Below are 109,302 nucleotides of genomic sequence, written 5' to 3'. Positions count from 1 at the left end.
AACCAAGGTTCTAGAAACAGTGAAAAGAAAGGAAAATTTCCACCATGCTCTCACTGTAAAAAGACTACTCACTTAGAAAAATATTATTGGTACGGACCTAACATACAATGTAGGTACTGCAAGCAGCTTGGTCACATGGAGAAGGTATGTAAAAACAAAAAACAGCAGCAGCCAGATCAACAAGCCAGAGTTGCTGACAATCAACAACAGCTAGAAGAGCAAGTTTTTGTTGCAACTTGCTATGGAACCAGAACCTCCTCTAGTGCATGGCTCATTGACAGTGGTTGCACACACCATATGGCATCTGATATCAACATATTCAAAGAACTAGACAAGGCATGCACCTCTAAAGTCAAAATAGGTAATGGTGATTTCATAGAAGTCAAAGGAAAATGAGTAGTGGCAGTTGAGACACCAACAGGTACCAAACTCATTTCAGATGTGTTATTTGTGCCCAAAATAGATCAAAACCTGTTGAGTGTAGGACAGTTGCTAGAAAATAACTACTCTTTAGTCTTCAAAGACAAGGCATGCATAATTCATGATCCCACTGACCATGAACTCTTTACTGTTAATATGAAAGGAAAATATTTTTCCTTGAATTGGCATGAAGCAAACTCCTCTGCATATGTTACTTCACATGATGAATCTTCTTTATGGCATAAAAGGATGGGACATTTCAACTACAATGCATTGAATTTCATGCATAAAAATGATCTTGTATTAAACATGCCTACTGTTGAAGTCAGTGCTTGAGTGTGTGAAGTCTGTCAACTAGGAAAACAAAGTAAGTTGCCATTTGCAATTAACAAAGCATGGAGGGCAACTGAAAAATTACAACTTGTTCATACTGATGTTCGTGGTCCTATGAGAACCTTGTCCTTAAATGGCAGTAGATATTTCATTGCTTTTATAGATGATTTTACTAGAATGTGTTGGATTTACTTCATGAAACAAAAGTCTGAAGTTGCAAATGTATTTTGGAAGTTCAAGGCTTGGATTGAGAATCAAAGTGGCTGCAAAATCAAGATCATAAGGTCAGACAATGGTACTGAATACACATATGACAGATTTAATGAGTTTTGTGAAGTTGCAGGAATTGAACACCAACTGACAGCAACTTACACTCCACAACAAAATGGAGTCAGTGAAAGGAAGAATAGAATAATCATGGAGATGGCAAGATGCATACTGTTTGAGAAGAATCTTTCAAAGAAATTTTGGGCAGAGGCAGTCAATACCTCTGTCTACTTGCTCAACAGGTTGCCCACAAAAGCTTTGAAGGGAAACACTCCTTTTGAAGCCTGGAATAGAAGCAAACCATCAGTGCACCACCTCAGAATTTTTGGCAGCATCTGTTATGTGTTCGTTCCTGATATCAAAAGGGACAAGCTTGATCAAAAAGTAGAAATATGTATTTTTTTTGGGCTATAGCAACATCACCAAAGGCTATAGGACTTACAATCCACTTACATGCAAGATGATTGTAAGTAGAAATGTGAGATTTAATGAGCAAGCTGCCTGAAATTGGAAAAAATCAAAGGGAGAATCAGTCAAGCAAATTGCTGCAGACATGATAAGCTTCCAAGATCAAGAAGATTATATGTTTGAAAATGAAATCATTGATCATGAACCAGTGAGATGAATCAGACCACTCACAGATATTTATCAAAGATCAAATGTTGCCATTCTTGAACCTGCAAGCTTTGAAGAAGCTGTCAAATTTTCAGAGTGGAGAAATGCCATGAAGGAGGAGATTCAAATGATTGAGAAAAATCAAACATGGATGCTGGTTGATAGACCAAGTAACAAAAACATCATTGGTGTCAAATGGATTTTCAGAACAAAGTTGAATGCTGATGGTTCCATCAACAAACTTAAAGCTAGATTGGTAGCTAAAGGCTACTCCCAACAGCTTGGTGTTGATTTTTCAGAGACATTTGCTCCAGTTGCAAGGTTGGACACTATAAGGCTGCTATTAGCCTTAGCAACTCAGCAAAGTTGGAAAATATACCAACTTGATGTCAAATCTGCCTTCTTGAATGGTTATCTTGAGGAGGAGATCTACATTGAACAACCTGATGGTTTTGTTGCCAAGGGACATGAAGGCAAAGTCTATCTACTCAAGAAGACTTTGTATGGATTAAAACAAGCTCCCAGAGTGTGGAATTCCAGAATTGATGATCATTTACTGAAGTTAGGATTCAAGAAAAGCCTCAGTGAAGCAACATTATACATTAAAGTTTTTAACAGTAATGATCTGTTGATTGTTTCTTTGTATGTTGATGATCTTCTGGTGACAGGTAGCAAATCAGCTCTTGTGGAAGATTTTAAGCTCCAAATGCAGGAAATTTTTGAGATGACAGACATGGGAGAAATGTCTTATTTTCTTGGAATGGAGATTCATCAAGACTAGCAAGGAATCTTTATTTGTCAAAGAAAATATACAAATGAAATCCTGAATAAGTTTGGGATGGAAAATTGCAAACCAGTCAACACTCCTTTGGCTCAAAATGAGAAACTTGTTAAGGAAGATGGAGCTAACAAAGTTGATGGCTCTATTTATAGAAGCTTGGTTGGTTGCTTATTATATTTGACAGCAACAAGGCCAGACATCATGTATGCTACAAATTTACTCTCTAGGTTCATGCAAAATCCTAGTGAGTTGCATTTTAAGGCTGCAAAAAGAGTGTTGAGATATGTTAAAGGAACCAATGAACTTGGAATTTGGTTCAAGAAGAATGACAGTTCAAGATTGGTAGGATTCACAGACAGTGACTGGGCTGGCTCTCATGAAGACATGAAAAGCACTTCAGGCTATGTGTTTTTCATTGGATTAAATGTGTTTAGCTGGAATTCAAAGAAACAAGGAACAATGGCTCAATCAACAGCAGAAGCAGAGTATATAGCTGCTGCAGTTGCTGTTAATCAAGCAATTTGGCTAAGGAAAATTCTGTTGGATTTGAGTCAAAAGCAAGATGATCCAACAGAAATTTTTTGTGATAATCAGTCAGCAGTTGCAATGGTCAAGAACCCTGTGTTTCATGGAAGAACTAAGCATATTAAGATCAAGTATCACTTTATTAGAGAAGTTGAAGCTGAGAATGAAGTGAAACTGGTGCATTGCAAGTCAGAAGATCAAATTGCAGATATTCTGACCAAAGCCTTACCAAAGGCAAGGTTTGAAACATTAAGGAAAAGTCTTGGTGTTTCCAGCAGAAATACCAAGGAGGAGTGTTAGTGTGTTAGTGTGTTAGTGGTTGAAGTAACTAAGTATGGCATTTCTGCTGGAACTTTTTGACAGCAGATTAGTCTAGGTAAAATGATGGGTCTGTGCATGGTGACCCATGCTGTTAGGCCAACTACTTTTGTATTTTTGAAGCCTATAAATTAATGAAATGAAGCTCATGATCAAATGAGCCAATTTACTTCAAGTAACAGATTAGTTTCTCTTGTTTTCTGCTCTAAATCCTTCAGAAACCATGCCTGCCTTTGGATGGTTGGTCCTTTACTTTCAGGTCAAAACTGTCTAATATAGAATCCAGATGTTTCTAATTGTATTTTGTGAGTGATTGAAGTGTTTTCCCTCTTATAACATTGGGATTGAATAACAAAGACCTTATTATTATTTATTATTATTAATAATATTGATATCAATTTAAATTCAGATTTGATGTGCTAAAGGGGTTGAACCAGAAATTAAGAAGTTGTCATTGGTGACCAGGATAGTTGAAAAATGCATATACATGGGATGGCTTACTGGACTATCAACAAGGAAAGTAGAGTACACGCTAAATATGCTATTGCTATTAGGTGAAGAACCATTTCCTTGTTGATTCCAGCGTTCCTCAATGGCGGCTCATACATCGAATTCTTTTGGTAGAATAAAACAGTGCAAGCTTAAATACCTACTTTGAAAACGACAACCTCGGTATTTTTTTTTTTGTTCAAACACCAACTGTTCCAAGGACCATCTAAATCGTTTTATACTTCTTTCCCTTTATTTTAACAACGACCGTATCTCTCAGTTCACTTCAGTTGATCTGAAATAACGACAAGGCAAAAGCCAAGACATGAGTGAGCTAAAATCCAAGTTTTTGGAGGTCTACCCTGTACTGAAATCAGAGCTTCTTAATGACCCTGCTTTTGAATTTACTGATGATTCTCGCCAATGGGTAGAGCGCGTAATTCCCCATCACATCTCTTTGTTATCTCTTTTTTGGCACTGTGGCTTTTGTTTGTTGTGAATGCTTTCCTATTGGGTTCTTGTTCTTAGTTTTAACAGTGGACACTTTCTGCATTACTGTTGGTTTCAATCTCTGTTAAAATCTTGTTCTCTTGTTAGCTTAGGTGCTTTCAGCGTAAATTGAATTTAGAGTTGGATATGTGTCAGCAGCTGAATCAATTCTTAGATTTTGGAAGTTCGTTAGGAGGTTTAATTGGAGCTTTTGATGAATTATTTGTTAGTCCTGCAAGCTTAGGATGTTTACGTGGGGAAAAAAAGGAAAAGATTTGGGAGTAGAATTTTTGGTTTTGACATGAAAATATATGATTATTCAAACTTCGATTTCATCAGCTGTTTCTCGAAATTTTACTCGAGCCTGCTAGATTTTATTTCCTTTTTCTGTAACTAATAAACTCTGCATTTTTGTATTAAATGAAACTGATAATGGACCAGCAATTGAGAGTGCATCTATCCCATTGGATAGTGTGATCATATGAGCTTTAACCGGCTTCAGTTTCAGGACTTGTTGTCATCCATCCCTCTCCTTTCTTTAGTTGTATCTTATGAGTAATTGTAAATCATGATAGTCTGGTTTCTCCTTTTGTTGCAGATGCTGGATTATAATGTACCTGGAGGTGTGGATTGATCACGATTCTCAATAAAGACCTGAAATGTACGGTAAATTGGCTTTGTTTCTTTATCAAGGGGGCTTACTTATTCTATTGTTGGCAGGAAAGCTGAACAGAGGGTTGTCTGTCATTGACAGCTACAAGTTATTGAAACATGGAAAAGAGCTGAGTGATGATGAAAATTTTCTTGCATGTGCCCTTGGTTGGTGCATTGAATGGGTGTGGCTGAAGGATGCATAATCTTCTTTTGCTTATCCTCATTTTAATCAATAATTGGGACAGTTGTTTCATTTTTGTTGTACTGGAATTGACTTTTTTTTACATTGATTTGCACAGCTTCAAGCATATTTTCTTGTTCTTGATGATATCATGGATAGCTCTTATACACGCAGAGGTCAACCATGCTGGTTCAGGCTTCCAAAGGTAAGACATAACAAGAATGATCCTCCCTTCCTAGTATTACCGTAAAAGCTTGATAGTCCCTTTGTACTTTCTGGGGATAAATCTGTTAGCAAATCAGTTGAGCCTGTCAAAGGAGTTGGAAACTTGAGATAAGCCAGTGGGTTAGCTCTCTCAATTCTATGGAAATTCTAACTTCTGAAAGTTTCATCATAGGTTGGAATGATTGCTGTCAATGATGGGTTAATTCTGCGAAACCAAATCTTCAGAATTCTCAAGAAGCACTTTAGAGGAAAGCCTTATTACGTGGATTTGCTAGATTTATTCAATGAGGTTGGTTTGTTGTTATACTGTCTGCATAAAGCAGACGCTCACTTGCTTTTGATATAATCAGGTACCATTGGTCATGTATCTGAACTACTTTTATTTAGGTGGAATTTCAAACAGCCTCGGGGATAATGATAGACTTAATTTCCACACTTCAAGGAGAGAAAGATCTATCAAAGTACTCATTGTCAATGTAAGGGACTACGAGAAAATTGTTGTAGCTAATGTACCCTTCAGTGCAAATGATATTCTTTTTTGCATAGTTAAACTATCAAATGATTTGTTTCAATGCAGTCACCGCAGGATTGTTCAGTACAAAACAGCTTATTACTCATTTTACCTTCCAGTGAGTAACTTTCTATGTTATAGGCCACATTTATCAAGATTTGCAACCTCACACTCCGACGAATCAAGCAATTTATAGTGTTATCATTGATCATTGGAGCTAGCTTCTAGCATACATCTTGGTCATTCGTTTTATAGGCAGTTAGCTTCACACCTATTGTCACTTCTTGCATCAAATGCTGTTTTATATGGGAACACATTTAATCTGTTTTGACATATTATTGCTTCTTATTTCTCCACACAAACCAGGTTGCATGTGCATTGCTTATGGCAGGAGAGAATCTTGACAATCATACTGATGTGAGGAATGTCCTTGTTGAGATGGGGACCTATTTTCAAGTACAGGTGACCACAATACTAGATTTCCATTTGTTAATTTGAGAGCTAAGATACAGGAACTACAGAAAGTAAAAAAAGTAAAACTTGGAACATCTAGTGTTGGCCAAAAAAAATTCTAAAAACAATTTTTTTTTTTTGTTCATGAAGCATCTCCTGTCAACTATTAAATAAGCAAATATCTTCTTTTTTTTCTGCCATTCACCTGACGAATTTTTAATTTGTAGGATGATTTTCTAGATTGTTTTGGTGATCCTGAGGTAATTGGCAAGGTGAGTTTCATGGCTGTCTGGCAATGCAATTGGCTTGACTATATGTTTTCTCTCTTATTTTACTAGATCAGTTGAAGGTCTTATTAGTTAATTGTTTTCTTCTCTATTAGGTTGGAACTGATATTGAAGACTTTAAGTGCTCTTGGTTGGTTGTAAAAGCTCTGGAATGTGCAAACGAAGACCAAAAGAAATTGTTATATGTAAGCAGAAGTTTCACCTCCTGGTATGCCATTTTGTTATTTTCTATAATACTTCGGACTTGCTCTACCTGTATCTGTTTCATTTCCAGGATAATTACGGAAAAACTGATCAAGCATGTGTTGCCAAAGTGAAAGAGCTCTATAAAACCCTACATATTCAGGTTCGTCATAGTGCCATCTGCCTTTGCTTTGGATTCATGAACTGCAACCATTTCTTTGACAGATTTCTGGTGCTACTTGCAGGGTGCATTTGCGGAGTATGAGAACATGAGTTATGAGAAAATAACAAAACAAATCGAGGCTCATCCAAGCAAAGCAGTACAAGCCGTGTTAAAATCATTTTTGGCGAAGATATACAAGAGGCAGAAGTAGAAATTTCAACAGAACAAATAAGAACAAACATATATACTAGACTAAGTGGTTTTAATCCATTTAGTCATCGTATTATCCATTTGCAGAGGAATAAATGTCTAATGACCTAGTGACCTGATGACTCTCGCATGGATTAGCTAACAAATCTCTATGGATTGCTAGTCAATTTGAGGGGTTTAGGGAAGTTAAACAACGAATAAAATTCAGTCTATTTGGGATTACAACCATTCGCTTGTTGTAGTTACTGAGTAAAACTTGTGCTAGAATTATGTTAAAGCATTTTGTTTTATGACCACCATGGTAAAAGATTATTAAACGCAAACATATGATATGTCTCATACCTAATTTCCTTTTTGGTTTTGAGGAGGTCACAGTTTGAGGATAAGAAGATAGATAATAAATATTGATATTCAAATTTTAAATTTATTTAATGTCACTTTTTAAGAATAATTGCATTAACTAACTAAACTAAACTTTGGATTTGTGTCTTAATTAACTTTGATATTTCGTTATAACATGTTTCTTGTACCCCTCGTATTGGAAACCTGAATCGATAAAATCAGACACAGTCCAATGCTGAGGTTACTCTCTTGAATAAATGGCCTCCGATTCCCAAAATCCTAAGGGTTTCACTCTCATATATACTTGTTTTTCTCCAACTTTGATATACTAAAACACAGGTTTCTACTAAAACACCTAGCTTGTGATATTAGTGAGGCGTTGATTCGTCGGCAGCACTTGTTAACAGTAGATTTTGTTGAGAAAGGCAAAATATAGAAATAAGTGGTTAGAATTATAGATTGAGAGTTAACCATGTGTTCTCAACCGACAGAAAACCAATGCAAATTTTTAGCGTTTTTAACTACTTTTTTTTTGTCATATTCGTATTTCTCCGTTGGAATCAGTACTCTCTCTTCCAAATTGAAGAAACTCATACTCTAATTATATTCCAGCCAAGGTCTTAATTTCCTTGACAAAACATTCTTCAAGAACGGGATCAAGAAACTTGGGGGATCTTCCTTGCTCTTTCGCTTTCCAAATATCAGGTTATTAGCTTTGTTTTCCATTTTTTTTTTCTTTTTTTGAATAAATGGCGAAAGCTTTGTTTTCACCTGTTACTTAACTCGTTTGTTTTTCTTCTCCTTCTTTCAAAGATTAAAATTAAAATTGGATCCCTTTATAATCAATGTCTTGCATGCTCATTTGCCATGAGATTACGATTTTAGAGATGTTCTTGCTTATATTTCGCATTTAGAATCCAATTCTAACGGATAAAAAATAATTTTGGTGTAACTTTGTTAAGACATTTGACTCATATTGACAAATTGACAAATTGTTGCATGTTCTGAAGTTACATCAAATTAAGAAAGCCATGGAGGAAAGAAAGGAACCAAAGCCTCCAAAGATCAACTTAAGGGGCAAGAAGTTATCTGTAACAGAAATCAACTTGGAGGAAATAAAGAGGCATCCAACAGTGCATGTCTCGCCTCGAGGACCAGGGAACTCGACCAAGCCATCAGGCGCAAGGTGGAACTGCCTCTGCTCTCCCACCACGCATGCAGGCTCCTTCAGGTGCCGTCAGCACAGACTTGGTGGCATGACAAGGGGAGGCTCTGTCGGATCAAAACTTTCGTTGCTTGCCAACTCGAAATCCCATCCCATCATCAGTGATTCTCTCCAAGCTCAGTAGCAGCCTTAAGGATTTAATTTCCTACATATACCAAAGTTTGAGTACTTGAATGGTGCATGGTGACTGTGATTCATTTTTAATCTCTCCTGAAATGTATCAAATTGAATGGAAGTTTCGGTCTTACAGGAGAGTTATATTTAAGGTTTTTTTTTTTTTTTTTTTAGTATGGCCAATGGCAAATGGCATTGCATGCACCTAAAAGTGTGTTTGTTTTACATGAAAGTTTATTGACTTATTCAGTTATATAAATGAATATATAGCGATGTATAAACTTTTATCGACATGAAAAATTGTTATTGTATCATTTCGATATGGATTGGTGCTTGCTTCAATATTTGTCAGTTTTATAGTACTCCATTGACTCTGATTCATACCAAAATTCTCATCCCCTTAATTCCCATTCTGATTTGTATAAAAAACTAATAGAAAAAGAAGTATATTTAAATATAAATACATCTTTTAGGAAGAAAAATATTCAAGTATATTTAGTGTACTTGTGGAAGTTGCATCTTGAACTTCCATGTTCACATCATATCGCCAGCATGGACTCCATCTTAGAATTGGCTTCTCCGGAAAGAGTATCTCCATCGACCAGTTCACCAATTTGGGCTTCACTTTCCAAATGTTCAGTAGGTAATCCAAAAGAAGGAACAGTTACCACATATTGATTGTTTACATCACTGTTAATGTGTCAACATCAGTAGTAGAAACATGAGAAATTTCACGAGTAGAAGAAACTGCGTGCATTGATAATCCTTTCCATCTGCTTCAACTTCATATCTTGAGCTTTTCTTCAAAACAGAAAGGGGCTTCTTCAGCTGATTTTGCAAGCTGGTAAATTTTATCATTAATTAAAAATACCTTCAAGCCGTTTTAGCTGCCTTTCACAGTGCTCCCAAAATGGAGACAAACATTGATCCATGTACATTGAATGGATGTATCGTCCGTCCTGCTTATTATCATACACCTTGTTTTGAAGAATCAAATTGCCACCAATTGATTGGGCACTCAAGAGTTGATTTCAATTCCTGCACACCTACTTTAGCAGTCTCTCTATATTCAACAGTGGGAGCGTTATGGTCAGAAGTTGATTGGTTTATCTGATGCAAAACATTAGGCACCTTCCATGAAGTTTCACCAGTTTCAATATTTCTGAAAAACTGATTACCCCCTACATGCATTACAATCCTCCTGATTTCGGTAAACATAAATTTTGATTATACTTGCATTGAATTGGTTAGAAAACAAACAATAAGGTGACAGTGAATGGGGTTGCAGACAAAGAAATTTTGATTATTGTAGTTGTATAATGGCTGGAGTTGCAGACTATTATAACACAAAAGCATGGAGGACCCAGCGGAGAACAATCCTACTTAGTTCAACTACTTCAGGCATTTTTGTTTTTTGGGTACAAAATGGGGGATTTGGGCTGAAAACACAATGACCAGTAAATTATGTGAAAATATTATTAACCTTACTTCGCAACGTGGAAATTTATAATATATAGGTACCTGTGAGAGAAGGTAAAATTCTCTCCCTACAACAAGTACGACATGATTGACCAATGACTTACCGATACAACTTTGTTTAGCGTAACAGCAAACACAATGGGTGAGGCACTAAAAAAACTATTACGTAATATTCTTAAACAAACAGCATTTAGGAGTTCGCCAAGATAACCAAAGAAGTCCCAAGGGAGCACCGAACAAAATGTGAAACCATTGAACTATTAGAGCAAAAAGGTTACCTTCAAAATAAAATGAAACTACTAAATAAAGTTCACATCAAAACACGTTAGGCTTAGTCAACTTCTTCCATCTTGCTGCCTTCAGCATCAGCATCCTCCAACGGGGGCATTTCAGCATCGGCATCAGCATCACCTGCATCCTCATCAATACTCAAGCCAAGTTTCAACATCCGGTGGATTCTGTTACCAAAGGTGTTAGGGTCATCAAGACTGAAGCCAGAGGTAAGAAGAGCAGTCTCAAAGAGCAGGAGAACAAGGTCCTTCACAGACTTGTCGTTCTTATCAGCATCAGCTCTCTTTCTCAGCTCTTCCATTATGGGGTTTTCGGGGTTGATCTCCATGGTCTTCTTGCTTGACATGTATCCAGCCATGTTGTTATCCCTCAAAGCCTGGGCCTTCATGATCCTCTCCATGTTGGCAGTCCAACCATACTCACCAGTGACTAAACAGCAGGGAGAATCAACCACGCGGTCAGAGACCACAACCTTCTCAACCTTGTCACCCAACACATCCTTGATAACCTTGCAAAGACCCTCAAACTTTTCCTTCAAAGCTTCCTTCTTTTTCTTCTCATCTTCACTCTCGTCAAGTTTCAAACCTTCCTTGGTAGCAGACACAAGCTTTTTGCCCTCAAATTCTTTGAGCTGACCAACAGCATACTCATCAATAGCATCAACCATATAAAGGACCTCATAACCCTTCTTCTTCAGCTTCTCAAGGAATGGGGAGTTCTCAACAGCCTTTTTACTCTCACCGGTGATGTAATAGATGTCATTCTGACCCTCCTTCATTCTGGTCACGTAATCCTTCAAGCTAGTCATCTCATCACCACTCTTGGTGGAGTGGTATCGGAGCAATTCAGCAATCTTATTTCTGTTCTGAGAGTCCTCATGGATACTGAGCTTGAGGTTCTTGGAGAAGGCCTCGTAGAACTTGTTGTAATCTTCCTTGTTCTCAGCTATTTCAAAGAAGAGCTCAATACACTTCTTCACCAAGTTCTTGCGGATAACCTTCAAAATCTTGTTCTGCTGCAACATTTCTCTTGAAATGTTGAGAGGAAGGTCCTCTGAGTCAACAATACCCTTCACAAAGCCAAGGAATTCAGGAATCAGCTCCTCACAGTTGTCCATGATAAAGACACGTCTGACATACAGCTTAATGTTGTTGGGCTTCTTCCTTGTGTCAAAGAGATCAAAAGGTGCCCGCTTAGGCACAAAGAGTATAGCCTTGAACTCAAGCTGCCCCTCAACTGAAAAGTGCTTGACAGCCAAATGCTCTTCCCAATCATTTGTAAGGCTCTTGTAGAAAGCAGCATATTCTTCCTTGCTAATCTCCTCTGGCTTCCTCATCCAAATGGGCTTCTGCTTGTTAACCAAAGACCACTCATGCGAGACCTCCTTAATCTTCTTTTTTTTCTTCTCTTCCTTCTCCTTCTCCTCATCGACATCCTCAACTTTCCCTTCTTCATCCTTCTTATCCTCCTCATCCTCATCATCAGAAATCTCCTTCTCAGTAGTCTTCTCAATCCAGAGGGATATAGGGTAGCTAATGAATTCAGAGTGCTTCTTAATCAAGTCCTTTAAACGGCGCTCCTCAAGGTACTCAAGCTGGTCCTCTTTCAAGAAAAGGGTAATCTTAGTACCCCTACCAAGGTTCTCCCCAGAGGCATCCCTGGTGACGGTGAACGACCCACCAGCTTGGGACTCCCATACATACTGCTCATCATCATTGTGCTTTGTGGTAACAACAACCTTCTCAGCAACCAAGTATGCTGAGTAGAAACCAACACCAAATTGACCAATCATGCTAACATCAGCACCAGCAGCTAATGCCTCCATGAATTCCTTGGTCCCAGACCTTGCGATGGTTCCAAGATTGTTCACCAAGTCTAATAACAGAGATATAATCACATTTAGGCCTCGTTTTAGTTGAAACACAACAACTAAATGAACATGAATTAATGAAGCAATAAAAAACACTCACCAGCCTTGGTCATGCCAATACCACTGTCAATGATTGAAAGGGTGTTGTTAGTCTTGTCTGGAACAATGTGGATGAAGAGTTCTGGCTGAGCATCAAGCTTGCTCTTGTCTGTCAAGCTCTCAAATCTAATCTTGTCCAAAGCCTACAAGACACAGTTTTAAAATAAAAATAATAACTAACTAACAAAAAAAATTACTTATCATACCGTGAGCCCATTCATTTGCAATATGTTATACACATCAGACTCAAAAGGCCATTCTTTTTCACTGTTTTACATTCATGCAAACCAGAACAAGCAGAAATTTATACTAAAAACATGCAGCTTTCATTAAACTTCAAGAAACAGAGGCTCACTGCCTTCTTAAAGGATAAGTTTTTCTCACCTTAACTTTAATACAACAAAATCCATTACCTTCAAACGAAACCATAACAATAAATCAAATGCTAAAACGAAACACCTTCACTAACAAAAGCAATCAGCAAATCGAAATGAACAACCCAAGAACAAAGCATTACATATTAAAAATCAGAAAAAATTGTATTAAAACCAAGAAAAAACCTAAATTTTCTATCATACAAATAAACAAAAAAAGAAAAAAAAAAACCCATGAACATCAAAGCATAGACGATCAGATCTGTTAAGTCACGCTTCGAAAATAAGTAAAACAATACCAATACTCTAAAAGTCTTTAAAAATGAAAAACAGAGAGAGAGAGGTTAGGAGTAGGGGCTTACGTCAGAGGCGTTACTGATGAGCTCACGAAGAAAGATCTCCTTGTTGCTGTAGAAAGTGTTGATAATCAAGCTGAGAAGCTGGTTGATCTCAGCCTGGAAAGCAAACGTCTCTGTCTTCGCCATCGATGGATAACCTCTAAACTACCGGTCCCCAACAAACACAGAAAAGTGCGAAATGAGAGCGAAGGGCAATGATAGGGCTTGGGCTTTGAAGAGAGAGGGAGAGAAGAACAGCAACCGAGCGAGGCTGTCGTAGGAGCGTAACCAGACGTTATAAAGGAGACTTCATTAGGGTTTCTAGATCCTTCTATTGACCACTTTTCTTTTCCTTTTTTTTTTTTTTTTTTTTTTTACTACTAATTATAGAGGGAACGTTTATTTTTCTATATCCCTCCTTTTTCTTTTTGGATTTTATTTTACGATGATCAAAGAATTAGGAAAGGCTCGGGTTTTCATTGGGCTGCCCCCAGGTATCAGAAATTCCAATAAATACCCAATAACCATTGACAAATACGACGCCGTTACCTTGTCAAGTTACGAACAAGAATCGTCAACTTCCTTCATTGCTAAGCTCCCTCTCAGGACATTTATTCACATACAGCAACCTCACCACTCCCATGCCTTAACTAATCCAAAAATAAATAAATCCAACAAAAAAGGCTGAACCTTTAGAGCTGCTTGTTTCCAAGAAACCATTAATAAGCGAAAAAAAAATGCAAGCTTGGTTCTCAGGGGGCAGTAGCGGAGGTGAGGGGCAGGGAAAAGAAGGGCCATCTCTTTTAGCAGATTGGAACTCATATGCAGCTTCAAGAGAAGCAGAAGAGGGCACAGCAACTGGGTTTGGGTTTGATCTTGAGTCTGCTGTGAGGTCTGCCAATGATACTGTCACTGGTACCTTCAATGTGTAAGTCATTGTCACACTCTTCTTTTTGATTTGGGAAATATGAAAGACCATCCATTTTTATTGTGCTTTTAGTTTATTATGGTTAATTTGACAATGGGATTTGCTTTTTTTTAATGAAATTGCAAACTTAGCATTGTGTTTCTGTGTTTTATACTAGGTGAATTGGATTTGGATAATTGCTATTTGATTTAATAGGATTTACTACTTTAGGATTTTCGGGCCTTGAAGCGTGTTGATTTAGTAATAAAACTCACATTGCTATATTTGAAGTTTTGTGAAATTTATTGTTTGGTTATGGTTATTTTGTTGATTTGTTGTCAATTTGGTTTTAGGATTTAGGATCCAGGTGTCATTTGAAATCTGGGTGAGTTTGAATATGCATCTAGCAATTAATTCAGTTTGAAGAGCTTAAATATATGTATGATTTTGAAATAGTCATCTCTTTGCATAGTAGATACGCGGAAATGAAACTCGTATAGTGTGTATGCGCAAGCCCTCGGCCCAAGGCTTTTTTCTGTTCCATTGAGTGTTATCTGGTGAAAACATAGGCTTTATGGCATTAGTTGGTTTTAGAATAAAAGCAGATGGCTTAGATGGGTGGTTATGCATTAAGGTGCTCTTTTGAACAAGATTGATTTGATTCAAGTAGAAGGATTGAAGATAGGTAGAGGTGAGCTTATGATCGCACTGGCTAGGATGAAATAATTTGGTATTTATCTTTTAGATGATAAAAGTTCTGGTTTTATTCGCCATTATGTTATACAACCAAGTGGGTTATCAAAGCATATAGATTCTTAATGTGAATTTGCTTTTGGTTTGGGCATGACCAGATGGTAAGCTTTCTTTAGAATTCGTATATGGTGTTGTTTATGGGTCGGAAATTACATGACTAACAATGTAAGAGGATTTTTTGCAAGCTAGCTGGGTTCAATCATGACTTCAAGTGTAGTATCTTGGTTATTCAGATTATGCTGTTTAGAGTTTTCCTTGGCCATGTCATAATCTGCCTTTTAAATGGTGGTCTTAATGTGTCTTTACCAAATTGCAGACCTGTTGACTATTGATCATTGATATCTTTGCTGCATGGAGTAAATATTCAAACTTTTTGGTGCTCTGTTCAAGTTGTAGTTGAGAATAATTCAATTGCTGATACTAGTAGATTCCTCAGTTCTTCTGGTTATTTTTCTCCTCTTGAAAATTTTATTTCTCCCTTTTATCCTTTTGCAATGCGATCACTGATACAAGTAGAAACCAAATGTAATGCTAGCAACCTGCTTGTTGGTAGAGAACCAGATATGCCTAGGTGGTTTACTTGATTATAATTTCTAATCAACAAAGAAGAAGATATCTGCCTCATTTTCTGGCTGGGATTTATTTAGTTTTAAGTCAGCATAGGTGACATACATGTTTTAGCTCAGGAGAAAACTCCAGTTATTTGATCCCTAAATTTAATGAACCATAGTGTTTAATGTTCCAATTCAGCACATATGAGTGGAGTGATCATGTCAATCATATTATCTCACTATGATTATTTATGTGAGCATTGGAGAACTAGGTTCAAGATTCCTAACTAATCATGGTTTTGGTAGAATTTTTTTGTCTTGTGCACTTTCAGTGAACTAGCTGTACTAGGTGCTCTCTCTCTCTCTCTTCTCTAGTCCATTATTTTAGTAATACGTATCAGACTACCTTGTAGGTAGCAATTGAAAGGAAAAAGGAATATTATTGGTGAATGAAAGAATATAAATTGGCATATTTCAAAATTTGGGTGATCTTCCTATAGTGTTGGAAGAGCTATTGCTATGGGATCTTTAATTAAAAGCCAATGCAAACTTGTTTCTCTCCTGTTAAAAGTTAAATAAAAAAGGATAGGTACATGTCATAACTCATAAGATCATATTCTTCTGTTAATGCATTTTTGGTTTGGTTCTTGGGGGTCCAGTGTTTCAAAAGGGGTGAGAGATCTTCCTGGGAATCTCCAATCTGCCACAAGTAGTGTCCCTTCAGGAAAAGCACTTATCTATTTTGGTTTACTTTTGGCGACTGGGGCCTTTTTTATTTTCATCGCTTTTACCATGTTTCTTCCGATCATGGTCCTCATGCCCCAGAAATTTGCAATCTGCTTTACCCTTGGATGTGGCTTTATCATTGGCTCATTTTTTGCTCTAAGAGGCCCAAAGAATCAGTTTGCTCACATGTCATCAAGAGAGGTATTTATGCTATATTTATATTCTTTTTTTTTTCTCTGAACTTGTTTACAAATTGATTGCTAGAAAAGGTGACAATAAACTAATTTGATTGGATGTATCTAGTGCTTTCTTCTTTTATTATTTTATTTTTCACACCATTTCTGCAGAGGCTTCCTTTTACATTGGGATTTATTGGAAGTATGGTGGGTACCATATATGTTTCCATGGTGCTTCACAGTTACATTCTTTCTGTGCTCTTTTCTGTGTTACAGGTAAACTGCATCCTGCTTTTTTTGCTTCTTGCTCTTTTTCTGTCTGCAAATCCTATAATAGTCCTTTACTTAATCATGTTTGTTTGATTATTTTACCTTAAATGTGTTAGGTTTGTCAAATTATCAGCTGAGATATAATTTATTAGCTTACTACCTGCTGGATCATCCAGTTTGATATCATTTTTTTTCTTTTTGGTGTTTCCATGAAACTTGTAGGTTCTTGCGCTTGTATACTATGCTATTTCTTACTTCCCTGGTGGATCTGCTGGGCTGAAATTTCTCACATCTGCTCTTACCTCTTCAGTAACAAGATGTTTCGGGAGGTGACCTCTGTCACTTTGCCTTGTATAGTTAAGACATTAAATGGTCTTTTAGCTACATTGCTGTAGTTTCCTGAAAAAACTGTGAAGAGTGTACCTTTTATATGCATCAAATTGTTTGGAATGGCTGAACATCAAAATTTGGATGAATTAACAGCATTAGTTCTCACCGTTTGGGTTCTTTTCCATTTTGTTATAAGAGGTCAGCAATATGTTAAGATCTATACATATATTCATACCATTGGCATTATCTCTGAGTCACAGTTTTAGGGAGAAATCATGAATTTCACATAGATTGTGTATTAGAATTGATCATAAGATATAAGGTTTTATATCACTTTTAACTTGTTAGTGTCTTTTGTGAGATAAAATCGTGAAATCAAAAGGGTCGAAGCGGATAATATTTCATAAATTAAATATGGATCACAAGGATGATTTGGACACACAAGAAATCATTCTCGTGTTTTGAAATCGTGCAAGTCACACCTGAGTCAAGCCCAAGTGACCACAGTTGTTTCCATACTGTGCCAGTGACCAAAACATCAATCTATAATAAACTCGTTAAAAAAAAAAAAAAGGGAGAAACAATGGCCGGCGTGAGAACATAAAGTTCATGGGCCATCTTTCATGGCTTGGCCCATTAAAGAAGACATGATGCTGTTGGTTTAAAGCTAAAACATTCCAAGTGACCACAGTTCTGTTTCTACACTGTGCCAGTAACCAAAACATCAATCTATAACAAACTCATTAAAAAAAAAAAAAGAAGAGAAAAGATGGCTGGCGTGAGAACATAAAGTTCATGGGCCATCTTTCATGGTTTCCATTAAAGAAGACATGATGCTGTCGGTTTGAAGCTAAAACATTCCATGGTTATTCCCCCCCCCCCCCCCCCAACCTATATATATTTTTGCTGGGCCAAAGAGGCAATTAAAGGAAGAATAAATCAAAGCAATTGGTAGATGATGTTGAACATCAAAACAAAACGCCGACATATGAATCCTTAATTTCTGATTCAGAAGAAATGCAAAAGCTGGTGTGGATTAGTTGTAGTCATCTTCCTTTCCCTTCACTTTAATTAATTTGAGGCATAAGGTCGTACGATAAGATTTGGAATACCACTTCGCCAAAATGAGAACTTGTCCATTAATTAACAAGACTACAAGTTATACAATGCTGTTTGGGATATATATTTATGTTTCTTTCAAAAACTACGCAAGTATTTTCTTTTGTTGGTTGAGAAAGTAAAATAACCACAGCCCAGCAGAGTAGTTGTAGCTGGAGTTGGTATTTTTGTACCCCTTGAAAAATCTATGGATATTTTGTTGTCCTGAGTAACCCAATGAGTGCTAACCTAGAACTATAATCCCCTCAGGGACATCGTGTAGATTTACTTATTATCTTGCTCTGTGATCATGTCACTTGATTCTCCAGTTACCTTAGGGTGTACATGTGGTGTGCAAAAGCTTCCCAGGAGTAAAGATTATGACGTCTGAGATTGATATTGGTTTAAACGAGGATTTCCGTGTTGTCCCTGGTACGGGTGAGTTTGGGGACACATATTTTGGAGCAGATGATGATGATCAGCGTGTGGTGGCCCCTATGCAATAGTTCAATCAGAGATGCTGATTTCTCTCCTAGATGATTTACAGCTTTTAGTCATGTTGAGTTTCACATAATCAGTTTTGAAACATTTTTTTCTTAATAGACCTAGAGTTACCATTGTGGAATTAAAAAAAAAACTCTCAAAATCTTTTTGAACCACACTGGGGGTGCCATTTACATATCTGCATCATCTGATGATAATACTTGAAAGAGTCTAACATGTCAGGAAGGTGGAATAACCTGGCCTTGTAACCCCCCCCCCAAACATAGAAAACAACTTTCCTTTTCTTCATAAATGATTAGCAATCTCCCTGCAATCTCTATTTTTAAACCCCAATATTTCACTGAAATATAATGGAATTTCATTCTACATCATTCTTGTTATCCTGCATGGAAATTTTCTTACTTATTATGCATCATTTCGGTCTTCCTTCTTGGACAGAAAATTCCGAAATCAACTAATAAGGGTAAAAACTGCTATGTTCTCTGTCTCCTTGTATCATATGTTAAGTTCCCACAAGAGTTGCATCAACAGTTAAGGTTGTGGCTGAAATAGAGGGAGAACTGGCAGGCAGAGGAATTGAGTTGCCTCCCTCCGATTTCCCAACTAAACAACAGTTTTAGGGATAAACAATTTGCAATTCCACCCGATACATTTTAAGGAAGGAGGCAGATTTAACTGCCACTTGGCCATGAAGGAGATCACTCATTGCTTTATCCGAGGATGATAATTTTTTATGGGTTATTCTTTTGACACGTGTTGATAAATGGCATGTGATGCATTCTTTTAGTTTATTCCATTGCATCTATATCCATATAGGAGTGGAGCTCGTGTGGATTTGCTTTTGTATTTTCCTCTTGTAATTTTCCTCATATCCATTAGCATCCTCGAGCCTAATTAAACCATGTCGGCTTTTGTTGGCAAGTATGCAGGTACTCGCTCTTCCCCTCTTTCTCAATTGTTTTAGAATATAAATGTGGAATACTTTCGAATTGTCTCTAGCTTTCCTTGAACAAGTCCAATCCTAGCTAGCACCTGAAGAAAAACTGGTTTCGACCGTGCCCTGTCACCTTGTGATGAAAAAAAAAAATCAGGTTTCAAAGCAAAGCAGTTTAATCTGTGTTGATATGGCATGCACCAGAAAAATATAGGAAATTTGGTTGAAGTCGGCTATAAAATTTTCTTTTTCTACTAATAACAAGTTGAGGATAGAATTTCCAACACTTAATCCGTAGATATTCATTATTTCATAGCAGATACGGACTTTAACCAGGAAGCATAGAATTTTCTGCATGAATGTTAATTCTAGCTTTACTAATGGTTCTTTTCTCCAGAGGAGCTGATCAAGAACGCCAAGTACATTGCCACGCCAGGCAAAGGTATTTTGGCAGCAGACGAGAGTACAGGCACCATTTGAAAGCGTCTAGCTGGCATTAACGTTGAAAACATTGAGTCCAACCGCCAAGCCCTCCGCGAGCTCCTTTTCACCTCTCCGAATGCTCTGCCCTTCCTCTCTGGTGTCATCCCTTTTGAGGAAACACTTTATCAGAAAACATCTGATGGAAAACCCTTTGTTGAAGTCCTTCAAGAAAACAATGTTGTTCCAGGTATCAAGGTGGATAAGGGTACCGTTGACATAGCTGCCACCAATGGTGAGACCACGACTCAAGGGTTTGACTCCTTGGGAGAACGATGCCAGCAGTACTATAAAGCTGGTACACGTTTCGCAAAATGGCGTGCCGTGCTCAAGATTGGTCCCAATGAACCATCTGAATTGGCAATCCAGCAGAATGCCCAGGGCTTGGCTCGTTATGCAATCATTTGTCAGGAAAATCAGCTTGTTCCCATTGTTGAACCCGAGGTGCTAACAGATGGGCCCCATGATATTGAAAAATGTGCTGCTGTCACTGAAACTGTGATTGCAGCTGTTTACAAGGCGCTGAATGATCACCATGTTCTACTTGAGGGCACCCTTTTGAAGCCTAACATGGTCACTCCAGGTTCTGACAGCCCAAAGGTAATTATAGTAGACTACTTTAAATTCTTTTCTCCTGAATATCACTCAGTCTATTGGTTCAACTGTTTATGTTATATTTTCCTTAATGCATTTTTAAATGATCTGATGGCTCCAAAATTGTATTGTTTCACAGGTTTCACCCCAGGTGATCGCAGAATATACAGTTGCTGCACTTCGCCGAACTGTTCCCCCGGCAGTGCCACGAATTGTGTTCTTGTCAGGTGGTCAAAGTAAGGAAGAGGCAACGCTGAATCTTGATGCTATGAACAAACTAGATTTGTTGAAGCCATGGACACTGTCGTTCTCATTCGGGCGGGCTCCGCAACAAAGCACACTCAAGACGTGGGCAGGAAAGAAGGAGAATGTTGCAAAAGCACAAGAGGCATTTTTGTTGAGATGCAAAGCTAATTCTGATGCCACCCTTGGGAACTACAGTGGAGGAAGTGCTGGTGGCTTGGCTTGTGAGAATTTGTTTGTTAAGGGTTACAAGTACTAAGCATTTATGTCTATTGAGAGTTTGTTTCCCATCTATTGGGTAGTCCGAGATTATATATAGATTATAATTACAAAGACTTGTACTATCCTTCTTACAATTACTCAGTGACTAATTCTGCTACCATACTAATCTTTAACCAATTGCTAAACTTATAATCTCATGAACTACAAGGGATAAAGATTATAGTGAGAGATTGGCAAGTAATAAAAATGGAAGAACTCCAATCAAACAAAAGTTCCCAGAGATTCTGCTCCTTGTTGAAAGCCATAATTAAGTTTATGCACTTTAAACCTCTGAAGATTTTAAATATATTTTACTATTTTAAGGTATACTCATAATGATTATTGATTTTGATGCTCCAAAGGAAATATGAAGGAAAAGAAAGGAAAAAGAACAAAAAATTCAGAGGTCAAGTTATTATAATAAGGAAAAAAAAAAAACATATATCATTTGTGTGAAGTTTAGAAGTTAGAAGAATTTTCTTTACATCAAAATTCTAGTATCAATTCGAACATAAGAAACAAAGATATGGTTCATATATAATATTATGATATAATAAGATAAGATGGTATTATAAATAGGATTAAATTAAATAATATTATTTTATTTTATATTTAATGTATGTAAGAATTAAGATATGATAATTTATTTATTGATTAAAATTATTTTTTTTTAAAATTTATAAAATTTAAATTATTAATATAATTTTTAAGAGCATAATATGACATATAAATTTAATTCTATAAATTAAAAATATTTTTTTTTTATTTTAAAAAAATTGAATCATCTTATATCAAAAAAATAATTAATTTTTTTATAATTTTATATTTTTTTTAAATGCAAATAAAACGTAATATAAAATGATTACAATCTTATCCTATTCATTGTCATCATCAAATATGGCCGAAATATCATCAAACATAGCCGAAATATCTGGATATTAAAGAAAAAGGGTTTGCATTTTCATCTCCTTGTTTTGCAACTATGGGAAACTAAAACACCTGTTGGTGGACTAGACATCACTAACTCACATCTGCTATGTAACCAATAAGAAAAATGGATCAAACCCAGATTGGCTCTCACTTTGAAAGTCCCTCTTATGTTGTAGTTAACCTTGTTGCTCATAATCTGCTTCTGTAGTTCCACACCAAGATTCTGGGGCAAATAGACTAAGCTCGATATAAAATGAACTGTTTCTACTCTAGCTTCTCGTCTTCTCTGAGAGAAAGGTTGAACAGCTTGACTTGAAATGAGACTGTCATGAAAGTAGAGCTCTATAATCAGATACTCGAATCTTACATCAATTCTGTGGTTAGGGTTGGAAAAGTTTACCAGGAAGGTAAAATCACCATTGAAATATTCTGGTGAATCGAAGTAGATGCCACTGAGGCTTGCATTAGGAGTGTCAAACGCTGGAATTCTTGGTTTTATGGAGAGGAAGATGATTAACGTTGCTACTCCGAACAAGATAAGAATAAGACTAAATATCAAACAGAGGATTGCACAGCACCATATCAATGGATTGGTCCGTCGAGGATGTAATAGGATTGATTTTCTAACTCCTCTTGAGTTATGAGTGTCAAGATCCGTTTTTTCTGAAGCCGGAGCTTGTTGGTTTATAACTGGCTTTGATATTACAATTCGGTCTAGAGGGACTGGAATGGTTTGCTTTAGTGGTGGCGGTGGTGGCGGAAATACTGGCGGTGGGGATGAGGAAAGCATGTTTTAACAAACACTAAGGGATCTTAATTAAGAAAATGAGAGCAGATAAGAGTTTAGAGTCTGATGTTCCCTTAAATAAATTAAGAAGTTAATTAAAGAAAGCAAAGAAGAAAAGAAGGCTTTTGATTATGACTGGAACCATTGAGCTACTCTTGTGTTTTGAGATTTGGAAAAGCAGTAGATTAGATATAAAGCTAGAAAACAGCGGGGGCTTATGTTTGAACTTTGAATTGCTTTTGCTTTTGAAATTGCAGCACTTTTGAAGTAAAGCTGAAATATATATATATATATATATATTTATATAAAACATGTTGTGCTTAATGCTTAAGCTTGCTACCTGTTTCTGTTACTATGGGACCTGGCAAGTAGTGACTCAATGATGTGATTGTCTATGAATTCATGGGATAGGATTCTACTTTTGAAACACTTTCTGACCTTGAGATGAATCTTGTATTTACAGTTACACATTCAAGCCAAGTAGTATAAGCCAAAAATTAACATTGTGACGGGGATAAAGAAGTCAGGACAAAAGACTATGCTTCTGGAGGCGACCCAAGTAAAACCTAACCTTTGCAGTTTGCAACAATTAAAGTGGACACAGTGTTGAACTTTTTTTTTTTAACAAATTAAGCTATTGAAATATGATTGCCTACTATTTTTCCAGTACAGGAGGTCAAGAAAGCATTAGTAGCCATTTTCTTTGCTTTTCTTTTCTTGTTGTGGACCAAAAGATTTCTTATGTCGGATTCACACTGGTTAGTTTGTGAGCAAGATGGAGTCATGAGCCTTTAACATTCAGAATTTAGGCAGAGACGTTTCAGTCAATTAAAATCATTTAAGTCAGCAGAACTCTGGTGTTTCGAAAAACATGGAAAAGTGCTTCCAATGTATATATTGATAAAGAACCTGTCAAAGAAAATCTTATCTGAGGCTCTTATTCCAAGACTGAGAAAGGGAAAAAATGAAGTTCATCAGATAAGTAAGCAGTACTCTGCAGTTATTATCAAATACAGGAGGAACCAGCAGTGGGTGACTCATCTAGGTAGATGCTGCATCTGCAATCATCATTTATTTTGATCCACTAGTTAATGTTTTGATTAAGGTTGGATATTGTTCTTTCATGAATATAAATTCAGGTGATTAAGCATGATTCATAATTGATTCATTAAATTGAGAGCATATGTTAATCAATATGGAAAACTCACTAGTTTTTTTATGCTTTTCTTATGATTTTATGTAAGCTAAGACAAGAATATATTTATGGTTTGAAAGTAATTTACACAAGGTTACTTTTTTTTTTCCAATTTTGTCGTCTTTGTTCGCAGAAATAACAGATTAACACCTAAAGAATAATGACGATTTTGCCTGGCTGATTGAGGTTCCTTTGACAGGGAAATTCGTTACTGACATGGAATTTCTAGATCTGAAGACTACATCTCCAAACTTGAGACTACCAAAAGGAACAACTAACTATACTCTAGTTATCATCTAAAATCTCTTTGGAAACTAATGCTGATGGAGAAAAAGATACTATAAGAGAGTGAAATCATTTAAATTTATATTTTGTGGTTATTTACAGCTCCATTTGGGCTGAAGAACTCACTCAAAAGCAATCAAATGCAAACAGCTCTTGCATGCCTTGGTCGAATGTTAACAGAAGGCATCTTCACAGACATCATTAATAATGCTTCTAATGGAAGCATAGGAGCTTATCGTGCTACAAGATCACCTGTTTTCTGAAGCATGTTTTCACATAACCTGCAAGAGAAACAACTCTTAGTCATAAACATCTCCGACATGTCAATTGAAGCTTGTCAAGCTTTCCTAAGTTATATTTATGGAAACATCAAAGACCAAGAATTTCTGACCCACTGACAGGGACTTCTCCTGGAAGCTGATAAGCATGATATATTGGACTTTAAAGAGGGGTGCCATGAGAATCTCCTAGAAGATATTGATGATACAAAGAACGTACTTGAGAGCCTCCAAAATGCAGCTTTATAACAACTGCTAAAACTGACGGCCAGTTGCATGCAATATCTAGTGAAATTTGGTAAGATATATGATATTTGAGATGATTTTAATGCTTTCCTGCAATGTGCATACGGGGAGCTGATAGCTGATATCTTTCATGAAGTTCTAAACACCTGGAAAGGATTGTAAGATTCCACCAACAGTAAACAACAAAGGAAGAGTGTTTAAGTCAGTGTTACTTATAGCATCCATGAAGATTTTAGTGTGCAGGATTTCTGTAAAGGTAATTCGTTTGTTTAGATATGGAATTCATGTCTTACATATGTATTGGTTTCCTTTGACATGAATATATTATCCGAGTTAACAGAATATCAAAAACACATTATGATTTGGTCGAAATTGATTGATTTATATCATGATTTAGGTTTTAAGAGGAATTTCATTGAAATCAGTTTCTTAATTTGGGATGAGGACAGAAACTAGGCATGCTGTCATACACAACAAATAAAGCATCATAAAATGGAAAAACACTCAAAATCATATTGGTATGAATACAGGGTCAATCTGATTTGAATGCCAATGCTCATAAGTCGGGTCAGTATTGGAGGTTGAAATTTAACCATCGGTTTCTATTGTCTCCAGTTCTGCTCTCAAACTTCACTCTTGACCATCTAACCAAGAACCAACTAAACTATGTAAAGGCAGATTAAACCAACTCGGTTGACTAAATTTTCCATTAATTTGAGCTTGAACCAAGGCAAATAAGAGACAACCTCATTTGAGAAGAAAATAATAGGCAGACAAAGCATGCCAAATTGCCAATACAAATCATGGTCACTATGCAATGAATGCAGCCCGGACTTTCCAGTCTCCACATTGAGAAGTCATTGATACAATAAACTCTTTCGTGGATTTTGGCGTGAATAATAAAATTATAATATTATTAATAACGAAAAACTCATCTGTATTGCTTATTGAACTCAAGTAAGATTTGAATTGGATCACGCATATTTGCTTATTGAAAAACTCATTGGCATTGTAATCAATGTGAAAAAGAAAGGTCATTTTCAAGGTTAAAACAGAAACCTTAAAACCCAAAATCTTTCAAGTACGCCACTCATCAATTTTGGGCCCCAAATATTCATTTGCAAGGAAAAATCACTCCCAGCAAATGAGGAACATGCACTTCCATTAACCAACTCATACTCTGGGGTGAACTCACCAAAGCCATCAAAGAGATGGAAAACAATAAACTCTGTATCACTTTTCAGATGTTTGATTGACCTCGCTGCTCTCTGCTTCAGCAACAGCATTCTTTTCATCTGCTTCCACAGCATCTCCATTTGAGCAATGGTTCTTCAAAACAGTAGAAATGTCAGCTTCAGATGCTCCAGCAAGCTTGAAGCGCTCAACAGCAGTATCAAGATTTTTTTTCCAACCATCCATTCCTAATTTGCATTCAACTTGGGATCGTTCAAAGAGCATGTTGCCCCAAAAAAGATGTATTTGTGATCTCATTACAGCTGCTTGTTGTGCTGCTTCCTCAGCTGAAAGCTCACCCTGACTACCAGCTCCTGAGAGCCCACTTTCAGCACCACTTCCAGGTGTCTTCCTTAACTTCAACTCCTCACTGGAATTTGGATCTTTCAACTCATTTACTCTCTGTTCCTCCAACTTCTCCCACATTTCAGTCGCAGCTTTCATCTTCTCCTCCGCACTGTCAAAAAGTTGAAGTGTCTCTGCAGGATCCCAGCTTGAGAGATCTATTTTCTTTGCAAGAGCAAAAGACCAATTAAGTTTGGCCATTTCAAATTGCTGCTGTCCCAGTGCCAGAAGCCCTTCATAAAAGTCCGGCTTGATTAAGAGTGCTTCTGCATACTTCTCCCTCGCCAAAGAGTACTTTTCCCTGACCCAGTCATAAGCCACTTGAAGTTTTGCTGACAATACCTCCTTGCCAGCAGACTCATCTAAAGGAATACGTTTTCTTGCAGCACACATATGAACATTTCCCCAGTTAAAGAAAGCCAACGCAGCCACCTCTTGGAACTTGGCAGCAGCTTTGTCAAAGAGGATTTGAGCTTCCTCACTTGTAACTGTCTCCTCAAGAGCCTCTGAACAAAGCTCCATCCCAAGTTCATGCAAGTCAATATGAGCATCAGGGTCAATACCCACATGCGTGCGGAAAAGCTGAGCAAACTCAAACAGCCAATCATCCATCCCCACTTCCTTGCACTCTGGATCATCTGAAGCCCCTACTTTTTCCTTTGAACTTTCTTTTCCTGTCTTTTCAATCTCAGTATCAAAACCTTCTGACACTGTATCACCAAGAGATGAGTGAGAGCCACTTTCATCTGCCTTGGCCCCATCACTCTCTAAAGGCTTCTCCTCCTCTTCTTCTGGTAACGGTGGCTCCTGCTCTGGACTCACCTCAACAATGTGCAATCTCAACATCCCAAATCCACTGGTTTTATCTGCTTCCGCCTCTTTTGCAATAAGAGCATCTGCAGAAGACTCTGCCAATCTGAGTTCTGTCGTACAGGTAATAGTTACCAAATCTCCGTCATTATCCTTATATTTGATCAAAACTGACTTGGATGAAGGAAAACGTTTGCTCACAATCTCTCTTAACACTTTGAAGCTGCAATTAACTGGCATTTGGGAAAGTCTTATGTCATGATCGTAAACAAGTTTCAATGGCCTCCATTTAATTGCCACCTCCAGAACCTGCCCATGAATAGAAGCATAGAAAGACTGTTCTCTCTGGCCATCCTTACTCAGATTATCAGTTGCTTTCAAAGAACCACTAGAGGGCTTCAGCACGAGTCTTGGCAACTGGGCCTTGTTCTCAGGACCATTTTCAGCTGCTGAATTCATTTGGTACTTCTCAAGCTTATTACTTGGTAAGACAACCGATGCTGCAGGAGATGATGCTGTTGTCTTCTTAGGCAATGGGCGAGCAGGTAAACAAGGCCCAAGGCCAGCAATTGGGGCACCACGAATAGCAGAAGCCCCAAGTGCAGCTGGGGAAGGGCGCCTCTGGAGGTCTTGTTGAGCCTCCTGGCGAGGACCCAGAGCAGTCCTTAATCTACTGGCTATCTCTAAAGCATCCTTGAGATTGGGGTCAGCCCCCAACAAGAGCTGCACATCCTGCATGGCCATTTCATACTTTCCAATGGCCTCAAAAGCCCGAGCCCTCCTAAGAAGAGCTCGGACAAAGCAAGGCTGAACCTGAAGCGCCATAGTACACTCAGCAATGACAGTGTCATAATCAATGGGTTTCATTTGCATCAAACAGGCAGCTCTATTGCTGTGAAAGACAGCTCGGTCAGGGTGGGTTTTGGAGATAAGCCTAAGAGCATTATCATAGTGTTGAAGAGCAGCCACATAGTCCTTATTCTGAAACTTCCTATTGCCTTCTTCCTTGAGCTCATGGGCTCTCTTCAAAAATATAGAAGAGTCTAAATCAACACCACCATTAGCATGCGCAGTTGCAATACTGGAATTGTTATCAACTGAAACCTGGTTTGAACCACCCTTCTTTTTTCTACCTCCTGATTTCCCCATATAATATAGAAGAATGAAACTTTATTCTTCTCTGTGTCTCCCTCACACACAAACGACTGAAGAATTCTATTATTATTCTTGTGGTACTATACAAAGTAGAATATTTTGAAACTGTAACTTGATTTTACAGCCAATGAGAAGCTTGAGTCCTGTGATAGATACAGAGAAAAAGAGAGAGAGAGAGAGAAAGATGATACTTACAGAAACATACTTGACAAAGTTGAGAGCTTGGTTGCTTGCTTTCTGGATGATTGAATTGGAGAAGTGGGTCAAGTGCCTGAGAGTGGATAAAAGGCAGTAAAGGAATGGCTTTGATTGAGATTGGGACACAGAGAAAGGAAATGGACAATGGGGTTTTGGGGATGTTGAGAGTTGAAACCCTAGAGGTTGAAGAAATGAAAAATAGGGTCAGTTCTTTCCTAGCCGTTAGATACTGCTACCTGGGTTTGAGATCTACCTGAACCACACCGTCTCTGCTGCACCACGTGGCAGATAAACAAAAAGGCCCATAAAAAGGAATAAGAATAAATCCCAACATCCCAGCCCATTTAAAGCCCGTAGTGCCAAAACCCATGTCCAAACTCTAATTGCCGGATAATCATTGGTTATTGAAATCTAATACGTTCACGACATCTCGCAAAAGAAGGAATTAAATATGACGTATCAAGCTTGGAATGAAATGAACCGATGCTAGGTTCATTTTGATAAATTATTAAGATTAAGTTTAAATCAACAATTAATAAGGGTTTTTTTTTTATAATATAATAACAGATATTTCATATTTGCTTGAGCATCTTTTTTTGATTATAATTTCTTATATTAATTTCATAAAAAAATTTTACTTTCGAAATATTTATATATATATATATCTAATTTTGATTGAAAAAAAAAATAATTTCTTTACCAATCCAACAATCTTTAGTGGGTACTTTCAGATCGTTCTTTATCATACTTTTACTGCTGTCATTGGTAATAAAGAGAAAGGCAATGTATAAATGAGAAAAGGATTGTTTAAATATGGAAGATTAATAGAATACATTGTTTTTTACTAATACAATTTAGGAGAGATCAAAGAGCAATATAATAATCCAATTCCCAAGACAAATGGCTTTCTTAGGAGATTTAATAATTTATAATTTATATCATTTAAAAATTTTATAATTTATGTATTTATATTATATTTTATATCAAAATTATATATCAAAATTCGTGTAAATATCATAATATAAAATTTTTTTTATTTTGTTAAATCTTTATATGATTTTTATTAAAATTTAAAATTTTATTATATTCGTATTAATTTTATATCATATTATCCTATCATATTTTAAATTATTAAATTTACTTTTTTGTTATTAATCCTACTCTATTAATTTTTATTTGTTTCTCAATTTTAAAGTTTGTTAACCATTTTTACTAGTAATTAGTTTTAGTTGGAGTTCTCTTCCCCTAAACTACTTGTACTAAAAAAAAAAAAACATAGAAACCTATTAATTTAATTTCAGTAGTGACCATTCTATTCTACTTTGTTTATAAATAAATTAATAACAATAATAATGATCTAATTATCATACCTAACTTCATTTATTATACTTAACTAGTCTTTATGTAATTCAACCTATGCCTTATCACATCTTTTGTCAATGTATCTCATCTAAATTCTCACTATAAAAAAAAATTTATACTCCCAAATTCTATCTCTTTTTCTTTTTCATAATAAAAAAGGAAAAATTTTGGTATATTGTACTTACCATTAAAAGAAAAATTTTGTGATGATAAAATATCTCTTTTTTTTTTTTCCTTTTTATTAGCTAGTTAAATTTCAATCAACTTGACTTTCCTAGCAAATATCCTTTTAGTTAGTAGCATTCTTAAAGAAGTTTGTATTACTTTGGTATTCAACTTTCAAAGGATTCATCTCCTCCTTTTTATGATCAACATGATACAATTAATGCAAAATAATGATAATTGCATTAATTACTTATTAATAATTACTTTTAATCACCCTTCTCAATCCTTTGGATATCTAACAAATTTCACAAACTCAGTTCCTATTCTATGCATCTACCATAAACTTCAAACTAAATAAAAATTTAATTTTCATGCTATAAAAAAGGTGGGTCTTTTTTTTCTATGTTTAACAAGCTATTAGATGGGCTAAATTAGTAAAGTTTCAAAAAACTAATAAAAAAAAACATTATGTTAAAAAAATTTTTTTTTATCAAAATAAGCAAAGATTCACCCTTGTATATATTCCCCCATAATGCAACTTTCTTATTTCCATCATGTAAAACTTTTTAGAAACACTCATGCAACACTTCTTTTTCTAGCATCCTTGCTTTATTTGTTCCCCCAAAAGCTAAACTTTTTATGTTTGAAAGATTATTAGTAAGAGAACAAGTACTAACTCACTAGACTGTATGAAGATTGAATCCATCCATCGCCAATCAGATATGCACAAATTATCTTGATTAGTCCTGCAAATTTAAAAATATTTATGGTAAAACAATCTTATTTTTTATTAAAGAGAGTCCTAGATATGTATACTACTATACTCAATCATCCAATTGGGGCTTACTAATTTGGATTTCCAACCATATCACGACTGTAAAAAATGCAATGTAATCTGAATGAATATTGTAATTTAAAAATCCTGGCTCTTAAATCAATCCATTCCTAAAAAGTTGCTTGCAAAATGGGAGAAATCCATTGCTATCGGTTCTCAAAGGGAGGAAGCACATTTGTTTTCAAAAACAAGCAAAAACAGAGTTTAAAAACAGGGGAAAACAGAGCCCCTTTACACTTCTCTTCACAAGGAGAGTTTACCAGAAGATTTGAGATTTTTCTAAAGCAAAGCAATGAGGCTCTCAACTCTTTCTTCTTTGCTTTTACCGTTCTTTGTTTTCTCTCTTTTGCAGACTTCCACTTTTGCTATCAAAAAGGCAAGCATCTTCAGTTATTTGTTTCCTTTTAAAAATGGCGTTGGATTCAGTATGCTTCTCAAGTTTCATTGATTCTTACTGCCAAGAAAAATTCTTGGCTTAGCTTTTTTTTTTTTAATCTTTGCTCTTCTATTGCAAGTTTCAATCTTTATTTGAACAAATGTACCTATTTGTTTGATTGAAATCTCTTCTCTGCTGCAGTCTTATATAGTGTACTTAGGAGAACATACTCATGGTGTAAACCCCACATCAGTTGACCTTGATCATGCCACAAATTCTCATTATGAATTGCTGGCTTCATTAGTGGGAAGGTATAGAATTTGATGCTAACATGAATGATTCTCTGCTTTTCCTTTTAAATGAAGAACAATCTTCAATATAAGGCATTTGTTTCAATATTTTTAGCAGCAATGAAATAGCTAAAGAGAAAATATTCTACTCATATACTCGAAACATCAACGGGTTTGCTGCTATCCTGGATGACGAAGAAGCAGCAAAGATTGCAAGTAAGAAGTTCAATTTCGTGTAGCATTAATATTTCTTAGTTCTCACTGTGTTATGCAACTCTCTTTCTAATTTCTGGCTCTGTATGTTTGTTCTTTGATCAACGCAGAACATCCAAATGTTGTGTCGGTTTTCTTGAATAAAGGAAGAAAGTTGCATACAACACGATCATGGGATTTCCTCAGATTAGAGAAGGATGGAGTTATCCCTTCTGGTTCTCTTTGGAAGAAGTCAAGGTTTGGTGCAGACACAATTATCGGAAACCTTGACACAGGTAAGTTTAGAATCTTTCTATCAGTTTGCAACAATTTTATTAATTTTCAATCTCATTCTTGGAAATTGAACGATCCCTTATAGATTTTTTGCTTGATTTGATGTGTACACTTTTTAACACAACTCATTTCATCAAATGACACTTGAAGTTGACTATGATATTCTGCTAGTTCGTGTATTATTGTTTTGACTTAAATGAGTAGTTAAGAGTTTTCTATATTCTATAATAAGTGCTATATAATTTTTCAATGATTTCAATTTCCTGGAGTCATGGTAATTTTAGTGTTAAAACTAATAAAGATTGATCAAAATCAGCTTTTGCAAAATATCTGCTTGAAAGGCCAGCTTTTGGATGATCTGCAGACATGTAATCATATGTTGAACATACATGAACCTGACCATGGTAGGGTCAAATAGCCAAAAAATTGACTATGCATTCATGCTTTTGCTTCCTTTTTCTCTTTGCATATAAATATGTGTGCCACTGTTTGCTTGTCAATTGTTATCTGTTTTGACATATTTTGGTGTAATGCAATGGCCTTTTCTTTTCTTTTTTTCGGTGATGGTGTTATGTATAGGTGTTTGGCCCGAATCGAGGAGCTTTAGCGATGAAGGAATGGGACCGATCCCATCAAGGTGGCGAGGATACTGTCAGCATGACACTGATGATGGAGTTCGTTGCAACAGGTTCATTCTTTTTCCCACTTCCTGCCACTTTTCTCCCTTAAAATAACTGAGAAGATTGATGAATATTGGTAATCTACTGAGTTGACGGCATTATTATCCCATAAAATAGCCTCCCTTGTTGCTAAGGAAGCTCTTTTTTCTTCAAAGAATTTACCTTTAGCACTGTACTGCGAAATACTATGACTCTTAAGGAATGAATAACTGTAAATGGCTGCCAAATCATTAGCCTCCAAAATGTTTGCTTACAAAAATGAATTGCCTCCTTGCCAATTTAGGAAACCAAGTTTTGACTGTGAAAATAATGGTCCCATGCATAAATTTCTTATGTATTTCATCAAGACTATATATGCAATAGCAACCTCAATAATGACGTAAAAGTTTGAAAGAAAAAAGGGTCCATTCCTCAAAGTTTTTCTAAAAGACCTCCTTTTTAGGGTATGAAGTGATAATGGAATTCATATCTCATTCTTGGAGTTTCTGAAAAATAAATAAAAAAATTGTTTCCAAATTCTTTGATACAAGAGAAGAACTGCCTAAATCTCACCATCCATGTTAGCTAAAATTCAGGTGGCAGCTACGTCAATATGATAGATTCAGTATCATACAAAGTGATTTAAGTTTTTTAGTCATTGATTGTTGTAGGGATAAAGTGATGGCCAAAAATTTCCCCTTTCAATAATGAATTGAGAAAACTAACAAAGGAAAAGAAAAAGCATTCCCTTAAATATTGAAAACAAGAAAGATTAAAAAAAAAAAAAAACAAAAGTTAATAAGGACATTTCTTTTTGACTATGGTTTGCTAAAATCCGTTTTAAGCCCCACAGGCCCCCTTTATTTTCCGAATGATTCTCTCTACCATCCCTTGTAATGTATTGATCAGTTTTTGTGATCTTGATGTTGACCACGGAAAGCATAAAGTGAAGTGCGTATTGGTGCCAGCCTTCACTATGTTTTCTCTAGTTAAAAGTACTAACATTATGTACCTCGTCTGAGTGTCATCATCATCTATGGAGCTCAGAACTTCACCATGTGAAATAGTTGATATCAGGAGAGCTACTGCTGGTAAAACAGCATCAACTGCAAGGAAGTTAATGTTATTTACTGTTTATTTAGCTTAGGGAAGGCTTTACTAAACAGGTTCTCTAGTTCTATGCATTATGCCCTTATGGCAGCAAGCGTACATGGTTTGCTGTACTTCTCATAGTGCAATTGTTATGCTAAAAATGCAGGAAACTGATCGGAGCAAGGTACTTTAACAAAGGTTATTCGGCTTTCGTTGGTGGTAAACTCAATGACACCTTCAAGACTGCACGGGACCACGAGGGCCATGGTACCCACACCCTATCAACAGCTGGTGGCAACTTTGTTCCTGGAGCTAGCGTATTTGGTCATGGTAATGGAACTGCAAAAGGAGGATCGCCACAAGCCCGTGTTGCAGCTTACAAAGTATGCTGGCCTCCTGTCAATGGCAACCAGTGTTTTGATGCAGACATCATGGCTGCCTTTGATGCTGCTATAAGCGATGGTGTTGACGTGCTTTCTGTGTCATTGGGTGGTGATCCATCTGAATTTTTTGAAGATGGGCTTTCAGTAGGAGCCTTCCATGCTGTCAAGAAAGGCATTTCCGTGGTTTCATCTGCTGGAAACTCTGGACCAAGTCCAGGAACCGTATCAAATGTGTCACCCTGGATGTTTACCATTGGTGCTAGCACACTTGACAGGGAATTCTCAAGTTATGTTGAACTAGGCGACAACAAACACCTCAAGGTATTTCCTTTAGATAAGACTTAAGACCATATATACATATATATATATATATATTTTAACACGTTCACCAATGAAAACTCTGCATGATTTATTATAACGATATTAAAAACTTCTTGTTGTATCCGCTGTTAGGGAGCAAGCCTGGCTTCTGTAGCCTTGTCATCTAGGACTTTCTATCCATTGATCAGTGCTGAAAAGGTGAAAGTGGCCAATACATCAGCTGCAGATGCGTAAGCTTCACACACTCCACTCCGTACTCATAATTCTACATCATTGGAATATTACTGGATAAGTTGCTTTGGTTTCACTTTTAGTATATGATTTTCAACAAAACCGTATATACTGATTGCTTGTACTTCTGTGCAGTATCCTCTGTCTACCTGGAACACTTGATCCCAAAAAGGTAATGGGAAAGATTATAGTCTGTCTTAGAGGAATCAACGCAAGAACAGACAAGGGAAAGCAGGCTCTTCTCGCAGGCGCGGTTGGAATGATTCTCGCAAATGATAAGAACAGTGGAAATGAAGTTCTAGCAGATCCTCACTTGCTCCCAGCCACACACATAAATTTCACTGACGGTGCTACTGTTTTTGCATACATCAACTCAGCAAAGTAACTCTCTTCCTTTCTACTTGAAGTTTTATTGCTTTTTCTCCTTTAACATTTTTTAATGCTTCACTAGCAACTCATTCTGTTTATGAACATATACAGGAACCCCACAGCATATATTACTCCCGTCAAGACAGAACTGGGTATAAAGCCTGCTCCATTTATGGCTTCCTTCTCTTCTAGGGGACCCAATTTGATTGAGCCATCAATCCTCAAGGTTAATTTGCAATGACAATTCATCAACCCTTTGGCTTTGCATGTAATATTTCTAATTTTTCTAAAATCGATTTCAGCCTGATATAACTGCACCAGGAGTCAGTATCATTGCTGCTTTCACAGAATCAGTTGGGCCAACTGAAGATAAATCTGACAAGCGTAGGATACCTTTCACATCACAGTCTGGAACTTCCATGTCATGCCCACATGTATCTGGTATTGTTGGCCTCCTCAAGAGCCTACACCCTGATTGGAGTCCAGCGGCTGTAAAATCTGCAATCATGACCAGCGGTACAAGCTCTTTTCTTCTTTCAAGTGATTCATTTGTTCTAAACTCTAAAACGCTTCTAACTTTTCATCTCCAAACTCATTTGCAGCAAAAACAAGAGATAACACTGCGAAGCCAATGCTTGATTCGAGCAACAAGAGAGCAACCCCATTTGCTTATGGTGCAGGACATGTGAGACCAAACCGTGCAATGGATCCTGGTCTAGTGTATGACTTAACGGTTGATGATTACTTGAACTTCTTGTGTGCCAGAGGCTACAATCAAAGAATGATGAGACTATTCTCGGACAAGCCATACGCTTGTCCAAAGTCATACAATGTTGCAGACTTCAACTACCCTTCCATCTCAGTTCCTCAGCACAGTGGCTCAACAACCATTAGTAGGAAGGTTAAGAATGTTGGTCCACCGGGGACATATAAAGCGCATGTCAGATCACCGGCTGGAGTTACAGTTTCAGTTAATCCTTCATCATTGACATTTAAGAAGAGTGGCGAAGAGAAGAAATTTGAAGTGACATTTAAGTCAAAGAGTAATGTTCAGCCTGCAGGCTATGCCTTTGGGCACTTGACTTGGTCTGATGGCCATCACCATGTTAGGAGTCCTCTCGTGGTGGAGCACAAGTAGATTTTTTCATTTTGGGGTGAAGTGGGTCAATTGGGGTTTGAATTGATCATTATTCTCATTCCATTCTTTGGGAAAAATTATTACTAGACAAGGAAAATGCCATTTGTTAAGAGATTTCCAGTAGCAAATAAGAAATTAAATAGAAGGATTACTCATATTTGTGGTTAAAGTTTTTCTTTTTCTTCTTTATCTAATAATTAACTGCATAATAATGAGCATGCCATTTCCCTATAATCTCTTATTAATAGAATCACAATCATCATCGACTTAATGTATAACATAGTAAATATCTGTAAATTAGATTTTAAACTCCACTACCGATGTTGTCATCTGAAACATTTTTCCAAATAATAATTCATAATTAAACATCAAATAAACAGAAGCAAGAAATTTTCAAAGTTTAAACATATTGTAACGAAGAACAAAGCTGTAAAATTACTAAGTCCCCTTATGTGGGCCTTGTTATTGGCATCACCGGCCTAGGATTTAGCCAAGTATTAACCGATCAGCAGCCCGTATTTGCCTTGATTTGTACACACCTTGCAGAAGGGCCTTTGGGCCAATAGTATTCATGTGACGAAAGGAGTCCTTTTTATGAAAGCCCAAACTTGAAAGGACAGCATAGTAAACACCAAACACAACACGGTCAAGGGGTTTCTTTAGGTTTTAGGTTCTAAAGTTTCCAACGCCACGCTTCCTTCTTCCTGTCTGTCTGGTTGCGGTTACTTCTCGGCATCTCTGCTTACTGCCAGGGTTGAGGCTTGAGGGTTATCTCATTGAAAAAGGAAATTACTTTTGAGTGTGCCCAACCCTTTTTTTTTTATTTTTGAAATCCAGTCCGGCAGCCATCCATCTCTTCTAGCTTCTTCTTCAGGTCAGGTCAACCTTTTAGTTCTTCTATTTCTCCTTTTCCAAATTTATATTTTTAAGAAAATTGTCCTTTTTTTTGTTTTATGCAAATTTTGTTCTTTTGGGTACCGAAGTTGTGATGGTTATGTCTACTTTATGCTTGAATTATGTTGTTTTTGAGTTATTTTTAAGTTGGGATTGGTTATTTTAGCCTTAGGTACTACTTTTTTACGTTATCGATAGATGCATTTGTGAGAATAGAAGGATTTACTACATTTTTAAGATGACTAATGAAATCCAAATAACAAAATTTGATGCCATTAACAATGTTCTTGTAGATGTAATTATTAATGTTTTTATTACTAGTATAATTTCTTGATGGTATGATTTTATCGTTTTGATGCTGCTGTTCTTTTTTTTTTTTTTCTTTTCCATAAATAAGTCTACTTTGAACTTCAATCAAAACTTGAACTTATTTTGACCTGCTAGCTTGTCTTGGAATAGCAGAAAGATGCCTACTGAAGCACCCGCCACCATGGAGATTGAAACGGTGCCTTTGCAACCTAAATCTGAATCCAATTCGTTGCCCCCAAAGCCAAAATTTGAGCCTCTTAAGGCTCATGAGATGTCAGACGGTCGAGTCCAGTTTAGAAAGGTCTCAGTTCCACCTCATAGGTATTCACCTCTCAAGAAATACTGGATGGATATCTATACTCCAATTTATGAACAGATGAAGATCGACATCCGTATGAATCTCAAAGCTAGGAAGGTTGAATTGAAAACTAGACCAGACACACCTGACATTAGTAACCTACAGAAGTGTGCAGACTTTGTCCAGGCTTTCATGTTGGGTTTTGATGTTGCGGATGCCATTGCTCTTTTGAGATTGGATGAGCTATATGTGGAGTCCTTTGAAATCAAGGATGTCAAGACACTTAGAGGAGAGCACTTGTCTCGTGCCATAGGAAGGCTGTCTGGGAAAGGTGGTAAAACAAAGTTTGCTATTGAGAATGCTACAAAGACTAGGATTGTCATTGCTGACACCAAGATTCATATCTTGGGATCTTTTGCCAACATCAAGATTGCTAGGGATTCTCTTTGCAGCCTCATTTTAGGTTCTCCTGCTGGGAAGGTTTATTCGAAACTTAGACAAGTTACTGCTAGATTGGCAGAAAGGTTTTGATCATTGTTATTTGTATTATGTTTGAGATTTTGTTCCTGAGTTATGCATTTTTAAAGGTCATCCACAGCGAGTAATTGAAAAAAGTAAAAAACGAAAAACAAGTTCATCAACAGGATAGAGTATTCTTTGGAGTGTAATCTGTGATGAAATTTTGACAGGAATGCATTGAATGAATTTTCTGTAAACAACCTTTATAATGTTTCCTTTAAAATTTTACAGTGAAATTTATGTTATTGATATGGTTTTTGTATTCTTTCCTTGGTGTTGGTGCATTTGTATTTTAGTATAAGACCTATAAAATTCTGTCAGGTGGCCTGTTTCTTAGCTATTTCAGGTATTCATATGGGACAAACCTGGCGTGTCCTACCATGCTAGACTGCAAATCATGGTAGTATAAAGATGGAAAACTATTGGAAACGAGGAAAAAAATCAGCAAAGAAATAGAAACTTAGAATAGGTATGAAGGTGGGATAGAAGGGTACTTGACAGTTTCATGGGGATCAACATCGAAGCTAAGGATACGTTCATCTGCCTTTGTTACAGTAATTCTCATCCTGGCCTTGGTTTCGTATCTTCTTTTCTCTCTGTGTGTGTTTTTTCTTGTTGCCTGTTGGTTTTGGTTTAATTTAATGTAAGAAAGTTGGGAGGTTAACAATATTACTAGTAATATAAGGGAGAGGACTTTACCTTGTTTCAATTGGACTTGTTTTATATTTATTTCTTGTCCAAGAGTTTCTGTTCTGTTCTCTCTTGCACTTCGTGTCGAAGAAGAGAAACAAGTGCAAATGATTGCCTACACTGGGGAAGCTGATTTAAGCGCTTACATGGCATTTTGTTATCGGTTTGCTTTAAATTAATATTAACATGCTACTATTTTTTCGGTGAGGGGGGGTTTGTTGACACTTGACTGTGAGGTAGCAAATAGAGATTAGATGGATGAGCTATATAGAACTCCTTTTTACTATTCTAAACCTTTTCACATCAGCTCTGAGTTCGAAATTCAAATCATGGTCAACTTCTGAAGGTTTACTTTTTGGTTCAAGTTATGGATGGACTTTAATTTTAGGTGTTTTGGATGGTTTTTTATGGTTTGATGATGATAACCATCTTATTTTGCCATAGCAAAGTAATTACATTACATATGCTTGAAACCTCGTACAGTCGTAAAAATTGATCAATTAATGGAACTATGGAATGCCCAAACACTCTCCTCACTTCAAAATAAGATTGGTACTGACTAATGACATATGGTGTTCGAAGGCTAAGAAGAAGGTGCTCCATGGTTCATTGGTTCTTATCGTTTGAGCATCTGGATAAAAAGCTTCGCTAGGCCATAGAGGCTCTCACATGAATCTCACGCCAATGCAGTGAGTGAAAGCAATTGTCTTACTAATTTTGTTCCATTCTTTCATGTAGGTAAGAGATAAGACCTGTAGCATTCTGCTATCCTTTTCTGTTCCCTTGTCAGCCCAATTTTCTTTTTTTTGTTTTTATATATAAAAAAAGATAAATTGACTATACATTTTCACAGTTTAGGTCAGATTTCTCTGAATCCATCAAATCTTGAATGTTTGTTAAGTTTGGTGGAGTCAAGGCCAACCATTCTTCGATCTTGCTTGTAAAGATTATTCAGAATTGGTACACAAAAAAAAAAATCAATTCACATAAAAGAAACAAGGAAAACAAGATTCATAGTTGAGAAAGATTACATCTTTAAATTAAAGACAAATTCAAGAAACTAAATATAAGCATCATGCAACATTACTTTTGAAATAAACAAATAACAATAGAATGAAACTTCATAAATCCCTGCAAAGAAGGAAACAATCCCAATTGGCAATTGCCTATTACATTATGAAATTAAAAAAAATAGAAGTACTAGAATTTAGAAAGGAGGAGGAGCTGCAAAACCCAAGAAAGGCCTTCCACAAGAAGAGAATTTAGGATCACAGGGGTGATAATCTTCATGCAATGTATCCTTGAGCTTGTGAAACCCATTCTTGAAAACCCCAAACCCAAACAAAAACCCAATCAACACCACCACCAGTATCAAGCATGTGCACAGCATGCACACTTTTCTCCCACAGCACATCTTTAATCTTTTGCACAAAAAGAAGAAAACTTTCTGCTTTTTTTTTTTGTTTCTGGGGATTTTTGATATCGGGTTTTTTTGGTTTTAGGGTCTTTATAAAGAGAAAGAAAGAGATATGTTAAAGATATGAGTGGGAAAGGTGGGTTTTTGGATCTGAGAGAAAAACGTGGACTGAAGTGGAAATTGGGGGATTTGGACTACTTGAAAATACTTGGACGTTAGGGTAACTGAAATTGAACTTGAATTTGTTGGCTGGCTTAAAAGGTAAGCAATAAAAGGGGAGTGGCAGTTTTAAAAGATTGGGAGAAAGATTCTTTCTTTACGACTTTACCCTAACTACTAATCTCATCCAACAAAAGAAAGGCTTCAAATTCCATTTCAACTGGGCATAAAACAATTCGAAAAGTGGTTAACTTTGCTCATAAAATGGAGTGTGGATTTTTGGATTTCGGATGGGTGTTGCTCAGCTGATGCTGTTGAGATGATGATTGTGTTAGTTGAGTTGTTAGATTGGGCTTTTCTTTTAGAGTTTAGCTTTGTGACACAGGCTTTTGGCCTTTTAGAGAAAACAATTTCAGGCTGAAAAACCCCAAACATAGGCTTCAGCTTGACTAGTCACCTCTTAAACTCTAATCTTTAATCATGCTTCACATAGAAAACAAGGCAAAACTATTGAGTTGTTAGACCGTAAATCAATCAAAGTGAAACCAATGGGATGATGGAATCGCCAACCCAGCCCAGGACAGCCTAGAATCCATTGATAGCTGGCCTTGTGAAGTAAATAGACATCCTTTTACATTGCGTTTTTGGTGCCTTTAGTAATACTAATGAATTGGTATCCATACCTTATTATCTTCAATAGTAAATTTCCGAGTTTTTGTTTTGAAGTTGTAGCAAGAATTTGCACTTGGAGGTCGGAACATTTTAGCCTTTACAAAAAGCAGGATAAAAAAATTGACTTGGATTCCTCGTTAGCCCCATCAGCCTCTCCAAAATTTCTTCTCTCCCAAGTATCCCCACCTCTTCACTTCCAACTTCCAAGTCATCATCATTCAGATTCAGGGGACTGTCCTCTTTCTTCTTCTTATTCAGCTCTCTCATAATTCTCTTCTGTCCCACCTTTCTTCTTACTCAGATCCTTCACTTCTGCCACACAAACAAATATTCCATCTTTTTGCTTGTATAAAGATCACATTTTTTTTTTCTCTCAATTAACCCAAAAGATCATTTCTTTTCTCTTTGTGAGAGATGGGTTCAACAGGAAATCCAAATGAAACAATTCCATTTCACATGCAGAGGTTCTTCAAACCTACAATTTCAAACCCCCACCCACAAAATCCCTCTTCTTCATATCCTACCCCTCCTTCTTCTTATCCTCCACCTTCTCCCCCTTTCTTTCACTCCCAGTATCACCAATTCTACATGCCTTCTTCCTCTACTACCCATCCAAATTACCAAAACGCCCCACAAGATGCTAAATCCCCTTCCTTTCCTTCCCCTCCCCTTAGCCCCTACAATGCTGGCACCCAAATTCTTGCCCTTATCAACTCTTCCCCTCAAAACCCTGATTTCCCACCTCAAAATCAGCTTCCCAAACAGCTGCAACCACCGCCTGCAGAGTTTTTGGGCTCTGGGGGTCCCAGTGTGGGGCCTTTAATGGTGCCAAGTTGCAAACTGCCCAAGGGCAGGCGGTTAGCAGGCGCTCAGGTGGCTTATGACATTGATACGAGGCTGTCCGGGGAGGTTCAGCCGCAGCTGGAGGTCACTCCCATAACAAAGTATGGCTCTGATCCTCAACTGGTACTGGGCAGGCAGATTGCTGTTAATATGTCTTACATTTGTTATGGGCTGAAAGGAGGCAGTATTAGGATTCTTAATATGAACACTGCCTTAAGGTCTTTGTTTCGTGGGCACACGCAGGTTTAGCTCTTTAACTTTAGTAGTTTTTTTGTAGTTATGTATTAGATTGAAATGAATGTGGTAATAGAATAGAGTTTAGAGCTTCATGGTATTAAAGTGCATGATTGCAAACTTGGCATGTTTATGGTAAAATGTTGGTATCTTTATCGTATGAAATAAATGTGCATTTTAATTCAGGCATGCCGAGCTTTAGTTGCATAGTTTACTGCTTTTGGATGATTATGATACTTAATTTACCTCCCCCACCCCCCCTTGCCTTTTGGTTTATACATAAATGTTAGTTTAGGAAGGATGTGTTGTGACTGGAAGTATGGGTGTTAAAATTTACGCATCTACTAACTACATTGGTGATTTCTTGCGAGCTGGTGTCAGTGGAGCTAAAACACATTTTGGTTCGGCTTTTTTTTTATTGGCTTATTGTCTTTTCATCCAAGTGATATTTTCTTTTCTTTCAGAGGGTCACAGACATGGCTTTCTTTGCTGAGGATGTTCACCTTTTGGCTAGGTATTTTTATTTCTTTAATTGGCAATTACACTGCTTTTTTTTTTTTTTGGCATCTTGGTGATAGACTTCTATATAGTGTGAGTCTAGAGGGACGGGTATATGCATGGAAGATATCCGAAGGTCCAGATGAAGAAGATAATCCGCAGATTACAGCAAAGATAGTTATTGCTGTTCAGATATTAGGCGATGAAGAATATGTACATCCATGTGTTTGTTGGCACCGGCACAAACAAGTAATGCAAATTTTTAATGCTCATCCTTAATGAGAGGATTATTACTGTTTTGTTGCCAACAGGTATTTAATCTAATTTTGCAGGAAATTTTGGTGGCTGGGATTGGAAAACACATTTTGAGAATCGATACTATGAAAGTTGAGAAGAGTGAAGTCGACTCAGCTGATGTGCCTTCACCTCTCCAATGTCCTATTGACAAGTTGATTGATGGGATTCAGTTGGTTGGTAAACATGATGGAGAAATTACTGATGTGTCAATGTGTCAATGGATGATTACACGATTGGTTTCTGCTTCTACAGATGGCACAGTTTGTATCTTTACTTATCATTTTGTTGTATTGATTTGTGGATATCTGTATGTTCTCTCGCTTCATTGCAGTAGAGCTGTAGAGTCACGGAAATAAGAGCTTGGCTTCTTGTTTTCTACTGCTGAAACTTCATGTTGAATACATGAGGAAATGCAGTTATGTCTGGAATGCTGTACTTACAAGCTTATGTTTTGCAACAGATAAAGATATGGGATGACTGCCAGGCAGTGCCACTATCAGTGTTGAGACCACATGATGGCCAACCTGTTTATTCGGTTACATTCTTGAATGCACCTTACCGACCAGATCATATTATACTCATAACAGGGGTAATGATTGCCATGTTCTCTCTCTCTCTCTCTCTCTCTCTCTCTCTCTCTCTCTCTCTTTCCCCACATCATGCTTTTGCCTATTTGTTATGCACTGACTTGTTGATATAAAGTTCATGGTTGTGCAAATTCTTATTGATCGGGTTGGTATGGTGTAGGAGTCTGTGTATTTACCTTTTGACTTCAGTCTATGTAATTTTTTTTTTCAAATTTTTATTTTGAGGATTTTATTTCTGATGTACTTTTCCATGTTACAGTCTTGTTATTCTGATGAATATCCATTTGTCTGATATATCTTAGTTGATTTTTTGACAATTTTTTTCAGGGGCCCCGAAATCAAGAAATCAAAATTTGGACATTAGCTAGTGAGGAGGGTTGGCTACTTCCAAGCAATATTGAAAAATGGACTTGCACCCAGACATTGGACTTGAAGAGTTCGGCTGAACCTCAAATTGAAGAAGCATTCTTTAATCAAGTTGTTGCATTATCTCAAGAAGGCCTTTTCTTACTTGCAAATGCTAAGAGAAATGCTATATATGCTGTACACTTGGAATATGGTTCTTGTCCAGCAGCAACACGCATGGATTATATAGCAGAGTTCACAGTCACTATGCCCATTTTAAGTTTTACTGGGACAAGTGATCCTCCTGATGAACATATTATTAAAATATATTGTGTTCAGACACAGGCTATCCAGCAGTATGCTTTGGAGTTATGCCAGTGCATCCCACCACTACTGGAAAATACTGGCTTAGAGAAGTTGGATTCAATTTTTTCACGTGATGCAACTAACACTGAGCACTTGGATCCTTTCGATCCATCTGGAAATAAACCTTCTGAGTTACACCTTTATGGTTCAGTTGCCAAACCAAGTACACAATTAAGTAGCTCTGAAAATTCAACTGCAGCAAGGTATCCATCAAGCCATCATTCTATTGAGGCAAACACTGCACAAGAGTTTAATACTTTGAATATTGATTCTAAATTTGCTCCTGCTGCTTTGGCATCAACAACAAGTGATGCTGATATTGTTTGTGTTGCATCAGCACCACCACTTCCTCCTAGTCCTAGGTTGTCTAGGAAGCCCTCTGGTTTTCATAGCCCACAAAATATTTTTGAGCCAACTTCCCTGCTTAGTGACCATGTTGGAAACCAACTGGTTGTGGATTATCCTGTTGACAGACAAATGGGCATTGTTCGAACAAATTTGTCTGATATGCATTCATCAGAAGATGGTTCAAGGAACAATGAGAAGAAAATAACATCAGATGAGAAATCTAGCGCGTGTAGTCTGCCTATCATTTTCAAGCATCCAACTCATCTTGTGACTCCTTCTGAGATATTGATGGCTGCATCATCTTCTGAAACGACTAATGTCACTGAGGGAAAGAGTGAGGGCGAGGTGAACATTCAAGATGTGGTTGTCAACAATGATGTGTGCAATGCTGAGGTGGAGGTAAAAGTGGTGGGTGAAACAATTTCTTCTCAGTACAATGAATTTGGTTCCCATGGAGACTCCCAAAATCGAAATTTGGAAAGTAGAGAGAGATTCTTTTGCTCTCAGGCTTCAGATCTTGGCATTCAGATGGCAAGGGAGTGCTGTGCAATATCAAGGGACGCTTACATTGTCAATGAATCTCAGCAAGCAGATGGTGTTTGTTCATCAGGGTCACTGGTGCAACCCAATGTTGGTGAGGAAGAAATCCATGATTCCAGAAAAGATCTTTCTGGAAAGGTTTTGGAATCAGCCATGCCTTCTACCTATCTGCAATCACCAGCACCAGGTGCAAAAGGGAAGAAGCAGAAGGGGAAAAGTTCTCAAGCATCTGGTCACTCTTCTCCATCTTCAAGTGCATTCTATTCTGCGGATTCTTCCACCGAACCAGGAGGAAATTCGAATCTACCCTCAATGGATGCTGCGCTTCCTCTACTTGTGGCTATGCAAAAGATGCTTAATCAGGTGATTGCCTATAGACAGAAAATTGACAAAAATGGTTAGACTTGTATGCATCCGTTGTTTGTACATTTTTTTTTTCTGCAAATTAATCGTTAAATATGCTGGGGAGGGTGGTATAAATATAACAAACTACGACACTTGAGTATCCTCAAATACTCTTTAACAGTTTTCAATTGGGTTCATAATCATTGATGGTTTCATAATTTTGGTAAATTTATTTTAGCCCCTATATAAAATTTGGCCCAGGTACCCCTATATTATTATGACATTTTCCCCTATTGTTCCTTTTTTTTTTTTATTTTGCTTAGCAATATGTTTAAAACTTTTGCTGCACCGTATGTGGTTTCTTGACTCTGATTGCAATCATTCTTGCAGCTAGTTACTGGACAAAAGGAAATGCAGAAACAAATGTCGAATATTGTCAACCTCCCTGTTACAAAGGAAGGCCGAAGGCTAGAGACAGTTATAGGACGGAGCATTGAGAAAGCCATGAAGGCCAACACTGATGCTCTATGGGCTCGTTTTCAAGAAGAGAGTGCAAAAAATGAGAAGTTGTTGCGAGAACGTACACATCAAATAACGAGTTTGATCACTAATTTTATAAACAAGGACTTGGCAGTTATGTTAGACAAAACAGTCAAGAAGGAATTAACCGGGGTTGGACCAGCTGTAATTCGTACCATTACTCCAGCAATAGAGAAAACAGTAACCTCAGTAATCAACGAGTCCTTCCAGGTTAGACTTCTTAAGATCTAGTTATTTTGCTGGAAAGCTGTCTGAGTGGAATGTAACTAGTCCTTTGTGTCACAGAGAGGGGTTGGAGACAAGGCAGTGAACCAACTAGAAAAATCTGTTAATTCAAAACTTGAAGCTATAGTTGCTAGGCAAATTCAAGTACAGTTTCAAACTTCTGGCAGGCAAGCACTCCAGGTATTCTCAAGTTCAACCTCACTTGGTTGAATAGATGAAGAGGGATCTTTTAGTCTTGTTATAAGATCAAATTCTCGTCACTTGGCACGTTCCTGGCAATTTCTGTTGACTAATTTATCATTATTGTTTTTTCTTTTTAGGAGGCTCTGAAGATTAGCGTGGAAGCTTTAGTGATCCCTGCCTTTGAGATATCATGCAAAGCCATGTTTGAGCAAGTAGATGCTGCATTTCAGAAAGGGATGGTTGAACATGCCAATGCTGCTCAGCAAAACTTAGAGTCTGCAAGTTCTTCTTTGACAATTGCTTTAAGGGTATATTTCCTGTGTCACATTTACTATTTCACTAGAAGAGTGGTCCTTTGTGTTCTTTTTCCAAGGTTTATAACATTTTCAGCATTAGATTTTTAATAACTTAATGGTAAGGATTACTGGTTTGTGATGGTTGTTTTTGCCCATTTTGAGGTAATATGCATTGAAGCATGCAATATTATTTGCTGCTATAGAGCTGTTGTTCAATGTGTGTATTCGTTAGTTTACCATTGTTTTCAAAAGTATTTTTGTATCATTTTCTACATCGATATTTTATGATTGCAGGATGCCATAAATTCTGCATCATCAATAGCTCAAACCTTAAGTGGAGAATTTGCTGATGGACAACGGAAACTTTTAGCTATTGCAGCTGCTGGAGCCAACTCAAATGCAGCAAGTCCATTGGCTTCCCATCTAAGCAATGGACCTTTAGGTGCTCTGCATGGCAAGGTATGTTTGTTTCGCCCATTTACTTTTGTTTCTCTGCAAGAAGTTAATACTCAATAAACGTGAATTGTCAAAGTCAAATCTGGCTGTTATATATCACTACATTAAATGTTTCAATTGGTTACTAACTAGTTTAAATCTTAAAAGGATTTTCTATCCATGCCTCAGGTTGTGGTGCCCATGGATCCAACAAAAGAGCTATCAAAATTGTTATCTGAACGCAAATATGAAGAAGCTTTCACTATTGCCCTGCAAAGAAGCGACCTCTCTATTGTTGCTTGGATATGTTCACAGGTATGCCTGTGATATTTAACTGTAAAGATTAAATGAAGTCTCAAAGATTCAATTTTGGCTGAGTTCTTTATGATTTCCAATTCATATTGAACCGTTGGTTAAATGACTGTGCAGTAGGTATGAATGAAATTATTGTTTTGCCTTCTGCTAGGTTGATCTACGTAGCATTCTGTCAACCGCCCCTTCTCCTTTGAGCCAAGGAGTGCTGCTCTCCCTCTTGCAGCAATTGGCGTGCGACATCAACAAGGACATAACACAAAGACTGACTTGGATGGTAGACGTGGCCACCGCTATAAACCCAGGGGACCCAATGATAGCAGTGCATGTGCGGCCAACCTTTCAGGAAGTATACAAGAGAGTGCATGAAATAAGTAGCTCACCTGTGCTTACGGGTGCTGAACATGGGAGTATCCGTGCTCTCTTTTATGTCATCAACTATGTTCTAATGACTTGCAAGTGATGAACAAGAGGATATTTTGGTAGTGAGAAGTTTGTACAAAGTTTCTGGTTGTTTTCATGTAAAGAAGTAAGGAACCTCTGCTTAGGGGTACAGGCAAATTGGGTCCTGATTTTGTAATCCATGGAGAATTTTTGGACTATACGAGTATTTCATATTTGTATCTTCTTCATATATGCATGCTGCAGCTCCTACTGACTAGCCAGCCCCCTTTAACCTTGATTCTTCATCTCTCTCTCCCTCTATATATATATATATGGAAGTACAAACAAGAAAGAGCTTTTTCTTCATAATCTTCTTTCCTACTCAAATGGTTTGGAAGAGAATAATGACTTAGAAATGAAATTTTTTAATTAGATCTTTGGTGGATTTTATGTTTTTATTTTTTTTTTGTCACAAAAAAATTGAAATAGAAACGGTTGGCTGGTATAGATCACTTGCATGCACAACGTAAAAATTTGTGGTGGAAACAACTTCTTGTGGAGAGACGGTGCGTTTCACTGTAATAAAGGATGAAACTGGTTCCTCTGTTTCTCTAATCCTCTGCTTGAAAACCTAAAAAATGGCGGCTCGCTTTTTCACTTCCAAATTCCCAATCTATTTCAACCCGGCAAAGCCCTTCCTTTCCCCTTCTAAACCGGCCAGTTTTTCCTTATTTTACGACAGATTCATCTCTTTTCAAAAGATCCCAACAATATCACCGCCTCCGCCCCAATCATCCTCTTCAAGCTCCATCCAACTCCAACCCATGGAAGAACTCCCTCCTAAACTCCACGAAATTGTCAAACTTTTCCAATCTGTTGAAGAACCCAAGGCCAAGTACGAGCAGCTCATGTTTTATGGCAAAAACTTGAAACCCCTTGATACCCAATTCAAAACTAAGGAGAACAAAGTTGAGGGTTGTGTTTCTCAGGTTTGGGTCAGGGCTTATATTGATAAAGACAAGAATGTTATCTATGAAGCTGATTCTGATTCTGTTTTAACCAAAGGACTTGCCGCTTTGCTTGTAAATGGATTGTCTGGAAGGCCTGTCCAGGAAATTTTGAGGGTTTCTCCTGATTTTGCTGTGCTTCTTGGGCTGCAAAGGAGCTTGACACCTTCCAGGAATAATGGGTTTTTGAACATGTTGAAGTTGATGCAAAGGAAGGCTCTTGAGCTGCTTATTATTGAAGTCGAGAGGGCTGGTGGGTCTTCAGGTAATGATCAGGTTGTGAATCAAGTCTTGGCGGGTAGCAGTGAAAAACATGTTGAGAACTCAATTTTGGATTCAAAAGTTAGTGAGAATTCAGTTGGATCGATTCCTCAAAAAGGTATTGAAGAGAGTTCAACTGGCTTGGGAAATAGAGGAATGAGGATCAAGGAGAAGCTGGAGAGGGAGCTTAGTCCTTTTTCATTGAAAGTGGAGGATGTTTCTTATAAGCATGCTGGACATGCTGGTGTGAGTGGTAGTGACCGGGAAACACATTTTAATCTGAGAATTGTGTCAAAGGAATTTGAAGGGAAGAGTTTAGTTAAAAGGCATAGGTTAATTTATGGTTTATTGGATGAGGAGTTGCAGAGCGGATTGCACGCCTTGTCTATCGTGGCAAAGACACCAGCTGAAGTTAAAGCAAAATGAAGAGATGTCATGACTAGTGAAAAAAATAGGTTCGTTTTTTTTTTTTTATTTTAATAAATATTTTGATCTGCTTCAGGAGGAGCTGCACTTTATAGGTTTTGAAAAGGTGTTAAATTGAGAAATGGGAATGTCTTACCGTTGAGTTTTGACAATGCATGTATCAGTTACATGTTAGTCAAATTTTTAAACAACTAACTGCAAATGTGGCTTTTTTGTTTGAATTTTTTTTCACATTATTTGTTGCTGAGTTTTTCTGTCATGCCCTCAATTTCCTTGGTTGGGACTTTCATTGGAAAGTTTAGGAATTTGATTTCAAGTAAATGTGCAGTTGTGAGTTCTTTGGACTTTAAGACCTAATCCTACATAAGGGACTGTCATTAACGTAGATAAGATAATTACTGCAGCTCTTTGCGGATTCTTTCCCTCTATTGAGCTCTTTGTGCATTCCTAGAATGTTAACAATAAAAATCATGTATTCTGTTCTATTAGGGTTGTCAAAATCATGGTTGTTCATTCTGTCGAATCATTAAATTTAACTTTAAGGCTGTTTGTACATGGTTATTCATCTATATTGTTATGAGGTATAATTTCATGCATTCTTCTGTTTATTAGCAATTATAACTTAAGAATACGGCATTTGAGCTAAATAGTTGTTCCTTTTCTTTCTTTCTTTCTTTTGGGGCTAGTACTTAGATTATGTGATGTAAAGTTGGGGATTGTTGGTTGCAGTGAGAGTCACATAGAAAAGGGGAATTAAAGTAGTAAGAATTTCTTGATAAGATAATGGTGTGATGAAAATTGATGTCGGGTGTTTATGATGTATTAAATGCAGAAGATCTAGTTGGTATTATGGAAGTTGGTTATCAATGTCCCAATGAATGACCACTCAGTTGGTTTCTGCTACTGCAGACAAGCATCTCTCATTGATCCTTACTAGTTTGCTATTTGTGATACTCAATGGTGGTGATACTGGTTTTACCTATGTGGATATTTATATAAAATGGTTAGCTTCGGCAATTTTTGAATAGGATAGAATATTATTGCTTTTAACTTGCAGGGATGTGTTTGTCTTTATTGTGTGACACAACAGCATGGTTTCTTCATGATATATTAGGTAAAGATCAATGACTTACCCTTTTCATTGGACTCATCAGGTTGTTCTTTGTTCGACAAGACAGTCCAGGATTTGATATCTGGACAATACCATTCAACTGATTGGTTTCTCTAGTCTAGTGAACTGTTTATGTAAAACAATCTATTGATATCCCAATTACCGTAAAGATTATGCCTGAGCCTTGTGTTAGACTGTTTTAGCCTAATTAGTCCAGGCCTCTGTTTTGAATTGAAAGCTATTGTTACTTGATTTACGAGCATTCAGCATGCAAGAAGAACATTGAGAGACTGCAATGTGTCTTGTATGTGGCTGCCCTTACGGCATGCTATAAGGATAAAGATCAAGGTAGGTAGGTAGGAAAGGAAATCTGCGTTGACATAGAGCTGTCATGTTAATTGCTTTTAGCATCTTTTAGGAAATTACAATCCAAACCAATGGCAAAACCTTCTAATATATTTCCTGATTTTCTCGTCATTGTTAATCATTCATCATTTCATACTGAATGTATTAACATCGGACATTTTGAATGAACCTTTTCTCGCACATACTGAGTTTTTACAACTTAAAAGCCCTGTTCAATTTTTTATAAGGTTTTAGCTTGCATACGTACAAATGCAAACATGTCTCTGAATCGTGTTTCTAACAATGATTCAGAAAATAATACTATCACACTATGCCGGCGGTTTTTGCCTTGGAATTACTATTTACTACCAAGTTTTCATGATGGAATTGTGCAGAAAGCTATCATCTAAAAATGCGTAAGATGAAAGTGGCATTTGCTGATGTATATAATATAATATAATAATATTGGTAAAGGGTTAAGATGAGTCGAAAATGGAATGCAATCATTGCATAGAATAAATAAGATGGCATTAGTAGCATGTCATCGGGAGAGATTGGGACAGGTCGCAGGGACGAGACCCATAGAGGAAAAGCCATAGCAGAAAGAGTTTTAAGTAATGGGTGAAGATCAACAACTACCATGCCCATTTACATATATATATATATATATATATATATTCATGTATGTTCGGTATCAATAGTTTGGAGGAGCATGTATATATTCATGTATGTTCGGTATCAATAGTTTGGAGGAGCATGTGGTTTTGGCACCCTTCAGTTCTTTCTTTTCCATTAAATTTAGAACAACGGTATAATAATTTCTTCAGAATTTACTTAATAATCTATTCAAAAATAAGAAGATAAAAAAAAAAATCATGTGTATTTACTCAAGAAGATTTATTTACAACAAAGCCTAACGACATTGACATGTAAAGTGATGTGTCTAAACTTGCCTACATTTTCCCAGCAACATCTGTGCCCTAACCGCAATAGCTTCCTCTATCTTCTACCAGCACTGATCGCTCTCCCATCTTCGGGTAGGGCACATCCGAGTCCTGACCCGCCTCCCACGTGCCCCCAACCACATATCATACATGGCCCTCGCCCTCGGATCTGACAACGTCGCGTATGCGTTACGTATCTCGATGAAATCACGGCCATCCGATGACTGTCCCATCGCGTCGGGATGGTACACCTTAGCCAAGCTCCGGTACGCCATCTTGATGTCGTTCAACGACGCCGTTCTCTCCACCCTTAGTATCTCATACAAACTCCCTGCCACCGCCAGCGCTGCATTCTTATTGTCCGTGGAGGTAGCTGGCTTAAAAGATGCCTCCGCATGCACCGAGTTCCTCACGGTAGCAGTCTTCTTCGGACAGAAATTGTTGATGGGTCTAGCGGCTAGAGGATAGCAAATAGATGAGTACATTGTGGAGGGATGAAGGGTAAGATGGTAAAAATGGCTATGAAAAAGTTGAGGTTTTGATTTGGATGAGGAGAGATACAGTGAGAGTGAGTTAGGCGTTTGAATTTATAGGGGTGAAAGGCACAGACTTGGTTAGAAAGAGAGGAGGTGGTGATTGTCTGTTTTTAGAGAGAGAAAAAGCAGACAATTGGAAATTTATAAACGGAAATGAAAGAAATAAAAGACCTTGTCCTTTGTCAGGTGGCTTTGCCCTTTGGTCGCTGACATGACAGTGATTGTCTGAATTTCTGATTTGTTGTATTTAAAGCTTCTAGAAAGATCTTGTTCCGTGGCTCCGGCTTTCAGCCGCAGTCGTTTATGCCCTTTCCGTTTTTTATTTTCCACCTTTCCTTGACTTTTTTGCCTACCCCATTGAAACGAGATCGAACTCGATTGGAGTTTTAAATTATTCATTATCGAATATTTTAATATTTGATATGAGAGGATTAAAATTCTAATTAAATCTTCAATTTTTAATATATTTTAATATATTTGATATTTTTACATAAATAAATGATGAATATGTGTAATTTAAATTTTATATTTACATTTTATCAATTCAATTAAATTAAAATTAAATATGAAAATTTAAATTTTACCAAATTTAAATTAAGTATAGAATCTTGAATTTTCAAATCAAACTAAATTAAAGCTTGATAATCCATTCAACACTCAATTGGATTATACTCTATATTAAATCAAATATTTGAATAATTATTCTCAGCCTTCTATATAATTAGTGAAGTATATAGTAAGTTATTACCATTAAATCATTAAAATTATTACCATTAAAACAACCATATTCCCATATAAAACATAAGACTCTAGAGTTGACTTGATTTCACAGTTGAATGTTGGTTTTTAATTAAAATCTATAACCACTATCCATCAAACAATAATCTATGATTTGAACATGCTGTTTATTTTGGATGTGTATCATTTTATTATGAATTTTCTTCTTTTGCTAATCTCCAAATGCATATTTTCAGGATGGAAATTCGTCAACATCATTACGTAATTATTACGTAATGGTTACTTCACTGTTTACACAATGATTTGTTTTTCCACTACTTATGACAAAAGATAATATTTTTCATCGTGCATGTGATGATTACATGTAAAAAGTGAGGTAATGATTAGCAGCCTTAACATTTCTTTTAGAAAAAAAAAAGTAATACTATTTTGCTGAATCCTCCCCTAAAGGCTGCTAAAACAAAACATCATTTATCATGCACGGTCTTGATCCTGCATCGTAGATTTAGATTTAAATTTCGAATTCGTATAATTTTAAGATTGAATATTTATTTATTTGATGTTTTAGATTAATTTAAATATTATGATTTATATTTTTATGAGATATTATTCGTTTTGATATTTTGATTTCATAATTTTATCTTACAAAAAATATCTTATAAAATTAAAATGATATGAATTTTTTTATATTTCAATAATTCTCTTATTATTTTCGATGTGAGATTCAAGACTCTTTTTTAAATATGTGGTACCTGTCCTCTTCAGCTACTTGTTTAAGTGAGCTGATTTCATCACTTGCCACGTATTAAGACCAGCATATCGCAGATGCCAAAGTTTCTAGAAGACTAATGCAGGATCACCTTGTTCGAGTGACATCCGAATATTTACTAGTGGATTATATATATATATATATATATATATGAACTGTTTGAAAAAATTTTAGAAGTAGGAAAACTTATCTCATTTTTAAAGTTAAGGTAAATTATTAATCAAATTAAAATTTATGAATTTATTAAATTTTTAATCTATAAATTTTTTAAATTTACAAATCATTTACTAAAAAAAAATTGTAAAAAAATTTGAATCTTAGTGCTAATCCATTCAACATTCACCCATTTCTGTCAATACTCGTTGGTGGCAGGGTGGATTATATGTCTGTACAACTTTGATTTGGACCTAAACACCTCATCAACTCAAACAATTAGACGGTGGATACTCAAGAAAGGGACCACCCAACTTACGCTTGTGGGTCTTTGTACACATATGTATTAGGGAAGAATTCGCTTGGATGTTAATTTTACACATGCTTGATGAAAATTTTAATATTTTATTCAAAATGCTACAAGTATGGATTTTAATTAAACTTATGGAACAAGAATGATGATAAGTATAAAATAAGATTGGGATATGTTTCATGTAAGTTAACAGTATTAAAATGAATTATTTCATATTTAATAAATTTTTAATATTTTTTAATTTTATATTTAAATTAGATCCTTTCATTTACTATAACATAATTTTAAATTAAATATTTAACATAATATTAAAATCAAAAAAAAATTTTATTGTCCTTTTTAAATTTGTTACATAATAAATTTTTTTATTTTTGTTTACATGCGATGACGGTCTATTACAATAAATTATTTCATATTTAATAAAATTTTAATATCATATAATTTTATATTCAAATTAAATCTCTTTACTTATTATAAATTTATTTTAAATTAAATATTTATCAAATTTTATTTATTTTAAACATTGGCAGCTACTTGTTTGAATTGTCAATGTTGACTCGGTAATGATAGTTTGGTACCAAAGCCTGCACCCGATGGCCGTATACAACAGAGCAGCTCGTGCTATTGGAGAATGTGCTATTTATGTCAGGTACAATATAGTGTCATTTAGTTTTGCTAGTTATGACTTGACAATAGTAGATTTAACATATGATTCTCGTATTGAGTGTTATATTATTACAGTGATAAACCTGGGGAACACAACTTTAAACTAGTCAGGAAGCTTGTACTTCCTGATGGTTCTATATTAAGAGCCAAGCTTCCAGGAAGACCTACGAGTGATTGCTTGTTGAATGGTCCAGCCATAAGGTGAGAAAAGAAGAAAAAAATAGTAGTAATATTTGATTCTTGATTCTGGAATACATCACTCCTAAATTTAACACGAAAAGAGAAACAGAAAAGGTTTTATGCTCAATATACTCGTATCGACTGCATTCTTCTAAAGATTTGGAGTCACGGGTGTGGGTGGTTTAGGGTTGGAAAGACAAATATCATTCACGACCTACAAACTGACACAATTATATACAGGATATATGCTATCAGGGCTAGATTATATGCCTAAAGTAGCGTGAACAGCCACTCAAAATTATGCATGACTTTAGATATAGACATAGTGGAGCAAAGTGTTTCAGTTTTCCTGAAGAATTAAACTTTTTTCTGACACCAAATAATGCAACTACATATGCCAATTACTTTGAAGGCACGAGAATATGAAATTTGCTCCCATTGGTCTAATCAAGATGTCCAATTCTGGAGAAGCCATCAAGGAATCATGATATCAATCCGAGAGAAGTGCAAACGTTGATATCAAAGCTGACGCACAAGAAGTGTGTTAGATGGATCTGGTTTAGTGATCCTTTCTTTGAAATTAAATTCCTGCATCTTTGGAGTATAACCGTTGAGCTGTGATGAGAAGAGTTTCTTGTTTTGCACTCAGAGGAGTTGAAGAAGGTCCAATTAAAAGTAAAGCTGGTAGCCGAAGCCTTTTGCATTTAAGTGGAAGCTGTGCATCTATAGCAAATTGCAAGACTCAGATGTAATTTTTAAAATTGAAATCATTTTGACTAAAATTAAAATGATAACGTATAATTAATTAGTATTGATATTTAAAAAAACATCATGAAAAATAATAAAAAGAAGTAAAATCATTTTATAACAAAATTTAAAATCATTTTATAACAAAATTTGTTTAGTTATGTTTTTATTATTTTGTTTATTTTTCATTTGTTTATTTTCTTTCACATATTTTTTTTTGTTTTTGTATTTTTTAATTAGATAAATTTTATAATAAATAAATCAATTAATAGAGATGATAAATCAATCAGTAAATGATAGATTTCGATATGTTTCAAACACATATGGGCATATTTGTAAAAAATCAATATCAAGTTAAGTCATGTACTTTGTCCCAAGTCACCTTTTGATATATATAAATATATTTTATTATCTATTTAATTTTATATTTATATATATGATATTAATAAAATTTTTATTTTATAATTTAATTTAAGATGCTAATACTTTAAACTTAATTTGGATGTTCACATAATATTTCAATGATCTTTCTTTGTTTTTATTAATAAAATTATTACTTAATATTTTAATTTAAGAGATTAACCTTTTAAATTCAATTAAGATGTCTACATAATACCTTAACAAGCTTCTTCTTTTTTTTTAATTTTTTTTATCATTTTGTTTTTATATCTTTTTAATTAAATTAATTTTGTTAAAAATAGTTGAATGGCAATGTTCATATGGCAGCCATTCGGTTTTTTTTTTTTTTCATCTTTTATCTATTTTTCTTATTTAAGGTTTTAAAACAATCAATATTCAATAAGTTTTGATATATACTAATTCGATATGAAATAATTTTTTAAATAAAAATCGAGTTGAAATAAGTAGAGTTTTTAGTTTTTTAAAAAAAAAATATGAGTGAAAGCGTGTTTTAAATGATCTGTCTTGATCTATTTTGAAATATATATAAAAATGTCTTCAACTGTTTGATCTAATGATCAAGATAACCTTAAAGAAAACATCAAAGTTGAGGTTCGAACCCTAACCTTCTCTTTCCCTCTTAATATAGGATTCTGCCTCTCTTGAATATAAAATATATATATAAAAGTATATATATATTATTATTAATTTAATTTTATGTTTAAATATATATGTATTATATTAATAAAATTATTATTTTATTTGTTATTTTTTAAGTGATTAATTATTATTTAACTTTTTTATTGTTTATTTTAATATTTTTAATTATTATTGTAAAGATAGATTTACAAGGAGGATATGATTTTGATTTATTATATAAGAAAGAATGAAATGCATAAATTATTCATAAACCAATTGATAAATTTTTACTGATTATTATTTTTATTAAAAAATTATAAATATAACTATATTTACTGCTTCAACAAGTACAAATAAAATTTTTTATTACAACTACATGCCATTTCGTCCGGTGCCGTTGAAGAAAAACACTGACTATACTACAATACCCATCTGCGTTTAGAAATTAGAATCCGGACTATTTCGTACGGTACCGTTGAACTTCTCTTTCTTACCAAAAGAAAAAAAAAAACTACTATTTTTGTTCCTCTTTTCGGTAAAGAAAAGAAATCAATTTCTTTTACTTTCTGGGGTTTCCAAATTTCGGTTCATACCCATTTCAGGTCTTCCAAAGGTTTTGCAATAAAATTTACTTCTTTCTTAGATCTGTTGACATTAGAGACCTTTTGTTTGTTTCCTTTGTTCTTGGGTTCGTTTATTAAGCGTTAGCATTGATATTTGATTCAATTTATGCACTCGAAGAAAAACAATAAACCAAATTTCTTCTTTCTTCATCCTTCCTTATTTTGTTTTATGCTTTTGATGTTTGAGATTGAATCCTTTAATATTTTCAGGGGTTGATTTGATGCTGTCGGTTTCAGTTAGATGCAAATAAGGCTTGGAAATCAAAATCTTAAGTTTGATTTTATTATAATATGAATTGATAGACAAGTATAGTAGGGGAATGAACTTGAAAGATGGGATCTTGATTTGGAATTACTTTATTACAATTTCAGGGTTTTTAAGCATACTTGCTGATGTTATTATTATTATTTTTTTTTTTTGCACAAATTTGAAATGTGCTTATGTTGTTTAGGCCTTGAGGAATTAAAAACCAAGCGCATGATTTTGTGATGCTTTTTATGTTAATGGCCGTGGAAAACTTATTGCTCTTTTGATACATGAAGATGGATTACAAGCTGCAAGTCGGAGTCCAATCCCACCTTGAAGTATGTTATTCTTCATTGATAATGTTATACCCTCCTCCATTCATTTGTTGCACGTTTCTTTTTCACCCTTCTTTTGGTTGAGGGAAAGTGCTTTTTGAGTTGCTAATTATTTTGAGTGTGTTGTAGTCTGCATTTCTAATGAAAATATGCTTACTGTAGCAGATGGGATCGCTAGATGATAGATCAATGCATGATCTCGATGACGAATGCCTCTATTCCCCAGAAATGGATGCTCAAAAGACACAGTCTGCTGATTCACATGAACGAGTATCACTCTCTGGTAGTTTGGCTGTTGGTGGTAGTAAAATGATAAGAAACTGTGTCTATAAGAGCATAAAGACCGTAGTTTTCTCCAATAAACTCAACTTGCTCATGGCTTTTGGGCCTCTAGCAATCCTGGTTCATAAGATGACTGCTCATAACGTGAGTTTTAGTTTTGATGCTTTTTTCTTTCTTGGTTTTCTTTTTTGATATAAGTTATTGAATTGCTGAGATGGTATTGCAGGGATGGGTCTTCTTTCTAAGCTTGCTGGGTATAACACCTTTGGCGGAGCGTTTGGGTTATGCTACTGAGTAAGGATTCATATTCTTTCATTAAATTTGGTCTTCTGATGCTACCAATTGCTCTATTGGCACCTAACATTGTCTTTTCATTTCATTGCGTTTAGGCAGTTGGCTTTTTTCACTGGACCTACAGGTATATTTTTATTCTAATTCTTGTGGATATTTTTTGTTTTTTTATGTATTAAGCTACTAGTTTGTTGATTTTAAAATGCTTGCCAAGGTCCCTTTTAAAATGCTGTTTTAAACTTTTTTTTAATTTATAGGATTCATGTCAGTAACGGTCTTCAATATGTTGAAATGAATTGCAGTTGGTGGTCTTTTAAATGCTACATTTGGGAATGCAACAGAACTAATTATTTCGATTTATGCATTGAAAAGTGGAATGATACGTGTTGTTCAGCTGTCGTTGTTAGGCTCAATTTTGTCAAACATGCTGCTTGTTCTTGGATGTGCGTTTTTCTGTGGTGGGCTTGTATATCCTGGAAAGGAACAAGTTTTTAGCAAGGTAAAGATTATAGCGTGTTGTCTGATTTTGTTTCTGTTACTTTTATTTGATCGCTCTAAACTGAACTAAACTTACATTCAGGCCACAGCTGTTGTCAATTCTGGACTGCTGCTAATGGCTGTCATGGGCCTACTCTTTCCAGCAGTCCTTCACTACACACACACTGAACGCCATGCTGGGAAGTCAGAGTTGGCTCTATCAAGATTTAGCAGTTGTGTTATGCTTCTAGCCTATGCTTCCTATCTTGTTTTCCAGTTAAAATGTCAAAAAGATCTCTATGCCCCTATTGATGAGGTTGGTTGTCATTGTTATTACTATCTTTTGGATATAATAAGTATTGTTTTCTCGTCTCCAAGCATTTTGTGTAGAATACTCAGTGGTGTGGCAAATGGTGTGGTATCAGGAAGGAAGTCAGAATGGGGAGAACTCAGATGATGATGATGATGAAGCTCCAGAGATCTCCAAATGGGAATCAGTGATTTGGCTTGCAATCATGACTGCTTGGATCTCTATCCTATCAGACTATTTGGTGGATGCCATAGAGGTAACATTTGGTTTTTAATCTTTCCTCTTCTTGGTTAATTGAGATGTATATGTTGAACTATTTGAGATCATAGGTCAGTCAAAGAATTAACCTTTTAAATTCTGGAGCCAATACCAAATTAATCAGTGCATGTTACATTGTGCACTGGCGTTAAAATAATGATTTGATGATAAGCATCAATTGGTGTCATGTTTAGGATTAAAAGGTTGGTAGGTTGGTTCTGAATAAGGAACGGATTTCCCTTAGTTTTGGGCAGACTTTATGGGTCTAGTCAAACCAATCTGAATATGAATCCCTGGCATAAACTGTATGTAAGTTTGTTGGAGGTCCCATCTGCTCTTGTTAGCAGTGGGTGTAATTAGTTAGCACTTAGCAGGCTTTTGAGATTGATTTGCTTTTTCAAACTACATTCTTGAGAGTATTTGCTCTCTCTTGTCTGATTGTTTTCTCTCAGGGGGCATCTGAGGCATGGAATGTGTCAATTGCGTTTATTAGTGTAATCTTGCTCCCCATTATTGGGAATGCTGCAGAGCATGCAAGTGCTATTATGTTTGCCATGAAAGACAAGCTTGTAAGTGATTCTCTTAACTTTCATTTCATTAAATTTTTTGTGTCTTGCTAATTAACAAACTTCTTTGCAGGACATATCCTTGGGAGTGGCAATAGGGTCATCAACTCAGATTTCTATGTTCGGGGTAGATGCTGTAAATTGGATGTGCCCATTTTGTATTTCTGTTATTACATTATGTCATATACTTCCTAATGTCAGGATTTGTTGAGTTTGCTTTTGATTTTATTCTTTGATGGCCTTAGCACCAATTAATGAAGCATATATATTTCATTCTTATATATGTGCTCTTTTAGTTAGGGGTGGCTCATTCTCCGTCAATTATTTAGCAATCTCAACTCTTCATATATGGCAAGTTTTGATGATTTGTAAAGTATAAACAGCGTTTAAGTCCTGGAATTTTGATTAACTTTCGGAGTGTGAAGTTGAAATTAAGCCATGATACTATATATATATATATGTATATTTATGGCTAATATGCTAGTATTTGCTAGTATGATGTTTCTTTTACCTTGGTCTTCTCAGCATGTATTCGTGTTGAATCTGCAGATTCCTTTTTGTGTGGTGATTGGGTGGATGATGGGGCAGGAAATGGACTTAAACTTCCAGCTTTTTGAGACAGCAACTCTGTTTATAACTGTTATAGTTGTAGCCTTTTTTCTGCAGGTTGGTATGTCAAGAACTTAGGAAAATAATACTTTATACTCTAGTTATGGGTATTGTTAGTAACAAGAATGAATGCAATCTTAAAAAATGGGAATAAAAAAAAAAGAAAAAGAAAAAGAGACTTGGAATACTAGTTTAAGCTGAAGGCTGTGGGAAGTAAATGATATAACTTCCTTTTTTTTGGTCTGCAGGAAGGAACTTCTAACTACTTCAAAGGATTAATGCTTATTCTTTGCTATCTTATAGTAGCTGCGAGTTTCTTTGTACATGAAGATCGATCCTCGACTGGTAAGTTCTTCCATATCACTCTTTTTGGTTTCTTGTTCATGGTTGTTATTGTTTTGGACTTTTTAGTAAAGGTCGTGCTGTAATCGATTCAATGTTACAGATGAAAGTAAGCAACCACAAACGTGATCAGTGAAACAGTTGAATTAAGGGGTGGAACTTATCTCAAACCTAGAAAGAGAAAATGCGGTGGATTCCAAACAACTATGAACCACATGCTGGTGTAAATACATTTGATTCCAGTTTTTCCAGCTGCTTATACTTGTTCAGTTAATATTATTATTGAACAACTGTCTTGCTCATTATGTTGTTCTACATTTCATGCAGAGCTAAACATCTGCGAATATGGGAATTAGAAAGACTGAATGTGTATACTGTAGATAAAAAGAGGATTCTTAAAATTTTTATGGTTATGTAAACTCTAATTCTTTTCAACATCAGCGCCTTTGCTCACTTAAGGATTGGTTGAAAGTTGAATTCAACTTGAGCAAATGCCAATTACAACCGAGACAACTACTGGACCAAACTAACGCGATCCAACCATGAGTCTACAGGCAATGGCTCAGAAGGTTAATATTTGGACCCAAACTCACCTTCACCTGCCCAATTCCCACATTTTATATATTGGAAGCTTTAAGCCTTGTTTTCCTTCCTATTTGAAAAACAGATTGTGTAAGGTGTGGTGTTCCAATTAATTTTGATTTTCTACAAGACACTGAGCCAATCACATAAATTTCACACAAAATGATATTGCAACAAAGAAAAATGATTCTTATATAAATAATAAACCACTCACCATTTCTTTTCTTAGTAAAACCATCCATCAAATTAGAAAAAGTACCCCAAACAAATCTCACGTCCTTTTCTTTATTTCTAGTTAATCAAGTATTGGCTAGGACAAGAGTGAGGCAGTTCGTTCATTGCTTATTCTATTCATTTTTTCCCTGTTTGTTGCCAAGACTATAACCTTATTGTTAGCCTTTTTATTTCTGATGCACTGCATAATGCTCATTCTCAACTACTAGAATGCCTTGTTCCAGATAAAGCCTATTAGACTTTCTGTTTATTCATATTTCAGTCTACCAATTCACATTACACCTAGTCATTGGCTGCAGCTAAGCTACCTGGCCGCACTGACAATGACGTTCAAAATCACTAGAACACCAAGCGGAAGAAGAAGCTTTCAGGCATGGGTATTGATCCTGTCACCCACAAGCCCTTCTCTCACCTCATGGTTGAGATCACCACGACAATGGCTCCGCCACGGTCCACCACACATCTCTCACCTCTATTCTGCTCAGTGGCAACGGACATTCTCGATACCTGCTAGCAAACAGTTGGGATAGGACTTGAAGAAAATCGACTCACTAAGTGGAGAAGGAGCGAGCGTCCTCGGTGAACCTGCCTGTTTTAGGTTCCTTATTCTCCACCTAAATAAAGGTCATTGGATCGATAAAGCTCCTTGACAGAAGAAACAACCCAAGAGAAGGATTCCTTCTCCTTCTTGGTCTCTTCTGCAACGGATGGGGGCAGCCATGCATTGTAGAGATGCGTATCTGAATTCTCAATGATCCTTAAATTACTATTTATATATAGCCATTGGGTTGAAAGTTAAGAGGGTTAATTTTCTTTCAAGTGGATGTGGAAGCCCAAACAGAACAAAAGTTGCCGTTCAATATGAGATCTCTTGTGAATTTTGGAAGCAATATCTGACCGTTGGAATATCAATTATTACCGTTAGCAATCTCAGGCAGGCGTTTTTTGCAATCCAATTTATATTTCTGAACCTCTCTGCCTTCATTTCCCACCAAGGTATTCTAATCTCTCCTGTTTTCAACTTGTTAATACAATCATTTTCTTGTTTCCTGCCGCACTGTTTATTTTTCAGTCATGGCTGAAATGAAAGCTGACCATATTGTAGAAAACCCAGTAGATGAACAGCATCAGCAGAAGCTCTCATGTGTTTTCAAAACTATCACAGCAATCCAAAACCATCCACCCATGGAGATATCTCAAGAGTCCAGGCCATCTTTTGCTTCTCAAGCTGTGGCAAAGAGAGGAACATCTTATTGGAATCAGAATTGCTCTTAAAGAATCTAGAATGGACCGTATCAATAAAGAGATCTTTCAATTGTGTTGTTTCTTTTTTATCTTTAATGGGTTTTTCTTCAACATCTTGTTTTCATCTTCTGTTAAGCACTACACTTGCAAGAAATGGTGGGTGCCATCCATTGTTTCAGTCTCAACTTCGCTTGTGTTAGTGTTTCTGGTTCAGCTTAAGCTTCGCTGGTACCAGAAAGTTTGGAGGCAGTTGCAGAGAGAGAGAGAAATGATAAGCGGGCACTTACAAGATGCATTCAAGAACTGAGGATGAAAGGGGCAAGCTTTGATTTGTCCAAGGAACCTCACATTGGGAGGAGGATGAAGAGCTCCAGCGTTGAAATGAAATGGAAACCTCTAACATGGTGCTCTCACTACCTGATTACTATCTGTCTTGTTTGCTTCTCAGGTTTGGTTTGCCCAGCCTGCAAGTTCATTTTCTGTGGATTTTAATATATATCATGGCAAAGGGTCCACCTTCACAAGATACACTTGGAAATTGAAGGTAATGTGAGCATACTTTACCGTTTAGATTCAATCATTCAAATCAAGTATAAAACAAAAATGTCAATTGATTCTTGTGTTAACTTCTGATAATTTCTACTACATTTTAACGGGAACGACCTTTGCAGGTTGTTTAGTTTAAGATTGCAACAGAGAAGAATCATCAATAATCTATGATTGATCAACATGAGTTAAGGTAAATTGCACCGCCAATCCATGACAGAAATTTCAATACCAAATGGAGGCTTTGATGGGTTCTGATTCCAACTCAGTTCTTTATTGGAGAACGAACTATCTTGGCTTTCATTGGAGAATTACGATATGGATAGATGCTCACAGCCGAATCCCATTAGACGTTTTCGTTGGGGATGAAGAAGCATCTTGGTCCGATAATGACTAGACAAGCTTTTGGAGCTATGAACTCCATTACTAGTAGCAGATAAACACACGAGTTGTTCCAGGACAGGTTTTATTGAGTGCTTTGTAGCGGCGCAATTGAATCTGAGAAGATACATACGTTGAAATGCGATTCCTCCCATTTAGAAGATGTTGTAACATTCTATACCGTCTGTCTGAGATCTTGTATCATATTTCCTAAGATGATTTTGAGATCTTTGTTGTTGTCAATACAACTAGTGTGCTCAATTTTAGCAGTACAAGAAGTTATTCTATTCAAGTCAAACTTAAAAAAAAAAAAAATCAGTTTTCAATTTTCATCAAATTGTAGTGCATTTCCATCCCATCCCTTCCAAGTTCCATATTTGTCTTTATATCATTTCTCTGCACAATTTGTTCTTTGGCAACCAATAAATATGTATTATACCACCCCTTTTTTGTAATTCCCCCTTTTAATTAATGCATTGACCATGTGCGATACGAAAAGAAACAATATGGAAATGCAAATTCGTTCAGTGAATAAATGTATAAAACCATAATCAAGTGTTACAACCTAAATTCACAAATGCATAAGTTTAGAACAGTTGGTTTTGCAGAGAAAATGAATACCCAACTAGAACTAGAACTGCTTCATTAACTGCTTTCGAAGCCAAATATCCGAAATACACCTTCATCAGCTGAATATTTGTTCTTGTCATCTCCAGCATAAGCAAGTAAATTGTATTTTGGATTCCATTCCACACTATTCATGGCAGCTCGACAAGGAATTTGATGCACAGTTCGTCCAGTGTGAACGTTAGACTGTTTCAGACAACAGCAGAAACATGAATACAATACAGAAACATGCATCCTACACAAAAGAAGAAAAGCAACCAATACATACTATATCAATAAATAAGTCTTCACTGGCAGAAGCAATATAGTCTCCCGTGTAATTGAAGCTTATTGTGCGGACAGGCCACCTTATGGAACACAAATGGTCATTTCATGCAAATGACAAATATGATTAAAGTCTCAACCTCAAATACATAAAAGGACAGATATGTCAGATCAAGGAACTACACTATGAAATTATGAATTCAAGTAAAACTTACTCAAGCTTTGTAAATGTTCGCACGCAAAGCATATCTGATATATCCCAAAGGCTGACCAAGGAATCAGCACTTCCAACAGCAAAATATCTACCACAAATGAGTAATAGATTTATTGGAAACATTTATCCTCTCCGTGAAAAGAAATCTCATCGAACACAAATACCTCATATTAAAAGAACATATATATGACCTTAAATGTATTAAAGTTGTGACAAATATATAAATATCAAAGAGATAAATTCTAGTACATAGATCCAGAGTTGCCCTTACATGATACATGCATATGGATATGAGGGTGGGCAATCAACAATGTCAAAGATGAAACAAAGCTTAGAAACCAAGAAGATTGAAACCAAACCTTCCTGTTGGGTCAATTGCAATGCAGTAGCATCCAGCTGTGTGAGCCATGAGGGTGTCAACTGGTCTAAGTAATGGGTATGCAAGTACTTCAACAGTACCTGAGAAGAAAAATCAACATATAGAACATAAACATCATATAATTTAAGGAGTAATAATAAACAATTTTTGAATCAAAGAGAGAAGCATAATTGCTAACTCAGAAATTGTTCTAACCATTTCCAGTTGTCAAAAAGAACATTTCTCCTGTCATGTTCCAAGCAATTTCATTTACCTGGAAAAAGAAGTGCATGACTCAACCACTGAATTTGCAAGGCAGCCATTAGGTCCAAAAAGTTAAACTCAACAATACCTCATAATTGAACTTGCGTCTATGAATTGGCTTAAATTTTCGAACATCCAGTATTGTTAATTCATCATCCTATGGTAAAATTACAGAGAGTAAGATCAATGATAAAAATAATTTATTAACATGATGAAACAATGCAACAGAAAGTGCTCTATTGCTACTCAGAATCAAATACACGTAAAAAGTTCCAGGTCACAGATGTGCTAAAGTGCTCCAAGTGAGATAAGTGATAAGACGGTAGGACATACCCTATTACCAACAGCTATGTGTGTCCCATCAGGTTTATAGGTGATGTTTATATTCTCCCCACTAAGTTCTGCTTGCTGAGAGCACTTTCCACCTTCAAAACCCGAAGCAAGGTAAACAGCTAAGCAACTAAGTGATATCATAAATATTTATTTAGCTAGCCTCCACTAAGCAGCTTTCATTCAGAATCAATGAAGTGTTCTTAATATTTCAATATAAGAATTGCAGCTGAGCTGTGTAAAATATAGTTGTCTTTAACTTTGCTCTTCAGTCTTCTAAACAATAATGCAAAAGAGCATTCACTTACTGCGAGCATCCCACAAACAAACAGTTTTATCGCCAGATGCAGTTGCTATGAGATCAGCATGTTTAGGGTCCCAACATAGTTGATCCACACTATCAGTGTGACCCTTCAATTCAATATCTTTAGCCTTACCCTGCACCAGACACCACAAAATAACAATAACAAATTCTAACATCCAAGATATTAATTGCATTATTAAGGTTAGTGAATAAAAAAACGTGAAGTTACTGCAAACAACAACCAGAAACATCCCAATATAAGGTAAACAATCCAAATTGATTTCAGATAAATTTTGTGAAAGCAAACGTGCCTTTGGTGAAGATGCAATAAAATTGAGACATTTAAGATGCCCATATTAGTGTATCCTAAGATAAATTAAAAAAAAAAATAGAAAAAAGATACCCATCAGAACGAAGCCTAACCTCGAATCGAATCCACTCCCAATTCAAACCATTACTTAACATACGCAAAGAAAAGTTCTGTAGATTAGAGTTATGGTAAATGGGCTCATGCAATTCACCCAAAGAATTCTTTCTTTCCTAGAGAAATGAAAAACTACCCAGGGGAGAAACATAGAGAGAAAGGGGTTTCATCCAGAAAATTAGGAAAAAGGAAACGGGCTTACATGACCGTGAGGCTCAATATGCCAAACTCGAGCGGTTTGATCGACAGAACCGGAAGCAAGCTTGGTGCCCGTGCAATTCCAGGCCACCGAATGCACCTTTGAAACAAGAAATCAATTCACTTCACTATGATAACAAAAATATAGAATCATGAGAGGGAGAGGAAAAGAAAAAAAAAAGATACCTTCTTCTTGTGACCTTGATACTCTCTGCTATGCAGATTCTTCATGGGTATTTTCTCCTCCATCTCTCAATGTCTTCTTCTTGTAGCAGAATCCCTCTTTTTTCTATAGATATGATGTTACCACTTGAGGCTTTGCTTGTAAACGCTTGTTAATTTAATATTAAAATTTTTATAATAAATTTTTTATTTTATAATTTAATTATTGAATTAATAAATTTTTTATTTTTACCTTTTTTTTTTTTAATTCACCATTCAGTAATTAATTATTTTATTAATTGATCTCAATGTATTTCATGTATCATTATATGATTACCGGTTGTACTTTTTCTTTACATACAAAAAAATAATAAAAAATAAAGACAGAACGAAAGAAAAATAATATATACAATAACCACCAACGCTTCCTGAGCGCACCCTTCTCTACTACTCATGACTTCATCGGGCGTTGGCGGAGGCAAATATATGGCCTACTCTCCCTCGCCTTCCGCCCCTCAATCTCCCCACCTCTCTGGTCTCCGCTCCGCCGCCGCCTTTCTCGACCAAGACAAGTATGCTCTTCTTTTTCACCCTTGTTACGTTCATTTTAATCAAACACCTTGCGATCTTCGGTTTTACACTCGTCTTTCCCTTTCCATCCTGCTGGATATTCCTTATCTCTTTCTTCTTTGCAGTTCCTGTACTAATCTTTCTCTTTCGCTTATAATTGCTTTGCTTAGTGTTAAACTTGTTTTCTTAGTTCACTCTGTTGCAATTTCCACGATCTAGAGCTCGATCGATTCGTTATTGAGCTGATTATGCTTTTCGTTCTGAATTTCTGATGATGTTATGATTATACTCACAGATCAGTTCAGATTTACGAGTCGTTGAAGCTTTCATAGGTTTAAGTAGTAATCTCGAATTGGTTGTATTAAATCGAAGCTAAATAACTAGGGATTGTGGGTACCTCTCATTAGTGACTCTGTTTCCGCTGAACTTTAACATCTCGTTCCACAGTAGTTGAAGATGTTTCTTTTGTTTAAATGTGTTGGTCCACAATTGGCTGATGGTTTCCATTTTCCTTTTTGCAGATATCTCTCGGCGTTACTGGCAGAGCGTCACAAGCTTAGTCCATTTATGCCAGTGCTCCCTCATACCTATAGGTTGTTGAACCAGGGTGAGTTTTTCAAAGCAACAATCTTCTTTCTTGTCAAATGATCATGCTGAACAATATCTCCCTCCCTCTTTATTGTCATTAGCACAACAACTTGAAGCTAAATGTTAACTTGAAAAGTAACTGACTAGAAATGCTAATTAGGGATCAACCCACTAATACTAACTTTATTACTAAATTTCCTGTTAAAAGCTTCATAGCTAGAGCTAATCCGTTTACTAAATCTTGTGAATGGAAACATTAGTCTTGTGTCAATATATTTTATGGTTAGAACTTGCAATTACTAAGACTCACTGGAATCATGATTGAGGCTGGACTGCCTGCAATTTAAAGTCCTCAATGGAAGGCTTGCTCACATTTTCAAAACTTTTTTGGTAGAGCAATAATGATACAGCAGAAACTATGGTTCTAAATTAGTTCCAAAAATCCACAGGATGAATCGTACATTTTAAATGAACCTTGATAGCTCTTCTATGTCACACTGGATAGATAGATATACCTAAGGAAGCAATGGAAGGGAAGGATAAAGAAGAAAGAATTAAGAGGCAGAAAAAAGAGGTTTCTGAATCTCACTAACAGTGATGAAGGAAGGTATAGATATGAAGAAAGAGTTAAAGAGGAAAGCTAGTTGGTCCACAGGTATTCATCTTGGGGAGCAGCCTGTGGTGGGTTTAAACATAATTTGTAATGTGTCAAGGTTGGTATGTTTCTAAACTTCCAAATGCGAGAGGACTAAAGATATTTTAAATTTACTGAAATAACAGCATTAATAGTCCATTTTAGCACCATTATATCACAGATCCCAAGGTCTCCCAAAGAATTGAGAAATCTTGGTGGACTTGCCTGTAAGATTTAGTTCTTTCAGGTTAGTTGTGACTTGTGAGAGATCTTATTTGCCAACTTCTAGCCAAAAGAGGTGGTTTTTTGTTTTCTCTTTCATCAGTTCATTGTACAAAACTGTTATGCAACAATGTGCTAAGTTTTGGTGGCAGTGCAATTAAATAGTAATTATTTTCATGCTTCCTGTGATTTTTTTTCTCTTCACGCATATGATTTCAGATTCTAACAGTTGATTTGATGCATCCATGGTTGTGCAAGATTAGTCAGTCAAATAATTGTGTTATAATTTATGTAAGAATGTTTGTTATTGATATGTAAATAAACCAAAATAGAATTTTATTACATCTTTCTTTTCATTTCTTTCCAGGTTGCATTCAACTGGAAGAGTAGTTTATTTTATTAAGGAAGAGTTGATATAACTGACTAAATTAACAATCGTGTAGTCTCTCCACTTTGTGATGACTGCTAACTGATTTCTTAACAAATGCTAACTGGTACATCTTATTCTTGAAAATGACATTTTTGAAGCAGAAATTTTGTGTGTAACTACACTGTTGGGGAATGCATCAGTTTTAGGTCAAAGTGGTCTTGAACAAGCTAGCCCCCTGGCTTCTGGAGGAATGTTTTCAAATGGAGGAGCTGATATGAATGGATGGGCATCACGGTTTCAATCAGAAGTATGGATACTAACTATTAACATAACCTTTACCATCTAGTTTTACTGCTTTTAGAGGTACTGCTGACTTAGTATTTTACTACATTTCATGCTAATCTAACTTTTATTTGACTTGTAGCTTGTATTATCGTTTCTCTTATGACAGGCAGGCTAAGGCTAATATAAGAAGTCCTGAAAAATAGTTTTATCTTAGAAAATGCTTTGGACTGTTGCTTCTTTTATTTTTTGGAAGGATTTGGACTGTTGCTTCTAATAATATAATTCAGTGTTTTCTCTGGTCTTTATTATTGTCAAGATAAAATCAGTTATTCAGGGGATGACAGTTTGCCATAATCTTATATTGGTGTTAAACTGTGGTTTCTGTTAGGATGGAAGCCTGAAATGTTGATCAAGTGTGAGGCATTGCATATTAGGAGTTCTGATAAGAGGGCTATTCTCTGAACTGCGTACTTTAGTGCTGACTTCAATAACTAAACCTTTTATGTCCCTCCCCGTTGAAAGTTCTTTTCATGATTCCAGTTTCCTTCTTTTTATTTGTGGAAATACTAGCTTACCATTCTGTCATAGAAGCTGCTTATATAGTCTCATCTGATCCCAATAACTTGATGGTTGAGTGTGTTAGGAGTGGCCAGATTAATCTGGACAATCATATAGTAATGTTTTGGGGCTTGTTAGTGCTTGAATTTCTGTTTACTCTTCTATGGATCTTCTCTGTCAGAACGAATCTTTTGATCTGTTCAAGGCACTTGTCTTGAAATGTCTTTGGGGAATGTTTGGTTGTTGTCAAAAGAATGGGTCTTTTGTTCTGTTATCTTATCTGTGCGATATGATGGAAGACATTTGCATTAATCTGTTGCTATGGGTTTTTTTTTTTTTTTAAACAAAACCTGGAATGCTATGGTGCAGATGTCAGGTTTTCTACAGTCCTCTTCGGCACAGAACTGGCTGAGTTCTCAAGGTAGCTCCTCTGGTCTTATTGTCAAGAGAACAATCAGAGTGGATATTCCTGTTGAGAATTATCCTAATGTACGAATGAACTCCTGTCCTAACAGTGATTTTAGAAAATTTCTTTTTCAGCATCTAAGATAATTTAATGTTGCAGTATAATTTTGTTGGCCGCCTCCTTGGTCCTAGGGGCAACTCTCTTAAGCGTGTGGAAGCAAATACAGAGTGCCGTGTCCTGATAAGAGGGCGGGGCAGTATTAAGGATCCAGCTAGGGTAATGAGTCTTTTTCTTTGCATGTTTGTAATTAGTTATTGCTCATTAAACCAGTTTGGAAAATCCGTTATCATGGTCAAAAAATTTTGATGAAAGTGAAACCTATGAAAAATGCAGCCCTAAACTTTTTAGGAGTTCCCGATATGGTTAGCTTCAATGAATTAGGTCAGGTTTAATTCTAAAGAAGCGGCCTACCTGATCTTGAATTTTCTGTAATTTTTTGGTGATTACTAAATTCTCTGTTGCTCTTTATGTGGATATAAATGTAGTAATGTTGTCTTTTAAAATTTTCAAGGAAGAAATGATGAGAGGAAAACCTGGCTATGAACATCTGAATGAACCTCTTCATATCCTGGTTGAGGCAGAATTACCTGTTGAAATAGTTGATGCTCGCCTAATGCAAGCACGTGAGATACTTGAAGATTTGCTCAAGCCTATTGTGAGTAAAATTTCCTTCTCATGTGATAATTATATTATGTGTTTATCAGGTATCATCAAATTTTCTTTTTTTTCATTTTTTTGGAAAAATAGGATGAATCCCAGGATTTCTATAAGAAACAACAGCTGCGAGAGCTGGCAATGCTGAATGGTACACTTCGTGAGGAAGGTTCTTCCATGTCAGGTTCTGTATCCCCCTTCCAGAACAGCCTTGGAATGAAGCGAGCAAAGACTAGGGGGTAAAAGATCCCTCCATGTGGGGTTTTTGTGTCTTAGTGTCTGCCATAAGCAGCAGTTCACCTGACATTGCAGGTGTTGCTGTGTGAGCGAATGCCTTCCAACTGCAGTCGGGGCACTGGCAGAGTTGTTTGCCGGTTTAGTTCTTCTAAGTTGTTTCTGTATGAAGTGTGTTTATCTTTGTGTTTGGAAGAGGTTGAATGGTAGGATTAGATGGTGAGGGAATGGAACAGTGACAGAATTGGTGTGAGGATAAGTTTGGTTACTAGGTCAATAATATATATATATATATATATATATATATATAGAGAGAGAGAGAGAGAGAGGACTATAATGAGAGTTTTGATGAGAGGGGAAGTTAGTTAAGGGATGGTTGGTGGGATAGAGAAGGTGTTTTTTGTATCTCTTATGAAATTGTAGTTGGGAGTTTTAAGATGGTATTACTAAAGTATTATATTATAATAATAGTATGAATTGTAGCATATGTTATGTTATTAAAGGCATTCTTTGTTTGTAAGTAAATGGGGGGTGATGTGTGCCTTTGCAATTGCTTGGCTGCTGCTTTTACTCTTTGAAAGATGAGTGTTTGGGTATATTAATTGTTATTTGAGACTGAAATTTGGGTTCAATTAAAGGAATGGTGTTGCATTTGAAAATCCTATCTGGTTGTCTGTACTCAAGACAAACTTGCATAGTATTAATGGTTAAGAAGCATGATTGTGATACAATCTCTCCTTCATCTTATTTCATACTATTTTGTTTACAATGAAGATTTAAACTTCTATCGTATGATATTCATATTGAAAAGTCGAAACAAGTCGGGACCACTTCATGACTCGTGCATCTAGTCATTGTTTGACTCTTGACAATTTTACGTTCTACTCTTAATTCTTCACATTCTCCGTGTAGGAGTTAATCGGTTTTTGTATTTTTTATTTTAATTATTTATTTTTATATTTTAATTTGTTAGTCAATTATTTATTGATTATTATTTAATAATAATTTATTATAATTTTAACTTTTAAAAATTCTAATATAAACACGTTTTAATCAATATATATATATATATATCCCTACTCTTAAAAAAAAGAAAGCACACCATCGTTGATTAGGAAAAAAAAGAGACTTCACATGGTAATTAAGATATTAGTGGACCTTTTTTTACTTTACTTGGTTGGAAATATATATGCCTTTTAATGTTTTTATATAAAGGTTTTTTTCAGTTAATATTTGATTTGGAATTGATTATTTTTAATTAATAAAAAATCTAAATGAAACTTGGAAAGAAAAGGATGAGCCAATGAGAAGGCGCCCAGCAAAAAGGCCGCGTGGCAGAGAATCACCTCCACCAACGACTGTTTGTACAAAATACATTAGAATGCCAAATCTAAAGCCCCAACTTTGTTCACTAATAATTTTTTTTTTTTCTCTCCATAGCCTAATCGACTCATTCCCGATTGCCAAACCCCAACGCCTACGGTACCTCTCTTCTCTCCCTTTTTTCTTTTTCATCGATAACTCTTTCTCCGATGCATTTTTCACAGCAATTAACAAATTTGATTCCTTTTTTTATGTCAGATTTTTCCTTTTATATTTGTTTTGATGTTTTGATTTACTAGTATTTGTATCATTTTTTATTCCCAATAACTTTAATCTGATTATGTTATTAGTGAATGGTGATGGATCGAAGTTTACGTCTCTCTTTTGTTTTTATGTTTAACAATTAACAAATATATAGATATATATTAATTTAATCTCTTGTTTTATCAATTTTTTATATTTCAAAAATATGTGTGCCCTTGCTCAGCCCTTTGCTTTCGCCCTTTGAGTTTTCCTTTTATATATAAAATGGAAATTTTTGTAATAGTTCTTGTTGACTTGGTTGACTATTAAAATAATGTCTTAATAAAAAGGAATTTTCTGTTACTCTTAATTTAGATTTAGATTTTTTACATTTTTTTAATTACTTTCAAATTGATTTTGCTGCAGTTTCTCATCCTATTGTTTGTTTGAGACTTGAGGGTGTTTTTGAATGGCTTCAAAGCGGATTAACAAGGAGTTGAAGGATCTGCAGAAGGACCCTCCTGCATCATGCAGTGCCGGTTGGTTTCCTTGTTTTCTCTACTCATTCAATTTGGTTTCTTTTCAGTCAATGATGAATTTGGTGGAATCAATGAAACCCAGTGATTCATTGTTATTTATTGCTTCACCCATTATATTTTATTCTTCATTGTTGAATTGAAAATCGTTGTTAAGCCAAGATAGGGGATGTAAGTCTAAAGTTGCAAATAATAATACTACAAGCTGTCAGCAGTAATCTGTTTTATTCATGAAGGGGGCAACTGGTTATTGTGTTTAGATACAGATGGGGTTTTGATTAATATATCCTGACAATGGCCGCTATCTAGAGCAAAAGCGGTCTGATTGTACATTTTTATGATAATTAATTTGATAATTTTTTAAAAAAATAATGCTGCATTTGTACAGGCCCTGTTGCCGATGACATGTTCCACTGGCAAGCAACAATCATGGGCCCAGCAGACAGTCCTTTTGCTGGAGGAGTCTTTCTTGTTGCCATTCACTTCCCCCCTGACTATCCGTTCAAGCCACCCAAGGTAACAAAAAAACAAAGGGAAGTTATTTCATCCAACTATGTATGCGTCTGCTTGACTGCCTATCAAGAAATTTCTCGTGCACATGTGCACATGTCATTGAATACTGGGAGATTTTTCTCTTCTTCTCTTGTTAATCAAATCAGTTTTATGGTATATATGATTGAAACATTATCATAATTTTGGTGTGGATGGCTGGTGGTTGTTACTTTAAACCCTAAATCCTAAAACCTAATGCTAAATACTGTGTTAGAATCATATCAGAGAGGTTTAAACCATTTATGAGTTAGCAGCTTTAACAAACCGAGAATATAGGGAAAAAAGAGTAATGCTTGGAGTATTAGGCAACTAATTAGTACGCTAAAAAATGGATCTTATAATGGTGTCCATATTTTGACCCACTTTTGGTTTTTGTTTCTGTAAAATTGGTCCACCAAGAATTTAAATGAATGTCTTAAACATGTATTAGCATGCTTTTTGTTTACATTGGTGAACTTGTTTATGTCATCTATGTGCCTGTGCTTTTGTTACTTAAAAAAAGTTTATTACCTGCTATTTCTGGCTGACTTTGTTTTCTGAAGTTGCATGAGTTTTATATTTTTTAAATCATTGTATGACCTCTAAAGAGCTTAGATTCTACTAAGGCGGAAAAAGTAGGTGGTTCTATTTTACCTGATTGTCTTAATTACCCCTATAAAGGTTTCCTTCAGAACAAAGGTTTTCCATCCTAACATCAACAGCAACGGAAGCATCTGCCTTGACATTCTCAAGGAGCAGTGGAGCCCTGCCCTTACCATCTCCAAGGTAATACACTTAATGTAGTGCCTGTTGTGAAATCTGTGTGAATCATAAACAGACAGCACTTCCATCATGAACATTATTCCAATCCTAACAGCCATATATATTGTTATATTTTTCATTCATTCCTTTGTGATTCTTGTGCGTTGAAACATTTTAATAAGCTGTAACTGTCTGTTATGTAGGTTCTTCTGTCAATATGCTCGCTTCTTACAGATCCAAACCCTGATGACCCTCTGGTGCCTGAGATTGCTCACATGTACAAGACTGATAGGGCCAAATATGAGAGCACTGCCCGCTCATGGACCCAGAAATTTGCAATGAATTAAGGGTCTGCCAGTATGTCATGTTTGATCCCTATTACCAGTAAATAATAGAAATAACTTTGTCTGGTTATTATAAAAACATATTTGATAAGTTTTGTTGTTTATGTGGATTTGGAAGAGTTATTGCTCTTAATTTATAAGCTGAAACAGGTCCTCTAATAGCTGGTTATATAGTTTGGTGAAACAATATTGATGCTAGATTGGCAATTGAATTTATGGTCTAGACCGGCAAGGGTAGATTTCTTGTGACTCAAAACCATCTTAAGTCCAGTCCTTCCGCCCCAGGGATAGTACCTGTTACTTCAGTTACTTGTTTTCCATCGAAGCATTTATTTTTTACTGCACATCAGTAATTGGTTGCATTCACCTACGTGATTGGGGATTCATAATTTACAGATGAGATGTCATTGTGGATTAAGTAATGTTAGCTATTTTGAAAATGAAGGAGAGTTGAAACAGTAAAAGTGTCGAAGCAGAAGGGAAAAAAAAGTCTTCCTGAGGAGTTCTGGAAGATCACCAACCATGGGCTTAAGCTGGCGCGGTTTGAATCTTCGGTCCCAGCCTGGATAGGAATCACATGCCTGCGGACTTCTAAGCGGGTACAGGCAGGTTTAGATATCATTTGGATGGACGGTAAAGGTAAAATTGATTGTGGTGAGATTAAAAAGGATAATAAAACTTATTATAACTGTAATTGAAAAAAAAAGTTATTATAGCTATAATTGAAAAAAAAATTAATAAAAATTTTATGTTGATTTAATTTCATTGGAGTTGATGTTTGGATTTAATTAGAGAGATGGTGAGTTTAATTGCACTGCACTTCTGCTACGGTGGGATCCAAACGGTTACTTAAGAGTTGGAATTAATTTTCTAATTAAGGTCCAATGGTTAGCTTTGTTGGTGTAACTTGTTGCAAGAACACGAAGCTCTAGCCGACTTGAATTTAAGGTGAAGGAGGAAGAGGAAAGGGAGGGTTGGGTTCATGGAGTAGTATGAACTTGAAACTGGGCCCATCAGGTTGGTGGGTTGGGGCTTGGCATTGGTTACCTCTTCAGTCCTTAACTCCTTAATCTTGTGAAACTGACCGGCAACAAACCGTCGAAGGAAAATATAAGGAAAGAAGGAAGAAAGGATTACGGGAATAAAATCTTTGGATGCATATCGACGGATGTTACACTATTAAAATCGTCCCAAATGAGATTAAACCCCTACATTTATATATATATATATATATGTATATACATATATAAGAGATATATGAAATATGTAGGGTTGTAAATAAATCAAATATGAATGAATTAATTTATATATGTGGTTGGTTCGTTTATTTTTAAAAACATTCGTTTTCAGTTTGTATTTATTAAAAAATTATTTTATTCATTTATATTCGTTTGTTTAAATAATAAATTATTTACGTTTGATTTTTATTTATTTAATTAAATTAAACGAATTCATTCGTAAATATTAAATAAATATGTTCACGAATATATATAAATAAATATATTCATAAATAATAAAAAAATTATAATCAAATAAATTTAAACACACAAATTTTAAATGAACATAAATAAACCATAAATAAATATAAATGAATCCCAAAATAAAATTAAAATAAAAAATAAAACAATAATTTTATTAATATTATTATAAATAAATAATAATCGAATAACAAATAAATAATAAACGAATAAATTTAAAATAAACTTTAATCGAGTTTATTTATATTCATCAAATAATCTTGTATTAATGTTTAGTTTGATTAATAAATAAATATAAAAATATTATTTAAAAATATTTTCTTAAACTTAATAAATAAATATAAATAAATAAATAAAAATAAAATATATTCACAAACATCACTGCTCGCCCAGAGATTAGAGTAGCGCTAGAGAGACCTACGCTATAATTGATGCACAACAGGACACACAAAGTCAAATATTAAGAAGACGAAGAAGATATGGTATGCTATTTCACCCTCGCAATTTGCAGGCATAAAGATAGACTCTATACCATCAAATCTTGGACCGTAGACAATGAAGCAAAGAAAATGCTTTAAACAAGCATCGATTCATACATGATATCTCTTAGTACTTGTTGTTTATTCATATTTTATAAGAGATTTAGTTTGAGAGAAACAGAAAAAATTTTAGATAAAATTATGAGATCATTGATTTGATGAAATTGATGAAGGTTATTAAATTTTTTATGATAAATTAGAGAAGAGTTTAGGCTTCGTTGTAATCTTTTATGTTCGTTAGGTGAAATCCTTCTAATAAAAGATGATATAAATTTAACACAGATAATTCGATATTGGGTAATTTTGAAAAAATAGGAGATGGAGCTATTATTTCGAGATAATAAAAAAAATAAATTTTTAATTTTGTTAGATATATTGAGATATGTTTAAATATTTTGATTGAATTATAAATTCTCAAAAATAAATTATTTTTTATGAAAAGATTCAATATCAGTAAGTTAAAAATAAAATTTAATACCATAATTATTATTTTCATGATTAAAAATTATCAGGTGACTAATTTCATAGTACTCTCTTTAATTTTTGATTGTAAAAAATTGATGAAAGATATTAAAAATCAACGCATGTTTTATATGTTTAAGAAAGAGAATAGGTATGCTGATGCTCTTGTCCGATTTGATAATAAAAGCACGCATTGCAAGAAAAAAAACAATAAAAATGTATATGGCCAGTATTTGGAACCGACAGAACGGGGGACCCTCAGCCCTCAGCAATTAATAGGACAGCATGATTCACAGCACGTACCAACCATGGCATGGTGTCCATTAATTTAATTTTCTTCCCATTTCGCCAGCTACAATCTACATCATCTATTCCTCTTCTAATTGTCATAGCATCAAATAGACTAGTAAAAATGCTCACAATCACATGCACCGTGCAACCAGAACACATTTACAGGTTATGAGAGAGAAAAAGGAAAGGCAGGCAGAACGAAGTTTCACGATACGTCCTTGTATTTGTAAGCCTGCCTGTGTCCCTGTGCTGCTCTGCCTCTTCACGGTGTTTTTTGTTTTGGCCGAATTGGGACACTCACTCTTATTAGTTTCCTGGCTAACTATGCCAATATCTTTTAATTGAGTAATGTAGGGAATAAATAAATCAATCGGAATTCATTCAGAATACAAAATGGTTAATGTTCCCATCCGACGCGACCAAACGTTTTAATTTTATGGATGAATGGTTTAAACTTTAAAGAAAATAATTTTTTTTTAAAAGGACAGGTGTGTTTTGACCTGAGCTAGAGCCTGAGGCCCGAGGCTAAGATATCTCTCATCTTGTTTGTCATCCAACAAAAATGCTATCGGTGCGAAACAATTAATGTTGTTTTAATTATATAGATCACACAAACATTAATTTTATCTAATTATTCCTAAATTCCTCTTAATTTCAGTACTCCTTCAGATTAATAATAAATAAATTATGTTAATACTTATAATATTTTTTCATGCATATAAAAATAATAATGGTTCGATTTGAATCGATTTTAATTTAATTTTTTAAATATTATATAATATTATAAAAATTTAAAATTTGATTCGAATATAAAATTTTATTTTATTTGAATTAAAATGAATCAAATTTTATAAGTTTTGTTTGGTTTAATTTATTGATTTTTAATTTTTATATATTATTTTAATATAAAATTATTTTTTAATTTTATAAAAATTGAAAATATATATAAATTAAAAAATATATAATTTAATTCAATTTGATTCAATTTTTTTTTTTATTTTTCCATTCAAAATTTAATCTAAATCTAATATATATATTTAATATTTAAATTTAATTTAAACAAAATAAGAAAAATGAATATGAATCAAATTCAATATTATAATTTCAAATCAAATTTTTGATTTTTTTTTCTACCTTATGTACAGCATGCATACAAGCCTGGCATGGCGTGCCCAAGTTCGTTGCATTGAAACCGAATTAAGCCAATTAATGTCACAGACAGAAGAATCACTCACCACTCACGGGCTTTGAATTCTATTCTTTGGCAAAAATTTATTACTACTACTTACATGGAGTGTTAGACACAGTAAACGGCAGAAAAAAAATGACAGAAAATCCAACAAGACAAGAGAGAGGGAATGGTAGGCTAGGTAATAGTAGGGGATTACAGGGATCTTTGCACATTTGTCGCATTCGCCTGCATATAGGAATGTCTTCACCCATCGCAAACAGTACCAAAGACAACATGGTATGCAGTTGCAGGCAGAGAAAAAGCAAAAGATGCATGGCAGATCGAAAAGACTACTCTTCATTCAATATTCATTCTTTTCAGTTGTTTTCAGTTTATATATAGCGTATAATTAATGAAAGATTTATATGCAAGTATATAGTTAGCAGCAGAGGAAGAGGAAGAGGAAGAGGGGAGGTATCGATGACATGGACTAGTAACTGCTGAATATTTCTTGGTATTGGCAAATGGCAATGAAGGTTTGGGACGTTAGGTCTTTGTCTTCTTGAGAGTGACTTCTCTGTAGCTGATCTTTTTTCTACTTTTGCACCTCGATATCAGCATGAATTCACCCTAGCTAGCTATCTATGTGCCCCCAGGAACCTTCCAACTTTGCTTTTGGACTCTACACCCCCTACTTACCAAATTATCACTACATCTTACTCTTACTAGGATTAATTGTTAATTTCCTCCATCTGCATTATATTTTCATAATTTCTGCTTACCAACCAAATTCATTATTCTACACAAACTCAACTTAAGATGGGCTCATAACCATACAAACAACTTGAAAACTAAACCCGAGTGCCATTTAAAAAAAAGCCATTTCCTTTACTAACCATTTAGAGCATGACTAGAAACAATGTGCATGCGTAAGAGCATGTATATATAATACTAATAATTAGCATTTAGCATTGAAGAGGGTAGAGTAGCTGCAGGCAGCAATGATGACTCTATCATACCGTCCCCCAGGCAATAATCATCCATACATGAGATGAGAGCCTGATTTTTTTTTTTGTTTTAAACCATTCCCAAGAAGGGTAAAAAGCATAATAATATAATAATTAGATAATGAATGAAGGAAAAAAAACGAAAGAACAAACTTACTACTTCAATTAACTACCGTCAGTTAGTTTTACCGGTTTTAGTTATAGTCGAAGTTATTAGGTATCTCATATTTTTTCAACCAAAAAAAAAAAAAAAGTATTGAAGAAGATTTAGTCTAACACTTAAAATGGATAATGGGTGTTGATTTGTGGAATGTTACTGATGGTCTCCACAGCCCGATGTGGTGGCATTGGCATTGGGGTTGGTGGATCTTCTTCTCTCTGCCCTTGTGCAAGCAAGCCTAGAGCCAATGTAATTTTGGCAAATAAAATAATAAAGAGATGGTGAACCCAACACACTGCCAAACTTTGACTGACTCTTTTCTTCAAGGGTTTAGATTAAAATATTAATTAATCCATTAAACATGGAATTGGGGAGCATATGTTAATTTATTCCTATTTAAAATAAAATATATATAGTTAAATAAAAAATGTGAAATATAAAACTTAAAAAAAAAAAAAAAGGTGAAAACCAGCAAGCATGCTTTGCTGCTCAAAAGCAGAAGTCAGCATCACTCGCATTCCATACTGGCCTTCCTGCTACTATTATTATATTCATTATTATTATTATTATTATTAAATACCTTTAGTCTGGCGCCTGCCTTGTTTAGAGAATTATTTTTTATATTCAAAATTGTCGAAAATTTTATTATTAAAATTAAACTAAGAAATTACTTTACTACTACTACTAATACTAATAATAATAATTTAATTAATTAATTAATTAAATAAACTAAAACTACTCTTTGGCAAAAAAAAAAAAAAACTAAAACTAGTATTAACCACAAATACTAGTAGTACTATTTATTTATGTCACTTTTAATAATAATAAATATATAAAAGCATATAATATATATGTAAATAAATAAAACAAGAAAAGGCCACGTATGCAAAGCCCAGCTGGCAAGTAAACCGAAGGAGGCAAAGCAAAGCAAAGCAAAGATCTTTCTCTCTCTCTCTCTCTCTCTCTCTCTCTCTCGCTGGAACCTTCATTGCCTGTTCTGCCTCTCCATTTTCGTTTTCTTCTTTTTAGACAGAGACAGAGCAGAAGTGTGGTTGCATTTTCTTCATTTTGTTTACTAAGAGATAGAAACTGAGATAACAAAAAGTTAAATATAACAATCAGATCCCATCTTTCTAAAGCATTTTTCTTCTTTTTTCTTTCACACTTAATTAGTACTTTTACCATTTTCTCTTCAAACCCCTCCACATTTTCCCGGAAAGTTTCTTCTTCTATTTTTGGTGTTTCTCTCTCTCGTTTCTCGAGAGATTAGCGGCACCTTTGGTTGATTTCATGTTCCGCCTCTGGTGTCACTGGGTGCGTTTTCTTTTTCTTACTTCTTAAATTGAAACGAAAACTTATTCATTAAAAAAAAAAAAGAGAGAGAGAGAGAAAATGGAGGAGGCTAGATCCGTACGATTTCTGTAGCAATAATCAGCATTCTAAGAGGTTGAATGCGTTGCGGCGTCTTCATCTTTTATTAGCTTTAACTGTGCTTTACTCTCTTTTTTAACGGTTTTCACTGTTTCCAGTCTCTCAACAATTATTCATTTTTGTTTTGTTCTACTTGCACTGAAATTTGATGTTTCTTTTTTGGTAGACAGTATATTTTTCATTTTTGGGAATATGATTTTATTTTATTTAAGTTTATAGTTCAACTTCCATAGACATTATAAGCTAAGCTTTACTGATCACTGGGAGAAAAGCTTATTCATTCATGTCCAGCTCTGATAATAATCTATTTTCATTTTAGATTTACTTTTTCATAAATTTTGCTCCTTTACACTTATTGCTTCTTAATGCAAAATGATTCATTTGGATTCGTTAGTTTCAGCTTCTGTTTTCTAATTCTTTTCCACAATGTGCAGAACACGATGATTTTTTTTTTTTCTATTTTCAGTCCAGTGAACAATACTAATAGCTTCAAAGATAAAAGCTTTTCCTTTTAAATTGCGCCTGAGATGTCAGGTATATTAATTAATACTACTATAAATTTGCTAGTTCTTGAAATAATGCATTTCTGTTAGCGCCTGTCTTGCTTAATTTATTTTGATTTTGTCAAAATATTGGAAAGCGGTGGAAGAAATTGGAGCTAATGATGAAAGCAGAGACAGAAGGTCAGATTTTGACAACTCTGAGGATGAGAGAAGGAGATCAAAAATTGGGAATCTCAAAAAGAAGGCTATAAATGCATCCAACAAGATTACTCATTCTCTTAAGAAAAGGGGGAAGAGGAAAATCGATTACAGGGTCCCTTCTGTATCCATTGAGGATGTCAGGGATGCAAAAGAGGAGAGTGCTGTTCATGAATTGCGTCAAAAACTTCTTCTTAAGGATTTGTTGCCTTCTAGGCATGATGATTATCATACTTTGTTGAGGTCAGTTCAGTTGGTGCTTTTAAACACGAGGATGTAGCCTTTGTTAACTTAAGCTGCCAAATTCCACTGCTCTATTTATTGAATGTTTCAAATTAAATCGGGCCAACTCAAGTATGCTGAGAAGTAGTACTACTTTTAACTTGTAGATTCTTGAAAGCTAGAGAGTTTAACATTGAAAAAACAATCCAGATGTGGGAAGAAATGCTTAAGTGGAGGAAAGAGTTCGGAACAGACACCATTTTGCAGGTGAGAAACGTAAGCTTTGTTGTATCTCTTTAATCCAGTCTACAGTGTTAACTAACAAATAAAACCTCAAATGAATGGTTTGCATCATATGGACATGGCCGAATAGTTTTCTGGCACCTCAGAGATTATGTTGCTTTCGTGATTATAATGCGCTGTATATTAGAGCTAGGATTATAGTTTCATGTATCTTTCTTATCATACAAGTTTAACCTTTTGTCGAATCAATCAATAATAAGGATTTTGAGTTTGAAGAGCTGGAAGAAGTATTGCAATACTATCCCCAAGGGTACCATGGAGTTGACAAGGAAGGGAGACCTGTTTACATTGAGCGGCTAGGGAAAGCCCATCCAAGTAGGCTCATGCGTATCACCACCATAGATCGGTATTTGAAGTACCATGTCCAAGAGTTTGAGAGAGCTCTGTTGGAGAAATTCCCTGCTTGTTCGGTTGCAGCAAAGCGACAAATCTGTTCAACAACTACTATATTGGATGTACAAGGACTGGTATTTGGCTCTTATTTTTGACATCCTTTATCAAATTGAAAAGATTTGACAACATCACATATACCCATATAGCAGAACTTTGATTGCATTGTAGCTTTTAGAAAATTTTACATTGCCAATGAATTCAAATTTTTTCTTTTATGTATAGGTCTACCTCTAGAACAGAACATAAAAGCTTAATTTCACGCAATTGGGCCAGTCATATTTACTGTAGAGCCAGTCATATTTACTGTAGAATGTTGAAATTTTCTCCCCTTAGTGGTGGCTGTTTTATTGTTTTATTTAAAGCAGCCTAATGGTAGAATTATAATCACTGATTAAATGTTGTTTTCGAAAGTAGGGCATGAAGAATTTTAGCAGGACTGCTGCAAATCTTTTGGGTGCCATGAGTAAAATAGACAACAGTTATTACCCTGAGGTATCTGATCCGATCCATTTATATTTTTACTTTCTGTTGCCAATAGGCATGTAATTCTTTTTGTATGGCTTTACAGACGTTACACAGAATGTACATAGTCAATGCTGGTCCTGGATTCAAAAAGATGCTTTGGCCTGCTGCTCAAAAATTTCTTGATGCAAAGACTATCGGAAAGATAACTGTAAAGGATATTACTTTAGGCATTCTTTTTATTCCCCTCCTCCTGCTCCACAGTTTACTCAATTTTTTATTTACAAATTGCAGGTTTTGGAGCCCAAATCTCTGGGTAGGCTACTGGAGATCATTGATGCTAGGTCTGTTAATCATCTCTTTTCATTCTTACCTGATATTGAATTCAACCTACTATCCTCCTAAGTCCTTGCTTTTCCTTCACCTCTTTCAGTCAGTTGCCAGACTTCTTAGGAGGGTCGTGTGCTTGCTCTACAGATGGAGGTTGTCTTAGATCCAATAAAGGTCCATGGAATGATCCAGAGATAATGAAGGTAGCCATCCTTTCAATTAAAGCAGTTCTCTTTATGTAATATCATATGCTGCTTCTTCCTCTTAAGCACGAGTTGTTTGTTAGACATGATTTTAGGTTTTACTTTAACTTTTGAGATTAACATGTGGTTCCATTGATAGCTTGTATATGATGCGGAAGCGACATTTGTGAGGCAAATCACCAGAGTATCTAATGATCAGCATAAATATGACTCTTACGTTCAGATAAGGCCATTAAAGGTAAATATTGAGCCTTGTGATCATTGAGCACAACAATGTTCTGTGATTACATCTTCTTTGCTCATGCTTTAACACATAATCTGTCAGGGAAGGATTACTGACACATCAACAACAGAGTCTGGGTCAGATATTGATGTCCAATGTTCTCCAATTGGACGAAGAAGCTCTGCATTTCCTTCTTTGGCACCAGTTCGTGAAGAAGTGAGCTTAAAAAGCAGATAATTATGTTTTATGTGCTAAATAATGTGTTTTTGTGGCTTTTTAATAAAATTGATTGTGATTTATGCAGGTGAGGGTATCAGATCCAAATGCTGACTATAGTTGTGATGATAGTTTCCCTTTCGAGGAGAAAACTATAGACAGTGACCAAGGACTGCTGTATTCCATAGATCCATTGCCTACTTCTAGTAACGTGGATAGCCAATCTCATCAACGAGCATCTTCTTTTTATTTGGAAGGTATTTGAAAATGATATTTTATCAGAGTAATCAGTTTCTCTTCTTTGACGAGGATACTTTAAATTAACCATTGTTATATGGTTTGTTTGGTAGTGCATGGAGGGTGCTTCTAGTTTACTATCTGGTTTCACAGATAGGATGTAGATAATTTACCATATGTTTGGCGGGTGTTCTGTTGTTATTTCCTATCCTTTGCATTTTTTTTTTCTAAGTTGATACCAAATTTCAGGAACTTCAATAATCCATTGGTTTGACACTGTCAAGGAAAAGTTTGGGAGAAAGAATATTCATTCTGTGGCGCAAATGCTTATAGCTTTATTGGTCAGACTAGCTGCCTTTATTTGTACTGTTCTATTTGAATTTTGGAGAAAGCCAAACAATATTCATCCTTTGAATATGACGGAATCCAACATGAATAGCCATTCAAATTCAGTAGCACCAGAAGCTGTTAACAAAGATCATGTTCATCCATGTATAGAACGTCTTCAGAAACTGGAGAATGCATTTGAGGAACTTAGCAACAAGCCTGCTGGAATTCCCATAGAAAAGGAGAAAATGCTTATGGAATCTCTGGACCGGATCAAATCTGTTGAGTTTGACCTTGAGAAAACAAAGCGAGTATGGCTCATCTTACTGGACTGGACTGGACTTTGATTTCAATGATCACAAGTTGTTTTTTTTTTTTTGGTTTTGACAATGGTGTCATGTTGCAGATTCTACATGCTACAGTAATGAAGCAACTTGAGATTGCAGAGTTGCTGGAAAATATACGTGAGTCCAGACGTCGTGTAAGTTCCATTCTTCATAAAATAGTATATTCTACAGTGTTGCAATCTTGAGCATGATCCTGTATTCGGTCTTTAGGAGGTTGCATGTCTTTAGTACAATATCCTGTGATAGGGGCAGCCAAAAGAAGGGATAAGTAATAAGTGAAGCCATTGCATTGTTGACTTTACACCAAATGAAAAGGAATTCAATACCTACTTTGCTTTAACTTTCTATTTGCGAAAGGCAAAGCATGTAGCTAATCTGCTTATGAAAAAGAAAAATGTTAGAAGTGTATGAAATATGAGCTATAGCCTCTAGCCATGCTTTAGAGTTTCAAATGCCGATTTATTCTGTGAGGAGTGATATGGTTGTTGGCATACTTGTTACAGCAACGAAGATTATTCTGTTGATTGACCGTTGTAGACAGAGTAAAGCTAATAGGAGATTTATGCAGACAAAGTATGTCATCTGTGGCTATCTTCGTTCGCGGCACGTGGACATTTTCTTTTTAGCTTTCTTCATCCCCTTTTAACTCCTATCACATAGCTTAAGTTACATTTGAGTTGTACGGATTTTTTTTCTAAATCACAGGTTTGAAATAGTGTAGAAGAAAAAAAATGTGAAATGGATCTTATTACTTACAATGCGGCATGGCATTTTTTAAAAATTTTATTGGAATGACTGGCCATTTCCTACTTAATGTAAAACAGTGAGCATTGTGAATGGAATTTTGAATCCTAACTTATATATATATATATATACATATATATATATATATATATATATTCGGTCTTCCATGGAGAAAGCCTAAAACACACACAGTTAGCTTTCCTCTTATATCCCATTTTCACTATTTCAGACAGGGGGTGACATCCAAGACATCAACATCATCATCCGCTATATCTATAGATAAATGGAAAATATCCTCCCTTCCCTTCACGTACAAGCAAATAGCTTGCACTCTTTTACTTCGAGGGAATTGAGACCGAGAGAGAATATATCTGTCTACAAGTGCAACAGTTACTCGCAAGCTCAAGCCATATAAATTCCCTATTGAAATCAATTTGCTTTTGTCCATTTCTCCTGACCATTAAACACGGATTACCTTCAAGTGCTACAGCTCATCTGCTGGAGCTGAGAGGAGTATCCATTTGCAGGCAATTTTGGAGTAGTGAAGCGTCCACCTCCAGCCCCAGCCCCAGCCCCCAGGGCCAGGACAGATCCTGTACATTAATCTGGTAAGATTATGGATCTTTCATGATTAGCCAATCCACCGGTGAACCTATGCCGTTTTCAGAGGAGTCTTAATTAAAATAGAACCCATTGAACGAAACCATTTGCCCCAGGTGCTGCTTTAAGACGATGCGAGCATTGATGGTTTCATGGCGAGAAAGTGCAAGACCAGCACAAGGCACTTTCTTCTGGCTTGAAATTCCGCCAAAATGAAGATTCTTGAGTCAAGCTTCCCTGATTAATGTTACTAATTGAGTCTACCCCTAAACCCAAAAAGATCACGAAATTAAGTACCAGTTTGTTGTGATTATGCTCATGCAAATGAAAGGGGTGTTGCCCGTAATTTGCATTAGTTTTTTTATGATAATGAATAGTTATAAATAATGAATTTGGTAATCCTTTTTATATGTTTAAATGAAATGAAATAAAAGAATGGTGGGTCGATATTCCTTGTTCCGTTTTTCTTATTTTGCATAATTACATGGCTGGCTCTAGCTGGAAAGCTGACCAAGCAAGCATTTAGGTTATTAAATAATTGCAACCCCACCTTATGGTAGCAGGTTAATGCCTTGGATTTTTTATGCCAAAACTGTAACTATATCAATTTTGAGGTTGGTGGGTGCGAAAGAAATATGCCTCCATTGACTTGTGGTCAATTTTTAAGTTCACCAATTTCAAACACAAAAGTTAGCCCTTTTTGCAGAGAAAATGAAGGTAACAAGAAAATCTAAAGACCCGAATTATATAGTTTACATAATGGGTCATCATCTATCCATAGTTTCCACAATGACTTTTTTCTTTTTTTCCCGGAAAAAGAGAAAGGTGGACTAGAGAGAGAATAAAAAAAAGCAGTCGTGCCTGTGGTTAGAGACACAGAAGACAGACCGTCCTAGTAGGATAGCTTATCATTATTGATAAATGATAAATCGAAATTGAATACCCAGAAGAGAAACAAACAGAAGCTGCAAGAACAAAGAAGGTTGTGCAGTTGGTGCTACTCTGCCCCAGAAACGAGGCTGATCTCTTCGCTGTCTTTTTCTTAATCCACGGCAGAACCTCAAAGAAACCAAAAAAGAAATTGATGGAGACAGAAAAGTCGTTCTCTTGGTTTGCAGTTTTCTTCCTTTTGTTGGTTGTCTCACATTCCACTTCAATTTCAGGTATTTATTCGAAAATTCTACAGCTTCCGAATCCATTGTTCACCTTCTAATATGTGATGATCTGGATGCAGATGTCTTGCTCCACTCTTTCACTTCAACAGGAAGGAACCTCCTTCAGGCAAAGAAAGGTTTTTTCTTTTTTTTTAATTTCCTTTCTGATACCGCAATTTCAATGGTACTTTCTCTTTATGGGTTCAATGTTGTATAGAATTGAACCAACCACTTGTTGGTGAATTAGACAAAGCTTTTGCTACCACATCTGATGCCTTGGGGTGTGAGCCCATTTAAGCTCTTCTCTCTTTAATATTTGATCATATTCAAGGAAATGTATGAGTTTGATTGACGTGCCTGCCAATTCCGTACAAATGATTTAGCCGTAATCTCAGATGATGAAATTCTGCTTTTGTTAAAAATCTCTACCACTGGGAGAATGGAATCGAATTGGGACTTTTCATCTTGTCTTTCTTGTCCTGGAAGTGGAAGCTGTGGTGGAGAAATTCTTTTCTTGCTTTTGCCATTCTGTTTTAATTAAAATCATAACCATCACAACTTTCATTCACAGTTTACCAAAATGATTTCCATCAAACTGAAGACGTGAAATTTGCTGATTAAGGTGTTTATCTTCATAGATGCTTAACGTTGTAATTTGTAATGACAAAAAATGCTGTCAGACAGTGTTTTCTTGGTTCATCTTATAGCTTCAACTCATCTTATTAACGGACCAATTAACAGGGCTTAAGCTTATAATTTATTAAAGCCATTATTTTCCAAGCTCAAAACCAGTAGATCGCTTAATTTCTCTTTTGTGCTCCTGTAAGTTAGCGACTTGTTTTATGGAGCATCCAGTTCTATCGCTCAATTGATGTTGCGTGCAAATTCCTTTGTCTTTCACAATGTCTTCTGTTCCATTGTAAGGGAATTTTTCCAGGTGCATAATGGTGTTGTTCTATGCTAAAGGACACCTTATTCTTGCGCAGATTAGGTCCTATCATTTTCTTTTCTAAGAGCTACATGAGACTAAAGATTTGCAAACCATTGTGGCAAATCTTAAATCATCAGACTCATGCCTTCAATTAGATAATCTCGTACATCTTTCCTTCCCTTTCCATGCTTCACATAATAAGATACCCATATGACAACTGCTCAGCATGGTGATTTTTGAGTGCATATGCGTCTTTTGCTTGGTTTATTCAAAGATTCCAAAAGCGTATTTCATCGCCTTATGGCCTGTGCATCACATAATTTGAATATCAGACGGCACCATTAAAAAAAATTGATTCCATCTTAAGATCTCTGGGAGCTTGTAGTTTATAGATGACAAATTGAAAGCAAACTTTATGTTGGGCTCTGTTATTTAGGTATGGATGGATATTAAACATGATATACTGTTTTGTTACTTTATATGCAGCTTGCCCAGTTAACTTTGAGTTTCAGAACTATACGATTATCACAAGCCAATGCAAAGGACCTCATTATCCACCTGATCGATGTTGTTCAGCATTTAAGGAATTTGCTTGTCCTTATGCGGAACAGATAAATGACTTGACAAGTGATTGTGCTTCAATTATGTTCAGCTACATTAATCTTCATGGCCAATATCCTCCAGGTCTCTTTGCTAGCGCGTGTCGTGAAGGGAAAGAAGGGCTTGCATGCCCTGGCTCACCCCCATCAACATCAGAAAATGCTAGTGGCTGTCAGCTAATATGTAATCCATCTGTACTGCTAATGGCCACAACTGGCTTCGTAGTGTTTTTACTCGTGTTGTTATGAGAGGCTGGAGCTGGAAGTGAATTCCATTTATTCCAATTGTTCCCACTTTCACACGTGAAGATTACAGTATTTTCATACATCAGGTTCAGCGATGCTTTTCTTTGTACTTGTAAAAATGTGGTAGAGATAATAATTTTAGATTTGTCATACTGGAAATTTAATTTATGTACATCATTGGAATGCTACTAAAAGTTGGGGAGAATGGTGCTTTTCACTTGTAATTTGCTTGCAGCCACGAAATGAGTTAATGGTTTTCCTGGATGATCTCAGATGCAAGCATTCTGTAGGCTGGTAATGGCATGGATTGGGTGTGCCCATCGGGCTATGAATAGTTTCTTGGTACGCTGCTCTGAAATGTCTTTAATTCCAATTAATTTATGTTAGTGCATAGAATCGATGCTGAAAATATCCTTGTCTAACCTAAAACTTCATCTCTCCCCTGAAGGAGAAAAGTGGATTTGTTTGGCTTTAGACTTGGACTACATGCCTGAACTAAAGCTGGACTTGGGAGGTATGGGACAGCTGCAGCTAGAGGACTCCGTTCCCTATAGCCTTGTGACACTTGCAACTTACTAGCTACAGATGAAAAATGTAGGGAATAGATAAACCAAATGAAGTTTACTCCAAATCAAAGAGCATGTTTTTAACCAAAGTTGATTTAGGGTTTTATTCTTATGGAAATTATAGTTTATAGATGAGAGTTGGAAAGCATTCCCCTCAATGGGATTTGATCTTTTAACTAAGGAATTGGAAGGGTGGTAAACAGAATCCAAAGTTATTGGGTTGCTTCACCTGCCGCTTACCCTGCTTTAACTTATCCACACTCTCAACTAAACGACTATCACATGCCAAAGCTAAACAGATGAATCACTTCACCAAGTGCCTTTGCGTGCTTCAACCGCGTTATGCTATATTAATCTTTACCCCAAAAAAAAAAAAAAAAGACCTTATTAATATATATTCTTTATTTTAAAATTTATTTTTTTATAATTTCTTGATTAATTTGTGACACTCATTCAATCAAACACTATAATAATAGTAACATGAGAGGATCTATCTTTCACCTCACGAGAATACTGAAAATAAAAGCAGTGAAAAAACCATAAAAAAAAAATAGTACTAATTCCTTTAATCTCGCGATCTTTCCTTCACCCTCCAATTATATTATACTGAATAAAAATAAAATACTACTCTTTTCTCATTTTATTATTATTATTATTATCATATTAAATGCATATATTAGTATAAAAACATTTTCTTTTGTACCGATTAAAATAATTATTAGGTTATATTAATCGTATTTACAAAAAGGTTGCAAATCTGATGCTGACATTTTTGATCTCCAGATCGGAGGAGAAGATCAACTTCCTATAATCTCTTATATTTTAAAAGGTGGATATGATTCATTTTTTGATGTTGTAAGCTTCGATCATGAGTTTCTTTTATTTATTTGCTCATTTATGCTAATCGATTTACAGTTGCGTTTAGAAATTAGCTCGTTATATAAACACTTTTAGCGTTTGCCCTTTATCTCTTTTATGATTATTGTTTTGTTTCTGGATAAGAGTTATTATTTGCAATCGAGTCTTTTTGTTGCATGATTTCTTTGATTTGGGAGTTTAAATTTTGGTTCGAATTTCCATTATGGTTTTATTAATCAGGTCATTTCTTATTTGTGCCCCTTTTTTCCTGTTTTTAAGGGTGTCTGCCATTTAAATTTAGGAAAAAAAAAATAGATACGCGAAATTCACATGTATATGAATTTGATAGAACTTGACTTCTTTCTTGGGCCCCAAAAATCCAGAAGGATGCATTTGCCTGCAAAGGGGAATGTAAAGATAAAAAAAAAAAATCTCAATCTTTATAGGAAGTAAAAGTTTCCAAATTTAGGGACCTGGGAAACGATTTGTAGTCTTGTTTTTCGTATATGTTGCATGATTGAATGAAAAAGCTAATTTCATATCTACCCTAACATGTTTATAGCGTAATTGAATTGAAAATATTGCAAAAATTACTTCAAAATGCAGTATAACATATGTTTCCCGTAAATAACCAATGGTTGGATTGACTGAAGCTATCAATCTCTCAGTAGTTTATCTCCTTCTCATTAGTTTATCTCCTTGCTGATGTAAGTGTTTCAGGCATGTTGAATGTCAGCATAAAACTATTACTTATACGATGGATTTTGTGATTGTTTGGTGCATGTAACTTTTAGATATTTGTTTCCATTTCCCTTTGCTTTTGCAGGGGGTCCTATTCCAACAGCAGATTTGGTTTTCTCTTTAATTGTGACTTGGACCTGGTTTCTAGTCTCTGTTAGTGTCACATTTTCCTGTTCAATATCCTTAAACAGGACCATTAGATCATATCATTTAATTATAATCTTCATTAATGTCATTTTAATGTCTTAAACACTACATTGTTTAAATTGTAACTTGCATGAGTTGTAGTGGCAGTACATGCCATGTTACTGCTATTGCATCATCTGATCAATTATAATCATCACTTTATAGCACAAAGTTTACTCTTAAAAATCTAAGAGAAGACAATCTTCCAATTTAATATTGTGTGACTTTTTCTTTATTGGTGTGGTTGTTATTGTTGAGTACTATTAATTTATTATTGATGCTTGAATTTATATTGCTGTAGGTGTAGTTTTGTCTAGTGGAATGTCCCATTACCAAGATGATGCTGAATACATGGCAGATGAGAATGACATGGAAGACATAGATGATGACGTGGATGAAGAGTTTCATGGCAGAGATATGTCTGGCTCGGACTCTGATGTTGATGAATATGACTACTCGGTTTGTTTTATGTTTTACAAGATTCACATAGGCACTTCTTAAACAACTAAGTTCATGCATCATTAGCTTAGCCAAATATGCAGTATGGCTTCGCTATTTTTAAATCTTTTGAAGTTTTTATTCTAATATTCATGGATTTCAAGCCAGCCTAATGTAATTATTTTAAAATCTTTTGAAGCTTTTTTTCCAGTACTCATGGATTTCAAGCTAGCCTAATGTGACTTGACTGTATTGCAGAATAATAAAATATCTGATACTTCTGCTGCTCAAGCTAGAAGAGGAAAAGACATCCAGGGAATTCCTTGGGATCAGCTTAGTATCACCAGGGAAAAATACAGGCAAACTAGGCTAGAACAGTACAAGAACTATGAGAATATCCCTCACTCTGGAGAAGGCTCAGGGAAGGTAAAAGTCATTATAAGTTGCTTTCTTCCCTTTATGACAATTATTGGATCTAATATTTTGGTAGTAATTGAACTAAGTTGAAATTTCAATTTGTATATAGGATTGCAGAATTACCAAGAAGGGTGCCACATATTATGACTTCAGACTAAATTCAAGATCTGTGAAATCAACAATACTTCATTTTCAGGTTAATGGAAGTTTTCATTTAATTAATATCAGCTATCTTTACCCCCTTAATATTTTGTTATGTCACAGAAGGTTTTTTTATTTTTTTAAAATTTCTTCTCATAACTTGTGATGTTACTGGCCAGTCCTTTCCTTATGGTCTTTCTGTCTGTGTGGTAATCATTGTTGTTGACTGATAAACATATCCATTTGTGGTGATGTAGTTGAGGAACTTGGTATGCGCTACATCAAAACATGATGTGTACCTTCTGTCACATTTTTCTGTCATGCATTGGTCTTCATTGACACACAGGAAGCGTGAAATTCTTAATGTTTCTGGGCATGTGGCACCAGCTGAGGTCTGTGTTCTGGCAGTGATTTAGCTTTTTCTCTGAATTGTCAGTTTTTCCCCTTTTCTTTTCTTTTCTTTTCTTATCTAATTTCCTCTGAGATTGATCAACGTGTTTTCCCCTTTTAGAAACATCCTGGAAGTCTGATGGAAGGTTTTACACAAACTCAAGTAAGTACTCTTGCAGTAAAAGATAAGCTGCTAGTTGCTGGAGGATTCCAGGGTGAACTAATATGCAAGGTATGTATTGTAACTTTTTTCCCCTTAAATCCTTTACTGACAAAAAAGAGATCAGAAAAATGATTAAGCCTTTGTGCTGCAATTGTAGAGCTGTTTTTCTATGCAATATAGCTCTTTCTTGGGTTTTGCTAGTCACTTGAAGTCGACTATTTAGATTTAGCTTTAATATTATTCTAGTTCAATCCATTGTTGGACATATCTGTTTTGCTATAAGATGGATCCGGCTAAATGATTCTATTAAGCTCTTTAGAATTTATGAGCTTTGTTTTCTTGCTCATTCTGTTCCAAAATTTATCAACATCTTCGTCTTGTTTTGAACTATTTATTACTTAAAACTTCGAGAACGCTGCAAAGGCTAAAAATTTATATTGGAGAAGAGCTATTTTTTTTGCTGAGCTCTTGGTTACTGTTGCCCTCTTGCCAGTTATGTTAAGAATTAATTAGTTGATTTTGATCTGGAACGTAGCATTTAGATCGACCTGGAATAAGCTTTTGCTGCAGGACAACTTATGACGACAATGCCATTACAAATGCTGTTGAAATTTATGTTACTCCAAGGTATTTTTTGTTCCCTGATCTGCTGGGGCATCAGTCACATTCAACCTGAACCTAATTTTGCTTTGTTTTTGAATTATCAGTGGTGCAGTTCGCTTTACGGCCTCAAATAATGATTGTGGAGTCAGAGATTTTGATATGGAGAAATATCAGCTTTCTAAGCATTTTCATTTTCTTTGGCCAGTCAATGTAAGTTCCTTATATTGGGATTCTTGTTTTTGATTGGTAAACATACACTTAATATTATTCCATGTAAAATTTTTTATTTGCAATATGCTAATTATTGGTTCTATTAATACTGTAAAGACACACGGTGAGGATAAATACCATTACCTCTGCTTATTTGTTGCTTTTGCAGCATACTTCTCTGAGCCCTGATGGGAAACTTCTAATAATAGTTGGAGACAACCCTGATGTTATGTTGGTGGACTCTGACACGGGGAAGGTAATTATTTGCTTGGTTTTTTTCCATGAATGGTAAATGCATTATCTTTTGCATTTTTGGAGAAAGCAAAGGCTAGCATGTGGCATCGGCTGATTTCCAATTACATTGCAGACTGTTATGCCCTTGCGTGGACACTTGGACTACTCATTTGCATCAACATGGCACCCTAATGGTGTCAATTTTGCAACTGGGAACCAAGACAAAACTTGCCGAATCTGGGATGTCCGGAACATGTCCAGGTCAATTGCTGTTCTTAAGGGAAATCTTGGAGCAATACGGTCCATTCGCTACACATCTGATGGTAAGTACATGGCAATGGCTGAGCCTGCTGACTTTGTGCATGTGTATGATGTGAAAAGTGGGTATGAGAATGAGCAAGAAATCGATTTCTTTGGTGAGATATCTGGTCTATCCTTTAGTCCTGACACAGAGTCTCTCTTTATTGGTGTATGGGATCGAACATATGGTAGCCTTCTTGAGTATGGCCGTCGGAGGAACTACTTATACCTTGATTCCTTAATGTGAGTTGATTGTGCAGTATGCAAAATAAGCATGTCGCTGTGGGGGTTGATGGTTTTCAAGGAACTAAGTAACTTTCCAAGTAGTAGAAGAGGTTGTAGATGTAAATGTAAAATGTATTCTGTACCTTTATGTGATTGCTGTTCAATTAGATTTTAGTTTTCTACCACTTGTGGAGGTCAATCATCATAAGATGTTAATGAGAGGGGATGTACAGAAAGAAGGCTGGAAAGAACTGTTCATGTGAACAAGAAGAATGAAAGAGAACTATGGTTGCCTTGGGAGCTAGACAATTTTATGAGCGGTTTGCTTTGAAAGTATGAGTGTCTTTTACCCCCTTACATGTGTCACTTCTTTCATCCTATGTTTTTTTTTTTTTTTTTAATGAATTGGGATTCAATTGACTGTGATCCTCTTCTCCAGGATAATTTGAGTTTTTGCATTTTCATGATTTTAGGCCGAAATGAGTTTTAACTTGTACTGTTTGTACATAATCAACCTAACCTCAACCATACGCAGGCATTTTCTAAATGAGCTGAACTAAACGTTCACTCTCCATACGAATTGCAGCTGCACGTAATTCAGTTACGAGTTGAGCTTGAACCATATTTCAGATCCCTATTTTGCAAATCAACCATGTTTTAACTTTTAATAGAGCCAGCAGGTGCAGGGTGCTTAATACAAATCGATAACTAAAGTAGGCATTTTTATTTTACGTAAAATTCTAGAGGTAAAAACAGTTCTAACTTCGGAGTATATGAACTGAATCTGACCTGAATCGATCAAACAACTTTCTGATCAGCAGTTATACGCTTTACCATTGTGCGACGGATCCTTAATTCAATTCAACAATCCCTTGTTTAACAATATTTCTAAATTAAATTTCTCCAATTGTCCAATAAGTGTTCAGCTGTTGCCATTTCGAAATAGTAACCAAAATCTCTGATCCAAAAGATACCAATGAAACAAAGCCAAATCGACATCCAAAATCTTTCTCCCACCATTCCCATCCTCGCAATCCCACTCTCCTCCTTCCTACCACCACTTGTTTACCATATGATCTTTTCTACACTACTTCCCCAAATCATCTCCTACAAAATCTAAATTTTTTTTTCACTATCCAATACCCAAAAGCCTCTCTCAACCCACATTCTGCAGGCACCTTGGCAGCCTCCTCATCAACTTTGTTCACCCCCATCTACTCCGCCATCCAAAGGAACCTTGGCACCCACCATCTCATTCCAAGGACTAAGGCCCTTCACCAAGGCCAAATCCTCGTCTAAGGTCACTAACATTGCCAGAAACTCATCTGGTTGGCTTGCTGTCAACGCAGAGCTTAGCACCCCAATAGTGATAAGCCTCAGCACGGGTCTATCCCTCTTCTTGGGTAGGTTAGTGTTCTTCAACTTCCAAAGAGAGAATGTGGCCAAGCAAGTGCCTGAGCAAAACGGGTTGACCCACTTTGAGGCTGGGGGACACACGAGCCAAGGAGTATGTTGGCCTTCTCGAGTCCAACGATCCTGTGGGATTCAACATCGTGGATGTTCTTGCTTGGGGGTCCATTGGCTATGTTGTTGCTTACTATATCTTGGCCACATCCAGTAATGACTATCATCCCAAGTTCTTTGGCTCCTAAACCTCTTCTTCTTGTGCTCTATTTGATTAAAACCGTTGTATAGTTTTCAGTATTAATTAGATGGGGTTGGGGACGTTGCATCTCTTGTTTCTGAATTCTTACTTTTTCTCCTGCTAATTTCGGGGTTTTAATTGGTTGGCAAAAATGCAATGGGACTGTATCTTTTTGTGCTGATGAGATTGCTGCGAACTTCTCCATCTTCATTCCTAATTCATTCCATATGGTAGTAGTAGTATTTTTGCAAGTATATATGATTCCAGCATCAAATCAACAGCTAGCAGAGCTAGCTGTTATGTATGCATGTATGTACGCATGTTAGAATTTACAACTAAACCAAGCATCGATGATCCATTGAAAGAGTTAAACTCCGATATCCTCTGGCAAAATTTACCACTAACTGGATTTTTAATCGTACGTCCAGACGAGAGACAGAGAGAGAGAAGGTAACAGGGCTGGATGAGTTTTTCTCTTCATTCCATTTAATTATAATTATATATCCCTAATGACTGAACAACTAATAATACCAGGCGGAAACAAATACTAGTACTTATTGATTATCGAGCAGAACATTATCTTATATCTATACCAAGAAAATTAAAAATGGAAATTAATTATTAATATTGAGCGCAGTTTTATTGGTTTATTATAGCGTTTTACCTTGAAGGACGAATACTTTGGTGTCAAAATGTATAAACTGTCACCATATTCACCATGGGGTCTTCTAGAAAAGATTTCAAGGAACAATTACTTCACGTCAGCTAATTTTTTCTATTCAAATCATATTACTTAATCATATTAATAAAAAAAAATTATTTATTACACATCTAATGCATGAAACTGTTGAAATAAATATTTATCATATATATATATATATAATTTGAATGAAAGAGATAGACTGTCGTGAAATAACTGTTTTATTATATATTACCTTTTTGGGACTGCTTTCCCATTCAAATTATATTTGTATATTGAGAAAGTATGCGATGATAGCCTAATGATACATAAAGTTGATTTGTTCGAGAATTTAAGGCGCCAGCCCAGCAGCTTCAGAATTGGTATTTCTTCTCGAGGGTTAAAGATTGATGACAATATCTGAATGATCTAGAATCGAATCCTCGAAACTTCAATGCCTCAAGCGGCAGGAATTAGTATCCCATGACCTCTTCATCTCCAATATTACAAAGTTGATGCTAAAAGCTATCTTACTCTAGCAGCACATAATCTCAGACATTAATTGTACATACACAAAGCCAAGCCAGCAGCACACCTTGACCATGTATTCTCAGGCCAAGATACACCAACAATTTGAGGCGATAAAATATGTCTAGTTTAGAATTGCAGTATACTTGCCAGAAAAACAATCTTGTAGGTAAGTACAAATATTTGGGGAGGAGCTCAAATCAAGAGTTTTGAAAAGGTTTCCACTTTTAACAGAAGAGGGGAAAAGGAAAAGAAATGGCTCTAATTATAACAACAATGAAATCTTACAATTGGATCATTGCCTAGAAACATTAATACACCAAAAAAGGACCTATTTTGTTTAACTCATGTGGGAACAACCACCCCTGAATGGGGTGACAACTGCAACACAACGAACCAAAGCACTAAAACCAGAAATACCAACTGTGTAAAAAAGCATGCCGTAACCTTACATACCCTCCTCTGCATCTTCAAAACCTCTTCAGTGCCTAGAACATCTCCACAATACTTTTCCAACTCCTCAGATTGTTTCTTTAGCATTGCAGCCTTGCTTTCTGCCTCTCCAAGTTTATTCAGCGTCTGTGCTTGCCCCCCAGCCAATGATATTTGTTCTTCAAATAGTGTGATTTGATTGCCCAAAGAAACTCTCAACTTCTGTACTGCCCCGTTTAAAGCTAGAAACTCAATTTCAGCCTCCATTTTCTGTTGAAAGAGACCCTCAAGGTCAAATTCCATTTCTCTATATTTATCTTGCTGCAACTCTGCAGTGCCTCCTGATTCTTCCTTCCTTGACATGCTACTGTTTACACTGGTTTCCAGTTCAGAAATCCTTGATTCCTTTGCCTGCAATACAGCCCTTGCTTCCTCCAGTTTGCTCTCCAAATATTTTACTTTCTGAGTTAAAGTGAATGCCACAGTTTCCAAGGAGCCTGCAACACTTTTTCTTATCTTTTCAGAAGCTAATTGGTCAGATGAGCTAGTTTCATGGACTTCCTTATCAGCAAAAGTAGAACCCACAGTAACACTGTTAATGTTAACTGAATCATCATGTAGAGATGTAGGTTCCTTTCCTATCTCCCCTAATTTCTTGACTTCTGCAAGGAAAAATTGCTCCATCAAACTTAATAAAAACAGGACAGAGTCAACAATAATGCTAGCATGAATTGACCAGTATTTTGTAAAATAGACAATCAACATTAACTTCACCATGAAAGAACAAGCACTAAACATGTATGTCATAGTCCTAGACTCTTTCATATGATTAAATTTTAACCATCAAATATCCATTATGCATTTGAGACCACCCAAACATGTGTGACAATGCCATTATAACTCCTATTCCTCTCTGACTTCCCACAACTCATTTTCTGCATGCATTCCCTATTCACAACCCTCAGCTAACATTGACCAAAAAGGCAAAAACCAGAAAAAATCATTGGTGTTCTCCCATAAACTGAATTTAATTACTGTTGCTCTGGTTGATCTTATTCCTGATTATATCGGGACATCACCAGATACTTACCGGTGCTATCAATAGTTAATTATTAATACACGATTCACTAACTAACTTAACATAATATAATCAGAAGTTCCCTTCCGCTATTTGCATTAGCTTTCACAGCCTGTGTTGACTGTGGCCTGCTTTATTAAGATGCTTGTTCTAGACTTATCTAAGATACCTGAAACCAGTTCAACCTGGAACATGCACGGAGACTTTATGAACAACAGCTATTTTTAATCTTTGTCCCAACTCTGAAACAAAGGAGGACATAGTCACCAACTGCTTTAAATAAATACTTACAGAAATATTTCTGAGGATTGTTAAATAAATAAGCTAACTAAAATATGAACAAATTAAGAGATGCAGCACGGTCATCGAGCTGGATTTGGGGGACACATAATGCACTACTTATGAGTAATAAGAATATATTAGAAAACCACGAGAAAGGTTTATCAAAGTTATCAGAAAGATATCACACACCATTTTCGAAGGCTTCCTGGACAGATTGGAAGGCAAGAATAGACTCGAGCAACGGGTCTTGATCTGGTGAAGGCCGGTGATTCTCACTTTTTTCTACCTTAGCCTCCCAAGATAAATCTGCAGCTAAATAATCTGGTGGAAGTTCTTCAATTTCACCAGAATTTTCTTTCCTATAAGCAGTTTGATCTTCCTCACTGATTTGGTGTTCGCCTTCATGAGCTTCATCACTATTTTCCCCATCACAATTCATGGACTTTCCACTTTGCTTTCCATTACTTGTCACTGAAAATGGATCACGCACAAAGACAAAGTTGAAGCTTCTTGAGTCAGATTCCATACTGGAATGAGATTTTTCCTTCTTAATTTTGCCCCTTTCTCCACTAGGCTTCTTACTGCTTCCACCACAACCCTTTCCCTGTTGAACTCTTTGACTTGAATTACCTACACTCCTCCCACTTAAATTCTTCATCAGGTTTTTCTGGTGCACATACCCCGAAACTGCAGGCAGGTCATACCTCACCTTTGGCACACTAGCTGCTGTAGATGACTTGCTACTAGGGTCCTCACTATTTTCTGAATCTGTAGCAGCAGCAAAAGCAGCCCCAACTGCCAACCTAGAATCTAAATGGGGGCTAGGCATCATGAAACCATGAGCAACACTAGCGTTCTTCAACATATTCACCGGTCCAACAGGACTCTCACTATTCTGCTTGATCTCAGGTGATGTCATATGTTGAGGTTTGGTTGGATTTGCTGAACCAGACAAACCCCGCTTCAATATTTTACTGCTGTCCGTAGTGGCAGTGGGATCCTTAACAAAGTTTCTCTTGATACGCCTCCATTTCTTCAAGCCATAACCTTTGGTGGTAGAAGGTGATGGTCCACCAGAAGATTTAGATGCTAAAGGAGGTGAATGCATTGGCTGCACAACCTCAACAGTACCCTTTACATGATAATCAGCTGTCAAAGCATTGGAACCGACTCTTTCATCAGTTGCTAACATCCGAGTCTCGTTATCATTTGCAAAGGACCTATCATCCTTAATATTGTAAACATGGATATGGTTATCCTTGATCATATTGTTATCAACATGAGGTAAAGTGTGTTGAGTGGCTTCATTATACTTCACAAATTCAAGCTCAGAACATTCACTTTCCGGATACATTAACTATTGATATGGGTTTGGCTCAAGATTTACTCAGATCAAGATCAAGAACAATAAGTATCATTCCAGTAAAATCATGTCCAAGTCAACCAAAATCTGGAAAAAGACACGAAATAAACCCAACCATTCTCTACAAGAATCTTGAATCAAAATTCAATTAATGAATCTTTTTCTAGGCATATGTATAAATGAAAGCTCACTAAAGATTGAATTCAAATAAAAAAAATGGGGAAATAGAAAAAAGTGAAATTCGGGATATGTACCTTTTGTATAGTCAAAGGAATATGTTGTGTTAGATGGAAATGAGGGTTTGGAATTGGAGAAGATGATGATAAATTGAAGAAAATGGGAAACCCTAAATTCGAGTTAGATTTGCAGTTATATAGGAGGCCATGAGATTATTGGGAGTGAAATTATGGTATTAGTAAATATTTTGAAAATTATAATTAAATAAATAAATAGAAAATAGTACAGTAGGAGCAGAAGACCCGAAGTAGTAAAAACCAATAAAACTTTTCAAAAAAATATAAATAAATAAATAAATAAATGAAAATGAAAGTGGGGCAGTGGCCCACATGGTGGTTGGGCCCACACTCAAACCGACCCAAGTGGGCATTGCTGGCCGCTGATCTGATATGGATTTTGGAATTACAACATGGTGGTCCGAACTGTTATTATTATCAATGCTAGCCGACAGGTCCACTTGCGAGTTTATTTTAACTATGAAAATAAAATTTTTTATATGAAGAAAAATATATTATTAAAATGATAAAAGTTGAAGCCTAAATTTACAGCATAATAATGAAGAATTATTATTATTATTATATTAATACTAATTAGTAAATGTACTAATAATAATATTAATATACTATTAATATTAATTTACTAATAGTAATAATAATAATAATAATATAATTTTGCTTTCTTTCAACACTATTAATTAGTAAATGTATGTTTGATTCAAAAATTTTCTTCCGCAAACAAATAAAATTTTTCTTTTTTATATATTTATGTGGAAAAGAAGACGAGGGTTATAGACTTAGGGTATCTTTTGCGAATTAATTGTACGTAAACTAATCAACTTCAATTAATTTTTCAATAACTGATCTATATATGATTACGGTCATAGACAGGAGGAGGAGCTTAATAATTTCTAATCTATTGCCGAAAGAAAGAGATCAAGCTCTAGGATTAGGGAAGTCAAGCCCCATGGCCATGGTTCTAATGGCCTTAAGTTAACAGCCTTCCTTCCACATTAACAAAGATATACAAATTAATACAAGCTTTCTACGTACAGGTACATGGTAAACTTAATGTTCAAAACCTCACAGACCCAACCCAACATTCGATTCCCATTCCTCTCTCTACAGCTTGCTTTTGAGAGAGAGAATTAAGGCCATTCAGGATTTGCAGCAGAGGGTTTCTCTTCTTTTCCATTGCCTGAATGTAAAACAAAGCTGAGTTTATTATAAGTAAACTTCTATTCTATTGCATCATCAGTTTTCTAGCATGGATATATGAAGTTAATGAAACTAATTAAGCACTGCTTTACACGCTTGTTATATTATATATATATATATATATATATATTTGTCTTAATTTGTTAAACATTAATCAGTAAGTATCATCCATTTAAGTCTGAATGATTCCCGTCTCCAGCAAATAATAACTAAATGCTTATATATAGCAGTTTAATTATGTACATGGTTTAATGGACTGTTATCCTCTTTGTTAATATATATACTTCCGGTTACATCTACTCCAACATGGGCACAAGAAAACATGTCTAGCGAGGCCCATAATATGAATTAGCCAGATAAATCACATGCAGATTTCCAGCGTGTGAAGGCTTCATTATTGCATTCATTTATCTTCTGCCATAGACTTTGGTCAGAGCCATTCACGGTCAATTATATCTATTACTCATCCATCACCACCATTCTCATACACAATCTGATGATACACCAAGTAGTTCTCACCCATCAGACCAATTTGAATACTCTGACAACCTGTGTTCCGGTCCCAGAAGCTGCTCCACGCATGTCATTCTCATTTCTAGCTAGCTAGTGCCTCGAATTTCTTTCTCAAAAACTCATGTTTCTACGGCTTCTATTGCCAAACTTAGGACTTGCGATGTTTTCATTGGCTTCCACGTCGGTCGAAATCTAAACTTTGCTCGCTTCCACAATTGGCTTAAGTTAGAGCTGCAGCTTTAGTGAATTGCTTGCTTAATTTGTTGCAGATAGAGGCATAGAGCCAAGTGTTCAGATAGTGAGAGCCATGAGATTGTTGACTGAGTCATATGTGTTATGTCTTGGATGTGATATTGATTAACGCAAATAAATTGAAGAAGAAAAAAAATTTAGCTAGGCTTGAAAAATTATCTTATGATAATAGTTTCTTTACTTACGTGTACTTGAAAGCGTTATTTACACAATACAATGTCAAAATTAAAGAAAAACAACAATGCGTTTCAAGGTTTTTTAACATATTTGTACTAAAAACCAAAACATTAGAATGAAAGAGAATGATTTAATTATTCAAATGATTGTATGTAAAATTGTGTTAAATAAACATTAATGAAAATATTTATAAACCCCAATAATGTTTAAAACACCTCTTTATGAAAAAAAAAAAAAATCACCACTTTTAGAATGAAGCATTAGGTTCAACAAATAAGATTTTAAAATTTTCAATAATGGTATTCGAATGCCTGAGCCATGACATTCGAATGATACAGGCAAATCTTCATACAGAATTTGAAATCCTGCATGGCACTAATTCGACTGCCACCCCAAAAGGGGTCAATTGCTCTTGCTAATTTTATTCCAAAGTTTATTTTCATACTCCTAAACTTCATTTATTCAACACAAATGCAATAAACACTTAATAAACACTTTAGAAAACATGTATTTAGGTTAATACATACAACAATCTCCTATTTATTACTAAAAATACAAATGTATGCAATTTTTAGAAAAAATGCAATTTAATTCTTATGCAAAGTGAACTTCTAAAAATGACCAAGGTTTGAATCTTTAAATTAAATATAAAACACAAGAAAACATATTTACACCTTACACTAAATCATGTGTTCCTCCTAAAATAACGTATTAATGGATCTTTGCTTTTATCTTGTACTAACAAGTACTCTTAAGAGTAATCGAAAATCCATAAGAAGTGGTCCTCACTTTTCCACTTGCAAAAGTAGGCTTATGAAGACTGTTTTACAACTTTTTTTTTTTACTTTACACTCTACTCAAAAGCTATAAGTCTATTAAGGACTTTTGTCCAATCTTTTACCGTGGAATTACGATGCATCTGGATATGAAATTTTATAAGAAATAGTCTTTAATTACTCCTATTATTTCAAAGATTGCTGCATAAGAAATTTCATATATCTTGCATATAAATTTTTTGAATAATTCATAATTGATATCATTTTGAACTCTCATACACAATGATTTTCAAATGAGTAGATTATCTTTTAAACTTAAAATATCAATTTCTTAATTGAAATCAATGAGGTAGACTTAATATCAATCAAGATTATCTCTAGTAGCCGGTGTTAGTCTCATACCACTCATTGTGTCAACAATTTTATCAAAAGATAAAGGTTTTGTATGAGAATCTACTAACATTTGATTTGTAGGTTATACCTTACCTACCTTTATCCACATGATTGTTTCTCATAGCAAAGTATTTGCTTCTTTTAAACAATCTTTGATCTTTGTGCTGTAAATCATAAATTGATCACCACAATCTATAATGATTTGCATCACTTAAGATAAATAATCATTTGTGGATTTGGAACTCAAAATTTCCAAATTCCAATTTACTTACAATCTCATTATTTTCGCAATGATAAATTTGTAATCTATCTTTTTGAAACTAATATATCCATGTAATAGCCTGACTTTGATTCCAGTCTCTTCATTTGTTTTACCTTGTGATCTTATTATCTTGAATAACCTACCTTTTTACTTGATGAATGTATAAATTTTATCGAATTCATAATTGAGGACAACATCTCTACACTTTCATTTGATGCATTTCAAGCTTGTAGCTTGGAGTAACAAATATAATTCCTATAGAAATAAATATAATAACAAGAGAAAAAATTTTCAAGTTATGATACAAGCTCAATCTCAATAGAAAAGTTGAGTTTTAATTGTTCACAATGTAAGAATTTGTATTTTCCTTGGATTATATAGGAAATGCCACTGCTTTGTTCAATTACTAATGCTTTATGATCTAACCAGTTGTTTGAAAACAAACTCCTATAGCAAACAGCGGAAAATGTAGCATGCATTTTATAAACTGAAAAGGAGGGGCCGGGCGGGATGTATTATGGACTGTGTCTGAATTCCGAGATAAGTTTTGTCTCTAACATGGAAAGCACTGTGATGAGTAAAGCGAGTGATCCACTCGCAAGTTCTAGGTAACGTCGATATCTATCCCATTGGCTTTAAAAACATGCAGAATAATTTTGTGGGAATACCCATTGGCAGATATCCATCGAGGCCAGTTCTCCGATGCCTTTGATAGCCATTGTTATTCCATTTAATTTTATTAACTTGTTGCATTAATAATTTACCGAGTTGCATATATATATATATATATTATATTATATTAGTGGTAAAAAAGATGTTGATTTTCTTTCCTAGCTACTATAATTCTATTATTAATTAATTAATACTATATTCATGAAATGATAAGAAAGTTTGATAGATAGATCCTTCTAAGAAGCCAAGGTATGCCAATCATAAATTTAGAAAAGATCTATGTTTAACTAATAATTTCTCAATGACCAAGTATGAGCTAGCTTCAGAACCTCTAGAATTACTTCACAACTTAATTGACAAAAGTATTCTCTACCAACAAATGATTTTTTTTTAATTTTTGCATCTAAACCCTAATACCTATTATTTAAAAAAATCAGCAAAAAGTTAGGGCTAAATGATTGACTTTGAGTTTTATGATTTCGAATTATCCGTTGGGTGCAATCATTTTTGCTTTGTAAAATATAAAAATATATAATAAGCATATAATATTTTATAATTCATTAATTTTAAATAATTGATCATTTAAAGTGAAGTTAAGATTTAAATTATAGTTTTTTATTGAATTGAATAAGGATTGTTTTTTTTTTTTTTTGGATTTTATTATTTTAAATTATCCATTGGAATGAAATTATTTTTGCCTTATAAAATATTAAAGATATAAAAATATATTATTTTACAATAAAATAGAAGATAGTGTTAGTGTTTAGTTAGAAACAAATGACATTTGAATACTATGTGATTTGACTTTGACCATGATAATGAACATTTAATTTGAGGCTTTTGTCTACAGTTGACTGAATGCTATAGACTTTTTCTGTGCATTAACCCTAAGATATTAACATATGTCATGTCGTTTCATTTGTAAACAATCAATTTCATTGTTTTAACCAGCTTAATCGTCAACAGATCATATGAATTGTATACTACTATTACTGGTAAATATTAAATGTTGCTGGCCAACTAGGCAATTACGTACCATAATCTACACTTTGTTTTATTTTTTGTGGCATTTAATTACAATTAGCGACTAGGCAACTTCCATGCTTTTCAGTCGGAATGACTTTGTCCTCACATCTCATTATAATTAGCTACAACAATTAAATGTGATTAATTATTATATATATACAGTAAATAAAGTCAACAGTAAAAGCTACACCACTTGCTCTTGTTTGCGTTTTTGAGTGTCCTACAATATTCCCACATGCAACTTCATTTGGTTTCTAGCTACTCAGTGATGAAGTAAGAACGTACGTATTCATATATTAAATTATATTATATAAATATATAAATATTTTTTACATTATATTATTTAAAGATTTTTACATTATATTCATTTAAAATGTAATTAAATTGATTCATACAATTATCTTAATATATAGCATATAATATTTATGAAATTCAAATTTTAACACTTACAATCTTATATCATTAGATTACATTTTTTTTTTGTATTAAAAAAGTATACTTCAAAAAAAAAAATAGTATGATATAATCATTCTTAAATTTATAAATTGAATTGAATATTGTTCTTGTTTTTGCTTTGTTTTATTTTTTTTATTTTTTTTATTTTTTTTATGTCTACAAGATTTGAGGATTAGGGAGAAAATGATTTGGTTCAAACCCAAACCTTCATATTCTCTTTAAGACTTCTTTGTCATTAGATCAAGAGGTTGAAGTCTGTTTTTGTTATTTATCTAAGTAAACATTACTTTCTATAAATCGCATCCTCCAACTAAGATATTTTTAAATAAAAATTAAATATTTTATAATGTTAATATTTTAATTATAATAATATAAAAGTTAATAATCTTAATTTAGTGCCCGTATTTGAGTATTATTCATATGTGCTTAACATATAATTATATTTATACTCAAATGTAAAAAAATTTTAATTTATTTGAAATCTAGATATTAATATTTTCCTTATAAAAATAAATATTTTTTGTTTAACCTCTCACTCTATGTTTTTATTAAATTTTAAAAAAATTACACAAATTTTATTATTATATACATATAAGATGTGTTTGGTACATAAAATAATGATAAGATAAGATAAGATGATATTGTGAATATGATTAAATTAAATAATATCATCTTATCTTATATTTGATATATAGAAAGATTATAATAAGATAATTTATTTATTGATCAAAATTATCATTTTTCAAGTATATACAATTTAAATTATTGATATAATTTTTAAAAATATAATAAGATATGTAAGTTCAATCTCATCGATTAAAAATAATTATCTTCACTTTAAAAATATTGAATCATCTTATATTAAAAAAATAATTAATTTTTCTTGTAATCTTATTCAATTTTTTAAATACAAATAAAATATGATAAAAGATAATTATCATTTTACTCTTTTCATTATTTTATGCATCGATTATATAATTATAATTTTTTAAATTTTAGTCGGATCAATTGATTAAAATAATACATTTGGCTGTGTCACTGCTCGCTTGTCTCCTATGTGCTACTACTTAACC

At 35.2% G+C, this 109,302-nt stretch overlaps 19 protein-coding genes and 5 pseudogenes across 56 annotated transcripts; 17 read left to right on the top strand and 7 right to left on the bottom strand.

The window, feature by feature from the left end:
- The first annotated feature begins 3,801 nt into the window (after positions 1 to 3,801).
- On the top strand, positions 3,802 to 7,400 carry LOC111302231 (farnesyl pyrophosphate synthase). Its single transcript, XM_022898165.2, has 12 exons — positions 3,802 to 4,184; positions 4,836 to 4,860; positions 4,958 to 5,073; positions 5,191 to 5,277; positions 5,470 to 5,586; positions 5,685 to 5,773; positions 5,875 to 5,926; positions 6,175 to 6,270; positions 6,489 to 6,533; positions 6,644 to 6,733; positions 6,823 to 6,894; positions 6,977 to 7,400. Exons 1-12 carry the CDS (start codon positions 4,074 to 4,076, stop codon positions 7,103 to 7,105), a joined length of 1,029 nt encoding a protein of 342 aa, XP_022753900.2. The 5' UTR covers positions 3,802 to 4,073; the 3' UTR covers positions 7,106 to 7,400.
- A 3,007-nt stretch (positions 7,401 to 10,407) lies between these two features.
- On the bottom strand, positions 10,408 to 13,503 carry LOC111301523 (heat shock cognate protein 80-like). The gene is made up of 3 exons (XM_022897266.2): positions 13,261 to 13,503; positions 12,526 to 12,667; positions 10,408 to 12,430 (listed from the first exon to the last, which is right to left on the bottom strand). Exons 1-3 carry the CDS (start codon positions 13,381 to 13,383, stop codon positions 10,596 to 10,598), a joined length of 2,100 nt encoding a protein of 699 aa, XP_022753001.1. The 5' UTR covers positions 13,384 to 13,503; the 3' UTR covers positions 10,408 to 10,595.
- Positions 13,504 to 13,678: 175 nt separating this feature from the next.
- Positions 13,679 to 17,114, top strand: LOC111301525 (protein transport protein SFT2-like). Its single transcript, XM_022897267.2, has 4 exons — positions 13,679 to 14,164; positions 16,107 to 16,374; positions 16,521 to 16,625; positions 16,842 to 17,114. Exons 1-4 carry the CDS (start codon positions 13,974 to 13,976, stop codon positions 16,950 to 16,952), a joined length of 675 nt encoding a protein of 224 aa, XP_022753002.1. The 5' UTR covers positions 13,679 to 13,973; the 3' UTR covers positions 16,953 to 17,114.
- A 922-nt stretch (positions 17,115 to 18,036) lies between these two features.
- LOC111301883 (fructose-bisphosphate aldolase, cytoplasmic isozyme 1-like) lies at positions 18,037 to 21,137 on the top strand. 2 transcript variants are annotated; one of them, XM_089744344.1, is made up of 3 exons: positions 18,037 to 19,480; positions 19,883 to 20,565; positions 20,699 to 21,137. In XM_089744344.1, the coding sequence occupies exons 2-3, from the start codon at positions 20,536 to 20,538 to the stop codon at positions 21,059 to 21,061; spliced, it is 393 nt and encodes a 130-aa protein (XP_089600470.1). In that variant the 5' UTR covers positions 18,037 to 19,480; positions 19,883 to 20,535; the 3' UTR covers positions 21,062 to 21,137. The 2 variants fall into 2 exon arrangements, with proteins under 2 accessions (XP_089600470.1, XP_089600469.1); XM_089744343.1 differs by lacking the exon at positions 18,037 to 19,480 and having other exon boundaries at positions 19,500 to 20,565.
- On the top strand, positions 19,453 to 20,491 carry LOC149514522 (fructose-bisphosphate aldolase, cytoplasmic isozyme 1-like). The gene is made up of 4 exons (XM_089744191.1): positions 19,453 to 19,480; positions 19,883 to 19,927; positions 20,015 to 20,409; positions 20,474 to 20,491. Exons 1-4 carry the CDS (start codon positions 19,453 to 19,455, stop codon positions 20,489 to 20,491), a joined length of 486 nt encoding a protein of 161 aa, XP_089600317.1.
- Positions 21,138 to 21,917: 780 nt separating the features above from the next.
- Positions 21,918 to 23,001, bottom strand: LOC111301522 (NDR1/HIN1-like protein 10). Its single transcript, XM_022897265.2, has one exon. The coding sequence runs from the start codon at positions 22,781 to 22,783 to the stop codon at positions 22,025 to 22,027; it is 759 nt and encodes a 252-aa protein (XP_022753000.1). The 5' UTR covers positions 22,784 to 23,001; the 3' UTR covers positions 21,918 to 22,024.
- LOC111301882 (BTB/POZ domain-containing protein At1g55760-like) lies at positions 22,819 to 25,594 on the top strand (annotated as a pseudogene).
- A 148-nt stretch (positions 25,595 to 25,742) lies between these two features.
- LOC111301521 (protein CLMP1-like) lies at positions 25,743 to 28,748 on the bottom strand. The gene has a single exon (XM_022897264.2). It carries the CDS (start codon positions 28,319 to 28,321, stop codon positions 26,018 to 26,020), a length of 2,304 nt encoding a protein of 767 aa, XP_022752999.2. The 5' UTR covers positions 28,322 to 28,748; the 3' UTR covers positions 25,743 to 26,017.
- Positions 28,749 to 30,601: 1,853 nt separating this feature from the next.
- Positions 30,602 to 36,401, top strand: LOC111301520 (subtilisin-like protease SBT5.4). 4 transcript variants are annotated; one of them, XM_022897263.2, is made up of 11 exons: positions 30,602 to 31,312; positions 31,465 to 31,574; positions 31,669 to 31,769; positions 31,877 to 32,041; positions 32,619 to 32,727; positions 33,957 to 34,494; positions 34,627 to 34,724; positions 34,861 to 35,106; positions 35,206 to 35,320; positions 35,397 to 35,610; positions 35,697 to 36,401. In XM_022897263.2, exons 1-11 carry the CDS (start codon positions 31,298 to 31,300, stop codon positions 36,230 to 36,232), a joined length of 2,247 nt encoding a protein of 748 aa, XP_022752998.2. In that variant the 5' UTR covers positions 30,602 to 31,297; the 3' UTR covers positions 36,233 to 36,401. The 4 variants fall into 4 exon arrangements, with proteins under 4 accessions (XP_022752998.2, XP_022752997.2, XP_022752996.2 ...); XM_022897262.2 differs by having other exon boundaries at positions 31,014 to 31,263; positions 31,672 to 31,769; XM_022897261.2 differs by having other exon boundaries at positions 31,055 to 31,263.
- Positions 36,402 to 37,592: 1,191 nt separating this feature from the next.
- On the top strand, positions 37,593 to 38,517 carry LOC111301519 (uncharacterized; annotated as a pseudogene). The gene has a single exon (XR_016328029.1). The product of XR_016328029.1 is annotated as an uncharacterized LOC111301519 (transcript).
- Positions 38,518 to 38,660: 143 nt separating this feature from the next.
- LOC111301516 (enhancer of mRNA-decapping protein 4-like) lies at positions 38,661 to 48,266 on the top strand. Of its 6 annotated transcripts, none has more exons than XM_089744339.1 (12): positions 38,661 to 38,806; positions 42,732 to 42,781; positions 42,858 to 43,014; positions 43,098 to 43,322; positions 43,523 to 43,651; positions 43,977 to 45,611; positions 45,984 to 46,343; positions 46,419 to 46,538; positions 46,679 to 46,849; positions 47,132 to 47,296; positions 47,462 to 47,587; positions 47,739 to 48,266. In XM_089744339.1, the coding sequence occupies exons 2-12, from the start codon at positions 42,744 to 42,746 to the stop codon at positions 48,045 to 48,047; spliced, it is 3,435 nt and encodes a 1,144-aa protein (XP_089600465.1). In that variant the 5' UTR covers positions 38,661 to 38,806; positions 42,732 to 42,743; the 3' UTR covers positions 48,048 to 48,266. The 6 variants fall into 6 exon arrangements, with proteins under 6 accessions (XP_089600465.1, XP_089600466.1, XP_022752987.2 ...); XM_089744340.1 differs by lacking the exon at positions 38,661 to 38,806 and adding an exon at positions 41,266 to 42,134; XM_022897252.2 differs by lacking the exon at positions 38,661 to 38,806 and adding an exon at positions 41,266 to 42,276.
- LOC149514521 (uncharacterized) lies at positions 39,930 to 40,490 on the bottom strand. The gene has a single exon (XM_089744342.1). The coding sequence runs from the start codon at positions 40,354 to 40,356 to the stop codon at positions 40,150 to 40,152; it is 207 nt and encodes a 68-aa protein (XP_089600468.1). The 5' UTR covers positions 40,357 to 40,490; the 3' UTR covers positions 39,930 to 40,149.
- A 196-nt stretch (positions 48,267 to 48,462) lies between the features above and the next one.
- LOC111301518 (sufE-like protein 1, chloroplastic/mitochondrial pseudogene) lies at positions 48,463 to 50,965 on the top strand (annotated as a pseudogene). 2 transcript variants are annotated; one of them, XR_016328027.1, is made up of 2 exons: positions 48,463 to 49,691; positions 50,817 to 50,965. The product of XR_016328027.1 is annotated as a sufE-like protein 1, chloroplastic/mitochondrial pseudogene, transcript variant X1 (transcript). The 2 variants fall into 2 exon arrangements; XR_016328028.1 differs by lacking the exon at positions 50,817 to 50,965 and adding an exon at positions 50,495 to 50,624.
- A 963-nt stretch (positions 50,966 to 51,928) lies between these two features.
- Positions 51,929 to 52,956, bottom strand: LOC111302230 (uncharacterized). Its single transcript, XM_022898164.2, has one exon. The coding sequence runs from the start codon at positions 52,545 to 52,547 to the stop codon at positions 52,125 to 52,127; it is 423 nt and encodes a 140-aa protein (XP_022753899.2). The 5' UTR covers positions 52,548 to 52,956; the 3' UTR covers positions 51,929 to 52,124.
- A 4,629-nt stretch (positions 52,957 to 57,585) lies between these two features.
- LOC111301515 (vacuolar cation/proton exchanger 5-like) lies at positions 57,586 to 61,977 on the top strand. Of its 17 annotated transcripts, none has more exons than XR_016328017.1 (14): positions 57,678 to 57,815; positions 58,278 to 58,410; positions 58,570 to 58,833; positions 58,916 to 58,983; positions 59,079 to 59,107; positions 59,283 to 59,479; positions 59,561 to 59,773; positions 59,883 to 60,023; positions 60,478 to 60,594; positions 60,665 to 60,718; positions 61,141 to 61,257; positions 61,449 to 61,545; positions 61,646 to 61,765; positions 61,870 to 61,977. XR_016328017.1 is itself a non-coding variant. In XM_022897249.2 (13 exons), exons 2-13 carry the CDS (start codon positions 58,363 to 58,365, stop codon positions 61,669 to 61,671), a joined length of 1,368 nt encoding a protein of 455 aa, XP_022752984.1. In that variant the 5' UTR covers positions 57,586 to 57,815; positions 58,278 to 58,362; the 3' UTR covers positions 61,672 to 61,977. The 17 variants fall into 17 exon arrangements, 11 of the variants coding, with proteins under 11 accessions (XP_022752984.1, XP_022752983.1, XP_089600459.1 ...); XR_002691531.2 differs by having other exon boundaries at positions 60,665 to 60,727; XR_016328020.1 differs by having other exon boundaries at positions 57,691 to 57,815; positions 58,036 to 58,410; positions 58,573 to 58,833.
- Positions 61,978 to 62,129: 152 nt separating this feature from the next.
- LOC111301513 (uncharacterized) lies at positions 62,130 to 64,822 on the top strand (annotated as a pseudogene). The gene is made up of 2 exons (XR_016328024.1): positions 62,130 to 64,147; positions 64,275 to 64,822. The product of XR_016328024.1 is annotated as an uncharacterized LOC111301513 (transcript).
- A 215-nt stretch (positions 64,823 to 65,037) lies between these two features.
- Positions 65,038 to 67,857, bottom strand: TEX1 (Transducin/WD40 repeat-like superfamily protein). Its single transcript, XM_022897239.2, has 10 exons — positions 67,700 to 67,857; positions 67,518 to 67,613; positions 66,896 to 67,025; positions 66,591 to 66,682; positions 66,346 to 66,414; positions 66,210 to 66,267; positions 65,995 to 66,094; positions 65,637 to 65,723; positions 65,426 to 65,504; positions 65,038 to 65,343 (listed from the first exon to the last, which is right to left on the bottom strand). The coding sequence occupies exons 1-10, from the start codon at positions 67,760 to 67,762 to the stop codon at positions 65,176 to 65,178; spliced, it is 942 nt and encodes a 313-aa protein (XP_022752974.1). The 5' UTR covers positions 67,763 to 67,857; the 3' UTR covers positions 65,038 to 65,175.
- Positions 67,858 to 68,044: 187 nt separating this feature from the next.
- On the top strand, positions 68,045 to 72,915 carry LOC111301511 (KH domain-containing protein At5g56140-like). The gene is made up of 7 exons (XM_022897236.2): positions 68,045 to 68,247; positions 68,767 to 68,852; positions 70,221 to 70,366; positions 71,272 to 71,391; positions 71,468 to 71,584; positions 71,880 to 72,023; positions 72,116 to 72,915. Exons 1-7 carry the CDS (start codon positions 68,129 to 68,131, stop codon positions 72,263 to 72,265), a joined length of 882 nt encoding a protein of 293 aa, XP_022752971.2. The 5' UTR covers positions 68,045 to 68,128; the 3' UTR covers positions 72,266 to 72,915.
- Positions 72,916 to 73,599: 684 nt separating this feature from the next.
- On the top strand, positions 73,600 to 76,164 carry LOC111301510 (ubiquitin-conjugating enzyme E2-17 kDa-like). Its single transcript, XM_022897234.2, has 5 exons — positions 73,600 to 73,738; positions 74,249 to 74,361; positions 74,747 to 74,874; positions 75,571 to 75,675; positions 75,855 to 76,164. Exons 2-5 carry the CDS (start codon positions 74,292 to 74,294, stop codon positions 75,996 to 75,998), a joined length of 447 nt encoding a protein of 148 aa, XP_022752969.1. The 5' UTR covers positions 73,600 to 73,738; positions 74,249 to 74,291; the 3' UTR covers positions 75,999 to 76,164.
- A 5,844-nt stretch (positions 76,165 to 82,008) lies between these two features.
- Positions 82,009 to 87,353, top strand: LOC111302228 (phosphatidylinositol/phosphatidylcholine transfer protein SFH13-like). 5 transcript variants are annotated; one of them, XM_089744325.1, is made up of 15 exons: positions 82,009 to 82,417; positions 82,969 to 83,068; positions 83,175 to 83,478; positions 83,625 to 83,724; positions 83,961 to 84,227; positions 84,568 to 84,645; positions 84,722 to 84,826; positions 84,910 to 84,959; positions 85,049 to 85,148; positions 85,288 to 85,386; positions 85,474 to 85,587; positions 85,676 to 85,844; positions 86,074 to 86,462; positions 86,558 to 86,632; positions 87,002 to 87,353. In XM_089744325.1, exons 2-15 carry the CDS (start codon positions 83,062 to 83,064, stop codon positions 87,020 to 87,022), a joined length of 1,878 nt encoding a protein of 625 aa, XP_089600451.1. In that variant the 5' UTR covers positions 82,009 to 82,417; positions 82,969 to 83,061; the 3' UTR covers positions 87,023 to 87,353. The 5 variants fall into 5 exon arrangements, with proteins under 5 accessions (XP_089600451.1, XP_089600452.1, XP_089600453.1 ...); XM_089744326.1 differs by having other exon boundaries at positions 82,021 to 82,549; positions 83,001 to 83,068; XM_089744327.1 differs by having other exon boundaries at positions 82,105 to 82,417; positions 83,001 to 83,068.
- Positions 87,354 to 88,762: 1,409 nt separating this feature from the next.
- Positions 88,763 to 91,036, top strand: LOC111301509 (GPI-anchored protein LLG1-like). Its single transcript, XM_022897233.2, has 3 exons — positions 88,763 to 89,005; positions 89,077 to 89,133; positions 90,414 to 91,036. The coding sequence occupies exons 1-3, from the start codon at positions 88,927 to 88,929 to the stop codon at positions 90,773 to 90,775; spliced, it is 498 nt and encodes a 165-aa protein (XP_022752968.2). The 5' UTR covers positions 88,763 to 88,926; the 3' UTR covers positions 90,776 to 91,036.
- Positions 91,037 to 92,037: 1,001 nt separating this feature from the next.
- Positions 92,038 to 96,670, top strand: LOC111301507 (putative WD repeat-containing protein C2A9.03). Of its 3 annotated transcripts, none has more exons than XM_022897230.2 (10): positions 92,038 to 92,167; positions 93,425 to 93,582; positions 93,820 to 93,987; positions 94,088 to 94,174; positions 94,377 to 94,511; positions 94,631 to 94,741; positions 95,208 to 95,299; positions 95,380 to 95,485; positions 95,655 to 95,741; positions 95,853 to 96,670. In XM_022897230.2, the coding sequence occupies exons 2-10, from the start codon at positions 93,445 to 93,447 to the stop codon at positions 96,264 to 96,266; spliced, it is 1,338 nt and encodes a 445-aa protein (XP_022752965.2). In that variant the 5' UTR covers positions 92,038 to 92,167; positions 93,425 to 93,444; the 3' UTR covers positions 96,267 to 96,670. The 3 variants fall into 3 exon arrangements, with proteins under 3 accessions (XP_022752965.2, XP_022752966.2, XP_089600456.1); XM_022897231.2 differs by having other exon boundaries at positions 92,038 to 92,193; XM_089744330.1 differs by lacking the exon at positions 92,038 to 92,167 and adding an exon at positions 92,188 to 93,090.
- On the top strand, positions 96,530 to 98,039 carry LOC111301508 (photosystem I reaction center subunit V, chloroplastic pseudogene; annotated as a pseudogene).
- Positions 98,040 to 99,267: 1,228 nt separating this feature from the next.
- Positions 99,268 to 102,598, bottom strand: LOC111301505 (WPP domain-interacting protein 2-like). Of its 3 annotated transcripts, none has more exons than XM_022897226.2 (3): positions 102,506 to 102,598; positions 101,078 to 102,382; positions 99,268 to 100,190 (listed from the first exon to the last, which is right to left on the bottom strand). In XM_022897226.2, exons 2-3 carry the CDS (start codon positions 102,240 to 102,242, stop codon positions 99,442 to 99,444), a joined length of 1,914 nt encoding a protein of 637 aa, XP_022752961.2. In that variant the 5' UTR covers positions 102,243 to 102,382; positions 102,506 to 102,598; the 3' UTR covers positions 99,268 to 99,441. The 3 variants fall into 3 exon arrangements, with proteins under 3 accessions (XP_022752961.2, XP_022752962.2, XP_022752963.2); XM_022897227.2 differs by having other exon boundaries at positions 101,078 to 102,372; XM_022897228.2 differs by having other exon boundaries at positions 101,078 to 102,338.
- Positions 102,599 to 109,302: the final 6,704 nt, after the last annotated feature.

Source organism: Durio zibethinus, chromosome 15 (assembly GCF_047325235.1).
Source record: "Durio zibethinus cultivar Kanyao isolate XHJ-2024 chromosome 15, ASM4732523v1, whole genome shotgun sequence".
Classification (NCBI taxonomy): Eukaryota; Viridiplantae; Streptophyta; class Magnoliopsida; order Malvales; family Malvaceae; genus Durio; species Durio zibethinus.
This window is presented reverse-complemented; position numbering and strand designations above follow the sequence as displayed.

Coding starts and splice junctions, on each gene's coding strand:
- LOC111302231 (XM_022898165.2), top strand. CDS start 4,074: ATGAGTGAGCTAAAATCCAAGTTTTTGGAGGTCTACCCTGTACTGAAA. Junction 4,185..4,835: donor CTCGCCAATGGGTAGAGCGC/GTAATTCCCCAT, acceptor CTTTTGTTGCAG/ATGCTGGATTATAATGTACC. Junction 4,861..4,957: donor GGATTATAATGTACCTGGAG/GTGTGGATTGAT, acceptor TATTGTTGGCAG/GAAAGCTGAACAGAGGGTTG.
- LOC111301523 (XM_022897266.2), bottom strand. CDS start 13,383: ATGGCGAAGACAGAGACGTTTGCTTTCCAGGCTGAGATCAACCAGCTT. Junction 12,668..13,260: donor TCATCAGTAACGCCTCTGAC/GTAAGCCCCTAC, acceptor TGTGTCTTGTAG/GCTTTGGACAAGATTAGATT. Junction 12,431..12,525: donor TATTGGCATGACCAAGGCTG/GTGAGTGTTTTT, acceptor CTCTGTTATTAG/ACTTGGTGAACAATCTTGGA.
- LOC111301525 (XM_022897267.2), top strand. CDS start 13,974: ATGCAAGCTTGGTTCTCAGGGGGCAGTAGCGGAGGTGAGGGGCAGGGA. Junction 14,165..16,106: donor GTCACTGGTACCTTCAATGT/GTAAGTCATTGT, acceptor TTGGGGGTCCAG/TGTTTCAAAAGGGGTGAGAG. Junction 16,375..16,520: donor CTCACATGTCATCAAGAGAG/GTATTTATGCTA, acceptor CCATTTCTGCAG/AGGCTTCCTTTTACATTGGG.
- LOC149514522 (XM_089744191.1), top strand. CDS start 19,453: ATGTCGGCTTTTGTTGGCAAGTATGCAG. Junction 19,481..19,882: donor TTTTGTTGGCAAGTATGCAG/GTACTCGCTCTT, acceptor TCTTTTCTCCAG/AGGAGCTGATCAAGAACGCC. Junction 19,928..20,014: donor CATTGCCACGCCAGGCAAAG/GTATTTTGGCAG, acceptor CCAACCGCCAAG/CCCTCCGCGAGCTCCTTTTC.
- LOC111301883 (XM_089744344.1), top strand. CDS start 20,536: ATGGTCACTCCAGGTTCTGACAGCCCAAAG. Junction 20,566..20,698: donor CAGGTTCTGACAGCCCAAAG/GTAATTATAGTA, acceptor ATTGTTTCACAG/GTTTCACCCCAGGTGATCGC.
- LOC111301522 (XM_022897265.2), bottom strand. CDS start 22,783: ATGCTTTCCTCATCCCCACCGCCAGTATTTCCGCCACCACCGCCACCA.
- LOC111301521 (XM_022897264.2), bottom strand. CDS start 28,321: ATGGGGAAATCAGGAGGTAGAAAAAAGAAGGGTGGTTCAAACCAGGTT.
- LOC111301520 (XM_022897261.2), top strand. CDS start 31,180: ATGAGGCTCTCAACTCTTTCTTCTTTGCTTTTACCGTTCTTTGTTTTC. Junction 34,495..34,626: donor GCGACAACAAACACCTCAAG/GTATTTCCTTTA, acceptor ATCCGCTGTTAG/GGAGCAAGCCTGGCTTCTGT. Junction 34,725..34,860: donor AATACATCAGCTGCAGATGC/GTAAGCTTCACA, acceptor ACTTCTGTGCAG/TATCCTCTGTCTACCTGGAA.
- LOC149514521 (XM_089744342.1), bottom strand. CDS start 40,356: ATGTGCTGTGGGAGAAAAGTGTGCATGCTGTGCACATGCTTGATACTG.
- LOC111301516 (XM_022897251.2), top strand. CDS start 41,605: ATGGGTTCAACAGGAAATCCAAATGAAACAATTCCATTTCACATGCAG. Junction 46,344..46,418: donor TAATCAACGAGTCCTTCCAG/GTTAGACTTCTT, acceptor TTTGTGTCACAG/AGAGGGGTTGGAGACAAGGC. Junction 46,850..47,131: donor CTTTGACAATTGCTTTAAGG/GTATATTTCCTG, acceptor TTATGATTGCAG/GATGCCATAAATTCTGCATC.
- LOC111302230 (XM_022898164.2), bottom strand. CDS start 52,547: ATGTACTCATCTATTTGCTATCCTCTAGCCGCTAGACCCATCAACAAT.
- LOC111301515 (XM_089744333.1), top strand. CDS start 58,363: ATGAAGATGGATTACAAGCTGCAAGTCGGAGTCCAATCCCACCTTGAA. Junction 59,108..59,282: donor TTTTTTCACTGGACCTACAG/GTATATTTTTAT, acceptor AATGAATTGCAG/TTGGTGGTCTTTTAAATGCT. Junction 60,728..61,140: donor CTATGTTCGGGGTAGATGCT/GTAAATTGGATG, acceptor TTGAATCTGCAG/ATTCCTTTTTGTGTGGTGAT.
- TEX1 (XM_022897239.2), bottom strand. CDS start 67,762: ATGGAGGAGAAAATACCCATGAAGAATCTGCATAGCAGAGAGTATCAA. Junction 66,683..66,895: donor TTGTTTGTGGGATGCTCGCA/GTAAGTGAATGC, acceptor CGGGTTTTGAAG/GTGGAAAGTGCTCTCAGCAA. Junction 65,505..65,636: donor CGAACATTTACAAAGCTTGA/GTAAGTTTTACT, acceptor GTGTTCCATAAG/GTGGCCTGTCCGCACAATAA.
- LOC111301511 (XM_022897236.2), top strand. CDS start 68,129: ATGACTTCATCGGGCGTTGGCGGAGGCAAATATATGGCCTACTCTCCC. Junction 71,392..71,467: donor CTGTTGAGAATTATCCTAAT/GTACGAATGAAC, acceptor TTAATGTTGCAG/TATAATTTTGTTGGCCGCCT. Junction 71,585..71,879: donor GTATTAAGGATCCAGCTAGG/GTAATGAGTCTT, acceptor AAAATTTTCAAG/GAAGAAATGATGAGAGGAAA.
- LOC111301510 (XM_022897234.2), top strand. CDS start 74,292: ATGGCTTCAAAGCGGATTAACAAGGAGTTGAAGGATCTGCAGAAGGAC. Junction 74,875..75,570: donor ATCCGTTCAAGCCACCCAAG/GTAACAAAAAAA, acceptor ACCCCTATAAAG/GTTTCCTTCAGAACAAAGGT. Junction 75,676..75,854: donor CTGCCCTTACCATCTCCAAG/GTAATACACTTA, acceptor TCTGTTATGTAG/GTTCTTCTGTCAATATGCTC.
- LOC111302228 (XM_089744325.1), top strand. Junction 85,149..85,287: donor ATGATCCAGAGATAATGAAG/GTAGCCATCCTT, acceptor TTCCATTGATAG/CTTGTATATGATGCGGAAGC. Junction 86,463..86,557: donor ACCTTGAGAAAACAAAGCGA/GTATGGCTCATC, acceptor GTCATGTTGCAG/ATTCTACATGCTACAGTAAT.
- LOC111301509 (XM_022897233.2), top strand. CDS start 88,927: ATGGAGACAGAAAAGTCGTTCTCTTGGTTTGCAGTTTTCTTCCTTTTG. Junction 89,006..89,076: donor ACATTCCACTTCAATTTCAG/GTATTTATTCGA, acceptor ATCTGGATGCAG/ATGTCTTGCTCCACTCTTTC. Junction 89,134..90,413: donor CCTCCTTCAGGCAAAGAAAG/GTTTTTTCTTTT, acceptor CTTTATATGCAG/CTTGCCCAGTTAACTTTGAG.
- LOC111301507 (XM_022897230.2), top strand. CDS start 93,445: ATGTCCCATTACCAAGATGATGCTGAATACATGGCAGATGAGAATGAC. Junction 94,175..94,376: donor CAACAATACTTCATTTTCAG/GTTAATGGAAGT, acceptor GTGGTGATGTAG/TTGAGGAACTTGGTATGCGC. Junction 94,512..94,630: donor GGCATGTGGCACCAGCTGAG/GTCTGTGTTCTG, acceptor TTCCCCTTTTAG/AAACATCCTGGAAGTCTGAT.
- LOC111301505 (XM_022897226.2), bottom strand. CDS start 102,242: ATGTATCCGGAAAGTGAATGTTCTGAGCTTGAATTTGTGAAGTATAAT. Junction 100,191..101,077: donor CCAGGAAGCCTTCGAAAATG/GTGTGTGATATC, acceptor TTTTCCTTGCAG/AAGTCAAGAAATTAGGGGAG.